Source organism: Trachypithecus francoisi, unplaced genomic scaffold, assembly GCF_009764315.1.
Source record: "Trachypithecus francoisi isolate TF-2019V2 unplaced genomic scaffold, Tfra_2.0 Lachesis_group12, whole genome shotgun sequence".
Classification (NCBI taxonomy): domain Eukaryota; kingdom Metazoa; phylum Chordata; class Mammalia; order Primates; family Cercopithecidae; genus Trachypithecus; species Trachypithecus francoisi.
Window position 1 is genome coordinate 121,228,500 of NW_022681457.1, and position 134,992 is coordinate 121,363,491.

At 56.4% G+C, this 134,992-nt stretch overlaps 9 protein-coding genes and 1 long non-coding RNA gene across 17 annotated transcripts in view; 6 read left to right on the plus strand and 4 right to left on the minus strand.

Annotated features, from left to right (window-relative positions):
- The window catches only part of FNDC10 (fibronectin type III domain containing 10), a 2,136-nt gene extending 2,040 nt beyond the window's left edge, over positions 1-96 (plus strand). Inside the window, exon 1 of the mRNA XM_033228732.1 lies at positions 1-96. This exon is cut by the window's left edge and continues 2,040 nt beyond it. The gene's annotated coding sequence lies outside the window, so the exon portion shown is untranslated.
- A 15,066-nt stretch (positions 97-15,162) lies between these two features.
- SSU72 (SSU72 homolog, RNA polymerase II CTD phosphatase) lies at positions 15,163-48,604 on the plus strand. Of its 3 annotated transcripts, XM_033228736.1 has the most exons (5): positions 15,177-15,574; positions 23,814-23,957; positions 45,417-45,556; positions 46,430-46,548; positions 48,113-48,604. In XM_033228736.1, the coding sequence occupies exons 1-5, from the start codon at positions 15,495-15,497 to the stop codon at positions 48,212-48,214; spliced, it is 585 nt and encodes a 194-aa protein (XP_033084627.1). In that variant the 5' UTR covers positions 15,177-15,494; the 3' UTR covers positions 48,215-48,604. The 3 variants fall into 3 exon arrangements, with proteins under 3 accessions (XP_033084625.1, XP_033084626.1, XP_033084627.1); XM_033228735.1 differs by lacking the exons at positions 45,417-45,556; positions 46,430-46,548; positions 48,113-48,604 and adding exons at positions 37,737-37,868; positions 37,972-38,232 and having other exon boundaries at positions 15,164-15,574; positions 23,814-24,126; XM_033228734.1 differs by lacking the exons at positions 45,417-45,556; positions 46,430-46,548; positions 48,113-48,604 and adding an exon at positions 37,737-38,171 and having other exon boundaries at positions 15,163-15,574; positions 23,814-24,126.
- Positions 48,605-49,694: 1,090 nt separating this feature from the next.
- TMEM240 (transmembrane protein 240) lies at positions 49,695-55,498 on the plus strand. The gene is made up of 4 exons (XM_033228737.1): positions 49,695-50,021; positions 50,482-50,588; positions 54,472-54,680; positions 54,762-55,498. The coding sequence occupies exons 1-4, from the start codon at positions 49,965-49,967 to the stop codon at positions 54,908-54,910; spliced, it is 522 nt and encodes a 173-aa protein (XP_033084628.1). The 5' UTR covers positions 49,695-49,964; the 3' UTR covers positions 54,911-55,498.
- Positions 55,499-55,591: 93 nt separating this feature from the next.
- ATAD3A (ATPase family AAA domain containing 3A) lies at positions 55,592-76,387 on the minus strand. The gene is made up of 15 exons (XM_033228733.1): positions 76,139-76,387; positions 74,822-74,923; positions 74,462-74,521; positions 72,960-73,029; positions 71,564-71,729; positions 71,261-71,330; positions 67,819-67,974; positions 67,176-67,232; positions 66,783-66,908; positions 66,354-66,478; positions 65,454-65,505; positions 63,326-63,396; positions 62,017-62,184; positions 60,410-60,518; positions 55,592-56,355 (listed from the first exon to the last, which is right to left on the minus strand). The coding sequence occupies exons 1-15, from the start codon at positions 76,274-76,276 to the stop codon at positions 56,209-56,211; spliced, it is 1,617 nt and encodes a 538-aa protein (XP_033084624.1). The 5' UTR covers positions 76,277-76,387; the 3' UTR covers positions 55,592-56,208.
- Positions 69,849-70,415, minus strand: LOC117093458 (60S ribosomal protein L23a). The gene has a single exon (XM_033228738.1). It carries the CDS (start codon positions 70,397-70,399, stop codon positions 69,929-69,931), a length of 471 nt encoding a protein of 156 aa, XP_033084629.1. The 5' UTR covers positions 70,400-70,415; the 3' UTR covers positions 69,849-69,928.
- A 28,734-nt stretch (positions 76,388-105,121) lies between the features above and the next one.
- Positions 105,122-110,383, minus strand: VWA1 (von Willebrand factor A domain containing 1). Of its 2 annotated transcripts, XM_033228739.1 has the most exons (3): positions 110,032-110,201; positions 108,360-108,917; positions 105,122-106,783 (listed from the first exon to the last, which is right to left on the minus strand). In XM_033228739.1, the coding sequence occupies exons 1-3, from the start codon at positions 110,102-110,104 to the stop codon at positions 106,098-106,100; spliced, it is 1,317 nt and encodes a 438-aa protein (XP_033084630.1). In that variant the 5' UTR covers positions 110,105-110,201; the 3' UTR covers positions 105,122-106,097. The 2 variants fall into 2 exon arrangements, with proteins under 2 accessions (XP_033084630.1, XP_033084631.1); XM_033228740.1 differs by lacking the exon at positions 105,122-106,783 and having other exon boundaries at positions 108,401-108,522; positions 110,032-110,383.
- A 64-nt stretch (positions 110,384-110,447) lies between these two features.
- Positions 110,448-115,525, plus strand: LOC117093461. The gene is made up of 4 exons (XR_004441152.1): positions 110,448-110,624; positions 111,255-111,661; positions 112,077-112,222; positions 114,776-115,525. It is a non-coding gene; the product is annotated as an uncharacterized LOC117093461 (long non-coding RNA).
- Positions 115,526-117,708: 2,183 nt separating this feature from the next.
- Positions 117,709-119,321, minus strand: TMEM88B (transmembrane protein 88B). Its single transcript, XM_033228741.1, has 2 exons — positions 119,070-119,321; positions 117,709-117,945 (listed from the first exon to the last, which is right to left on the minus strand). Exons 1-2 carry the CDS (start codon positions 119,319-119,321, stop codon positions 117,709-117,711), a joined length of 489 nt encoding a protein of 162 aa, XP_033084632.1.
- A 5,711-nt stretch (positions 119,322-125,032) lies between these two features.
- ANKRD65 (ankyrin repeat domain 65) lies at positions 125,033-127,825 on the plus strand. Of its 5 annotated transcripts, none has more exons than XM_033228751.1 (4): positions 125,033-125,334; positions 125,464-125,675; positions 125,934-126,474; positions 126,958-127,825. In XM_033228751.1, the coding sequence occupies exons 2-4, from the start codon at positions 125,464-125,466 to the stop codon at positions 127,402-127,404; spliced, it is 1,200 nt and encodes a 399-aa protein (XP_033084642.1). In that variant the 5' UTR covers positions 125,033-125,334; the 3' UTR covers positions 127,405-127,825. The 5 variants fall into 5 exon arrangements, with proteins under 5 accessions (XP_033084642.1, XP_033084639.1, XP_033084641.1 ...); XM_033228748.1 differs by having other exon boundaries at positions 125,121-125,368; positions 125,447-125,675; XM_033228750.1 differs by having other exon boundaries at positions 125,121-125,368.
- Positions 127,826-131,251: 3,426 nt separating this feature from the next.
- MRPL20 (mitochondrial ribosomal protein L20) overlaps positions 131,252-134,992 on the plus strand; it is a 4,661-nt gene continuing 920 nt past the window's right edge. The window contains exons 1-3 of the mRNA XM_033228754.1: positions 131,252-131,435; positions 131,547-131,657; positions 132,986-133,063. Coding sequence (XP_033084645.1) covers positions 131,349-131,435; positions 131,547-131,657; positions 132,986-133,063 — 276 coding nt within the window. The 5' untranslated portion in view covers positions 131,252-131,348. The remainder of the gene's footprint in view (positions 131,436-131,546; positions 131,658-132,985; positions 133,064-134,992) is intronic.

Below are 134,992 nucleotides of genomic sequence, written 5' to 3' on the forward strand. Positions count from 1 at the left end.
GCAGCCCACCTCTGTGTCTTTGCTCCACCCACCCCTGCGTGGCGCTGGTCAGGCGCAAACCTGGTGCCAATGTCTAAATGTCCATCCTCAGATCAACAGTGCTGTCTGTGTGTTATTTGGGAGGTGGGAGGGAAGAAAAAGGTGGATTCCCCTTCTCCCCAGCTGCCCTAGGACTCTTGGGTATTGGCCGGTGGCTGGCCCCGAACCCTCTCCTGGCCTGGGTGGCATTGGCCCCGGGTGGTGTTGGCACTGGCAGCGTGTGCGGCACACTGCCTTACATTTCCTGCCAGGACAGGCAGGGTGCCCAGTGCTTGTCTCTGCGCCTTCTTGTCGTGGGCCAGCTGTGTTGGTGGGGGATGGGGGAGGCAGTACCTGCCACGCTTAGAAATAACCCATTCCCACAGCTACCCACTTGAGCTGTGACGGCCACAGTTAGGCTGCTCCAGAGGGGCTCCCCACCCTGTCTGGACCTCCCTGTGCAGAGCTAAAGCTGGGGTGGGAACGGTGGACAGAGGACAGTCTGGGGCTCCTGTGTGTATCCTGTGCTGAATGCCACCCTCCCTCCCCCACAGCCTCTTCCAGGCTGTCCTTGAGGCACCTGCAGCCAGCGGTGACCCTGAGGGAGCAAAAACAGGCGGGGACGGGGGGAGCTCAGCTCTGAGGAGTGACTCATCCCAGAGGGGGTGTGCAGTGATGTGTCTGGACAGCCTGGCGGGAGTGGGGGCTTCCTGTTCCAGCCACCTTCTGCCCTGGCCACTGGCAAGGGTGTTGCCATGTCTTCTACCAGCAAAGGCAGAGTCCAGGGAGCTGGGGCCGCGTGGCTCCTTGGGGATCGATCGGGAAGTTTCGGAGGCTCCCTGGCCTGCGGCAGGATTCTGGCTTGTTTGTGAGCTTAGGCTCACACCGGCTACAGCCACAGGCCTGTCCTGTCAGTGCTGGGAGTTTCTCAGAGGCCTGGAGTCCAGCTGAGGGTTTGCAGAGGTGGGCTTGAGCAGCCTGTGGGCCCCAGGGGACAAGCCTTGGCCTGGGAGCAGGTGTTCCTGCTGGGGTGGGGGGGTATCTGCATCTGAGCTCGTGGTCACTTGCACTGACTGCTCGTTCCCTAGCTGGCCACCTTCCCAGCTGGCCCCATTATCCTCCCAGAGGCATGGGGACCCCCCAACCCCTCCCTCTGACCTGGTGCACCTGAAAGATCGGTGGCGCACCTTCCAGTCCCACCCAGAAGGTTCTTTCCTTCTGCTCCACCTGGAGGAGCCTCCCCTCCCTCTCTCTCTCTTTCCATTCTCTCTCTCTCTTTCTCTCTCTCCTTCCTCTCCCTCTCCTTCCTGTGTATCTCTCTATCTCTGGCTCTCTCTCTGTTTCTCTGTCTCTGGCTCTCTGTCTCTCTCCATCTCTCTCTGTCCCTATTTCTGTGTCTCTGTCTCCATCTCCCTCCAACTCTCTCTGTCTTTGTCTCTCTGCCTCTCTTCTCCATCTCTCTCTTTCTCTCTGCCTCTCTCTGTGTCTCTGTCTCTCTCCGTCTCTGTCCCTCTCTGCCTCTCTCCATCTCTCTCTTTCTGTCTCTGTCTCTCTGCCTCCGTCTCCATCTGTCTCTGTCTCTCTGCCTCCGTCTCCATCTGTCTCTGTCTCTCTGCCTCTCTCTGTATCTGTCTCTCTCCATCTCTCTCTATTCCTCTCTCTGCCTCTCTGTCTCCACCTCTGCCTCTCTCTGTCCCCATCTCTCTCTGTCTCTGTCTCTCTGCCTCTCTCCATCTCTCTGTCTCCATCTCTCTCTGTATCTCTCTGTCCCTCTGTCTCTCTCTGTCTGTCCCTCCCCACCCTGCTCTCTCTGGACCATGGCTCTCTGCTCTTCTTCAGACTTGGTGGCCCAGGCTGGGGGAGGGGAGGCAGGTGGACGTGGCTCTCAGTGTAGCAACTGCCATGTGCCGTGGAGCTGGAGGGCAGATGGCTCCACCTGACCTTTCTCGCTGGTGCCTGGAGGTATATGCTTGTCCCGTGTGAGTGGAAGGGACCTGCCCTGACTCGCAAGCTGCCCTGACTTCATCCTGGCTCACCCCTGCCTGCTCTTCAGGAGGCACGAGTCCTTCAGTGCCTCCGTTGTGGAATGGAAACAGCCAGGTAGAGATGAGAACTGGAGCCATTGTTACCACAGCTTGAACTGCCCTGGGCCGAGACCCCTGGAGCCGCGTCCCGGCCGACCCTGCCAAGACCAGATGCCCTTCTTGAAGTTTCACTTTGATCACTCGGGCCTCTCACCCCTTCTGTGTCCAAAACAGAACCCTATGCCTCCCTGCTCACCTCCGTAGCCTGGCCCACAGCGATGGCCCCATCTTAGCAAACCGCAGGGCTACGGCCATGCTGAGTACGGGAGCTGGAGGCCCAGCGTGGTCTGGATGCAGGGAGCTGGGCCCTGCTTTCTCCCCAGGTGCCCCAGGAGGGGTGGGCTCCAGGCCTCCTGGGAGGAACAGAGGGATGTGAGGCTGGCGGTTCCCTGCTCGCTTTGGATGGGGGTCTCTACTACTGGACGAGGGGCTCGGGAACGGCCAGGAGCTGCTGAAGACCTGGCCTGGCAGGTGCAAGATTTGGCCAGTCTAGCAAGTCCTGGGTACCCGGCCCCAGGGCCTCCCGCCTTGACTCTAAGAAGGTGATCCGCCCACCTTGTCCTCCCAAAGTGCTGGGACTACAGGCCCGCGCCACCACGCCTGGCTAATTTTTTGTATTTTAGTAGAGATGGAGTTTCACCATGTTGGCCAGGCTGGTCTCGATCTCCTGACCTTGTGATCCACCTGCCTTGGCCTCCCAAAGTGCTGGGATTACAGGCGTGAGCCACCGCGCCCGGCCAGCTTCTCTTGGTGATCCTTGGGTTGTAGATGCATCAGCCCAGTCTCTGCCTCCATCCTCACAGGGTGATCTCTCTGCCTGTCTTCACTGTCTCTGTGTCCAGATCTCTCCCTTTCTTTTATAAAGATACCTGTAATATTGGGAAAAACAAAGTACTCCTTTCCTCTTCTCTCATTCAACAGTCCACATTTCTGTGTCGCAGGAGCGTGGCGTTTCCCACACCAAGGAGTTCTGTTTTTTGTTGAGACGGAGTCTCGCTCTGTCGCCCAGCCTGGAGTGCAGTGGCACCATCTCAGCTCACTGCAAGCTCCGCCTCCCGGGTTCACGCCATTCTCCTGCCTCAGCCTCCTGAGTAGCTGGGACTACAGGCGCCCGCCACCTCGCCTGGCTAATCCAAGGATTTTAGGAGCTGTGTGTCATGAAACAGGGAGGAAGAGCAATGCATGTTTCCCTATAGCACAGCACCATTGACGGCAGGAGGCCCACACTCATTCAACATGACCTCATTTCATTCGATGACGCCTGCAAAGATCCCTATTTCCAAATAAGGTCACATTCACAGTTAATGGGCCAGGACCTCATCATACCCTGTGGAAGGACACAGAGGCTGCGAGTCGCTGTGGACAGTGTGTCTCGGGACGGCTGCGAGTCGCTGTGGACAGTGTGTCTCGGGACGGCTGCGAGTCGCTGTGGACAGTGTGTCTCGGGACGGCTGCGAGTCGCTGTGGACAGTGTGTCTCGGGACGGCTGCGAGTCGCTGTGGACAGTGTGTCTCGGGACAGCAACAACTGCTTGGGCCAGTGGCACAGGGGTAAAAGAATTTACCATCAACCAGGCACAGTGGTTCATGCCTGTAATCCCTGCACTTTGGGAGGCCAAGGCAGGCAGATCACAAGGTCGAGAGATCGAGATGAGCCTGGCCAACATGGTGAAACCCCGTCTCTACTAAAAATAAACAAATGGCCGGGCGCGGTGGCTCAAGCCTGTAATCCCAGCACTTTGGGAGGCCGAGACGGGCGGATCACAAGGTCAGGAGATCGAGACCATCCTGGCTAACACGGTGAAACCCCGTCTCTACTAAAAAACACAAAAAACTAGCCGGGCGAGGTGGCGGGCGCCTGTAGTCCCAGCTGCTCGGGAGGCTGAGGCAGGAGAATGGCGTGAACCCGGGAGGTGGAGCTTGCAGTGAGCTGAGATCCGGCCACTGCACTCCAGCCCGGGCAACAGAGTGAGACTCCGTCTCAAAAAAAAAAAAAAAAAAAAATTAGCTGGGTGTGGTGATGGGCGCCTGTAATCCCAGCTACTTGGGAGGCTGAGGCAGGAGAATCGCTTGAACCTGGGAGGTGGAGGTTGCAGTGAGCTGAGATCACACCACTGCACTCCAGCCTGGATGACCAAGTGAGACTCCATCCCAAAAAAAAAAAAAAAAAAAAAGAATTTACCAAGACAGCTGTAGGTAGAGAAAGGCAGATATGTTAGTGAAAGTAGGAAAATACGGTGCAAGGAGGCAATGGGTGGCCAGCAAGAGAGGCCAACTGCATGGAGACAAAGGCTTGCTGGGCATTTTGTAGGGTGGCTCCTGGGCTGATGGCCAACGCCAAGGCAGAAGGGAGCTTTACCTGCGTTCTCTTGTCAGCCAGGGTGTTTGGTAATTTGAGGCTTTTGATGGTGAGCAGGAAGTTTGTGAGTGACATGCATTACTTGTTTAGAAGGGCCATACGGGCCGGGCGCGGTGGCTCAAGCCTGTAATCCCAGCACTTTGGGAGGCCGAGGCGGGTGGATTACGAGGTCAGGAGATCGAGACCCTCCTGGCTAACACGGTGAAACCCCGTCTCTACTAAAAATACAAAAAAACTAGCCGGGCGCGGTGGCGGGCGCCTGTAGTCCCAGCTACTCAGGAGGCTGAGGCTGGAGAATGGTGGGAACTCGGGAGGCGGAGCTTGCAGTGAGCCGAGATTGCGCCACTGCACTCCAGCCTGGGCGACAGAGCGAGACTCCGTCTCAAAAAAAAAAAAAAAAAAAAAAATAGAAGGGCCATACGGAAAGGCAGACCTACAGCCCATGTCCTTTCTGTCTCTGCTTTCCTCTACTCCCTCCAGCCCGACTCCTTTTCCCTAATTAGGGCCCCCACACGGGACACTTTAAATGCAGCTACTGTGACTGAGGACCTCCGTTCTATATTTTATTTATTTATTTTTTTTGAGACGGAGTCTCGCTGTCACCCAGGCTGGAGTACAGTGGCCGGATCTCAGCTCACTGCAAGCTCCGCCTCCCAGGTTCACGCCATTCTCCTGCCTCAGCCTCCCAAGTAGCTGGGACTACAGGCGCCCGCCACCACGCCCGGCTAGTTTTTGTATTTTTTTAGTAGAGACGGGGTTTCACTGTGTTAGGCAGGATGGTCTCGATCTCCTGACCTCGTGATCCGCCCGTCTCGGCCTCCCAAAGTGCTGGGATTACAGGCTTGAGCCACCGCGCCCGGCCCGTTCTATATTTTAAACTTTTTTTTTTTTTTTTTTGAGACAGAGTCTCACTCTGTCGCCCAGGCTGCAGTGCAGTGGCGCGATCTCAGCTCACTGCAAGCTCCGCCTCCTGGTTTCAAGCGATTCTCCTCCCTCAGCCTCCCAAGTAGCTGGGACTACAGGTGCCCGCCACCATGCCCAGCTAATTTTTTGTATTTTTAGTAGAGACGGGGTTTCACCATGTTAGCCAGGATGGTCTCAACCTCCTGACCTTGTGATCCGCCTGCCTCAGCCTCCCAAAGTGCTGGGATGGACCACCGTGCCCGGCCGTTAAACTTAAGTTTAAACAAATAACCTCTTATGTTTGGTGCACACTTTGTCAGATGGCACAGTTCTCAAAACTCTTTTTTTCGGGGGGAGGATAGAGTCTCCCTCTGTCGCCCAGGCTGGAGTGCAATGTCACGATCTCCGCTCGCTGCAACCTCCGCCTCCTGGGTTCAAGCGATTCTCCTGCCTCAGCCTCCCGAGTAGTTCGGGTTACAGGCAGCTGCCACCATGCCTAGCTAATTTTGGTATTTTTAGTAAAGACCAGATTTCACCATGATGGTCAGGCTGGTCTCGAACTCCTGACCTCAAGTGATCCGCCCGCCTCAGCCTCCAAAAGTGTTGGGATACCAGGCGTGAGCCGCCGCGCCCGGCCTGCTCCAGGGATAATCCTTGCCCTGCACTGGGGTCTCCAGCTCGGTGCACAGAGCACTTCTTCACAGCCGCCATCCTTCGTGTCTTTATTCTCAGCTCACCTAGTTCTGATTCAGAATCAAAGAGTCACTGTGGTTGAAAAAGAGGGGAAGGGAAGGGAAGAAGAGAAGCAAAGCAAAACAGGAGGCTACCCTGACAAACAGAGCTAAAGAAGGCTATTGAAAGGGGGGTCTCAGGCCCGCATGCCTGAAAACTATCACAAAGGATTCCAAAAGCCACATACTTGCACAAAGTCCATGGCAACCTGTACACACAAAAAAGCACTTCTGTGAAGACGTCTGCCCAGGACTGCCTGTCCACCCTCAGATAGTTGTCGTTCTTGTTATTGATCTTTGTAGCCAAGGATAATTATTTCAAAACAAGTAATCCTTCTCATCTTTCCTTTAAAAACCTTTATCTTCGGCTAGGCATGGTGACTCACGCCTGTAATCCCAGCACTTTGGGAGGCCGAGGTGGACGGATCACGAGGTCAGGAGATCGAGACCATCCTGGCTAACACGGTGAAACCCCGTCTCTACTAAAAAATACAAAAAAAACTAGCCGGGCGTGGTGGCGGGGGCCTGTAGTCCCAGCTACTCGGGAGGCTGAGGCAGGAGAATGGCGTAAACTCGGGAGGCGGAGCTTGCAGTGACCTGAGATCCGGCCACTGCACTCCAGCCCAGGCGACAGAGCCAGACTCCGTCTCAAAAAAAAAAAAAAAGAAAGAAAGAAAAACCTTTATCTTCGGCTAGGCATGGTGGCTCACGCCTGTAATCCCAGCACTTTGGGAGGCCGAGGCGGACGGATCACAAGGTCAGGAGATTGAGACCATCCTGGCTAACACAGTGAAACCCCGTCTCTACTAAAAATACAACAGATTAGCCAGGTGTGGTGGTGGGCACCTGTACTCCCAGCTACTCAGGAGGCTGAGGCAGGAGAATCGCTTGAACTCACGAGGCAGAGGTTGCAGTGAGCCAAGATTGCGCCACTGCACTCCAGCCCGGACCACAGAGTGAGATCCTGTCTCAAAACAAAAACCACGAAAGTTACTGGGTCTGTGGCCACCGTCTGAAACAGTGGTTCATGTGCTTGACACTTCCTGATAGGACCTATGGCATCTTCTCGTTCTTCAGAAAATAAGAAGAAATGAAATGGCATTCTCAAACATTAAATCACAGCAGGTTTTTTGGGTCTCCAGCAGACTCTATTATGGCCCAACTTGGGCAAACTGTCTTTATTTATCTTTCTTTTTTCTCAGCTTCTGTTCTGCTCTAACTTGAGCACATTTTAAAACTGATGGGCGGCCAGGCGCGGTGGCTCACGCCTGTAATCCCACCTTGGGAGGCCGAGGTGGGCAGATCACGAGGTCAGTAGTTTGAGACCATGCTGGCCAACATGGTGAAACCCCATCTCTGCTAAAAATACAAAAATTAGCCGGGCGTGGTGGTGGGCGCCTGTAATTGCAACTAGTCAGGAGGCTGAGGCAGGAGAATTGCTTGAACCCCGGAGGCAGAGCTTGCAGCAGTGAGCCAAGATCGCACCACTGTACTCCAGCCTGGGCGACAGAGCAAGACTCCGTCTCAAAAAAAAAAAAAAAAAAAGCTGGGCACGGTGGCTCACGCCTGTAATCCCAGCACTTTGGGAGGCCGAGACGGGCGGATCACAAGGTCAGGAGATCGAGACCATCCTGGCTAACACGGTGAAACCCCGTCTCTACTAAAAATACAAAAAATTAGCTGGGCGTGGTGGTGCGCCTGTAGTCCCAGCTACTTGGGAGGCTGAGGCAGGAGAATGGTGTGAACCCGGGAGGCGGAGCTTGCAGTGAACTGAGATCCGGCCACTGCACTCCAGCCTGGGCGGCAGAGCGAGACTCCGTCTCTAAATAAATAAATCAATAAATAAAAATAAACCAAAACAAACAAACAAAAAACCCAAAACTGGTGGGCATGGCCAGTGCGGTGGCTCACGCCTGTAATCCTAGCACTTTGGGAGGCCGCGGTGGGCAAATCACGTGAGGTCAGGAGATCGAGACCAGCCTGGGCAACATGGTGAAACCCCGTCTCTTGTAAAAATACAACAATTAGCTGGGCGTGGTGGTGCACACCTGTAGTCCCAACTACTGGGGAGGCTGAGGCATGAAAATCACTTGAACCCAGGACACGGAGGCTGCGGTGAACCAAAATTGCACCACTGCACTCCAGCCTGGGGAACGGAGTGAGACTCTGCTCAAAAAACACAACACAACAAAACAAAACAACTGACAGGCAAATCCTGTGAAGGAGAACTCGGAACTCATGTGGCATTATTCTCCAAGAAAAGTTGCAGCTCAAGATTTTGCAGGTCGAGCTTTTTCAGTTCTTGCCTGTTCCTTTCTGCCTACCGTGAAATGTACTGATTTTTCTGCTTGTGTTGAGATGAAGCTCACTGCTTTGGTGTTCCAGCCAAGATTAAGGGAAAAAAACAGATTCAAAGGGCTTTAAAATTACTGGATTTACAAATTACAACAGCTCTGTGGCAACCAAAATCCTAGACACAGTGAGCCGGAAATGTAACCCTAGGAAATGTAAATTTAAGTTTAACCGGGTATCAATGGTTTATGGTGACAAACAGTTAACTGAAGGATTGAAATACTTGAGGAAAAGGACCTAGATAAATGTTTATTAAAGTTAGGCTCTGCCGGGGGCAGTGGCTCACTCCTATAATCCCAGCACTTTTGGGAGGCCAAGGCCGGTGGATCACTTGAGGTCAGGAGTTCAAGACCAGCCTGTCCAACATGGTGAAACACCGTCTCTACTAAAAATACAAAAGGTAGCTGGGCGTGGTGGCGGGCACCTGTAATCCCAGCTATTTGGGTGACTATGGCAGGAGAATTGCTTGAACCCGGCAGGCAGAGGTTGCAGTGAGCCAAGATCACGCAACTGCATTCCAGCCCGGGGAACATAGTGAGACTCTGTCTCAAAATAAATAAATAAAGTTAGTTAGGCTCTCAGGCTGGAAGTGGTGGCTGACGCCTATGGTCCCAGTTCCTGAGGAGGCTGATGTGGTAGGGATTGCTTAAACTCAGGAATTTGGGACTGCAGTGAGTCATGATCACGGCACTGCAGTTCTGCCTGGGCAACAAAGCCAGAGCCTATCTCAAAAAAAAAAAAAAAAAAAAAGCTTGGCCGGGTGCACTGGCTCACACCTATAATCCCAACACTTTTAGAGGCCAAGGCAGGCTGATCCCTCAAGCCCTGGGAGTTTGAGACCAGCCGGGGCAACATGGTAAGACTGTCTCTACAAAAAATACAATAATTGGCCAGGTGTGGTGGTGCACGCCTGTAGTTCCAGCTACTCGGGAGGCTGAGCTGGCAGCTGAGGTGGGAGGATGGCTTGAACTCAGGAGATGGAGGTACAGTGAACTGTGATTGTGTCACTGCACTCCAGTCTGGGTGATAGTGGTGGACCCTGTCTCAGAAAAAAAAAAAAAGAAGGTAGGCTGTCAGATTAAGCTGGTCAGAATCTTGAGCTCAAAGTAGTTTTATGTTAGATAGGTATCTCTAACATAAAAATTTTGTGGCCAGAGGCCAGGCGCGGTGGCTCAAGCCTGTAATCCCAGCACTTTGGGAGGCCGAGATGGGCGGATCACAAGGTCAGGAGATCGAGACCATCCTGGCTAACACGGTGAAACCCCGTCTCTACTAAAAAATACCAAAAAAAAAAAAAAACTAGCCGGGCGAGGCGGGCGCCTGTAGTCCCAGCTACTCGGGAGGCTGAGGCAGGAGAATGGCGTAAACCCGAGAGGCGGAGCTTGCAGTGAGCTGAGATCCGGCCACTGTACTCCAGCCTGGGCGACAGAGTGAGACTCCGTCTCAAAAAAAAAAAAAAATTAATATCCCTTTTAATAAACTCATGGCTGGGCACAGTGGCTCACACCTGTAATCCCAGCACTGTGGGAGGCCGAGGCAGGCAGATCACGAAGTCAGGAGTTCGAGACCATCCTGGCAAACATGGTGAAATCCCGTCTCTACTAAAAATACAAAAAACTAGCCAGGCGAGGTGGCGGCGCCTGTAGTCCCAGCTACTCGGGAGGCTGAGGCAGGAGAATGGCGTGAACCCGGGAGGTGGAGCTTGCAGTGAGCTGAGATCCGGCCACTGCACTCCAGCCTGGGCGACAGAGCAAGACTCCGTCTCAAAAAAAAAAAAAAAAAATCATTTACACACACACGTGTGTATGTGTATATATATATTATACATATGTATGTTATATATGTGTGTGTGTATATATATATACTTTTTTTAAATAGAGAGGGATCTAGCTATATTGACCAGTTTGGTCTCAAATTCCTGGTCTCAAGAGATTCTCACGTTGGCCTCCCAGTGTTGGGATTACAAACATGAGCCACTGTGCCAGGCCAAACTAGATGCATCTGAAGGGACAAGTGCCATGCCTGGTGCTTGGGTCACACACAATGTTCACCAAACTGCCTGATGCCCTAAGCAGAAACACCCAAACTCCAAACCTGGAGAAGCTGACGTTTTCATGCTACAGACAGCTTCTCCCAAGACTTCGGAACAAGACTGCATATTATAATGAGACTCTTACTCCCCTTTGATTCTACCTCTTTCACTGGACAGGATAATGGTGTCACAGGATCCTTAGGGCGTAACTCTTCCAGCCAGAAACCTCTGTGGCTGGGGTGCCTTTGCCTGAGTTTTGCTTGCAATCCACCCACTCAGCCTGATAGGCTGCACTCAGCTGATGCTACTGGCCCAGATCCCACACCTGCCAAGTGTGGAGCGGCAGGGGGTGTGTAAGCAAGCACGGGGCCGTTCACTGTGCACAGCCAGGTATGCCAGCTGCAGTGGGGCAGGCAGCTCCAGGCACCAGCACAGGTGCCAGCTCTGTGCAAGTCTGCAGCTGGACCAGGAGTACCAGAAGTGGCTTCCATTGCAGGCACTGGGGAACATGGTGGCTCCCAGAATCTTAGAGATGCAAGGAGCTGCAGAGCCCCAAAGAGAGTGTCACAGACCTGGCTCAGGGAGCCCCCAAGTCTGGGCTCCCTGAAGGGCAACAGCTCTCTTCTCTCCTCCTTGTTGCCCATCATGTGGCAAGCAGGGGGTGTGTTTCAGCCTCGTTTGTGTTCCAGCTCTTTCCGTCCCACTATTCAGCAGGTCCCATGTTCTCATCCTGCGTCCAGGAAGAATGAGGTACGTGGATAACAGGAGGGTGAGCAAGAGAGGAGCTTCATTGAGCAACAGAACAGCGCTCAGGGGACCCGAAGTGAGTAGCTCCTTCCTGCAGGAGGATTTGTTGTCCCCACAAATCGAGGAGATCCCAAGGGGGTAGATCCTTCCCACAGCTGGTATTCCTGACATCTCTGTGAGTGTGGCTGAGTCTGGGGCTTTTATGGGCTTCAGAAGGGAGAAAGTGGGTGCTGATTGGCCCACAGGCAGCCATGGACGGGCCCAGAAAAAGCACCATAAATCTCGCTCTGGGCAGCAGACTCCACCCCAAACTGGCAGCCCAGCCCCCATGTCTCAGGCCATCCCCAGCTTGAAGGTGGGTCCTCACTGAACACCCACCCCTTTCCACCCAGGAGCCTCTGTGCCTCCTGCCGCCATCAATCATGTCGTCCACAGGGCTCAGGCTGTTCAGGTTGAGTGTTGCCTACAGGACTGGGCTGAGCCGCCCTCAGCCCCTCCTTGGCCTTACTCTCATGCTTGTGAGCACTCAAAGTCCAGAGGGGGCCTAGGCAGCAAGGGGCTGGCATGCCAGCACTGCCCTCAGTGTGTGCACACCTGGCTAGGTTGCAACAGCACCTAGGCTTGGCTTCAGCTTTGTCAGGAGTCAGGAGAGGCCAGGTAGAGGTGCAGGCACTTCTGAGCTTTCTGGGGTAGGCGGGGGTGGCATCTCAGCCCTGGGATTGCAGGGATACCTGGGTCCACAGCTGTGGCTGGGCAGATGCAGCTACTCCCAGAGAGTGGGCTCCTGTCCGGCCAACTTGGAAGGGGGCAGGGCTCCCACATGCTCAGTGGAGCACACAGTCCCAGCTGAGCCTCCCCTACTGCAGCCAGCATCTTCCCAGCAGCTACTCAAGAGAGGCTGCCACTGCCATCAATGGTATAACTGACATTTCACAGTCAATAGCTTCTGCTGGTAACGTCACAAAAACCTGATCTAAGAGATCTTTAGTACCTATTGGTTACATAAGGTATCAAATAAGTATGTCAATACTATATGCTGTACATGGGGAAATTCCTCTGGGAACACTGAGACCCATCCACACATAACAAGAAAACAGGCACATGGCGGCCAGGCGTGGTGGCTCACACCTGTAATCCCAGCACTTTGGGAGGCCAGGGTGGGCGGATCACGAGGTCAGGAGATTGAGACCATCCTGGATAACATGGTGAAATCCCATCTCTACTAAAAATACAAAAAAAAAAAAAAAATTAGCTGGGCGTGGTGGCGGGCACCTGTGGCCCCAGCTACTCGGGAGGCTGAAGCAGGAGAATGGTGTGAACCCGGGAGGCAGAGTTTGCGGTGAGTGGAGATTTGCGCCACTGCACTCCAGCCTGGGTGACAGAGCGAGACTCTGTCTCAAAAAAAAAACAAAAAAAACCAAAAAAAAACAGGCACATGGTTACAAGTCTCACCTAATTTCCTATGGTCATTTTATTTATTCAACTGGTTTCCTTTAATTTCTATTTTTCTGATTTTGTTTTCTAATTTTATTTGTTTTTAATTGCTTTCCTTTAAGCCTGGGTTCGTGGGTCAAAACCAATATGCAAACTGGGATAGTAATATTACTATGAATTTTACCTTGTATTTTCCCCTTTTAAACTTATTCATTGCCATATTTTGCAAAAGTACAATGTCTTTTTTTTGAGACAGAGTCTCGCTCTGTTGCCAGGCTGGAGTGCAGTAGCACGATCTCAGCTCACTGCAATCTCCACGTCCCGGGTTTAAGCAATTCTCCTTCCTCAGCCTCCTGAGTAGCTGGGACTACATGTGCGTGCCACCACGCCCAGCTAATTTTTATATTTTTAGTAGAGACAGGGTTTCACCATGTTGGCCAGGATAGTCTTGATCTCTTGACCTCGTGATCCACACGCCTCGGCCTCTCCTGGGACGACAGGTATAAGCCACCGTGCCTGACCTGAAAGTACAATTTCTAACAGAATAATGCTGACACAGCACTTTGAGAGGATAGAAAAAGACGACAGAAGCGACAAAAATTGAAGTTAATAATGGACTCTAGGTAGACTTAGCCTGAGAGCACACCCTTCAAACCTCTGATGCTCAAATACCGTAAAAAGGGTTTTGACAATGACTCCCAGCAGTCTCTCCCTCCAGTGTGGGAGCAGACCAGCTACCTGGAACAAGTTCATCCCAGCACGGGGAGTATCAAAACTTAATTACAGGATGACTCATCAGTGATGCATTGGGAGAAAGATCTCAACCAAAAGGGGGAAAATATCCAAGTTGTCAAATAAAAGTCGACTCACTGCCGGGCGCGGTGGCTCAAGCCTGTAATCCCAGCACTTTGGGAGGCCGAGGCGGGCGGATCACAAGGTCAGGAGATCGAGAGCATCCTGGCTAACACGGTGAAACCCCGTCTCTACTAAAAAATACAAAAAACTAGCCGGGCGAGGTGGCGGGCGCCTGTAGTCCCAGCTACTCGGGAGGCTGAGGCAGGAGAATGGCGTGAACCCGGGAGGCAGAGCGTGCAGTGAGCTGAGATCTGGCCAGTGCACTCCAGCTTGGGTGACAGAGCGAGACTCTGTCTCAAAAAAAAAAAAAAAAAAAAAAAAAAAAGTCGACTCACTTATGTTTAAAAAATACCTTGACAAATACAGCTGGGAAAGGCCATGAAGGGCGAGTTCTCATGAATAAGTAATAAGAAAAACTATCACAAGATTCTGCAAAAACCACAACCTTGCACTAAGGCAACCTCACACAAAAAAATACTTCAGCAAGGACAGCTGCCCAGCAACTGCCTGTCCAATCCTGCATTGGGAGTACGCTTGTTACTGTTCTTTGTGGCCAAGGTTAATTATTTCCAAACCATTATCTTCCTCTTCATTTTTTCTTTAAAAACCGTTACTTTCCTGAATGCGCAAATCGTTTACTATGGCAGGCATATTCGCCAACGTCCTATTCCCAAATAAATATTTTCAGTTAGATAAGTTTTTTTTTTCTTTTTTTTTTTTTGAGACGGAGTCTCGCTCTGTTGCCAGGCTGGGGTGCAGTGGCGAGATCTCGGCTCACTGCAACCTCTGACTCCCAGGTTCAAGCGATTCTCCTGCCTCAGCCTCCTGATTACCTGGGATTACCGGCATGCACCACCACGCCCAGCTAATTTTTGTATTTTTAGTAGAGACAGGGTTTCACCATCTTGGCCAGGATGGTCTCGATCTCCTGACCTCGTGATCCACTAGCCTCGGCTTCCCAAAGTGCTGGGATTACAGGCGTGAGCCACCGCGCCCGGCCGAGAGCCTGTTATGAGGTTGACAATCATTATATTCCCTCTCCCGTCCGTGGCGCTCCCACAGCAAAACATCCACCCACTGCCCACCGTGAGGCTGCATCCAGGCAGACAGGCCCCGCTGGGGGACAACACACTCGCGGTGACTGAATATACTGTAACTTGACCCACATCTCAGACCAGCAGGCGGCCTCTCCAAGGAAGCCCGAGGCGAGGAAGACCCTAGTCGACGTGCACTCCCAGCCAGGTCTGTCACAGGTCGGCCCTCGCATTTAAAGGTTAAATGTTGAAGGGCTTTCATAAAAGAGCGATGTGCTCCTGCTTGTATGAGCCGGGGCCGGAGGACGGTAACAGCGACACGGGACGGGAGCGAGCCTCAGAATTCAGGAATGTCTGTGGCTCTTCGGGACAGCGGAGGGAGTAGATCTAGTGAAGCGCGACGACTCTAGGGTGGCAGAAGTGAGAACTGTGGGCCCCACGGGGACCGAGGGAACGCAAAAAATCGTCTCAGGACACAAGACGCCGGGCCGTGGAACGGTCCTCAATGCTCTCTCGGGTAAGCGCGGCATTTCACATCATTCTCAAACGCAGCGGCGACACCTTGTGACGTCTGGGCGTTCGGCGCGGCGCGCGTCACACTAGGCGCCGGCGCGGGGTGCTGACGTCAGGACGCCGGCGCCGAGCGCCGTGACGCTCAGACGGTGCTTGTGGAGTGCGGGTCTCTGCTGCGGACGCCGGGGGCCGGCGCGGCGTTGGCCGCCCCCGGCCTCGCCGTGTGCAGCGCGCCCGAAGGCCAGTGCTTGCGCTCCGTCCGCGGCCCGGCGCCCGGGGTGGGCGGGGAGGTCGCCGCGCAGACGCCGCACGCTGCGCCGCCGCTTTAGCGTCGCCCGCTTCCGGCCGCGGCGGCCGCCATTTTGCTCGCGCGGAAGCGCTGCGGTGGGGTGGGAACCCAAGCGGGAGAGCCGCGGGCTGTGGGGCCGCAGCCATGCCGTCGTCCCCGCTGCGGGTGGCGGTGGTGTGCTCAAGCAACCAGAACCGGAGCATGGAGGCGCACAACATCCTCAGGTAGTTGGGCTCCGCCCTGGCCCCGCGCGCTCCGCTCCGGCGACCGGCCCGCCCTCCTCCCCGGTTCCCTCTGGCCCGCGCCGGGCGCCCTGAGAGGAGGCCGGGCTGCGCTCGAGGGTCTGCTGGTTGGGATGGCAGCTGGACAGTAGCGCGCGGCGCCCACACGCGGGTGGGCATCGCGGGGAAGGCAGGTTCCGGGACGAGACGCGTGCTGTCCCGTGGTCCTTCGAGCTCCCCGAGGCCGGGTGAGGGGTGCGAGGGTAGCGGGCAAGGTGAGGGGCTGGGCGGCGGCGGCCGATCGTGGTTATTTCGTGTGCGTCGTTGGCTACCTTTGCTGGACACGCGCACAGCATAATCTCGGCAAAGAACGATGTTGTAAATAAGAAAGCGGTCTATATTTTTAGTACCATGGATTTGTGTGTTTGGTACTTCTTGTTTTCTTTAGCAAAAAATCCTCTCTTCCTCCCTGGAACGCCTCCAACCGGTAGTTTCTGGAATACAACGAGGATTTGGTTTGGCTCTGCTGGTTTAAATTCGCTGCTAACTGGTCTTCTGTGACTTTTGCGTAGCATCTGTCTAATGAGAGTTTATTTCTGCTTGATACAAGTAGTTTGTTCAGTCACATAGCAAACTGAAACTGACCACTTTACTTACAGTGAAAATTTGGTATATGTGTCAACTTTGATAGTAAGACATAATTGAAACGGCTTTCCCCCCCACAAAGTTACCTACGTGAAGTTTAAACGAAAACAGTATCTCACTCCTCTTATCGCAACCCAGCTATAACTTTCCTGAGCAACTTGGGAATATTAGCAGTCCCTCTTTTTTTTTCTCTTTTTAACAGTGTCACGCGGGCCAAGCACAGTGGCTTACGCGTGTAATCCCAGCACTTTGGGAGGCCGAGAGTTCGCGACCAACCCCCCCCCCCAAAAAAACAGTGTCAAGTGTTCGTGATCTGCTGATTCTCTTTTTTTCTTTTTTTTTCTGAGATGGAGTCTTGCTCTGTCGCCCAGGCTGGAGTGCAGTAGCGCGATCTCGGCTCACTGCAACCTCTGCCTCCCGAGTTCAAGCGATTCTGCCGCCTCAGCCTCCGGAGTGGCTGGGATTACAGGTGCGTGCTACCACGCCCGGCTAATTTTTTTGTTTTTGTTTTTGTTTTTGTTTTTGAGACGGAGTCTCGCTCTGTCGCCTAGGCCGGAGTGCAGTGGCGCCATCTCGCCTCACTGCAAGCTCCGCCTCCCGGGTTCACGCCATTCTCCTACCTCTGCTTCCCGAGTAGCTGAGACTACAGGCGCCGGCACCACGTCTGGCTAATTTTTTTTTTTTTTTTTTAGATGGAGTCTCGCTCAGGCTGGAGTGCAGTGGCGCGATCTCGGCTCGCTGCAAGCTCCACCTCTCAGGTTCACGCCATTCTCCTGCCTCATCCTACCAAGTAGCTGGGACTACAGGCGCCCGCCGCCACGCCTGGCTAATTTTTTGCATTTTTAGTAGAGACGGGGTTTCATCGTCTTAGCCAGGATGGTCTTGATCTCCTGACCTCGTGATCCGCCCGCCTCGTCCTCCCAAAGTACTGGGATTACAGGCGTGATCCACCGCGCCCGGCCTTTTTTTTTGTATTTTTAGTAGAGACGGGGTTTCACCAGGTTAGCCAGGGTGGTCTCGATCTCCTGACCTCGTGCTCCATCCGCCTCAGCCTCCCAAAGTGCTGGGATTACAGACGTGATCCACCGCGCCCGGCCTTTTTTTTTTGTATTTTTAGTAGAGACGGGGTTTCACCAGGTTAGCCAGGGTGGTCTCCATCTCCTGACCTCGTGATCCATCCGCCTCAGCCTTCCAAAGTGCTGAGATTACAGACGTGAGCCACCGCGTCCAGCATTTTCTTTTTCTTTTTGGTAGAGACGGAGTTTCACATGCTGGCCAGGCTGATCTCTAACTCCAGACCTCAGGTGATCCGCCCGTCTCAGCCTCCCAAAGTGCTGGGATTACAGGCGTGAGCCACCGCGCTCGGCCTGCTTGTTGAAGAAATTCTTACTGTAGAAAATGAAAGTGGTTCCTCAGAAGTACCATTTTGGTGTCCATTTGTCTCTCCGTGTGTTCACGCATGCATCAGGGAGATAAGCTCTGATTCTGTTGTCTGCTCCATAGTTAATATTAACATCATTAGTTTCCTTTTTTTGTCACGAGGTGCTTTATTTTCGTTATTGATACAAATAATTTTCTATAATTCCCCGGTCAAATGGGAGAATTTGGCAGTCCGATTTTGGGGGGGGGGGGGGGCGTTCCCCACGGAGACCCACAGGCTGGTGGCGTTGGCGCTGAGTGCCCAGGTTCACAGCACAGCTTGTGGCTTGTGTCCATCTTGCAGGTGGCTCTTCTTTGCACATCACCACTGAGGTCTCGGGGGTGAAGGGGGCAGGAAATCCTCCAGACTCTTAGGAAATTTCACTCCACTTCTCCTGCTCAATGGCCTCTGGTGGGTAGGGTGTGTTGTGCTGTGTCTCCGTTTTCTAGCTTCGCCTTATTGAAGTTGGAATTTATGTCTGTTGTCATTTTCACTTTTTTTGGTTTGTTTTCGAGCCAGGGTAAGGCTGGAGTGCAGTGTCATGATCATAGCTCACCACTTCAACCTTAAATATCTGGGCTAAGACGATCCTCCTGCCTCAGCCCCCGAAAGTATTTGGATTGCAGGTGTGAGGCACCGCACTCAGAGCACTTTTGCTTCTGGAAATTACCTATTTATGTCCTTACCTATGCCTATTCGTTTGGGTTTGTTTAGAAGGTTTTAATACTTATTTAGGAAATCTGTGTGATAGTGTTTTTCTGTTACAAGCTAGGAAAGCTTGTGAAAGTCAGATTTAGAGAGTCTTTTAGGTATTACAAATGATGTTTGTGAAAAGCTTCGAAAATGCTTATGGTAAGTGAAAAAAGCAGGAAAATTGTGTATGCGGTTGGGTAGGACTACATAAAACTGCACAGGTAAGCTGAAATAAAATTGTCACAAGGAATTGTAGTTAACTGAACATGCACAGTAGCTAGTTGATCAGTGAACCTCGCCGCCTTTGAAAATTTTGGGCCTGGCAAGGTGGCTCTTCTGCCTATAGTCCCAGCACTTTGGGAGGCTGAGGGAGGAGGTTTGCTTGAGCCCAGGAGTTTGAGCCCTGGGCAACACCGTGAGACCCCCCCATCATTACAAAACAGTTAAAAAATTAGCCACATGTGGTTGTACATGCCTATAGTTCCGGCCACTTGGGAGACCAAGGTCTCTTGAGCCCAAGAGATTGAGGCTGCAGTGAGCTATGACTGCCACTGAACTCCTGCCTGGACGACAGACCAAGTCCCTGTCTCTAAAAACAGAAACAGAAACAATTTCATCCTATTGAAAATCAGCGTGGACTCTATTTTCCTGATAAATCCAAGTGATAAGAAGTGGTGACATCAGTGTTCTCTGGGGTGATCATCTTTGATGTTTGAGACTAAATTGTTTCAAATACCAGTCCTGGGAGTCCTTATGTTTTCAGGCAGTGCGGGAAGACTCTGCCTTACGTTTCCACAGAGCCTCCTGCGCTTTGTACTCCAAGGATTAAAGTGTCCCCTTGGAACCAATTAGTTTTTTTGTTTGTTTGTTTTTGTGGGTTTTTTGTTCTTGTTTTTCTGGTTTTTTTGTTTGTTTTTTGAGACAGAGTCTCACTCTGTCGCCCAGTGCGGTGGCGTGATCTCAGCTCACTTTAGCCTCTGCCTCCTGAGTTCAAGCAATTCTCCAGCCTCAACCTCCTGCATAGCTGGGACTACAGACATGTGCTACCACACCCAGCTAATTTTTTTGTATTTTTAGTAGAGACGGGATTTCACCATGTTGGCCAGGCTGGTCTCGACCTCCTGACCTCAGGTGATCCGCCCACCTTGGCTTCCCAAAGTGCTGGGATGATAGGCATGAGCCACCATGCCTGGTCTTATTTATTTATTTTTACAGACAGGGTCTTACTGTGTTGCCCAGGCTGATATTGAACTCCTGGCCTCCCAAGTAGCAGGGATTACAGGCATGCACCACCACGCCCAGCTAATTTTGTATTTTTAGTAGACAGGGTTTCTCCCTGTTGGTCAGGCTGGTCTCAAACGCCTGACCTCAGGTGATCCCTCCTCCTCCGCCTCCCAAAGTGTTGGGATTACAGGCGTGAGCCACCGTGGCCCACCTGACAGCTTCTTCATGATAGTTTTTTGGGGTTTTTTTGAGACAGAGTCTCACTTTGTCACCCAGGCTGGAGTGCAGTGGAACCATCACGGGGCCCACTGTGACCTCTGCCTCCCGGGTTCAAGCGATTCACCAGCCTCAGCCTCCGGAGTAACTGGGATTATAGGCGTGCACCACCACGCCGGGCCTTTTTTTTTTTTTTTTTTTTTAAAGTAGAGAGGGGGTTTTGTCATGTTGGTCAGGCTGATCTCAAACTCCTGACCTGAAGTGATCCACCTGCTTGGTCTCAACAAAGTACTGGGATTACAGGCCCTGTGATAGGTTTTTGGTTCTTGTAAAGATAGTTATTTGGCATACCAGATAAGTCCTTGTCTGGAAGATTAGTGTACAAAGGCATTGGCCCTTCAGGCAAAGCTTGTTGGTGTCAGGAGTGTTTTCCAAACTGTCTTTGCTTTGATGTAAGAAACACTGTTGGGGCGCAAGCTGGCTGCCCTGCCAATTGCATTCGTTTAGGAGAACAGTGCTTGTGTTGCTAAATAGCCTTTTTGCCGTTTGTGAACATTTTGTTGGGGGAGAAACAAACTGCATTTTGTTTTGAAATAGGCTTTGCTGAAAGGAACGCCCAGCAGGTGGTGGGCTCCTGTCAGTGTTGTGAGACAGGCTGTCTCCTTTGGCTGCTGTGGTCACGCTCATCACGGGCTTGTTCGTGCTTTTTTTTTTTCTTGAGACAGAGTCTCGCTGTGTCATCGAGGCTGGAGTGCGGTGGAACAATCTTGGCTCACTGCAAGCTCCGCCTCCCGGGTTCACGCCATTCTCCTGCCTCAGCCTCCCGAGTAGCTGGGACTACAGGAGCCCGCCACCACGCCCGGCTAATATTTTGTATTTTTAGCAGAGACGGGGTTTCACCGTGTTGGCCAGGCTGGTGTCGAACTCCTGACCTCAAGTGAACCACCACGTCCGGCCCTTGTTTGTGCTTTGATGGAAAGTATTTCATTGTATGTCGTCTGAATTGGTAAGGAAGTCATTTTAGGCTTGTTCCTTCTCACGTGTGCTGCCTGTGGTGTGCCCTGTGTCTGGGCCTCCGTCACCCTCTCAGTCACAGCCAACAGTTGACTTTATTGCTTTAGCCTCACATTTCCATCAGGATCTGTGGTTATGACTGAATGTCGGGAATTTTAATTTTAGCATTTTCACGTTTATTTCACAGTCCGGGTGCCGTGGACACGGGTTTGTAGCCACGGATCGCTGCTGCTGCTGTTCCACGTTTCTGGCCGTGTGTGGTAGATGTTTGGGGAGCCGGGTTGTGTAGCTCGGGACATCTAGGGATGTAAGGACTGACGCACCTGTCCTCAGTGTCGGGGGACTCAGGTGTTTCACATACACTAGACAAGCACGGCTTCTCGATGTGTGCGTGGGTGGCGTGTGTGGTTGTACAGCAGGGTGCTCTCGGGCTCTGTCTCTTCCTCTACTCATCCTTGGAGGTGTGTGTGGAGCCACACGGCCTGTCGTGCCCCATGGATGGATGTTCAGCTTATCTGTTCGTCTGTGGCTGTGGAAGGCCAGCAGCGGACATCCTGGAGGCAGCCACGTTGCGGAGGCACATGTGTGTTCATAGGGTGGGTTTCTAGAGCCAGTGTCTGTGAGAAAGGCACAGGTGGTTTTCACTTGCTGGGTGTTGCCCCATTATCCACGTAGAGGCTGGTTACATTCCAGCAGCCCCCTCTGCCTGAGTTTTTCCTCCCTTGTGACACTGTTACTCATTCAACATTCAGTAAATTTTTTTTTTTTTTTTTTGAGACAGGGTCTCGCTCTTGTCGCCCAGGCTGGAGTGCAGTGGCGCGATCTCAGCTCACTGCAACCTCCGCCTCCAGTTTCAAGTGATTCTCCTCCCTCAGCCTCCCAAGTAGCTGGGACTATACAGGCGCCTGCCACCTCGCCCAACTAATTTTTTGTATTTTTAGTAGAGACAGAGTTTCACCATGTTGGCCAGGATGGTCTTGATCTCCTGACCTCGTGATCCACCCGTCTCGGCCTCCCAAAGTGCTGGGATTACAGGCGTGAGTCACCGTGCCCGACCTTACTTTTCTTTTTTTAAAAATAATGTGGAACTCCTCATGTGTTTGTGTGTCATTCTTGCTCAGGAGCGAAACAGCGGCACTTTTCTGAACAAGGATGACAGGCCTGTGAGAGGAGTTTAGTGTTAATGGAAGTGTGTGTGCGCCCTGCGCCAGGCAGATTCCTTCAGATGCAGACCTTTTTTGATTTATAAATAAAGGTAGGATGAGAAGTCTGTATTTTTTAGATAATTATAAGTATCAGTTGTGACTTTAAAAGAACACGTGTTCTGTACCAAACTAACTTTTTTTGTTGTTTTTTTGAGACAGAGTCTTGCTCTGTTGCCCAGGCTGGAGTGCAGTGGCATGATCTTCAGTTTCTGCAACCTCTGCCTGCTGGGTTCAAGCAATTCTCCTGCTTCAGCCTTCCGAGTAGCTGGGGTTACAGGCGTGCACCACCACGCCCAGCTACATTTTTTTTTTTTTTTTAGTAGAAACGGAGTTGGGATTTTGTCTCTTGGCCAGGCTAGTCTGAGACTCCCGGCCTCAGGTGATCCATCTGTCTCAGCCGCCCACAGTGCCTGGATTACAGGTGTGAACCACCGCGCCCGGCACCAAACTAACTTTTTTCATGTAACTTGTTGTGACAAACTTAAGTATGGTTGTCAGCGATGACGGAAGAATTTTCTGATCTTACCCGCACTCCATCAGCGTTTGGAGACGATCTTTCTCCTGGTGTGAACTGGAGCTCATTGGTGGCAGTTTACAAGTTTCCTGTTCAGCTCTTTTCTCCAGTTGATTAGGAAAAGTATTTGGTCAGTTTCCTCACCTGTGACTAGGAAGCCCGAGGTGCAAGCGCCGTCGGACCCATTGCAGCGTCTGTTCTCTGCCTGCAGCACCCCTGAGCCTGTGGGACTCCTTTGGGTGTTGGGTGTTGGTTCCCATGGTGGCAGCATCGTGGGGGTGTCGGGAAACTGGGAGAGACAGTTTCCTGTGGTGGAGCGGGCAGTTGAACCTTTACAAGTCCCTTAGAAATCCTGTGAACTTGGATCCTCCAAAGCCAGGACGTCGGTCGATGGCTAACATGTTCTGATGAAATCTTCCCCAAGTCCACATCAGTTAGTCCTTTCAGTTTAAAGTAAAGCCTTAAACAAGCTCTGATGTTCAGATGTGGCTTTGTAATGGTCAGTTCTGGTTTGGTTGTTTTTGTGCAACTTGCTACAGAATTTTTATTTACTTATTTGAGACAAGGTCTTGCTCTGTCGTCTAGACTGGAGTGCAGTGACATGATCTCGGTTTACTACAGCCTGCTCGGGCTCAGGCAGTCCTCCCACCTCAGCCTCCCGAGTAGTTGGTACCACAGGCACATGCTACCATGCTTGGGTGATTTTTAAATTATTTGTGAGACAAAGTCTTGCTGTGTTCCCCAGGCTGGTCTCAAACTCCCGGGCTGAAGCGATTGTCCCACCTCGGCCTCCCAAAGTACTAGGATTACAGGTGTGAGCCACATGCCTGGCCCAAAATATTTTAAATATTTAATTTGATTCAGTTTTTTGTTTTGTTTTGTTTTGTTTTGAGATGGAGACTTGCTCCGTCACCCAGGCTGGAGTACAATGGCGTGATCTCGGCTCACTGCAGCCTCCGCCTCCTGGGTTCAATTGATTTTCCTGCCTCAGCCTCCCAGGTAGCTGAGATTATAGGCAGTCACCACCACACCTAGCCGATTTTTGTATTTTTAGTAGAGACAGCGTTTCACCGTGTTGGCCTGACTGGTCTTTATCTCCTGACCTCGTGATCCGCCCGCCTCAGCCTCCTAAAGTGCTGGGATTACAGGCACGAGCCACCGCGCCCGGCCTAGATTAAAAATTTTAAGATATGTTCTCTACTATGAGCCAATGAAATTACTCATTTTCTTTCTTTCCCATTTCCTATCCCGTGCTTTTGGAGTTTTGTGTCTTAGTGTGACTGTGACTCTTTCTCTCCTTTTGTCTTTCAGCAAACGGGGATTCAGCGTCCGATCCTTTGGAACAGGGACTCACGTGAAGCTTCCAGGACCAGCTCCCGACAAGCCCAATGTTTATGATTTCAAAACCACATATGACCAGATGTACAATGATCTTCTTAGGAAAGACAAAGAACTGTATCCCAGCGGGTTGCCCTTTAAAAACCCCCCGTGTGGTCCTTCCTGGAAGGTGTTACATGTGGCTCGGGCACAGGAGGCGTGTCACCCTGTGCAGTGCACACACTGGCTCCTCCTGTCTTTGCGAGAACTTGGTTTCTATTCCTGGTGCACATCGGATCGTCCACGGGTTAGTTCCAGTGCCACCCATGGCATTAGGCGTGGTGAGGCGCACAGACATGGTGTGGGGTTCACATTGACGTGGTCCAGCAGAGGGTTGTGACATAGCATGAACCAGGGATGCTTAGGTGAGGAGGTGGAACCCACAAAATCCCATTGCTTTTCACACTTCAGGGCTGCCCCGTTATTTCCTTTGCCAGGTAGGTGTGCGTGCATATGTGTGTGTGTGTGTGTGCGCGCGCATGCGTGCATGTCTGATACACATGGAGCTGGGCTGCTTCACACATCTGGTGAGGTCCTTAGAGGGTCAGATGAAGAAGAGGGCCGAGCTTGCTACCCAAGCTGTCAGAAGAAATGATGGGAGAGAACGTTCCTTCATTTCGGAGGACGCAGAGCAGACTGGTCTGCCACTAAGACTCCTGTAGAGAGAAGAGTATTCAAATAGATTCTGATGGATGCAACACCAGTTGCATAATGGTTATGACAATCAGTGCCCAGGTGTTTGACCAGGCATTTCATGGTCACCCCCATGCTAATGAAAAGTTTCTGGATCTCCTTTTGTTATAGTGAGTGATTTGTAGTTCTCACAACGGTGGCCATACGTATTCCAAATGGAAAGAGAATGAGGCGTCAAATGCAAACCCTTTTGTCTTCATGTTGGCACTGTTGCCATTCCTGCCCTCACCCAACATTGTCTTCATATTGGCACTCTTGCCATCCCCACCTGTTCCCAACAGGGTCTCACTCTCACCCCAGCTGGAGTGCAGTGGCGAGATCTTGGCTCACTGCAGACTCATTGCAGCATTCGCCTCCCAGGTTCCAGCAATTTTCCTGCCTCAGCCTCTCAGGTAGCTGGGATTACAGGTGTGTGCCACCACACCCGGCTAGTTTTTGTATTTTTAGTAGAGATGGGGTTTCACCATGTTGGCCAGGCTGGTCTTGAACTCCTGACTTCAGGTGATCCACCCTTCTCAGCCTCCCAAAATGCTGAGATTAGAGGTGTGAGCCACTGTGCTTGGCCCTACTCTTGTTACCTTGTTTTTTTTTTTTTTTTTTTTTTTTTTTTTGAGACGGAGTCTCACTCTGTCGCCCAGGCTGGAGTGCAGTGGCCGGATCTCAGCTCACTGCAAGCTCCGCCTCCCGGTTTACGCCATTCTCCTGCCTCAGCCTCCCGAGTAGCTGGGATTACAGGCGCCCGCCACCTTGCCGGCTAGTTTTTTTTTTTTTTTTTTTTGTATTTTTTTAGTAGAGATGGGGTTTCACCGTGTTCGCCAGGATGGTCTCGATCTCCTGACCTCGTGATCCGCCCGTCTCGGCCTCCCAAAGTGCTGGGATTACAGGCTTGAGCCACCGCGCCCGGCCTGTTTTTTTTTTTTTAATGGAGTCTTACCCTGTTGCCCAAGCTGAAGTGCAGCGGCTTAATCTCAGCTCACTGCAGCGTCCCCCTCCCAAGTTCAAGCGATTCTCTGCCTCAGCCTCCCGTTGTAGTTGGGATTACAGGCACCCGCTACCGTGCCTGGCAAATTTTTGTATTTTTAGTAGAGATAGGGTTTCACCATCTTGACCAGACTGGTCTTGAACTCTTGACCTCGTGATCCACCTGCCTCGGCCTCAAAGTGTTGGGATTACAGGCGTGAGCCACTGTGCCTGGCCTCTTGCAATTTTTAATAAGCTAAAAAAAATTCTTATGCACAGGTAGATTAATTAGGTAGCCAGGAAGGGCCCCTGAACGTCTTTCTAGCAAAACTTAGAACTGGATCCCAGCTGTCACTGCACCTTCTGCCCTCCCTGCTGTCTCCTCTGTCAGTTACAGTTAGAAGGTTGTGGGTGAGGACGCTGGGCAGAGTCCAGGGCATCTGCTGTCAGCTCCCAAGCCCGGCCTGCCTGCTGAGCCTTCTGGGCGTGCCGCAGTGGAGAGTGGTGCTTGTCATGCCATGGTGCTGGGAGCCATCCTGGGGGAGAGGTGGGCTCACTGTGCGTCGATGTAAGTCCCGGGGGACCGTCAGCAGCACGTCCTGCTGCCCCTCTCTCTGCAGAAGCCCTGGTAACCTGCGTGTGGAAAAATCTCCCTAAGGATTTCTGAGGAACTGTCAGTAGACCATGTCCTCGTCCACCCCGTGTGGAGCACAGCTCCAGCATGGCTCTGCTCCCGTCGTGGAGCAGGTCGGGCTGTGCCTCGGAAAGGAGGCTCTCCTGACATGCCTTTGTGCGAGCTCCCCGTCTGTGCTGTCTCCACTCCTGAGCCTTACGGCAGTGGGTGACCACAGAGCCCTTTCCAAGAGTCTGGTTTAGGACTGGGTCTTCCCGTCACCCTGGTGGAGGCTATTGTCTCATATCATGATTCACATTAAACTCTGATGTGCCATGAAGCTTACCCTGAGATCCTGTTTTTGAAAATTATTCTTCAGTTAGCACTGTTCATTTTGAAATTCTTGTATTCAGTAAGAGAAAGAAAAGCAGATAGTGATGCACGTCCTCACACTCCCTTGATTGGTGTAAGCTCAGCCCTTCATGTCAGCCCACTGTGACCTCCTGGGTTCTGGACCTGGGAAGTACTTGCCACGTTCTGCAAGGACTGAGTCCAGCTTCAGCAGACTCATCCGGAAGGACTTGCTATAGGGAGAAAATGAACCTGTCTCTGGTCATTCTAGAAGAAGGAGCTGAGCCCAGTGTCCCAGAATTTGGAAGCTCCCCCTTTACAGAGGGACTAGGGGTCGGCGGTCTCCCAGGAAGCATCCGCCCAGAAGAGCCCTGCATGCGTGCGTGCGCTCTAGGTGTGTGGTGGGGGGAAGGAGTGGCAGCAGGGGTGCTGTGGCCATAGGGGTGCGCTGGGACATTGTCAGCCACAGGCTCTGCCTTGGAGACCTCTTGTGGGAAACCGTCGCCTGTGGTGGCCCCTCAGGAGGTGCTGGGAGGAGCGTGCCTTCGTCGCCTTGCTTACTTCGCTCAGGGCAAAAGGTGCAGAATGGTGAGCCTGCCACTTAGCGAAAGCTCTTCCACATGCTGCCCTCGGCCTGGAAAGGAGTGAAGTGCCCAGGCTGTTCCCTGTGGATATCAGCACGGTGCCGGGTGGGGCCTCAGGGGTGTTGAGATGCGCAGTCGGGAGGACCCCGATAGCGTTTCCTAGTTAGTGATGGGGGCAGAGGGCCTGCGGGAAGTAACTGGTGCAAGTGAGAGCCCCAAAGCAAATCTGCCCCCCAGCAGCCAGCGTGTTGGCAGAAGTCATGGCTGTAGACTGCAGTGGAAGCAGATCTTGAGGTCAGAAGTTTGAGACCAGCGTGGCCAGCATAGTGAAACCCCATTTCTACTAAAAATACAGAAATTAGCCAGGCATGGTGGCACACGCCTGTAATCCCAGCTACTCCGGACACTGAGGCAGAATTGCTTGAACCTGGGAGGCGGAGGTTGCAGTGAGCTGTGATTGCGCCACTGCGCTCCAGCCTGGGCAACAGGTGACACTCTGTCTTCAAAAAAAAAAAAAAAAAAGGAAGATGTGCCTTGGGAGGAAAATGCTGTTTGTTCAGAGGCGGGGTCGAGGGGGGCCCTACCACCTCTGCCATCTGCCTGCTTGCCTCATGGCCAGGGCCTGGTTTCTCGATGCGTACCAACCTCACAGAATTTCTGATAATTAAATTAGGAGATGCACACACACAGCCTGAGATAGAGTGTTTTAAAGCCCTCAGTAAATTTTGGCCAGTTGTCCTATTAGTATTGTAGTACTTAATTTATTTTATTTATTTTTTTGGATATGGGTCTTGCTGTGTTACCCAGGTTTGTCTCGAACTCCTGGCCTCAAGTGATCCTCACACCTTAGCCTTCCAGAGTACTTGGATTATAGGCGTGAGCCACTGTTCTCAGCTTTCATTTCTTTTTTTTTTTTTTTTTTTTTTATTGAGACGGAGTCTTGCTCTGTCGCCCAGGCTGGAGTGCAGTGGCCGGATCTCAGCTCACTGCAAGCTCCGCCTCCCAGGTTTACGCCATTCTCCTGCCTCAGCCTCCCGAGTAGCTGGGACTACAGGCGCCCGCCACCTCGCCCGGCTAGTTTTTTGTATTTTTAGTAGAGACGGGGTTTCACCATATTAGCCAGGATGGTCTCGATCTCCTGACCTCGTGATCCGCCCATCTCGGCCTCCCAAAGTGCTGGGATTACAGGCTTGAGCCACCGCGCCCGGCCAGCTTTCATTTCTTAATGAAAATCTTCTTGACTTTCTATGAGGTTACCTGCTGGTCAACCCATGCTAAAGTCAAAAAACCCTACAATGAACCGTAGTAAGTTAGAGACTATCTGTATTTGGCTATAGACAGCTGATTTTTTTTTTCCCCAGAAGCCAGAAGTGAGCCTGAGGGGTTGAGGGACTTGCTGCCTCTGAAACCTCCTTTGGGGACTGTCCAGGGTGCGAGTCTAGGTTTGCAGCACTGGGATGTGAACCCTCTGTGAAGTTAAACAAGGCCCTGCGCAGGGGCCACGCCTGCAATCCCAGCCTAGGGAGACCCAGGCAGGAGGCTCACTGGAGCCCAGGAGCCAGAGGCCAGCCTGGGCAATATAGCAAGCCTCCATCTCTACAAAAAACACAAAATAGAAGTGGGTGTGGTGGACACTCCTCTGGTCTCACAGCCACTCAGAAAGCCGAGGCAGCAGACCACTTGAGCCCAGGATGCTTCATTGAGCTGTGATTGTGCCGTTGCACTCCATCCAGCCTGAGGAAGAGAATAAGACTGTCTCTTTTTTAAAAAGTTTCGTATCGACGTTTTCTTTTTTTCTTTTTCTTTTTTTTTTTTTGAGACGGAGTCTCACTCTGTCGCCCAGGCTGGAGTGCGGTGGTGCCATCTCCGCTCAGTGCAAGCTCCACCTCCCGGGTTCACGCCATTCTCCTGCCTCAGCCTCCCGAGTAGCTGGGACTACAGGCGCCGCCACCATGCCCGGCTAATTTTTTGTATTTTTAGTAGAGACAGGATTTCACCTGTGTTAGCCAGGATGGTGCCAATCTCCTGAACTCGTGATCCATCTGCCTTGGCCTCCCAAAGTGCTGGGATTACAGGCGTGAGCCACCACACCTGGCCTGTATCGACATTTCCTTTTGAGAATTAATAGTATATATACATGGGACTGGATGCAGTGGCTTACACCTGTAATCCCAATGCTGGGAGACCAAGGCAGGTGGATCACCTGAGTTCAGGAGTTTGAGACCAGCCTGGCCAACAGGGTAAACCCACTCTCTACTAAAAGTACGAAAAGCCAGGTGTGGTGGCACATGCCTGTAATCCCAGCATTTGGGGAGGCCAAGGCGGGCGGATCACCCAAGGCCGAGAGTTTGAGAGCCACCTGACAAACACGGAGAAACCCCCGTCTCTACTAAAAATAAAAAATTAGCCAGGCATGGTGGTGCATGCCTGTGGTCCTAGCTACTCATGAGGCTGAGGTAGGAGGATTGCTTGCACCCGGGAGATGGAGGTTGCGGTGAGCTGAAGTTGCACCATTGCACTCCAGCCTGGGCAACAAGAATGAAACTCTATCTCCAAAAAAAGTACAAAAAGTAGCTGGGTGTGGTGGCATACACTTGTAATCCCAGCTACTCGGGTGGCTGAGGCAGAAGGGTCACTGGAACCCAGGAGGCAGAGGCTGCAGTGAGCTGAGATTGCCCCAGGACTCCAGCCAGGGTGACAGAGTGAGACTCTGTCTCAAGTAATAATAATAGTAGTAGTAGTATATATACATGGACCAGGGAGGGGGGTCTAAGCTCCCCTGACCTTTGTAGACAAATGGGAACTCTCTCCTGTGCAGGTTCTCTTGTTGGACGGACTGACCATTTTATCCAGAATCATTTTTATTGAGATAAAATGTACAAATCATGCACTTCCCCGAGTTGCGTGTCCAGTTCTGTGGGTTTCAGAACATTCATGGAGTTGCAGCCATCACCACAATTGGTTTTGAGGCGGTTTGGTCTCCCAGGGCCTTCAGCTGCTGCTGCCCATTCCCCACCCAGTGCCTATAGCTGCCTCCTGTGTTACAGATCCGGCCATTCCACACCATCCAGTTTATGTACAGCCTTTTGTTCTTTCACAGAGTGTACGTGGAACTATTTCTCTTTTTTTTTTTTTTTTTTTGAGGCGGAGTCTCGCTCTGTCGCCTGGGCTGGAGTGCAGTGGCGGGATCTCAGCTCACTGCAAGCTCCGCCTCCCGGGTTCACGCCATTCTCCTGCCTCAGCCTACCAGTAGCTGGGACTACAGGCGCCCGCCACCTCGCCCGGCTAGTTTTTTGTATTTTTTAGTAGAGACGGGGTTTCACCGTGTTAGCCAGGATGGTCTCGATCTCCTGACCTCGTGATCCGCTCGCCTCGGCCTCCCAAAGTGCTGGGATTACAGGTGTGAGCCAACACGCCCAGCCTCCTTTTTTTTTTTTAAATTGAGATGGAGTCTCGCTCTTTCGCCCAGGCTGCAGTGCAGTGGCCCGATCTTGACTCACTGCAAGCTCCGCCCCCTGGGTTCGAGCGATTTTCCTGCCTCAGCCTCCCGAGTAGCTGGGGTTACAGGCATGGGCAACCACGCCTGGCTAATTTTTGTACTTTTAGTAGAGACAGGGTTTCACCATGTTGGCCAGGCTAGTCCTGACCTCAAGTGATGAGCTCTCCTTGGCCTCCCAAAGCTCCGGGATTACAGGGGTTGCCACTGCACCTGGCCTGTGTTTTAAATTACTCATTTGTTCATGTCTGTCCTCTGAATTCATTGTCTTTTAGATTAACTTCTGTATCTGCCAACTTCCCGGTGGACATTTCCTTGTCTCAGAGTAAAATTTGGTAGATTTCTTTTTTGAGACAGAGTCTCCCTCTGTCGCCCCTGCCGGAGTGCAGTGGCATGATCTCGGCTCACTGCAATCTTTGCCTCCTGGGTTCAAGCGATTCTCCTTCCTCAGCCTCCTGAGTAGCTGGGATTACAGGTGTGGCGTACCACCATGCCTGGCTAATTTTGGTATTTTTAGTAGAGATGGGATTTCACCATGTTGGCCAGACTTGTCTTAAAACTCCTGACCTCAGGTGATCCACCTTTTTTGGCCTTCCAAAGTTTTGAGATGACAGGTGTGAGCCACTGTGTCCGGCCCCATGTGTGTATATGCTAATCCAGATAAGGAGTATAATTCCCAAAAAGGAAATGCTGATGTGAAGCTTTAGTTATTTATTTACTTACTGTTTTGAGACGGAGTCTCGCTCTGTCTCCCAGGCTGGAGTGCAGTGGTGCGATCTCCGCTCAATGCAAGCTCTGCCTCCTGGTTTCACGCCATTCTCCTGCCTCAGCCTCCTGAGTAGCTGGGACTACAGGCGCCCGCCACCTCGCCCGGCTAGTTTTTTGTATTTTTAGTGGAGACGGGATTTCACCGTGTTAGCCAGGATGGTCTCGATCTAACCTTGTGATCCGCCTGCCTCGGCCTCCCAAAGTGCTGGGATTACAGGCTTGAGCCACCGTGCCCCGCCAAAACTTTTAAAAAGAGACAGTCTTGCTGTCTTGCCCAGGCTGGAGTTGGAGTGCAATGGTGTGATCAAGGCTCACTGAAGCCTCTTGGGCTAAAGTGATCCTCCTGCCTCAGTTTCCTGAGTAGCTGAGATTCCTGGCTCTTCTTTGTACTTTTTGTAGAGGTGGAGTCTTGCTAGGTTGCCTAGACTGGCCTCCAACTCCTGACCTCATGTGATCTGCCTGTCTTGGCCTCCCAAAGTGCTGGGATTACAGGTGTGAGCTACCATGCCCAGCCCAGAAATGATCTTTTTTTTTTTTTTGAGACAGAGTCTTACTCTGTCACCTAGGCTGGAGTGCAGTGGCACGATCTCGGCTCACTGCAGGCTCCATCTCCCGTATTCATGCCATTCTCCTGCCTCAGCCTCCGAGTAGCTGGAACTACAGGCACCTGCCAGCATGCCCAGCTAATTTTTTTTGTGTTTTTAGTAGAGATGGGGTTTCCCTGTGTTAGCCAGGACGGTCTTGATCTCCTGACCTTGTGATCCATTCGCCTCGGCCTACCGAAGTGCTGGGATTATAGGCGTGAGCCACTGCACCTGGCCTTTATTTTATTTTTTGAGTCTTGCACTGTCGCTCGGGTTGGAGTGCAGTGGCGTGATCTCGGCTCACTGCAACCTTCACCTCCCAGGTTCAAATGATTCTCCTGCCTCAGCCTCCCGAGTAGCTAGGATTATAGGCAGCAGCTGTGTTTTAAAATAATTTTGAGAAGGTATTTGTCAAACAAATGAATGTGTTCCTAAGCTAGACACCGATTCCCAGAGAAACTCTGATCTTGGGTTTTAAAAAAGCATTCATGCTGGCTGGGCGCAGTGGCTCACGCCTGTAATCCCAGCACTTTGGGAGGCTGAGGCGGGTGAATCACAAGGTCAGGAGATCAAGAGCATCCTGGCTAACATGGTGAAACCCCGTCTCTACTAAAGAAAAAATATAAAAAATCAGCTGGGCGTGGTGGCAGGTGCCTGTAGTTCCAGCTACTCGGGAGGCTGAGGCAGGAGAATGGCGTGAACCCGGGAGGCAGAGCTTACAGTGAGCCGAGATCGCGCCCCTGCACTCCAGCCTGGGCGACAGAGCGAGACTCCGTCTCAAAAAAAAAAAAGCATTCATGCTAAAATGTAAATTATAGCCTTGAGATATTTCAGATAAGGCCAGAGATACTGGCCTGCTCTGCTCATCAGAGACGGCAGAGGTAGAACGGAGCTGATTGGCTGAGGTAGTCGCTGGTGGTCAGTTGAGGGTCTGGACAGAATAGAGCTGTGCTGTGCCGTCATCTTCAAGAGCTAGCCCAGGGTCCGGACCCACCAGCCTGTGAGTTTTCACCTAGTCTGCAGCAGGTGAGATGCTGTTTGCAAAGTGGTTTCGTGGTGGCTGCAGACGCAAGGCCGTGGTGGACCCCCCCCAGAGCTGGCCTTAGCCTTGCGTGGCTCTGCGTTGAGGCTGTGGTTACAGGTGGGTGCCCAGCAGCTCCAGAGATGGCCATGAGGCCTTTTCCAGGGGTTCCTGAGTTCTGTTTGTGCAGCCTCTGTGGTTTGCCAAAAAGCATTCTCTATCAAAAGGAATTTTTTTTTTTTTCTTGAGACAGTTTTTGCCCAGGCTAGAGTGCAGTGGTGTGGTCTCAGCTCACTGCAAGCTCCGCTTCCCGGGTTTAAGTGATTCTCCTGCCTCAGCCACCCCCGGTAGCTGGGATTACAGGCACCTGCCACCATGTCTGGGTAATTTTTTGTAGTTTTAGCAGACGGGTTTCACCATGTTCAAGTGATTCTCCTGCCTCAACCTCCTGAGTAGCTGGGACTACAGACACATGCCACCACACCTGGCTAGTTCTTTGTATTCTTAGTGAAGACAGAGTTTAGCCGTGTGAGCCAGAATGGTCTCCATCTCCTGACTTTGTGATCTGTCCGTTTTGGCCTCCCAAAGTGTTGAGATTACAGGCGTGAACCACAGTGCCCGGCCAAACTTTTTATATTTTTCGTAGAGATGGGGTTTTGCCGTGTTGGCCAGGCTGGTCTCAAATTCCTGGCCTCAAGTGATCCACCTGCGTTGGTCTCCCATAGTGCTGGGATTACAGGAGTGAGCCACCACGCCCGGCCTTAAGTGAATTTATTTTTTTGAGACAGGGTCTTGCTCTGTCTTTTGATGCTGGAGTTCAGTGGCACCATCATGGCTCCCTGTAGCCTCATGTCCCTGAGCTCAAACAGTCCTCCCACCTCAGCCTCCTGAGTAGCTGGGACTGCAGGCATGAGCCACCACGCCTGGCCTGATTTTTTTTTTTTTTTTTTTGAGATGGAGTCTAGCTCTATTGCCCAGGCTAGAGTGCAATGGCACGATCTTGGCTCACTGCAAGCTCCGCCTCCCGGGTTCACGCCATTCTCTTGCCTCAGCCTCCCCAGTAGCTGGGACTACAGGCGCCCGCCACCTCGCCCGGGTAATTTTTTTTGTATTTTTAGTAGAGATGGGGTTTCACCCTGTTAGCCAGGATGGTCTCGATCTCCTGACCTCGTGATCCACCCGTCTTGGCCTCCCAAAGTGCTGGGATTACAGGCGTGAGCCACCACGTCCGGCCCTGATTTTTTCATTTTTAGTAGAAAGGTTTCACCGTGTTGCCCAGGCTGGTCTTGGACTCCTGAGCTCAAGCAGTCTGCCTGCCTTGGCCTCCCAGAATGCTGGGATTACAGGTATGAGCCACTGTGCCCAGCCCAAATGTATTTCTTGATAGGCTGACGTGGAAGCGGTAGCTGGCAAGCTTGTGACGTAGGGTGGTGAGTGGATCCCAGTGCATTCAGGGGCCCCAGAGCATAGCGCTTTGCACAGCTGTGGTCGGTTCACCTGCCTTTCTCACCCCATCTTGCATTCGGAGCTGCTGTCCATACCTGTGGCACCCTTGGGTGTTCTTGTCACCCACATGCACGATACTCCCTCCAGATGGGCATGCCACAGCCGCTGCCTGGCCCCTGCAGCACTGGTTCTTCCTTTCTTGGCCGAGGTGCCGCTGCCGAGGCTGTTGGCATCTGGGTCAGCGCCCTGGGCAGTCGCTGTGCTGAGCTGCAGCTCTGTCCTCCCTGGAGCGAGGCTCCCGGGAACTCCACCAGCACCGCCAAGGCTGTCTCATCCCTGCCACGCACCAGGACCGCAGAGACCGGAGCCTCCTGTGTTGGTGCTTTGTGTTCTGCCGTGGAAACGGATTGACCCAGCTCTACCCTGACCTTTGATACCTCTGCCCTCCCCTCTGAGGTGGGGAATCTTCTGTGTCTGTGGCAGGGGCACGGCTGTCGGGTTCTGCATGTTCCTGTGTGTCCCATCCCCCCGTGGGTGTGTCTGTCGGGGCAGCAGCACTTGGCGTGCTCTGGGAGGAGTCATACGTGCAGGGAAGATGGTGTGGCCTTTCCGGGGAAGGACCAAGGCTTCCACGGAGCCAGGAACACCTTCAGGAGACTTGCTGTCAAGGAAGCCCCTGCTCCCAGCCACGGTTTGCCAAGGAGAGGCCAAGGGCGGTGGTTGGGGGTGCGTGGGGCTGGCGCCGGCAGCAGCTGACCCAAGATGGTGCTGGGCTAGCCATGGCTCTTGTTCTGATGGCCCCGTGCCTGTGGCCAGCATGCTGCACCCGATGTGGCCTTTCTTCAGGCCGTGGTGGGACAGTGTGTGGTCCCTGGTGCCAGCCACACCGGCATGGCAGTGCCTGTGGGTACGCTTTCACGTCCCCCGTGACTCCGAGAGGGGCCTGGACCTCATAGCAGGGCAATGTGGCCCCGGCCTCTCTGGGCTCTCCTGTGGGATGGGCAGCGGGGGGCGGCTGCGCTCATTCTAACTCCCCAGGATGCTCTGGTCCCACTAAGGCCCCTAAGGAGTGAAAGGAGAAAATGTTGGTAAAGAAAAGCGGTACCGAGCTGTGTTTGGGGCGTTTCCTGGTGTGTCCTGGCACCTCGGGACCCTGGGTGGTTTATCCCAAGAGCAGCCACGTCATATGGGTGTGGGTGGGCGTCGAGGGCTCATGGGGACCCCTGAGTGGTCCCGATCTGCCTCGTGCTCAGTTTCGCTTTTTGCTGATGGTGAATCTCAGACCTGCTCCTCTCCCTGGGGCTGCACCTCCTCCTCATTTCTCTTCAGAGGCCCTGGCCGCTGATCCGTGGTCTCTGTGGCCACCTCACGTCCCCCAGACCTGCTGAGTTCTCACCACTGACATAGCCTGGTGGTCCCCAGGAGGATTGCTGCTGGGGACAGTCCGTAGTGACCACTGGTCTCTGGATGGGGTCATTACCCTCCCGGCAACAGTCCATGGTGACCACTGGTCTCTGGATGGGGTCTTTACCCTCCCGGTGACAGTCCGTAATGACCACTGGTCTCTGGATGGGGTCTTTACCCTCCCGGCAACAGTCCATGGTGACCACTGGTCTCTGGATGGGGTCTTTACCCTCCCGGTGACAGTCCGTAATGACCACTGGTCTCTGGATGGGGTCTTTACCCTCCGTTTTTCAGTAGACAGTTCAGCTGCATTGTTAGGAGAATGTCGCGCTGCCAGCGTCCTTCAGACGGGGCCTGCCCCAGTGCATCCGACAGAGACGGAGTCTCGCTGTGTCCCCAGGCTAGAGTGCGGTGGCATGGTCTCGGCTCACTGCCAGCGCCGCCTCCCGGGTTCACGCCATTCTTCCACGTCAGCCTCCTGAGCAGCTGGGACTACAGGTGCCTGCCACCACGCTGGCTGATTTTTTTTTTTTTTTTGTATGTTTAGTAGAGACAGGGTTTCACCATGTTAGCCGGGATGGTCTCAATCTCCTGATCTCATGATCCACTGGCCTCGGCCTCCCGAAGCGCTGGGATTACAGGCATGAGCCACCGTGCCCGGCCACACCTGGCTAATTTTTTGTATTTTTAGTACAAAAATAGAAAACGGGTTTCAACATGTTAGCCAGGATGGTCTTGATCTGACCTCATGAGCCACTGTGTCCAGCCGACAACTTTTTTTTTTAAAAGGTTGTCTTCCGAAGCTGAATTTCCTGGTAAAACAACTACTGTATTACTATTTTTTAATAATAACTAAATAGCTGGAACGTCCTGGGGTAGAGATAAGAAATCCCTTATGTTCTTTCTGCTGAGGGGGCACAGAGAGGCCGAGCCGGAGACCCTTCTCGGCTGACAGCAGTGCTGAGGGTGAGGCTGCAGTTACAGATCCAGGGTTTCTGTCCAGAGTGAAGCTGCAGACCTCACGGGGCCATAGTGCAAAGATCGGCTTTCCTCCAACTAGAGTGTTTCGGGTTTAGTCTGGTTTTGTGTTGGAGAAGAATTCACAATTTAAGAACTTTTTCTTGAAAACTTTAAAAAGTAATTTTTTTTTCTTTTTTTTTTTTGAGACGGAGTCTCACTCTGTCGTCCAGGCTTGAGTGCAGTGGTGCGATCTTGGCTCACTGCAAACTCCGCCTCCCAGGTTCACGCCATTCTCCTGCCTTGGCCTCCCGAGTAGCTGGGATTACAGGCGCCCGCCACCACACCCGGCTAGTTTCTTGTATTAGTAGAGACGGGGTTTCACCGTGTTAGCCAGGATGGTCTTAATCTCCTGACAAGTTTCACTCTTGTCACCCAGGCTGGAGTGCAGTGGCGCAATCTCGACTCACTGCAGCCTCCACCTCCTGGGTTCAAATAATTCTCCTGCTTCAGCCTCCCAAGTAGCTAGGATTACAGGCATTAACTACCATTTCTGGCTAAGTTTTGTATTTTTAGTAGAGATGGAGTTTCGCCATATTGACCAGGCTGTTCTCAAACTCCTGACCTCAAGTGATCCACCTGCCTCGGCCTCCCAAAGCGCTGGGATTCCAGGAGTGATCCTCCGCACCCGACCAGTCCACCATTTTTGTTACCTCCGAGTCTACTAAGCCTCAGTCTGATGAGACAGTGTGTGGTGATGCCGTCTGTGGGGCTTCCTCCTCAGGGTGACTGAAAGAGTTCAGGCAGGAGACACTGTCCGAGGTCCATGGAGAGCGGTCACTTGCAGGCAGATGGCCCTGCCCTGGAGGTCGGGCTCTGAGCTGGGGGCTCAGGAGGAAGCACCCTCTGGACGTGGGGCGCAGCTCAGGCACCAAGACCCTGGTAGAAGGTGCTGTCAGTCACACCAGATCATTTTTCAGGAGGCCCCAAAATCGAAGGGGGTCCCAGGCAGGTTCCTGCTCCCTGACGTTTCACCTCAGTGCCAGCACCTCCCGGTCCCTGAGGAGGAGGCCGCACAGGGGCCGTCACAGAAACTGCAGAGTCTCACTTCCGTAAGTACCAGTTTGTGGGGAGTGGTTTCCTTTGAGAAAATGGGACAGCCTAGTTCTCTGGTTTTCCCAGGGCCTCTTGAAGTGACCTCAGCTGCCTGTGCAGGTGCCGTTGAGGGAGCAGACGGCTTTGCAGAGCCATCTGTGGCCCCGCGTCCATGCGGCCAGCTTGAGGTGGCCTGCCCTGGGGCAGCCGGCACCCTCCAGAGCATCTGCTGCTGCCCACTCGTGGCAGTGTGCCAGGTCGGAGCGCTGGTCAGCTTCATACTCGGTTTCCAGGGGAGTTGGTGATACATTAGTGGAAGATGTGGGGGTGCCTGCTTGGGGATCCCCTGAGTTGGAAGGTTCCTGATGAGTTTAGGGGCTAACTTTCCTGTGCTGTGTTGCTTTATGGACAGGATCTGAGTCACTGGGCTGCCCACACTGGACCGTTCTTGGGAAAGGTGGTGGGTGGCCTGGAGTGGCCCTGCCTGTGTGGGGTGAGCACAGGCCTCGGGCCCTGCCACCCTCCCTCAGGCCCTCAGGGTGATGTGACGATGGGCAAAATGTTCAGGATGTCCCTGGACATGGGTGCTGTGTCTCACGTGGGTTTGGGGCAGAGATAGGTTGGGCCATTGGTGTCCACGAATTGGGACCCTGGTCAAGAAAGGCTGGCGGGTAGGATGGGAGCTCAGGAAGCAGTGCCCAGCTCAGCAGCTGCCAGGTTCCCCCTCCCTGACCAGCGGAGATGGGCTCAGCAGCGGTCAGGCTCCCCTCGCCTGACCAGCAGGAATGGGCTCCGGGAAACCTGAGTGTGCAGGTCGCATTTGGTGCAGCTGGCGCACACACGTAGATAGATTTGATTGCAAGTGAAATTGACTTTGTACTTCTCAATTCATTTTTTGCTGGTTTTAGCACAACCAAAGCAGCTTGGGGTCTGTGATTTGGGGAGAAACTGCCCAGCGCATCTGCTCAGGGCCTCACCCTGCTGCTGTTCCCTTTGTGGCCTCTGGGGTCCCTCCTGTGCCTGGCAGGCTGGAGAGCTGTAGGCCACACACTGAGTTTCCTGTGGGGCTTATTTTTCTAGTTTTCATTACTGTGTTTTCATTCCTACAAATGGTGCTATTTATACGTCCTGCAGCCCTGGGAGACGTGTGTGGCTTCTCCATGGCAGGGACTGCAGTCTTGGTTCTGCCCGCAGGGAGCACGTGTCTGTCCAGATCCAGTGTGTGCTTCAGGCTTTGCCCGGGGTGTGGACATTTAACCCGCGTGGAAGGTCCCCGTGCAGCTGGCCTGGGGAAGCACCAGGCCTGCTCTGCCCTGTAGGGGCTGGTGAGGGCCCAGGCAACCTGGGGGCGCTGGCAGGACGGGAGCTGTCTTGGTGATGGATGTGTCCACAGCAGAAATGTGGGCCACACACAGCCCAGCGTAAGAGGAGTTCCTAGACCATGAGATGCCCCAAGGGTCTGTGCACCCGGCCCAGCAGGGAGGGGAGGGTGTGTGGTGGGTGATGGTTCCGTGGAGGGTTGGTGGGTGCAACCTTCCTGCTGATGAACCACCAGGCCTGGCCAGCGCCAGTCCGTGGTGCAGCATCCTGCCCTGCCCTCACCATCCCTGGCTCCGGCAGGCTTGTCCTCCCTGGTGTGGTGCTTTGCTAAACCTCCGCCCTCCCTCCATCTTCCACAGCAGAACCCTGCTGAGGCTCTGCTAGGTGAGATCACTGCCTTGTCCCGACTCCCTGGGCCCGGGACCATCCCTGGCAGGCACTTGAGGGGTGCCAGCAGCCCGGGGCCCGGAGCTCAAAGTCCTGTGGGGTCTGGGGCGAGGCAAGGGCCCAGGCACTGATTCTCTGAGTGCTGGCAAAGGGCCTGTAGTGTCCACTGGTGTCTGGGAATTGATGGAGGGTCAAAAGCATTAGACTTAACCAAGAAAGTCATGGTTAGGGTTCAACTCATGTCAGCTGAAAATTGCCTGAATTAAAACTGAACAAACGTGCCTCAACTCGAAAGAAAAGAGCAGATATTCAGAATAACACATTGCGAGGAACCCTGAAGAGTGGCCCTTCTGAGGCACTAGCTGCCCCCCCGGGCTGGCGTGGAGGATGGCGGGAGTTGTCTGCAGGTGGGTGCCATGTGGACTTTTTTTTTTTTTTTTTTAGACACTCTTGCTCTCTGAGGCTGGAGTGTAGTGATGTGATCTTGGCTCCTGGCAGTCGCCACCTCCTGGGTTCAAGGTTCAAGTGATTCTCGTGCCTCAGCCTCTGGAGTAGCTGGAATCACAGGTGTCCACCACCAAGCCCAGCTAACTTTTGTATTTTTAGTAGAGAAGACAGGGTTTCTCCATCTTTTTTTTTTGAGACAGAGTCTTGCTTTTGTCACCCAGGCTGTAGTATAATGGTGTGATCTCAACTCACCGAAACCTCCACCTCCCGGGTCCAAGCTGTTCTCCTGCTCAGCCTCCTGAGTAGCTGGGACTGCAGGCGCCCGCCACCACACTCGGCTAATTTTTTTGTATTTTTAGTACAGATGGGATTTCACCATGTTCACCAGGATGGTCTCGATCTCCTGACCTTGTGATCCGCCTGCCTTGGCCTCCCAAAGTGCTGGGATTACAGGCGTGAGCCACCGCGCCCGGCCATAATTTTTGTACTTTTGGTAGAGTTGGGTTTTTGCCATATTGGCCGGGCTGGTCTCGAACTCCTGACCTCAGATAAGCCGTCTGCCTCTGCCTCCCAAGGTGCTGGGATTGTAAGTGTGAGCCATCATGCCTGGCTGCAGCCTTTTCTTGTTTCTTGTTTTTTTTTTTTTGAGATAGGTTCTCTGTTGTTTTTTTCACGCTAGAGTGCAGTGGCATGATGTCTGCTCACTGTAGCCTCAACCTCTTAGGCTCAAGCGATCCTCCCACCTCAGCCTCCCTATTAGCTGGCATTACAGGCTTATGGCCCACACTGGCTAAATTTTTATTTTGATTTTTTATTTATTTATTTTTCCAAGAGTCTTGCTCTGTCACCCAGGCTGGAGCGCAGTGGCACGATCTCTACTCACTGCAATCTCTGCCTCCCGGGTTCAAGTCATTCTCCTGCCTCAGCCCCTCGAATAGCTGGAATTACAGGTGGGCACCATCATGCCCAGCTAATTTTTGTATTTTTAGTAGAAATGGGGTTTCCCACGTGGTGGCCAGGCTGGTAATTTTTTTTTTTGTAGAGGCAGGATTTCTCTGTTGCTCTGTGTGGACTGGAAGCTTAGTTTGTTTCTCCGATGGTTAGTCCCCCGCAGAATTTTAACACGATTCGGTATTGAGGACACTTTCTGTTGTGTGAGACAATATTCCAGATCTCTCTGGGTCCTTCCTGGATTCAAGGGGTCCTCCTGCCCTGGCCTCCCGAGTAGCTGGGACCACAGGTGTGTGTCACAGCCCCAGGTCTCTAGCACAAGCCTTGTTCTCCCATCCCCAGACTCAGGAGACGGTGCAGCCACACGCCGGGGGAGGGTTCCAGACGTCACTGTGGGGCGGGAGTGACACCACTGGGGCAGGGAGGGCCAGGACGTTGCTCATGCTGGCTGGCGGCCGCTTGGCATTGGCCACGCACACTCTACCCACGGGAATCTCACTCAAGGGTCTGATGGGCCAGCTTCTGTTTCCGCCACCGTCCAGAAGGCCTCCGGGGTGAGTGGGAGGCCGCAGCCCTGGCTGGGTGGACGGAGCCGCCCCTGTGCGTGGCCGCTCGTCCTTTCTCACTGCGGTCCACGTGGAAGCCAGGGCAGAGGAGGGGCCTGCCCACTGCACCCCCCGCCCCTAGCAGCCCCCCCACCGTGGCTGCCACATCTCGCTTCCAGACAATTTTCTTGGCCCATTCCTGAGAGTTTCTTTTTTTTTTTTTTTTTTTTTTGAGACGGAGTCTCGCTCTGTCGCCCAGGCTGGAGTGCGGTGGCGCCATCTCCACTCACTGCAACCTCCACCTCCCGGGCTCACGCCATTCTCGAGCCTCAGCCTCCCGAGTAGCTGGGACCACAGGCACCTGCCACCGTGCCCGGCTAGTTTTTTTTGTATTTTTAGTAGAGATGGGGTTTCACCGTGTTAGCCAGGATGGTCTTGATCTCCTGACCTCGTGATCCGCCCGCCTCCCAAAGTGCTAGGATTATCTTTCTTTTTTTTTTTGAGACAGAGTCTTGCTCCTGTCGCCCAGGCCGGAGTGCAGGGGTGCGATTCTCCTGCCTCGACCTCCAGAGTAGCTGGGACTAAGACGCCTGCCACCATGCCTGGCTAATTTTTTATTTTTGGTAGAGACGGGGTTTCACCATATTGGCCAGGCTGGTCTTGAACTCCTGACCTTGTGATCCGCCTGCCTCAGCCTCCCAAAGTGCTATGATTACAGGTGTGAGCCACCGCGCCCAGCTGGGAGTTTATTTCTTAGATGTATGTTAACTTCAGCTGAGGCTCATGTGTGCCTGTTTCAGGGCCTTTGGGTGTCGGCCATCCTCTACTGAACGTGGTCCCTGAAGCTGCAGGGACTGTGCAGGGCCAGGTGTTCAGGCCAAGTGTCCAGCGGGGGCGGCTGATTCTAGGCATAGCAGTTCCTCTTCGCCTGCCCTGCCCTGGACCCTCTCTTGGCCCACTTTTCTGGGTAAATTTCAGGCTCCCATGGCCAGTTGGGGCCCTAGTGTGGGTCCGGCCCTCAGCCTGGTGCTGCCTTCTGCCCGGGCTGAGTCTTTCGTTTCTTCCTTTGTGGGTTCAATGTTGGACGCTTTGCGTCCGTGGGGCTTCTGCTGCAGGTGGTGCGGGTGTCGTCGGGAAGATGGGACAGGTTTCCATTCTGATGGCGCCTCTCTCCCCTTCCTCCCACCCGGCATACTTAGGTTCTTCCTTCAGAAAGGATTTCCCCATGACTTGAAGAGCAGGCTCTCACACGCAGGCCCGAAACCTGCTCAGCTTCCCCGTGGCCCTGAGCCTGTCTATTGAAGGCCCCGCCTCGCCCGCCAACGGCTCCTGGCCTCCCGCCTTGCTCTGAGCCTTTGCCTCGTGGGCACTCACTGGCCCCGTGGGTTTGCTGCTGGAGTTTGGGGGAACCTCGCGACCCTGTGAGCTCACGGTTCTTGCTTTTGTAGCCCAGGCTGGAGTACAGTGTCGCGATCTCAGCTCACTGCAAGTTCTGCCTCCAAGGTTCAAGCTTCTCCTGCCTCAGCCTCCTGAATAGCTGGGATTACAGGTGCGTGCCACCACGCCCGGCTAATTTTGTACTTTTAGTAGAGACGGGGTTTTACCATATTGGCCAGGCTGGTCTCAACCTCCTGACTTCAGGTGATTCACCCGCCTTGGCCTCCCAAAGTGCTGGGATCACAGGCGTGAGCCTCTGCACCCGGCCTTTGTTGTTGTTGTTGTTGTTGTTGTTGTTGTTGTTGTTTTCCACAGGGAGTCTCACTCTGTCGCCCAGGCTGGAGTGCAGTGGCGTGATCTTAGCCCACTGCAACCTCCGCTGCTCAGGTTCAAGCAATTCTCGTGCCCTAGCCTCCCAAGTAGCTGTAGCTCAGATTACAGGTGTGCGCAACCCCACCGGCCTGATTTTTGTGTTTTTAGTAAAGATGGGGTTTCACCGTATTGGCCAGGCTGGTCTCGAACTCCTGACCTCAGGTAATCCATCTACCTTGGCCTCTCGACGTGCTGGGATTACAGACTTGAGCCACCGCGCCCGGCCTCGAGCTCTTTTTTCCGCAGACTTTGATTCTCAGCGGCTAAAGGACTAAGTTCCCCAGAGATGGACCTGGGTGTCGTGACTGCTTCCAGGGGCCTCAGGGACACAGGTGGGACCCCGATGTGCAGGAAGAGATGCACATCAGGGCTGGGTGGGTGACTCCCACGCTGTGGGACCCCGATGTGCACGTCGGGGGGTGGGTGACTTCCACACTGCTGACAGTGACAGGAACCAAGGATGCAGCTCAGGGTCAGATGCCTTTTCAAGTTAAACCTTAGATCAACCACTTCAGTGTATTACAGAAACTGTTTTTGGCCGGGCACGGTGGCTCAAGCCTGTAATCCCAGCACTTTGGGAGGCCGAGACGGGCGGATCACGAGGTCAGGAGATCGAGACCATCCTGGCTAACACAGTGAAACCCCGTCTCTACTAAAAATACAAAAACTAGCCGGGCGAGGTGGCGGGCGCCTGTAGTCCCAGCTACTCGGGAGGCTGAGGCAGGAGAATGGCGTAAACCCGGGAGGCGGAGCTTGCAGTGAGCTGAGATCCGGCCACTGCACTCCAGTCCGGGCGACAGAGCGAGACTCCGCCTAACAAAAAAAAAAAAAAAAAAAAAAAGAAACTGTTTTTGCTACCCAGGAAGGTAGTTGAGTTCACTCGGAATTCCTGAGTCAGCCAGGCTGTTTCTCTGAAAGTGGTTGCTTGTCCCCGACCATCTGGAATGGCTCAGATGCGCTCCCACAGACCACGGAGTTCATCTTTGGGGACCCAGTCTCTCTTTTTGGGGCAGTGAGCCCCCTTCCTTGCGAACCCCTGAGGCCAGGCATGGCCACTGTGAATGGTGGGAGGGTGCTCCACCCTGAGGACCCCAGAGGCTCCTGCGGCCCCTTCCTGGGACTGCTGGGGCCTGTGTATGTCAGCGTTCGCCCAAGGCCCCCTTTCAGCTGGGCTGGATGCTGAGTGCCTTCAGGCCTCATCCTGCCTCCACCGTCCCGCAGGCAGCGAGGCTGTAGCATCTCCCGCCTCGACTGTCTTGCCCTGTTGGTCTTTGTGTCAGTGTTTTCCAGCCTGATTGCTGCTGCAGCTTCGTTTCTTTTTCTTTTTGAGACAGAGTCTTGCTCTGTTACCCAGGCTGGAGTGCAGTGTCACAATCTTGGCTCACTGCAACCTCAGCCTCCTGAGTAGCCGGGATGACAGGCATGTGTCACCACGTCTGTCTAATCTTTGTATTTTTAGTAGAGGCGGGGTTTCTCCATGTTGGCCAGGCTGGTCTCGAACTCCTCGACCTCAGGTGATCCGCCCACCTCGGCCTCCCAAAGTGCTGGGATCACCAGTGTGAGCCACCGCACCCAGCCTGAAGCTTCCTTTCTTTGGGTTTTCCAGTGTTCTTGACTGTTGTAGCTGAGCTAGACTTGGGACTTGGTTTCTGGGTTTGCTCTGTCTCGACTGAAGGGCTGAGGTTTCGGAGCCAGCACTGCTTGGGGAGCAGAGGGCGGAAGGAGGATCCGACTGCGGACACACAGTGACTGAGGCCAAGGGCAGCTCGGGCCGCGCCAGCGGCAAGGGAAGAGGTCTGGGTAGAAGGCTTCAGATGCTGGGGGGAGGGGTGGGGGTGTCCTGCAGGCCTTGGGTCTTTTAGCAGAGTTGGGGCTCAGCGAGGAGCAAGCGCCTGCTATCGCCCGGTTTGTTTTCTGTGGGACCCGCTAGGACAGTGAGGCCCCTGGCTCACCAGGGCATGGCTCACCCCCTACAGCTGTCCAGGCCTGCGTCCCGGCTGCCCCAGCTGTGGGGCAGGGAAGGGGGCTGGGTGTCCAGGACACAGGCACTTCTAGGCTTCATACACAGATGCCTTTTCTCTGACATTCCTTAACTCCCATGTGTAGCTATACACAGAATGGGATTTTACATATGCTGGACAGAAATAAGAGAATCAAGCCCCGACCAGAAAGGTTCCAGAACTGCAAAGACCTGTTTGATCTGATCCTCACTTGCGAAGAGAGAGTGTATGACCAGGTGGTGGAAGGTGAGGAGGTGGCTGTGCTGGGCTGGGCTCCAGCAGCTCTCACAGGGTCTGGGGATGCCTGCGGGGCCCCACCCTGACCAGCACAGCCCATCTAGAGTGGCAGGGGCGGGGGCCAGACCTGTGTGCAAAACACCCTGGCAGGCAGGCAGGGCCGCTGGTCACTGAACCACCCGTGTGCTGGCTGCGGCCTTTCATGGGCTTGAGGGGGCTGTTTTTTGTTTGGTGTTTTTTTTTTTTTGAGACAGAGTCTTGCTCTGTCACCCAGGCTGGAGTGCAGTGGCGCGATCTCAGCTCACTGCAAGCTCCGCTTCCCAGGTTCAGGTGATTTTCCTGCCTCAGCCTCCCAAATAGCTGGGACTATAGGTGTGAGCCAACAGGCCCAGCTAATGTTTGTATTTTTAGTAGAGACAGAGTTTCACCATGTTGGCCAGGATGGTCTTGAACTCCTGACCTCAAGTGATCCACCCGCCTTGGCATCCCAAAGTGCTGGGATCACAGGCGAGAGCCACCACGCAGGGTCCATTTTTCACACGAATCGACCCTCGAGCTGGCGTGGAGCAGGGAAGGCTGGTCTTTAATGACGGGGAAGGGCTGCAATGCCAGCTGCGCTTCACTCCAGGACTGACTGGTGGGTGGGGAGTCCCGGACCAGCTTTTGCTGAGTTGGAGATTTGCTGAGGTTTCCTCGAACCATCAGCTGCCTTCGGTTTGAGGCTCAGTCTTTGTGCTCCCCAATCTGCAGAGTCCAGAAACCACCGGGACTGGGCTGGGCTGGGCTGGGCCAGGGGCCGGCAGAGCCAGGGACTCAGCCACATTGACTGCCTGTTACCTGGTTCTGGAGCCTCTGACGTCTGTGTCACCTTGTCCCAATTAGATCTGAATTCCAGAGAACAGGAGACCTGCCAGCCCGTGCACGTGGTCAATGTGGACATCCAGGACAACCACGAGGAGGCCACCCTGGGGGCGTTCCTCATCTGTGAGCTCTGCCAGTGTGTGAGTACCCGGCGGGCGCCCTGTGGAGCGGAGGCCGTGACAGGGACGTGGCCGAGGCCGTGACAGAGGGGCGTGGCCGAGGCCTGAGGCTGGCCCTGTTGCTTGGGGCGGGGTCTCTGCTCAGCTCGCCTGTGTTAAGGTGCCCGCTGGTAGTTTAGAGAAAGTCACTCCCCAGCTTTGGCACAGGAGCCCCCCGGCCCCTGCCCTCTGCTCAGCGGAGAGGTGTTGCGCAGTGACCTGCCCAACACGGGCTTAGTCCGCCTCCCAGGACACAGGCTCCAGGGAACGCCTGGTACTTTGCCTCTTCCCCTTGGTGGACACAGCCCTGCTTCAGCGAGCAGAGCACGGAGCTCTCCTGGATGTGGTGCGGTCAGAGGTGTGCCCCACGTGAGCCTGGAGGCTGCCAAGGGTGCTGTGTCCGCTCTCCACCCCTGGACTTGGCCTTCTGCACACCTGCCTTCCCCCGTGGGCCCTGCGTGTCCCCCTTGCACAGAGGGGCCAGGGGCACCCCAAGGCTTCTGTCGCCACCCTGCTGTGGCATGGAGGTGCTGGGCTGAGATGAAAGGACCTGCCTGAGGAGAGCCCCACGCACCGTCCCGCCTCTGCCTCTGTGATCTGTGATTTGATAACTGTGAAAGAAAAACCGGACAGCTTCACCGAGAGAAAACGGTGTTTGGAAAGCCAGGAGCCAGGCGGGCCGGCGCTGGGAGAAGCCGCCGTGTGGCTGCAGGCTCCTGCGCTCTGCCTGCCCACCCCGCATGCCTCCTGGGCCAGCGTCAGGGATGGTCTTCACGATCGCCTGGCAGGAGAAAAGGCCGTAGGGAAAATCTCGTCCCAGAAGTTGTTGCGTGATTTCTGCTTGGGTCACGTTGGCCAGAGCTGAGTCACAGGCCACTCCTTGCTTAGAGGCACTGGGTGCTGTCCCAGGTTGGGGACCAGGGTCAGTGGAGATGGCGAGTAACGAGCTGCCAGTGCCAGGGCAGGTGTGCTCAGGAGCCGGGCCTGCTCACTCCAGGGCAGCAGCCCTCAGCCAGGGGCTCTGGTGGATGGAGGCCAGGATGCTGCCAGGACGCTCCAGTGACCAGGCTGCCCCCACCACAGGGCATGGGTCAGGGTCCTCTCTGGGTCTCTGGGCACCGCACCTTTCCCTGCCCCCGTTTGCTCGTTGGCGGTGTGGAAGCACTAGCGGTGAGGGCGCGCTGGTGGTGAGGGCTGGTCGGCCCCGCTGTGTGCGTGTGGGCCTGAGTCCTGGCCTCCAGGCTCAGTGCTGGGCGCCTCTCAGAATCCAGCTCCACGCTCCTCCCAGCTTCAGGTTCTGTGAGGGTCGGTGGGGAGGTAGGGGCTACCTCCTGCTCCACACCAGGTGAGGGCCTGGGGCTGCCCAGGAAGCTCTCCCCTTGCAACCTCCAGCAATCCTTGGGAGGCAGCAGTGGTGGGGTGAGGGCCTGCCCGCCACCCTGGTTTTTGCTGGCTCAGGCCTGGCGTTTCCCTGGCGATCCAGGTGTTGAGGGGGAGCAGACAGGCGGGAGTGGGCAAGGCCCTCACGACAGTGCTGTCCTTGCAGATCCAGCACACGGAAGACATGGAGAACGAGATTGACGAGCTGCTGCAGGAGTTCGAGGAGAAGAGCGGCCGCACCTTTCTGCACACCGTCTGCTTCTACTGAGCCCAGCGCCCGCCTGGAGCCGCCTCTGGAGCTTCCTGTTCATACTTTTTCCTTCCTGACATTTGTTTTTACTTACAGGTGTTCTGCTGATGACGGTAGCATTACCCAAATAAACTGTGCATATGAAATGGGAGAGGAGATGCCAGAAGGCCAGATTAAAGCAATCAAGTTTTTTCTTTCCCACTTTTACTTATGAGCGGGATATTGATTATAAAGTTTTTCTTCTTTAACCAGAAAGGAAAGACGATGGTTTGTGTGCACTTCCCGACGTACCTGTGTCTCCATGTGCCTGCCTTCCCTCCCTCCTCCCCACCCGGCTGGACTGTACACAGCCCTGCTGCGGCGTGTTGGGAATGACCTGGAATTGTTAATAAACAGATGCTGCTGTCATTGTGCCTGGTCCTGAGTTCCTGACCTGACCCTCGCGCCTGAGGAGGTGGCAGAGGCCTAGCCCTGCTGCCTTCAGTGACCTCCGACCACTGCTTGGGAGGTGTAGCTCAAACCTCGCGTTGCTGACGTGTTGCTGACGGGGCCTGGGCCAACCCCTGCCCGTGCTGCTTGAAGCAGAAGCCGGCTGCTCCTTCCAGCACTGCTGCCTGTGGCAGAGCGGTGTCCCCTCCACGTGGAAACCGCCGGGGCCAGGATCAGCTGTCCCCCAAGGCCAGCTGCCGAGGGCGGGGGGGATGGAGGCTGCGCTGGGAGGATGGAGGCTGCGCTGGGAGGATGGAGGCTGCGCTGGGAGGATGGAGGCTGCAGTGAGCCTGGATGGCGCCCGGTCCCAGGCTGGGTCCCAGGCATAGCTTCCTGCTGACTTACTGCTCGAAGGGAGAGGGTGGCCTCCTGGGTCTGACACATGGTCTCACTGGTTGTGGATGAGAGTTTGGCCTCAGGACCCTGAGCTAGGAACAGCCAGAGCTGACTGGTGGCCACTGGGGCCTCTGAAGGGCAGGCGTCCCGACCCATGGCGCTGGGCTGACCCCCCCTTTCCTGCCCACAGCTCCTGCGCCGCCTCTCTCCATTGAGGATTCCAGGGGTCATCCCGTCCCTGCCCTGTGACCCCCATCTCTGGCCCCACGGCCGCGCGACCTTGCAGACCCCACCCTGGAGGCATGTGCTTTCCAAGCGGGCTGGTGCAGCCGCGCAGCCGGCGACCTGGGATTCCAGGAGGGAGGGCGGAGCAGTGGGGCGGGGAGGGCCTCGGCGCCCCTCCAGGACCGGATTGCGTTGGGACCGGCGTCCAGGGTCACTGGACAGGCCACCGGGGCTGGGTCTGACCAGACTGGGGCGGGGCACGAAGCCGAGGTTCCCGGAGAGGGGTCCCGGCCGGTGTCCTGGGGGTGGCGGTCCCCTCCCGGCACCGGTGCTGGCACGGGGCGGCCTGCGGGCTGCGCGGTCCCTCCCGGGAGGCGGAGGAAGGCGGCGAGGAGGGAGGAGGGAGGAGGCGGCAGGGAGGGGGCCGGAGCCGAGCAGAGCCGAGCCGAGCCGAGCCGAGCGGAGCGCGGGGAGGACCCGAGGGCGGAGCGGAGCGCGGCGGGCAGGGCCGAGCGACCCCAGAGAGGCCCCGCGTCCCTCCTCGGTGCCCCCCCCCGCGCCTCCTCCTCCCGGCCGGCGCCGGGGTTGCCGCGAGCGGCGGCGGAAGACCCAGGGAAGCGCTGACCTCTGCGGAGGCGGCGGGGGCTCAGCATCGGGCCGGGGCCGGGGGGGCGCCGGGGCCGGGGGGCGGCGCTCCGGCCCGGCCCGGCCCCGCCCGATGTCCATGAGCGCGAACACCATGATCTTCATGATTCTGGGGGCGTCGGTCGTGATGGTGAGCGGAGGGGCTTCCCGCGCGCGCCCCCTGCTCCCCGCCCGCGCGCGCCGCCTGCCCCCACCTCCTGCTCCTTGTTTACCGCCCGTGCGGCCTGCGCTCCCCTCCCCGGCCTGCGCTCCCCCGAGCCCGACCTGCGCTCCCCTCCCCAGCCTGCGATCCCCACACCCCTGCGCTCCCCTCCCCGGCCTACGCTCCCCCCACCCGGCCTGCGCTTCCCCCTTCCCGGCCTGCGCTTCCCCTCCCCGGCCTGCGCTTCCCCTCCGGGCCTGCGCTCCCCCCAACCCAGCCTGCGCTCCCCTCCCCAGCCTACGCTCCCCTCACCCCGGCCTGCGCTCTGGCTCCCCGCCTGCGCTGCCCCGACCCCGGCCTGCGCTGCCCCCACCTGCCCTGCGCTCCCCGCCCCCAGCCCGTTCGTCCCGCCCGCTCCTTGGCGCTGACCGGTCATGGGCTCTTCCAGGCCATCGCGTGCTTGATGGACATGAACGCGCTGCTGGACCGATTCCACAACTACATCCTCCCGCACCTGCGGGGCGAGGACCGCGTCTGCCACTGCAACTGTGGCCGGTGAGTCCGCAACCGGCGCCGGCTCGACACGCGTGAGCGCACATGTGTGGCGGGGCCCACTCGGGGCGCGGGGGAGCCAGCCCCACGCAGGCCGCGATCCGCCTTCCACCCTTGAGGGCTGCCAGGTGCGCAGGGGGAGGAGCTGTCTCAAGGAGGGGTCTCCTGGGGGCGCATGGCTTTAGGACACCATCACCTAGAGGCCTCCAGGGTGATGGCGGAATGGGTCACGGGGCCTCCTGGTCCAGCCTGGAGGCCGGGAAGCCGCAGCCCAGTCTGATGTCCACAGTGGAGACCCAAGCCAGCCTCATCAGGGCTGGGGCAGGAAGCACCTGCTGGCACAGGGCTGGGCCCTGCAGTGAGTCCCAGGGCAGGGGAATGCAGGTCAAGGTGGGAAGGGCCTGCCTTGAGGGATACTGGTCACAACCCCCTGGCTGGAGAGGAGCTGACGGATGGGCTGGGGGTCAGCGGGGAGGCGAAGCTTCCTCAAGGTCACTCAGATGGAGGGGAGCGCCCAGATCCCCCCACACCCACTGTGTGATCCCGTCTGTGCACGTGTAGTGATGGAATCTTCTTGGCCATGCATGTTTGTACGTCCATGTACGAAATAAACATCTTCTCATGAGACGCGCATGTGTGTGGCGTCTGTGCATATATACATGTGCGTACACACAGCGCCCGCACACGCACGCATGCATTCCCATCCCTCAGGACACTCTCACGCAGTGGCCGCTGTTAACCCTGCTGGACAGATGAGGAAGTGGACGGAGGATTTAGAGGACAGGCTTTTCCAAGGTCACACAGCTAGTGAAGGACAAAGGGGCACCAACCCAGAACCCGTGTTCGTCATCTCTACTGCCTCCTGCTCCAGGGGTCTCTGTGCATACATGTGGGCGCAGGGCATGTGTGTTCAGGACAGCTGCATGTGTTGCTAAGCGTGTTACATGCCTATGGGTGCAGCAGGTGTGTTGATGAAGAACACGGGTGTTAGAGAAGGCAGAGATTGGGGTGTCTGTGACCCTCACATGTGCCGGGCACAGGGTGAGGGGTGAGAGCTTGTGGGGTGGCGACGTGCTACCGGAGAGCCCCGTGTCCCTGTCTGGACGGTCCGACTGCTGAGCAAAGGCCTGAGGTTGGCTCCATGGCCTCCTGGAGGCTGGGCCCAGAGCGGAGCATCAGAAAGGCGCGGCCTCCGTGCGCGTGGGCTGGGGCCGTGTGCATCCACCTGTGGCAGCACACTGAGGGATTGGCAGGGCAGGCAGAGGGCGCCTTAGAGTATTTGCACAAGGCGTGTAGGTGCAGCTCGTGCAGCTCATGTCGTGTCCAGAGCACGCGTGGACTCAGGTGGAGTGCACGCTGAAGGCAGCTGGTGTGTGGGAAGCAGAGCCACAGCCTGCTGTAGATGGCACTGCTGTGTGTGTGTCTGTGTGTCTACGCTCTGTTCACATCTCTACATACAGAATATGCACATTCAGCGTACAAAGCGCCCTTGTATATTGACAACATGTATGTGTATGCAAAGTACATGTATGTCACAATATACAGTGCCGTGTGCTCAGGGACACGGCAAAATGTCTCCATGTGGGTGCAGCCAGTGTGTGTGCAGACAACCGTTTTGCGCATGGAGTATCTGCGTATACACCATGTCCATGCACTGCCATGAGAGGCTCCCCGTGTGTACACGCTGGTGTGCAGAACGGGTGTGTGTACATGTGTAGGCCTTGTACGTGCCTATACGTAGATGTTGACATGGAGAACGTGTATGGAAATCAATGCTCCAAAGTCTGTTGCCAGGCAGCGTCCAAATGAGACATCCGTCCATGCACGTGACGTGGCGCCCCGTGGAGAGGGTGGCTGCGTTTTGCAAAGCCAAGCGAACATGCACTCGCGTGTGACACACCGTGCACAGGGCGGGGGTGTGGAGCTCCTGGGGCCCATGTCCACAGTATCACGCCATGTCCTGTGCATGTGGCTGGTGTGTATACATGACGTACATTGGGCCTCAGGTGGACACATGCAGCATGTGTGGCGCAGGCAGGACACACGTATGTACATGTCACAGACATACGTGTGCAGATAGCACATCTCTGCCCAGGCCTGTCTCCTGCTTTCACTTGGGAGACCTGAGCCCCCCAGGAAGGAGGGCCAGGTGCAGGGGGAGAAACTACAGGTACCCAGGCCAGCCATGGCAGGGGACATAGGCTGTGACCTCTGACTCCCAAAGTTACTGAGCCCCTGGGGTGGGTGAGGACTCAGTCAGGAACAGCTTCCTCCCCTGCGGGCCTCTGGCAGCTGCACATTCTAGGCAGTGGTCATCAGCTGCCCATTGAGAATGATGGCTGCGGACAGGCTCGTCACCAGGTGATTGGTGGCCACCAGGGATCAGCCACGGTCATGGTCACTCCTCACCGAGAGCCCTGCCACTGGGAGTGGCCACTTGCCCGATATGCTGAGGGGACTGACCTCTGGGAAGCCCAGGAGAGCAGGAAGGCTTCAAGGAGAGCCTGGGGCAAGGGCTGCCTCCTCCCTGTGCCTGGGCTCAGGCTCCAGGACCCCCAGATCTCACCGAGGGAAGGCACCTGTGTGGCCCCTGCTGGGCACAGGGTTGGCCTGGAGAGGGCTGCAAGGCCCTGGGTTGGACAGATAGGCCGGGCTTTCAGTGTGGGAAGTGCTTCTGGTTGGGGTGTGGAGCATGGGGTGGTCTCTGGGTCTCAGCTGAAAACCAGGCCAAGGCACTGATACCTCACCGAGGGGAAGGTGGGGGAGAAGCAGGTTTGGGGAGAGAGGAGCTATTTTTAGGCACAAGTTTAAGGTGTCTGTGGATCCCACGTGGAGACACAGGCAGCTGGAGCTCAGCGGAGACGTGGGAGGCAGCCAGGAGTGTGGACCGCAAGGCGCCTGGGGCCCACGGCCTCCACTCCCAGGCCCTCATATTGGCCTCGGGACCCCAGAGTCGGCTGTCTGGGATGCCAGTCCAATCAGCAGGGTGGGCCCACCTAGGATTGTGGGGCCTGGAGACCTTCTTGGGACAGGGTGAGCTGCTGGAGCGCGCTCCTTGGGGAGCTTGTGTGGCCCCAGCAGCGAGAGGCCAGAAGCGGTTGTGGCCTGAGCTTGGGCAGTCCCCCAAGGGCCCAGGGAGAGGAGGCCAAGGGACACTGAGATGCCCAGGCATTGAGGACGAAAGGGCCCTGGAGCCTGGATGCCGTCCATCCTGGGAGGAGCAGGGCGGGTCTGTGCCAGGCAAGGGCAAGGGGGTGTTCCCCAGGAAGGGGAGAGGAGGGGGTGCTGGGTAGAGCTCCCATGACCTCTGACAGCACCTCCCAGGGACAGAGGAGCAGAAGAAACACCAGGGGCAGTGGGCCTGGCAGGCGGGATGGCGGCCGTGGAGGAAAGGGCATGGCAGGCGGGGAAGGGTGCATGGGAGTGGCCAGTCCAGGGCCAGCAGGGCTCCCTGTGTCCGGTTCTGCTCCAAGTGGCCTCCGCGGCCCTGGGGCGGGCAGATGAGCTGTGACCCTGGCCGTGGGGACCACCATCCTGAGCCCCCTCTGGGGGAGGCCTCTTCCACCCACAGCACCTTCCCGTGAGCTCCAGGACTCAGGGAGGAGGTGCTGAGTGAGGGCTGACACCCTCGCCAGCAGCCGGTCCCGCCATCTGCCTGGACTTCGTGCTCAGCCTCCACGGCCCATGGCCACTGACCTCCCACTCCCTCTGGCCTGTGACCTGGGCCTGGCTGAGTCTGGTGCCCCCTTCCCGACCTGCCCACCCAGGAGGCTGCTTCAGAGAACCCCCAGGGTGGCAGCCACACCCCAACCACGGGCTAGGCCCCCCAGGGGAAGGCCAGGCCAGGGGCGGCGGGAGAGGTGCCAGCCCGCCCTGCCGCCCCCAGGCACCACATCCACTACGTGATCCCATACGACGGGGACCAGTCGGTGGTGGACGCCTCCGAGAACTACTTTGTGACGGACAATGTGACCAAGCAGGAGATCGACCTCATGCTGGGGCTGCTGCTGGGCTTCTGCATCAGCTGGTTCCTGGTGTGGATGGACGGCGTCCTGCACTGCGCCGTGCGCGCCTGGAGAGCCGGACGGCGCCACGGTGAGTGCCTCGTGCCCGCCGCCTGGGAATGCCACCGTCCTGGCCGGCCCCAGCTGCCTGACCGCCCCTGTCCCCCTGCAGATGGCTCGTGGACCTGGCTGCCCAAGCTGTGCAGCCTGCGGGAGCTGGGCCGGCGGCCGCACAGGCCCTTTGAGGAGGCCGCCGGGAACATGGTGCACGTGAAGCAGAAACTCTACCACAACGGCCACCCGAGCCCGCGGCACCTGTGAGCCGCACAGAGACTTGCCGGGGCCGCCCAGCCAACCGGCTGCTGTACAGACGTAAAAGGGACCTCGTGGACGCCCGGGCCGGTGGGACTGGACAGCAGCCCCAGGCCCAGGTTGTCTGGGGCTGTGGCCGGCCGGGAGAGTCCAGCGGAAGGTGCTGTCTCCTCTTCTTTTTATAAAGGGGGTTGGGGTGTGGGCTAGGGTGGGGGCTGGGATGGGAGAGGCCCTGCAGTTGGGGGGCAGGACCCTGGACTCCTGGCTGGGCAGGACACGAGGGCAGACTCAGCCTCAGCGGTGCTGGGGGGCCCAGAGGGTCCTGGGGGGCAGGTGGGGGCAGGGGTGGCAAGGCACGTGGCCTGGGCCAGCATCTGTTTGAAGCTGCTGTTTCCTGTGCGCTGTGTCCACCATCTGTCTGGCCCCAGCCAGCTCGGGCAGAGGGGAGGGAAGCGAGGGGGGCGCCCGTCTGTACACAGCCGTAGGGTGGGGCGCAGGCAGCTGGTCCCAGGCAGCATTCAGGCCCCTGGCCCCGCAGTGGCGGGCACCTCATGTGAAGCCCACCCCTCTGTGGTCAGTAAATTCTCCAGAAAGCTCCAGTCTCTGCCTCTTCTGTCACCTTTGACCCCAGGAGAACGCTAGGGGCCCCAGAAACCCCACCCCGCGTCAGCCAAGGGACAGACACAGCGGTGAGGCACCTGTGGGACTTTATTAGGTAAACAGACCCCAGCTCCAGCCACAGGCTTGAACTGGCCAGCTGAGCGTGGCCTCAGACGCCGGCCAGGTTCCCTCCTCCCGGCCACAGCCTGGGGCTCTCAGGGCCACCAGAGTACACAGGGCTCTCGGGGTGTGCCGGCTGCAGTGGGAAGCAGGCTTCAGGCCACCCCACCTCGGTCTGGTCCTGGCAGGGGCCCCAACACCCGGCTCTGCTGTGGGAGCCGAGAACAGAGACATCACCGGCCCCTCTCCTGCTGCCCTGGGGGCTCAGCCAGCACCCACCCTCCCCGTGGCATGGGCAGGGGCTGGGGTGCAAAGCCTCCCCCTCCCACTCCGAGTCACATGGAAAATGGGTCTCCCAAGTGTCTTAAGGGGCAGGACGGAGGCCTGCCCCTCCCTAGCCAGTGCCCACAACAGGGGGTGTCCTGGGGGGTAGAACGGCCGCCCCCACCACAAGCTAACCTGGTGCACAGAGGCCCTGGGCACAGCCCTTCCCCATCCAGGAATATTTCCTAAATGTGCAGGGCCGGCAGTTGGGGGTGGGAGGGGACCGCTGACAGGCTCCCTGAGGTGTGGGTCTCGCCGTGGACTCAGGATGGGGAGGGCTCGTCCCCGCGCCCAGGCCCTTCTGACTTCAGCCAGCACATCTTCTGCTGGTGCTGCTGGACAGCATCTTGCACACAGGCGTCCATCATGGCCTCGGTGAGGACCCCGTCCTCGGAGGCATATGCCGTGGCCTAGTGAGGAGAGAGGGAGCTGAGGGAGGCCGCCGTGGGAACCCCCCACCCCCAATGCACACCAGGGCCCCGAGGTGGGGAGGGTCCAAACCAGGGGCACCAGGACAGCCTCAGGGTGAAACACCGGCTTCCTGCACCTCAGCAGAGCCCAGCACGCGTGTGGACACCGGGAGCGGCCCCTGCAGTGCCACAGTCCTGCCTGCGTCCTCAGCACTGCTGTTTCTCAGTGACTTTCTAATAACAGAAAGCCCGAGGCGAAGCCCCACTGACTGCAGACCCAGGGCAGCTCCCAAGAGGCAGGAGGGAATTGCAGACCCTCTGTGTGTCTCAGCTGTAGCCAGGTAGCGTCCCCGAGTCGCACTGCACCTCAGACCCTCAGACCCTGACCCTCACCAGCCACCAGGGCAGAGGCAGCCACTGCCCACCTCAGGGCACCAAGGCCAACTCTGCCCCGACCTCCCTGTCCTCCTGGCACAGGGCTTGGCATCCAGCACACGGAGGCTGGAGCTGCTGGGACCGGGGCCCTTGGTGCTGTCTCAGGCATCTCAGGTCCAGCCCTTCTGCCATGGACAGGTCGCTCGCCATCCCAGTGCCAGTGAAAGGCGTGGAGTCCCCAAGGGGAGGCACCTGTGGGTCAGGGTCTGGGCATGGGGATGCCCACTGGGCACCATGCTCAGGAGTGCACCAGGACGCCTGGAGGAAGCACAGGGCAGGGGACGCTTCCCAGACAGCTGAGTCGGTCCCTAACCCCGTCCTGGCTGTGCCTCCCAGAGGCAGGATTCATCTCACAGGGTAAAGGACAGCAGCGCACCATCCTCCCACAACACGGCTGCCACGACGGAACCTGCCATGGGGATGACCATGTGGTGCCCGTCCCCTCTGGCACCACCCACCCCTCGCCAAGAGCCACTGTGTGGGGAGACACCGACTGGAGCTGGACCGCCACTGTGGCTCAGGGGCCCAGGAGTGCCCAGCATCATTTTTGGTCTTGAGCCGACCCAAGAGAGTTCAAACAGGTGCAGGAACCCTCAGGGTGCACCCGAGTGGCTGCACCTCACCCAGAGCCCAGTGGAGGAAAGGGGCTGAGCAGATGCTCACGGGGCCACCCCACCAGGAAGCACGGGACCTGGCAGGAGCCCACCAGAAGTGACAGCTAAATGTCATGTGGCCTCCTGGGTGGGATTCTGGGGCAAGACCCCATCCCATGTGGGGCCAACAGTGACACAGGACGTTCACCACGTGGCAAGGCCCCGGGCCTGGGAGCTCTCTGTGCTACCCTTGCAACTTTTGTGAGAACCAAAAATCTTCAAACTATAAAAGGTCAAAGACAAGACCTGGACCTGATATCTTCACGTGTGAATTCACAAAACATGAAGAATCAGCAGCACTCCTCAAACTCTGGGACAAATTGAAGAACATTTCTCACTCATCCTAGGAGGCCAGCATTACCCTGGTATCAAAGCCAGACAAAGACATCACGAGAAAAATGACAGACCAATATCCCTGATGAGCATCACTGGCAAAGTCCTCAAGAAAATGCCAGCAGAATGAATTCAGCAGTATACTTAAATGACTCTACACCACGAAGAAGCAGGATTTATTCCTGGAATGCAAGGATAGTTCAACATACGAAAATCAGTCAATGTTCCACATATGAAATGTTCATACAAAAATCAGTTGATATTAGCAGAATGGAGGAAAGAAACTACATGACCATCTCATCTAATTTAGGAAAAGCATTTGACCAAATTCAACACCCTTTTATGAGAAAAACATTCAAGAGGCTGTGTGCGGTGGCTCACGCCTGTCATCCCAGCACTTTGAGAGGGCAAAGGGGGCAGATCACCTGAAGTCAAGGAGATCCACCGCCTCGGCCTCCCAAAGTGCTGGGATGACAGGCGTGAGCCACTGCACCCAGCCTAAATTATTATTTTGTTTATTTATTTATTTATTTTTGAGATAGAGTCTCGCTCTGTCGCCCACGCTGGAGTGCAGTGGCGCAATCTCGGCCCACTGCAAGCTCTGCCTCCCGGTTCATGCCATTCTCCTGCCTCAGCCTCCCAAGTAGCTGGGACTACAGGTGCCTGCCACCAGGCCGGTTAATTTTTTTTTTTTCTATTTTTCAGCAGAGACAGGGTTTCACTGTGTGAGCCAGAATGGTCTCGATCAACTAACCTCATGATCTGCCTGCCTCGGCCTCCCAAAGTGCTGGGATTACAGGCGTGAGCCACTGCGCTGGGCCAGCACAAATTATTATTATTTTTAGTTTTAGTTTTAGTTCTTTGAGATGGAGTCTCACTCTGTTGCCAGGCTGGAGTGCAGTGGTGTGATCTCGGCTCATTGCAACCTCTGCCTCCTGGGTTCAAGCAATTATCCTGCCTCATCCTCCCAAGTAGCTGGGATTACAGGTATGTGCCACCACACCCAGCTAATTTTTGTATTTTTAGTAGAGATGGGGTTTCACCATCTGGTCAGATGGTCTCCATCTCTTGACCTCGTGATCCGCCTGCCTCGGCCTCCCAAAGTGCTAGGATTACAGCTGTGAGCCACCGTACCCGGCCTATTGCTATTTTTTTGAGATAGAGTCTCACTCTGTCACTCAGGCTGGAGGACAGTGGCACCATCTCGGCTCACCGCATCCTCCGCCTCCTGGATACAAGAGATTCTCCTGGCTCAGCCTCCTAAGTAGCTGGGACTACAGGCATGCACCACCAATATACCCAGATAATTTTTGCATTTTTAGTAGAGGCGAGGTTGGCCATGTCGGCCAGGCTGGTCTTGAACTCTTGGCCCCAGGTGATCCTCTTGCCTCGGCCTCCCAATGTGATGGGCTTACAGGCATAAGCCACTGTGCCCGGCCCAAATTATTCTTATTTTTTAAGACAGGGTCTCGCTCTGCTGCCTAGGCTGGAGTGCAGTGGCACAATCACAGCTCACTGCAGCCTCGACCTCCTGGACTGAAGTGATCCTCCCACCTCAGCCTCCCAAGCAGCTGACATTACAGGCATGTGCTACCAGGTCCGGCTAATTTTTTCATTTTTGTAAAATTTCCAGGCTGGTCCTGAACTCCTGGCTTCAAATAATCTGGCTGACTTGACCTCCCCAAATGCTGGGAATACAAGCGTCAGCCACCACCATGCCCGGCCTCTGCTTGCTTAGTTGTGGAAACAGACCTGGTCCCAAGTGGGGACAGCCTAGAACACAGACCTCAGCTGACCCATAAGAATGGGGTTTGAGATCTGGGGCTTTGTCACAGCGGCATAACCCAGCCTGTACTGACTAATACAGCCCCTATAGACCCCGGCTCCAATGTTTAAATCGGGGTACTTGGCTACTTCATTAATCTGACACACATTCATTCAAAAGCGCTGCTAGGTTGAGTGACCAGGTTGTCACACAGACTCGGCAGACCCCAGAGGCGGCGATGACTGTGCAAACTTGGTGTTTTCGGCCCCACAGACCTGGTTTTGCTTTTCCAGCAACCTCCAAAGACCAAAGCTTTCTGGATGGCCACGCCCACTGCTCTGAGTCCTGGTCCCCTGTCCCTGGAGCAGCCACGCAGCTGCAGGAGTGGGGCCTCCAAGGAACAACTGGCTGTGGGACAATCAGAGGCCACTCCCACCTGTGTGTCAAACAGGACCAAGCCCAGGGACCTGGTCCAGAAAACACAACGTCCCTCCATCCCGACCCCCCGACTCACACAGGGCCTGTCCTGACGAGCATTTACACCAGGAGGTGCCTGTTGGCCAAGGTGAGAGTCTAAAGCCTCCCACCCCACCCAGCAGAGTGCAGGCTACTGCAATGCTGGACTATCTTCCAGAGAGCCCCGTATGACCGTCAGCCACTAAAATGGGCCCACCCTCCTGAAGGCATGAGCAGGTGGGCGCCGCCATGTGGAGTGGCCCAACTGGGGCGGGTGCCCCGTGTCACGTCTATGCACAGCAAACCCCTCAACAGAAGTTCCCGTGTGATACTGGTGCTGGGACAGGCACAACTGAGTGTCTCCACAGCAGCTGGGCTCCCGTCTGGGTGGGTGCGCCTGAGCCTGACTCACCTGCCAGGACACAGCCAGCTGAGCGATCTCCCTGCCCGACATGCCCTCCGTCAGCCGAGCGATCTCCGAACACTTCCTCCCGTAGTCAAACTGGGCCAGCTTCAGACGCCTGGGGAAGGAGTTCCCAAGTGGGCCGGCCAAGGCAGCAGCTCCCACACCACGAGGTAGGGACTGGAAGACAGGCAGCCAGGCGGGCACCCATGCCAGAAGTCCCCTTGGGAGGGGCCCTCTCCCTGTGACAGCCCAGCTCTGCACCCTCTGTCTGCTGCAGGCCAGGCCCAGACTGAGCAGGAAGAGAGAGGCTGCAGGGCCTGGAGATAGCCCCAAACACTCCTCACAGCAGCCCTGCCCACAGCTGCTCACACAGCACCCACAGGATGCATGGCCTTTACGCTGGCAGTGGCAGGGCCCTCACTTCTAGAAAAGCATCTGACTGAAGGCCACAGACGCCAAGTCATGGTGCCAGGGCTACAAACAGCCGTGGGGGCGGGGGAGCCCAGGGCAGGGGAGGGCATAGGGAAACAGGCTCAGACAGCTGGGCTGGCACGGAGCAGGCGGCAGCGGCAACCAGGCTCTCTTTTGTCGTCACTGGCGACAGCAGGGATTTGGGTCAGGTGCACAAAAGGACTCAGAAACCAGGGCCCTGGGGACGCCAAGAAGTGGAGCAGCCTCTGCTCATCTGGAGTGTTCCTGAGGCAGCCGGCGCGTGGCCCCAGGGCCCCTCATCACCTGGAGGGCCCTGCCCCCTGTGCCTGCTGCATCCACCGCCAGCAATAGGGAGCCTGATGGCCTCAAGGCACAAGTGCAGCCGGAGCCACGCCCCACACCATGAGGCTCCAGGGCCGGGCGTGGCAGCTGGAGGAAGGCCAGGCCAGCAGCCAGCAGGGGACCATGAGGAGCCTGTCCCTCCAATCCCGACACAGGGGGGTCTCAGAGCAACATTCCACGTCACCTCCCATCGGGGTGGCTGGGCACAGGATTTCCTTACAGCCTTCCCCGGAGTGAAGAGGAATGGAAAAGAAGGCTGAGCACAGTAGCTCACATCTGTAATCCCTGCACTTTGGGAAGCTGAGGAGGGTGAATCACTTGAGGTAAGGAGTTCGAGACCAGCCTGGCCAATATCGTGAAACCCCGTTTCTACTAAAAATTAAAAAAAATTAGCCAAGCATGGTGGTGGGTGACTGTAACCTGAGCTACTCAGGAGGCTGAGGCAAGAGAACTGTTTGAACCCGGGAAGCAGAGGATGCAGTGAACTGAGATCACACCACTGCACTCCAGCCTCGGGGACAAGAATGACACTCCGTCTCAAAAAAAACAAAAAAAGGAATGCTGAAAGTTTGTAAGTGATGGTGGACTCTGTCCCCAAACCCGAGGAGACGCCGCCAGGCTGTTCTCAGGTGGGGATGAGGAAAGGGGGACGGGACTTCCCTGGATGTCCCCAAGGCCTCTGGGACTCTTGGGGCCCACAGGCTCCTGTGGAAAACTGCAGGACAGGGAGGTGGTGCCCACCCCTGTGACGGGGCCTGCTGGGAGCGTCTGGAGAGCAGGGGCGGGTTGGGCCCTGAGCAGGAGTCCCTGGACAGGGGGTGGGTGAGCAGGACACTTACTGCTTTCCTTCTGTGGCCGGCTTAAGAACATACTTGTCAAAATACATTCTCACCAGGCGCTCCCGCTCCTCCTGCCGCGGCAGATCGAAGTGAACCATCACGTCGATGCGGTCGTTGATGGCCCAGTCGAACTGCTCGGGCTGGTTGCTGGCCAGGACCAGCATGAACCTGCGGGGTGGGGATGAGGATGCCGGGGCTGGTGGCCGAGCTGCGCCGAGGGGAACGGGGCCACCTCAGCCCCCACAGGAAGCATCTAAAGCGGCAGGAAACACGAGGACACAGCACAGCCCTGGTCGGCCGCCTGCCCGTGTACCCAGCTGGGCCTCCGCCCGGCTTCCTGGGCCTCTGTTCTTGCCCCATATGGCACTTCCCCGCTGACCCTCGCCCTGCCTGATAGGCAGCGCCGGGACCACCACCAGTCCTGCTGCCTGAGCCCCGCTGTGCTGGGAGCAGAGAAGCGGGACCCAGATTCCATGTCAAGAGTGGCCACATGAGCCAGGAATAAGACCTCGGGGGCCCGGGTACAGCGAAGGCTCAGCAGGGCCTCAGCCCTGCCTCTCTGAGAAGGACCTGAGCCAGGGCTCCAGGGAGCGTCTACCGGCAGCAGCTGAGCCAGGGAGCCCAACAAGCCTGAGGAGTCGGCCACGGCCGCCCGGCAGGACGTGATCCTCCTGTGACACGATTGGGGCTGGAGGGGCCCAGGAGACCAAGAAAACTCAAACTTAGGGGATTTGGAAGGAAGTAGGGAGCCTGCCGCGGGGCGATCACCATACTGGGGACCTCTGGGCAGAGGCTCACGGAGGACGCACAAAGTGGGGAGGGCCCCAAGCCTGGAGGGTGATTCCCGTCCAGCATCCGGAGGGGGGGACCGAGGCCCCAGGCTCCACCCAAACACTCAGGACCTGCTCGTGCCCAGCTTCCCGTGGGAGCAAACGTGTCTCCATCTCCCACCCCAGGGCACCCACACCCTCCAAGGGCGGCCCCAGCAGAGCCTCAGACGATCAGACCACCTCCCTTGCAGGTACAGGACCGCGGAAACCCAGGGGCAGAGGGACCTGCAAGCTGGGGCGGCATCGCACAGGGCCGTGAGGACAGGACTGACCCCGGCTCTGCCCAGGAGGCCCCCGCATGTTCCTCAGTGACACTTCATGCTGTCCCAAGCTGGGCCATTCCCAGGGGACCTCCGAGGGGGACACGTTGAGGCCACGGGTGCTGCCCAGCACTGTGATCCAGGGCCCCTGAGGTCCCTCGGTGCGAACCAAGGGCGACGGCTGCACAGCCCTGCCTGGGGCCCAGGACGCTCCCTCACTTGCTGCTGTGCTGGCCCGTGCGGTACAGGAAGGCGTTCAGGGTGGCCCGGAGGTCCTCGCTTATCTTCTCCTACAGAGAAGGTTCCGGCTTTAGACACCAGGAGCAGAGCCTTGTAAACAGCCACAGGAGAAGGTCCCACAGGCCTCCCTCCTGCAGGGAGCAGGGACGCGACGACTTTCATGGATCTAGACTCAAAAGCCTGACCAGGGCCAGGGGCAGTGGCTCATGCACGTAATGTAGCATTTTGGGAGGCTGAGGAGGGCAGATCACCTGAGGTAGGCAGTTTGAGGCCATCCTGGCCAACATGGTGAGACCCCGTCTCCACTAAAAATACAAAAATCAGCCAGGCGCGGTGGCACACCTGTGGTCCCAGCTATGTGGGAGGCTGAAGCAGGAGAATCACTTCAACCTGGGAGGCAGAGGTTGCAGCGAGCTGAAATTGCACCGCTGCACTCCAGCGTGGGTGACAGAGCGAGACTGTCTCAAAAAAAAACAAGAACAAAAACAAAAACAAAAAAAACCCTGACTGGGCATGGGGGCTCATGTCTGTAATCCCAGAACTTCAGAAGGTCAAGGTGGGAGCATCTCTTATAGCTCAGAAGTTTGAGCCCAGCCTGGGTAACGAGGGGAACCTGGGTGGCAGAGGTTGCAGCGAGCTGAAATTGTACCGCTGCGCTCCAGCATGGGAGACACAGTGAGAATCTGACCGAAAAAAAAAAAAAAAAAGCCTGACCGGGCGTGGGGGCTCACGTCTGTAATACCCACACTTCAGAACGTCAAGGCAGGCAAATCTCTTTAACTCAGAAGTTCGAGCCCAGTCTGGGCAACGTGAGGAAATTCCATCTCTACTAACATTACAAAAAAAATTAGCTGGGCATGGCACTGTACCCCTGCAGTCCTGCCTACGAGGGCGGCTAAGGCAGGAGGACGGCTTGAACTCAAGAGGTCGAGGCTACAGTGAACTGTGATCGCGCCACTGCACTCCAGCCTGGGCGACAGAGACCCTGTCTTAAAATGATAATTAAAAGGCTGGGCATGGTGGATCACGCATGCAATCCCAGTATTTTGGGAGGCAGAGGTGGGAGGATCATTTGAGATCAGGAGTTTTCGACCAGCCTGACCAACATGGTGAAACCCCATCTCTAGTAAAAATACAAAAAACGGCCGGGCGTGGTGGCTCAAGCCTGTAATCCCAGCACTTTGGGAGGTCGAGGCGGGCGGATCACAAGGTCAGGAGATCAAAACCATCCTGGCTAACATGGTGAAACCCCGTCTCTACTAAAAATACAAAAAAATTAGCCAGGCGTGGTGGCAGGTGCCTGTACTCCCAGCTACTCAGGAGGCTGAGGCAGGAGAATGGCATGATCCTGGGAGGCGGAGCTTGCAGTGAGCCGAGATCGCACCACTGCACTCCAGCCTGGGGGACAAAGCGAGACTCTGTCTCAAAGAAAAAACAAACAAACAAAAACAAATAAACAAAAAACGTAACTGGGAATGGTGGCCAAAGCATGTAATCCCAGCTACTTAGGGGGCTGAGGCAGGAGACTAGCTTGAATCCAGGAGGTGGAGGTTGCAGCGAGCCAAGATTGCGCCACTGCAAGCCAGCTTAAGCCATAGAGCGAGACTTCCTCTCAAATAAATAAAAATAAAAATAGACCAGGGCATCCGGGTGTGGTGGCTCATGCCTATAATCCCAGGACTTTTGGAGGCGAAGGCGGGCGGATCACCTGAGGTCAGGAGTTCAAGACCAGCCTGGCCAACATGATGAAACCCCATCTCTACTAAAAATAGAAATACTGTCTGGACAGGGTGGTGGGCACCTGTAATCCAAGCTACTTGGGAAGCTGAGAGAAAAATCGCTTGACCCAGGAGGTGGAGGCTGCAGTGAGCTGACATTGTACCCCTGCACTCCAGCCTGGCTACAGAGAGAGATTCCATCTCAAAAAACAAAACAAAACAAATCTCAAAAGCCATAACTTAACTTTCAGCTGACCTAAAAAATGCTATTTTTCACACAAAACTTAGAGAGAAAAAGCCATTGATCAGAGGGCTGCAGCCTGGCCCAGGGAGACGTCTGTGCCCACTCCACCAGCCCTGTGGTCAGACAGAGGCTCAGTGACACTCACAGTGGCTCGTTTCCGAAGGAAGGCATCCGCTTCGTCCACGAAGAGCAGGAGGCTGTGAACGAGAGGGAGGCCAAGCACGGCGAGAGTGACCCCTGCAGCGGCCCACAGCAGCGTCGGGCTGTGACGGGAGCAGGCCGAGCGCGCAGATCCCCAAGGGGTGCAGCCTCTGCCCCATTGGGAGCCCTAAGTCCTGGGTCTGACAGAAGCCCATCAGCCTGGCCTCTGGGCAGGTGACCACGGCCCAGCCTCACGAGGCCCCGGGAAGCCAACGGCACACGGAGGCAACAGACTCTGCCCCGCAGGCTTCACCCCCACCCGGCCCAGTGCAGCGCTGGCGGCCGCTCAGAGTCCACACCAGGGGCAGGATCTTCTAAAGTGAAAGGTCAAAGGCCAGAGGGGAGGGTGCCAGCCATGAGGAATGTGGTGCCAACGGGGACAGCTGCGGTCGCAAGTGTGGCCAGGCTGTGCCCTGCGTGGGGTCACTGTGGGACCTATTGAAGGGTGTGTGCCGTGCTGTCCTCAGCTAACTTCCAAATGGTTCTACCAAAAGGAGCCGGTGCCCACGCCCACCTGCACGCGTGTTGGAGGGAGGGCGGCCATGGAGGAGGCGCCCCTGCAGCTGTGAAGACCCCTCTCCCCCTACACACACCCACCTCCCTTCTGCCCTGAGCCAAGTATCCCACTGGCAGCCTCCACACGCTGGGGGCCTCGTGTCCACCAGGGTCCACACTCAGGGGACCTTCCCTCCGAGGGACCCTCCACCGGGCCTCCTGCGTGGCCACAAAGACAGAGCTACAGAAAGACCATGAGGGCCCGGAAAGCCACCTGGACCCCCTTCCCCGAAGGCAGCCTGCTGGGCCGCAGTGAAGGGCCTGTGTGGATGCTGTGGGGACGTCTCACCCGCGCCGGCTGGTATTGGCCCAGTCAAACAGCTTGTGCATGGCGGTCACGCCTTCCCGCCCCATGGGGGCCACGTCCCCGCCTGTCATGATGGCATAGTCCATGCCCGAGTGCACGGCAAGTTTCTAGACAGGAAGAGTGAGGGGAGACAGAACAGATGTTCCCTCTGCCTCGGCAAAGCCTGCACACTCCACCCGGAGTGTGGAGCCCCTGCCGGGCGTCTGCCTGGAAGCCACCGCCTGCCAGACAGGAGACGTCCCCTGCCTGGAAGATGGGAGGCGCTGTTGCCCACACCAGCACGCTGACCCTACATGAGGGTGGGCAAAGGCCTAAGGGGAGTCCACTTCCCAGGCGGCCGACCCCCAGACACCTGCAGGCAGGTGAGACCCCAGCGGCCCCTGGCCCACCTGCGCAGTCAGGTGCTCTCACCTTCGCAAACAGCGTCTTCCCGGTGCCTGGTGGCCCATACATCAGGACGTTCCTGTACAGGCTGCGGTTCTTCTTCGTGTTCCTTGTTGCTATGGCAATGTCGCGCACCCGCGCTTCCAGGCTGGGCTGCCGGGGAAGACGGGTGCTTGGGGGACACACTCAGGGCCCAAGGAAGCCTCGGGGGCAGGGGCTGCAGCAATGCCCTGGTGCGGACTCCACTCCTCGGGGTGCCGCTCAGCTCACGGGCAGCCTATCCCTGGCACAGTCCCAGCAGTCGCATCTCAGAAGCCGAAAGCTCCTGGGTGACACCTCGAATGCCAGCAAGGGCCACAGCCTGGCGCATCTCCGGGGTCCCCTCCCTGCACCTCCCCCGGCCCAGGCACACCGACTTACACTCAGCACAACACCCTCCAGCGCGTCCTGGGGCCGACTGAGGAGCCGCCGGCTGACCTGCCGGAGGGGAAGGGCATTGGGTCACCTGCCACAGCCACGGCTCAGCCACCAACGCACAGACATGCTCGGTAACACACCGAAACAGAGTTGCCCCAAAGCACAGCCAGGACTGGCCAGGAGCTGGAACCCCGCCGTGCTGGGAGAGAGGGTGACTACTGCTGGGATTGGGGGCATTTTCCGGTTCCTTATTGGTTTTTATTTCATTAACCACCCACTGAGTGACCTGTGGAGACCCCACCACCCCCGTGTGGAGAGCAGGCACCTCGGGGGCTGGCCAGTGGCGTGGCTCCCCAGGGAGGCCGCCAGACACCGTGGCCTGCAGCAGCTTCCCTGACACAGAGCCCCGAGCAGGGGAGACCGAGGCAGATGGGCGAAGGGTCTCACTGATGCAGACCCCTAAGCTACAGCGCTGGACAGGAAAACCCAGGCGTGATGCAGCATGCAGGTGCCGGTCATCTGGGGAAAGGGCTGGGACAGGAGGGTGTGCGCGGACAGGAGGGTGTGCGCGGGGGGGCTCTGCTCACGGCAGGGAGGGGACTCAGCCAGGAACCGCACTCAGGGAGGGCCAGGCCCTCGCCGCTACCTGGAAGGGGTGCTGCAGTGCCTCCAGCACCGTGATGCGGGACGTCTCCCTCACCAGGGACGGCTTCCACAGCCGAGCCTCGATGAAGCGGGCTGCGGCAGCTGTCCCATTCTTGGCAGAGTAGACCCCGCCAGCCAGCAGTGTCAGCCCAAGCACCTGCAGCAGAGATACCGCACTGGCGTGCCTGCCCCACCCTCCCTCCCTCCACCAGCGGGAGATGCACGGGGCTGCCCCCACCCTCTCTCTGCCCAAGGGAGAAGCACTGGGCTGTGTGCTGGCAGCACAGGAACCCGAATTCCTGGCCCCGAATCCCATAGTCACTCGGTTACAGGAGGCAGGTGGGGCCGTCATATCGCCCTCACTCAGGGCCATTTTCTCTGCAACTGGCAGCATAAATCCTGCAAAGCCCCGGTCACTGTGCAGGGCCCTGGGCAGACCCAGCCGGATATCTCACAGGACCACACCCTCTGCTACTGTCTGGGCCATTAAAAATGGTACTTTCTTCCTGGAAAACAAGGCTAACCCGAAATCTCTAACTCGTCTTAAAAATCGATTAGGGCCGGGCGCGGTGGCTCAAGCCTGTAATCCCAGCACTTTGGGAGGCCGAGACGGGCGGATCACGAGGTCAGGAGATCGAGACCATCCTGGCTAACACGGTGAAACCCCGTCTCTACTAAAAATACAAAAACTAGCCGGGCGAGGTGGCGGGCGCCTGTAGTCCCAGCTACTCGGGAGGCTGAGGCAGGAGAATGGCGTAAACCTGGGAGACGGAGCTTGCAGTGAGCTGAGATCCGGCCACTGCACTCCAGTCCAGGCGACAGAGCGAGACTCCGCCTCAAAAAAAAAAAAAAAAAATCGATTAGGCCGGCTGGCGCGGTAGCTCAGGCCTGTAATCCCAGCACTTTGGGAGGCTGAGGCGGGTGGATCACCTGAGGTCGGAAGTTCGAGGCCAGCCTAACCAACCTGGAGAAACCCTGTCTCTACTAAAAAACAAAAAATTAGCTGGCCATAGTGGCACATGCCTGTAATCCTGTCTACGTGGGAGGCTGAGGGAGGAGAATCGCCTGAACCCGGGAGGCGGGGGTTGCAGTGAGCTGAAACCGTGCCATTACACTCCAGCCTATGCAACAAAAGCAAAAGTTTGTCTCAAAAACAAACAAAAATGTAGGTCAGGCCTGGTGGCTCACCCATGTAATCCCAGCACTTTGGGAGGCCAAGACAGGCTGATCACTTGAGGTCAGAAGTTCGTGACCAGCCTGGCTAACGTGGTGAAACCCCATCTCTACTAAAAATAGAAAAACTGCCCGGGCCTGGTGGCACAGGCCTGTATTAGCTGGGCGTGGCGACGTGAGCCTGTAATCCCAGTCACTCGGGAGGCTGAGGCAGAACTGCTTGAACTGGGGAGGTGCAGCTTTCAGTGAGCCGAGATGGCGCCACTGCACTCCAGTCTGAACACAGAGCAAGACCCTGCCTCTAAACACAAACAAACGTCAACGGTGCATTAAGCAGCTCCCTCATGTTCTCACGTGACGCCGTCTCACCAACACAGGTGGAACCACCACCGGCGACATTCACCGTCACACTGGCGAGGCCACGGGCAGGCGCTGCAGTCACAGCACAGGGCGCCGACACCACGGCAGAGCAACTGCCCACTGTGTGCCAGGTACCTACTGTGTGCTGGGCACGGGGGAACGGAGGACGCAGCCGTGTGCGACGTAGTGCACCACCACAGCAGGCCGGAGCCTGAGCACAGAAGAGTGAGGCTTTAAACGAGAGAGGAATCTGTGAACTTCAAACTCTCAGGGTTTTATAAGGACTAAAGAAGGTTTTTGCAAAATGGAGTCAGGGTCTTTTTTTTTTTTTTTTGAGATGGAGTCTCGCTCTGTGGCCCAAGCTGGAGTGCAGTGGTGGGATCTCGACTCACTGCAACCTCCACCTCCCAGTTCATGTGATTCTCCTCCCTCAGCCTTCTGAGTAGCTTGGACTACAGGCGCCCACCACCATGCTTGGTTAATTTTTGTATTTTTTTTTTTGTTTTTTTTTTTTTTTTTTTTTTTTATGTTGAAAAGATATATATATATATATTTAGAATTAGGCAGCTGGACTCAGTTTAGATGATCCCAATTTTGTTGGCAACATCCAAAGCGTCGTAATCAGGAGCTAGTCGAACATATGCCTTTTTCTCTCCATCAGGCCGAATCAGGGTGTTGACCTTGGCCACATCAATGTCATAGAGCTTCTTCACAGCCTGTTTAATCTGGTGCTTGTTGGCTTTAACATCCACAATGAACACAAGTGTGTTGTTGTCTTCTATCTTCTTCATGGCTGACTCAGTGGTCAGCGGAAACTTGATGATAGCATAGTGGTCAAGCTTGTTTCTCCTGGGGGCGCTCTTCCGAGGATATTTGGGCTGCCTCCGGAGTCGCAGTGTCTTGGGCCGCCGGAAGGTGGGTGACGTGCGGATCTTCTTTTTTTTGTGGCTGTGGACACCTTTCAATACTGCTTTCTTGGCCTTTAAAGCCTTTGCTTTGGCTTCGGCTTTAGGAGGGGCAGGAGCTTCCTTCTTCGCTTTCGGCGCCATCTTGTGAAAGGCTTTTTTTGTTTTGTTTTTTAGTAGAGACGGGGTTTCGCCATGTTAGCCAGGATGGTCTCGATCCCCTGACATCGTGATCCACCTGCCTCTGCCTCCGCCTCCCAAAGTGCAGAAATTACAGGTGTGAGCCACCACTCTTGACATTTTTTTTTTTTTTTTTTTGAGACGGAGTCTCGCTCTGTTGCCCGGGCTGGAGTGCAGTGGCCGGATCTCAGCTCACTGCAAGCTCCACCTCCCGGGTTTACGCCATTCTCCTGCCTCAGCCTCCCGAGTAGCTGGGACTACAGGCGCCGCCACCTCGCCCGGCTAGTTTTTTTTGTATTTTTTAGTAGAGACGGGGTTTCACCATGTTAGCCAGGATGGTCTCGATCTCCTGACCTCGTGATCCGCCCGTCTCGGCCTCCCAAAGTGCTGGGATTACAGGCTTGAGCCACCGCGCCTGGCCGACAATTTTTTTCTTGAGACAAGGATTTGTTCTGTCGCCCAGGATGGAGTGCAGTGGTGTGATCTCAGCTCACTGCAGCTGCGACATCCCTGGGTTTAAGTGATCCTCCTACCTCAGCCTCTCGAATAGTGGGATCACAGACGCTGCTACCACACCCAGCTAATGTTTCATTTTTTTGTAGACATGGGGTCTCACTGTGTGGCCCAGGCTGGCAACTGTGGTTTCTTCTTCCAGCTTGAGAAGGGAGGAGCAGCTGTGGCCAGCAGGTACAACATGGGTTTGCTCTGTGCTGGCAGAGCGCCAGGGCCTGTGCAGAGCCAGCAGGGACAGGACCCGGGGCTCCAGGAGGCCCCCACAGGCGGCCCCTCAGCCACCTCCCAGCCCTATTTTATAAGAATGTTTACCGTGGCTGTCACTTTCTTCTGATCCGTCAAAAAGGCATGGAATCCTTCCCCAAACAAGGTGCCAGCCGTCCTGTGGGGAAAGCAACGATGTGACCAGGACGGACAAGAAGATCCATGCCACGTAGCAAGAGCAGGTTGAGGCCCTGAGATGGCGGCCTGGCCTTGCCATGACAGAGAGGCAGTGACCCCACCAAGGAGCCAGCCAACGGCAGTCAGGCCTGGAAGAGCTGGAGCACCCCAGGACCAGCAACTCACACCTGCGTGGCTCCGTCTGCAGCCAGCATGGGCCTCGGCAGCGCTCACCTGATGGACTCCAAGACGGTCTGACGGTGCTCGGCCGCCTTCAGGTGGATCTGCTCGCGGATGATGTCTGCGTTCTCTCGTTCGGCCTTGGCACGTGCCCGGGCCTCAGCCTCCACTCGCAGTATCTCGTTCTTCTGCCGCAGCTCCATCTCCCGCTCCACGGTGGCTGCCCCAGAGAGGCAGGGCAGCTCAGTGCCACACAGTACAGCACGTCTGCCTCCGTCCACACGGTGGACAGCCCCACGCCACGGACCGGCCCACCCTGCTGGCAGGCTAAGGCCACGGACAGGCCTACACTGCCACCAGGCCCACACCACGGACAGGCCACCATGGACCAGCCCAGGCCACTGACAGGTCCACACTGCCAACAGACTAAGGCCACGGACTGGCTCACGCCACGGACAAGCCCAGCCCATGGGCAGGCCCACACCACAGCCCGCACCACGCCACAGACAGACACACACAGGCCTTTGTAGGAATGGTGCACATGCCGGCCCTGCCCGTGGATTAGAGCCCCTGAAATCCGACCCAGAGGCCCAGGCCCCTTCTCAGGACGTTCCCTTTAAAGCAAAGAACTGGAATGTGGAGTTCCCAGAGAAGCCCCCTCACACAGAAACCCAGCTGTCAGAACTCAGAGACGCGTGCCGTGCCGTGTGTCTGGCTATTGAATAGTAAATGTGCACACCCCACCACAAGCCCATCCCCGGTGAAAAGTGGTGACAAACATTCGCCTGGAGCCCTCACCGACAAATGCCACATGGCACCAAATACCTGTGATCCTCATTGGGGATAGTAAAGATAGTAAACAGGACAGTACAGACCCATGTTCTAAGCAGAACACAGAGACTCACGCCTGTAATCCCAGCACTGCGGAAGGCCAAGGCTGGTGGATCACGAGGTCAAGAAGTTCAAGACCAGCCTGGTCAACATGGTGAAACCCTGTCTCTACTGAAGATACAAAAAAAATCAGCCAGGTGTGGCGGCGGGCACCTGTAATCCCAGCTACTCAGAAGGCTGAGGCAGAATTGCTTAAACCCAGGAGACGGAGGCTACAGTGAGCTGAGATTGTGCTACTGTACTCCAGCCTGGGTGACAGAGCGAGACTCCATCTCAAAAAAAAAAAAAAAAAAAGACCCATGTTCTTCCCATGAAGCGAAGCAGCTCCCGCCCTCCACGCGCAAGCCCTGGTGTCTCGCCGCAGGCAGAGGCGTCTTCTCAGTGGGAGTCCGACCCCTGGAAGCCCTGGCAGCCTTGCCCACTGCATCGGTAGCTATGAGGGGCTCAGGCTCAGTGCACGCCGGGCAAGTGTCTGTCAGGCGCTGAGGTCCACAAGCAGCCCCTGCTCTCCAGGCTGCCACCACGGCCTCCGCCCCAGCCAGGAGAGCAGACAGCCTACCTCGCCGCATGGCCTCCTGCTTCTGCACGGACTCTTCCTGCTTCCGTAAATTCTCCTCATTGAGAAGTTGCTGAGAAGAAGCCACAGAAAAAGAGAAAAGCCTTTAAAACCAGAAAAATGCTCAACACCAGTGCAGAGGTTGTGTCTGCCCCAGGACCATGGGCTCCAAGCGTCCCGCGCACCTGGGGGCCTGCAGATGCCACAGCCTGACACAGACATGGGTGACATCGGCCAGGACGGCAGTCGCTGAGGGGCTGCTTTCAGGAGCCCAAACTCCCCAGCGGCAGAAAACAGCCCCACTGCGGCTTCCCTGAGAAGGGCCACTGCGCGGCAGACCTCCCAACACCACCGCCCTGATTCACGCTGTGCTGAAGGAAGCCTCTGTCTTCTGCCAATTAAACGTTAAAGCTACAATGGCCACAACAGGCAACACGTGAATCCCACCTGTGAGCGCAGGACTGAGGGCGACGGGCCCTAAGGAGCAGGGAACAGATGTCACCCAAGCTTTTCTGATGGGCCCAGAGACCTGCTCTCTGCCACTGACCAGCCATCACAAGCACGACCTCCCACGCTGCCAGCTGGGCACCCGGGTGGGAGACAAGGAGGCTCCACGTGCCTGGAGAGCCTCTGCTGCGGAGACCACGCAGGGGGTGTGCAGGGGGTGATTCTGCCTGTGTGGGAGTGTATGCGCGGGGGGGGTGTGTGCCTGTAGTGGGAGATGTGCCCATGCGGGGGGGTTGTGCATGCCCATGTGGGTGTAGGCGGGGGTGTGTGTGCCCGTGTGCGAGTGTGTGTGTGCCCATGTGCGGGTGTGTGTGCCCGTGTGTGGTGTGAGGGGATGTGTACATGCCCGTGTGTGGGGTGTGTGTCCATGTGTGTGGGGGTGTGTACCTGTGTGCAGGGTGTGTGTGCGTGTCCGTGTGCGGGTGTGTGTGCCCGTGTGCGGGTGTGTGTGCCCGTGTGTGGGGTGTGTGTCCATGTGGGGGGATGTGCACCTGTGTGCAGGGTGTGTGTGCATGTCCATGTGCGGGTGTGTGTGCCCGTGTGCGGGAGTGTGTGCCCGTGTGTGGGGATGTGTACGTGCCCGTGTGCAGGGTGTGTGTCCATGTGGGGGGATGTGCACCTGTGTGCAGGGTGCGTGTGCGTGCCCGTGTGTATGGGGGTGTGTTTGCGGGTGTGCGTGTGTGGGCCTCTGTGGAGGGGTGTGTGTGTGTGGGCCTATGTGTGCAGGGGTGTGTGTGCCCGTGTGTGCAAGGAGTGTGTGTTACCGTGTGGGGGGTGTTTGTGTCTCCCTGTACGTGTGCACACATCTCTACATGCCTGTGCACGTGTGCCAGCGCGTCTGTCTGAGAAGCTTCCCCTGCACTGGTACCACCGTCACCACCGTCACCACCATCAGCAGCCCCAGCGTTCTTGTCCCACGGCCTGTGACCCCCCCGACCGGCACGAAGCGGCCTACGTTCTCAGGGACGCAGGCGCCTGGCAGGGGAGGCTCAGCTCACCTGCTGCTTCAGTTGGTCCTCGTAGCGCTGCCGGGCCAGCTTGTCTTGATACTGGGCCCTCTGCGGGAGAAGAGGGTGGCAAGGACACTTCTCAGCCGGGAGCTGCACTCAGGGCCAAGCCGGCCGGGCACCGGGACTCCCACGCGCCATCAGCCTCACACAAACATGCGGGGGGCGGGGACCTCCCGTCCGGCTCAGCAGTGAGGGACTTTACAGGTCTTAGGCGTTTGTGCAAGGCTGTTCCAAGGGCAGCTCTAAAGGCTGACTCCAGAGCGCCCGGGACAGCACCGGGTTCCTAGTCCTGCCCTGAGCCATCCCCTGGAGTCGGGCGGCTTCCCTTGCGGCCTCTCGCGCTCTTACCGCCTGGTGCTGCCGCGTCTCCTCGCTCAGGGTCTTCCTCCTTTCCTCGGCCTGCGCCCGGATCTGCTCGCTCCTGAGCTGCTCCACAGCGGCCTCGTACTCCTGCAGAGCACAGCACTCACCAGCTGGCACTTCTCAGGGCTGGCGCTGCCTGACAGTCCCTCCTGTGTCTGCACGGGCCCCGGCACGGCAGACTCCGTACCCAGACTAGTGTGTGCAGCAGGCTCGGGGCTTCCAGCCGCATCTGCACCCAGGCTCAGGCCCTGGAGGAATCCAGACCCGCAGGCAGAGAAGCACCAGCAGAAGCCTGCGAAGGCGCCAGGGAGGGACGCCGGACGCCAACGCCACCCCCAAGGCTGTTTCTGGGCAGCTCCGGTCAGGTGTTCACTTTTGGACCGTGATGAGCTCGTGCCTATTCTAGGAATCCTGCTGGGTGGGCCGGGCGTGATGGCTCTAGCCTACAATCCCAGCGCTTTGTGAGGTCAAGGTGGGCGGATCACCTGAGGTCAGGAATTAGAGACTAACCTGGACAACATGGTGAAACCCCATCTCTACTAAAAATATAAAAATTAGCCAGTTGTGGTGGCGGGCTCTTGTAGGCCCAGCTGCTCGGAGGCTGAGGAAGGAGGTGGAGGTTGCAGTGAGCCGAGATCACGCCACTACACGCCAGCCTGGAAGACAGACTGAGACTCTGTCTATAAAAAAATAAAAATATGAAACAGGGCAGGCATAGTGGCACATGCCTGTAATCCCAGCACTTTGGGAGGTCAAGGCAGGTGGATCACTTGAAGTCAGGAGTTCGAGACCAGCCTGGCCAACATGGTGAAACCCTGTCTCTACTAAAAATATAAAAAGTAGCCAGGTGTGGTGGCACATGCCTGTAATCCCAGCTATTCAGGAGGCTGAGGGAGGAGAATTGTTTGAACCCAGGAGGCGGAGGTTGCAATGAGCCCAGAAGGCACCACAGAACTCCAGCCTGGGAAACAGACTCCATTTCAAAATAAATAAATAAATAAAATAAAACAAAAAAATCCTGCTGAGCATAATGAAATGAGGTGAGAACCTCAAGAAGACCCAGGTCCTCCAGACGACAAGACACCCTCACCAACACTGGTCCTCCCTCTCGGGTGGCACTGCAGCAGTGTCTCTCACCTCCCCTTGTTTCCTTCTATGAAATGAGGCGCCCAAGCTCGGCCCTGGGCCCCACTACTGCCCATGTACACGTCGCTGGCCCTATCCACCGGCAGTAGCCCACGAATCTCCACGCCCAAACGCCATGTGCACCCCGGCCTCCGGGCCCGTGCAGGCCCCACTCACTTTGAGCTTGGACTGTTGCTCCAGCTGCAGCGTCTGCTCCTGCATCTGTGCCAGATTCAGGGCGTCCTTGGCATAACCTGTGGATGCAGGGGCACGGAGGGCAGGTGTTAGGATACCCGGATGCCACTGGGCAGGCATGCACACCAGCCAAGGGGTTTTCTGGAATCCACAGCCACGCCTCAACCTCAAAGCCCCCAGCCCTGCCTCACCATCCTCCTTCCCAGTCAGACCTGGCGTGACGATGCACCGTCCCCAGCACACGGGCTAGTGCATTTGTGGGGTTTTACCCCCCACGGACGGTCTTGGAGAGTCACATCGGGAAGGCCATCGCACGTGGACGGGAGGAGGCTATTTCTCAATTCAACGGAAAGTCAGGCGATGGCTAAAGGGTCCTCTATTTCTTCACATTAGATATGCTTTTCCTAAGCTTCCAATGGCTATTGTCATTGATCTGCCATCAAGCACGTGCAGGCAAAAAAGGGAATGAGTAAGAACTGGATACCAGCTAACACGCTCAGGGTGACGAGGTCAAGCGTACGACAACGTCCCGTTACATTTTGTTCCTAGTGGGGAACTAACATTGGTTGACGTTTGGGTGTTCTGGGACAGAAGTACATATTCTCCGAGCTGCTGAGGCCTAAGCATCGGGTCTCAAAATATTCCGGGATGACAGTTTTCTCATCACAAAATTTCACCACAAAAAGCTCTCGCTGCGGCTGGGCGCGGTGGCTCAAGCCTGTAATCCCAGCACTTTGGGAGGCCGAGACGGGCGGATCACGAGGTCAGGAGATCGGGACCATCCTGGCTAATACGGTGAAACCCCGTCTCTACTAAAAAAATATAAAAAACTAGCCGGGCGTGGTGGCGGGCGCCTGTAATCCCAGCTACTCCGGACGCTGAGGCAGGAGAATGGCGGGAACACGGGAGGTGGAGCTTGCAGTGAGCTGAGATCCGGCCACTGCACTCCAGCCTGGGCGACAGAGGGAGACTCCGTCTCAAAAAAAAAAAAAAAAAAATCTTTGGCTGGGCGCGGTGGCTCACACCCGTAATCCCAGCGCTTTGGGAGGCTGAGGTGGGCGGATGGCGAGGTCAGGAGATCAAGACCATCCTGGCTAACATGGTGAAACGCCATCTCTACTAAAAATATAAACAATGAGCCAGGCATGGTGGTGGGTGCCTGTAATCCCAACTACTCAGGAAGCTGAGGCAGCAGCATGGAGGCCTGAACCTGGCAGGCGGAGTTTGCAGTGAGCTGAGATTGTGCCACTGCACTCCAGCCTGCGTGACAGAGTGAGATTCTGTCTCAAAAAAAAAAAAAAAAAACTTCTGTCCGGCCACGGTGGCCCATGGAGAAAATATTCAGGGCCTCAGGGAGTTAATCATAAAGGGGACTAAAGAATCCATGTCCCGAACCCAGAATCTTACCCGAATATTTAATATACAGCAAGGAAAAGATAAAGGGCCTATAACTTTTTTTTTTTTTTTTTTTTGAGACGGAGTCTCGCTCTGTCGCCCAGGCTGTAGTGCAGTGGCCGGATCTCAGCTCACTGCAAGCTCCGCCTCCTCGGTTTATGCCATTCTCTCGCCTCAGCCTCCCGAGTAGCTGGCACTACAGGCGCCCGCCATCTCGCCCGGCTAATTTTTTGTATTTTTTTAGTAGAGACGTGGTTTCACCATGCTAGCCAGGATGGTCTCGATCTCCTGACCTCGTGATCCGCCCGTCTCCCAGGCTTGAGCCACCGCGCCCGGCCAACTTTTTTTTTTTTATAGACAGAGTAAAAGAATGTGGCCGGGCGCGGTGACTCACGCCTGTAATCGCAGCACTTTGGGAGGCCGAGGCGGGTGAAACAAGAGGTCAGGAAATCGAGACCATCCTGGCTAACACAGTGAAACCCCGTCTCTAGTAAAAATACAAATAAATTAGCCGGGCGAGGTGGCGGTGCCTGTAGTCCCAGGAACTCGGGAGGCTGAGGCAGGAGAATGGCGTGAACCCGGGAGGCGGAGCTTGCAGTGTGCTGAGATCCGGCCACTGCACTCCAGCCTGGGAGACAGAGCAAGACTCCGTCTCAAAAAAAAAAAAAAAAAAAAAAGAACAGATTAAAAGAATGAGAGAATATGCTGGTTTAGGTGTCAAGGATCTTCTTGGGCAAGGTATTTGTCACTAACTATTGGCCAGGTATTAACCACAAATTACAAAGGAAAGAGAAAGAGAAAAACAAACCTATAGAAGAGATTCTAAGAGATAGGAAAATAACATCTTCGAGGAAAGAGAACCACTGATAGAGGGAACAGAGAAAGTGAGAGAGAGACAGTGTCAAAGAGAGAGAGAGAGAGAAGGATAGAAGTAGTAAAGGAAAAGCAATCTGCCCCATTCTTTTAAAAGCCAAGGGTAGGTCCGGCGTGGCAGCTCACGCCTGGAATCCCAGCACTTTCGGAGGCTGAGGAGGGCAGATCACAAGGTCAGGAAATCGAGACCATCCTGGCTAACACGGTGAAACCCTGTCTCCACTAAAAATACAAAAAATTAGCCAGGCACGGTGGCGAGTGCCTGCAGTCCCAGCTGCTAAGGAGGCTGAAGCAGGAGAATGGAGTGAACCTGGGAGGCGGAGGTTGCAGTGAGCCGAGATCCTGCCACTGCCCTCCAGCCTGGGTGACAGAATGTGGGGAAAAGAAAGAGAGATCAGCCTGTTACTGTGTCTATATAGAAAGAAGTAGACATAAGAGACTCCATTTTGTTCTGTATTTGAGATGCTGTTCATCTGTGACCCTACCCCCAACCTTGTCCTTGCAAGAGACTTGTGCTGTGGTGACTCAGGGTTTAATGGATTTTGGGCTGTGCAGGATGTGCTTTGTTAAACAAGTGCCTGAAGACAGCTTACTGGCTAAAAGTCATCACCATTCTCTTAATCTCAACTACCGAGGGACAGGGACACAGCCACAGGTCGCAAGGACCTCTGCCTAGGAAAGCTAGGTATTGTCCAAGCTTTCTCCCCATGTGATAATCTGAAACAATGCTGCTAACAGGTTTATGGAGATGTTTGCACATGCATCTCAAGGCACAGCATTTTCTTTTGAACTTCTTCATGTCACAGAGATCCTTATTCATATGTCTTACTACTAATTTCCCCCTACAATGATCCTATTATCCTGCCACTCCCTTATCTTTAAGATGGTAAAGATAATGATCAATAAATACGGAGGGAACTCAGAGACCGGTGCCGGCTGGGTCCTCTGTGTGCTGAGCGCTGAGCCGGTCCCCTGGGCCCACTTTTTCTTTTTTTTTTTTTTATGTAACCAATCATTTTATTATTTTCTTTTTTTTTTTTTTTTTTTTGAGACGGAGTCTCGCTCTGTGGCCCGGACTGGAGTGCAGTGGCGCGATCTCCGCTCACTGCAAGCTCCACCTCCCGGGTTTACGCCATTCTCCTGCCTCAGCCTCCTGAGTAGCTGGGACTACAGGCGCCCGCCACCTCGCCCGGCTAGTTTTTTGTATTTTTTAGAGACGGGGTTTCACCGTGTAGACCAGGATGGTCTCGATCTCCTGACCTCGTGATCCGCCCGTCTCGGCCTCCCAAAGTGCTGGGATTACAGGCTTGAGCCACCGCGCCCGGCCTCATTTTATTATTTTCATCAACAACCAATACAGCAACACAAATTGACCGCCACTCCTCAAGGGAACCGTTTTTGTCATTTAGAGTAAGGCCCTGAATGAGCTACCTACATGGCACATAGTATTTACAACATGCAAATGGAGACCTAAAGGCTCATGATGGGAATAGAAGGTGGCTGTGTACAGAGGAACAGAAATGGAGTTATGGGAAGCTCAATCAACAATTGGCAACAAGCTAGGTCAGTAGTTTGCCAAACTGGCCATCTATGCAGTGCCTGAGTTTTGGTTCTGGGCCTGGATCATGTACGAAAGGCAGTAAAGCCTGGGTGCCATGAATCACACCTACAATCCCAGCACTTTGGAAATCTGTGGTGGGAGGATCTCTTAAAGCCGGGGCCTTGAGCCCACCCTAGGTAGTAAAACCAAGCCCTTGTATCTAAAAAACAAAAGGGCAGGTAGATTCCACAGAAATAATGTTGCAGGAAGGGGGTGATAAAATACACGAAACATGGACACACAGCAAACCCTCAACTGTTTCATTGGCTCCCAGTGTCTTAATCTGCTAACATTAAAAGACCCCCTAAACCCAGCAAGCTTTTCATTTAAAATTCCTTCAGTGAGGTACATCTAGGGAAAAAGTCTCTAAAGTGTGCCGATAAATTAGGCTCCTTGAGTGCTGCCTTGGAGTAGGAAATGCAGCATTAGACAGACTGCCTAAGCAAGCTGGGTAAAACCCAGTTAAAAATAGCAAACTCTCAGGAGGTCACTTCCTTGTGCCCAGGCAGACCCAACCAAAGGCATGATTCACAGTAAAGCTTAAAAAAAAAAAAAAAAAAAAAAAAAAAGCCGGGCGCGGTGGCTCACGCCTGTAATCCCAGCACTTTGGGAGGCCGAGACGGGCGGATCACGAGGTCAGGAGATCGAGACCATCCTGGCGAACACGGTGAAACCCTGTCTCCACTAAAAATACAAAAAAACTAGCCGGGCGAGGTGGCGGGCGCCTGTAGTCCCAGCTATTCCGGAGGCTGAGGCAGGAGAATGGCGGGAACCCGGGAGGTGGAGCTTGCCGTGAGCTGAGATCCGGCCACTGCACTCCAGCCTGGGCGGCAGAGCGAGACTCCGTCTCAAAAAAAAAAAAAAAAAAAAAAAAAAAAAAAAGCAGCCACGCCATTAAGACGACTAAAATTATGCTGTGGTAACTTCAACAGCTAGATTATCCAAGGACTTGGAAAATTCACCTTCTGATGTCCTCCAAGACAGATTCCATTTTTTATGCACCTTGTTCTTTACTCAGACCTGTAACTTCAGTGTGGAGTGAACAGTAACACCTAGTTTTCCTCAAACTTCTCTTGAGTGCTAGAGAGAAGGTGCTGGCCCTTAGAGCCAAAGAGGTTATTGGTTAATAACACCTAGAGAAAAACAAAACTGTTGGTGAAAGATTCCTCAGACATGGTTACCCCCCACTCCTTGCATTCTCCAGTTTTTCTTTGTGTATACTTTGTGTCTCATTTCTTTTCTCAAGTCTCCTTTTCCACCTAATGAGAAACGCCCACGGGTGTGGAGGGGCTGGCCACCCCTTCAACAGAACAAGACTCCATCTCAGAAACAGAAAAGAAAAGAAAAGAAAAGAAAGAAAGAAAACGCCAGAGTAAATTTAAAACCTATACTTGAGGCCAGGTGTGGCGGCTCATGCCTGTAATCTCAGCACTTCGGGAGGCCGAGGTGGGCGGATCACCTGAGGTCACGAGTTCAAGTACAGCCTGGCCAACATGGTGAAATCCTGTCTCTACTAAAAATATGAAAGCTTGTCTCAAAAAACAGAAAACCTATACTTGATAATTGGAAGTCTTCTCTGCGATGGGTTTCTTAAACCCTGTTGTTCCAAATCCTTATACCATCACAATCACCTGTAGTTACAGTCATAGATTTAAAAGATGCCTCCAGGCTTGTCCGTTGCAGAGGATAGCCAGGACCTATTTGCCTTTGAGTGAGAGACCCTGATTCTGGTGGAAAATAGCAATACTGATGGGCAGTCTCACCCCATGGCTTTACAAAGTCTCCAAATTTATTTTATCAAATATTAAAATGAGTCATTTAATTAACAAAGGCAAATGGAAAACTCGGCTTGAATGGATTGAAGGCATCATATTCTTGCCTCTGCTGAAGACTAAAGAACTTAGAAGATTTCAGGATTGGTCAAAAACCGTCGTCTATAGACTCTTATGCCCAAAAAACAAAACCCTCATACAAAAAGCTGACACAAGATGGACCAAACCCCCTCATTTGGCAATTACCAGAAATTCAACAAGTGGAAAGGTAAAACACCTGTTAGTAACTGCCCTTGTCGCAGCTTTACCCTCCTTAAGCAGCCATTCTATCTTTTCGTCAGTATAAACAAGGGTGTAGCCTCAGAAATACTTACCCAAGCCTGGCTCGGTGGCTCACGCCTGTAATCCCAGTACTTTGGGATGCCGAGGTGGGCAGACCACAAGGCCAGGAGTTTAAGACCAACCTGGCCAATATGGTGAAACCCCGTCTCTACTAAAAATATAAAAAGTTAGCCGGGTGTGGTGGCACAGATCTGTAGTCCCAGCCACTTGGGAGGCTTAGGCAGAAGAATTGCTGGAACCTGGGAGGCGGAGGTTGCAGTGAGCCGAGATCACGCTACTGTACTCCAGCCTGGGCAACAGAGTCAGACTCTGTCACACACACAAAAAAATACTTATCCAAAGGCTCGGAGGCCACTGAAAACTATCCCTCACGTGGTAACCAACGGACGGCCAAAGTGCATGACGGGACCACCCTTATTTAAAGATGGTTCCTCCCAGCTGATTCAAGGAAAAAGATGCAATGGGTACTCAGTAACTAACAGGAAAAACTCGGGTGGAAATAGAGTTAAGAGACTCGGCTCTGTGGATCACACCTGTAATCCCTGTGCTCTGGGAGGCTGAGGCAGGTGCATCACCTGAGGTTAGGAGTTCGAGAGCAGCCTGCTCAACAGGGTGAAACCCCGCCTCTACCAAAAATACAAAAATTGGCTGGGTGTAGTGTGAGCACCTGTAATCCCAGCTACTCGGGAGGCTGAGGCAGGAGAATCACTTAAACGTGGGAGGTGGAGGTGGCAGTGAGCTGAGATCACACCATTGCACTCCAGCCTGGGCGACAGAGACTCCGTCTCAAAAAATAAAATAAAAAATAAAAAAATAGAGTTGGCCAGGCACGGTGGCTTACACCTGTAATCCCAGCACTTTGGGAGGCCAAGGTGGGTGGATCACTGGGTCAGGCGATCGAGAACATCCTGGCTAGCATGGTGAAACCCTGTCTCTACTAAAAACACAAAAAAATTAGCCGGGTGTGGCGGCAGGTTCCTGTAGTCCCAGCTACTCGGGAGGCTGAGGCAGGAGAATGGCATGAACCTGGGAGGTGGAGCTTGCAGTGAGCCGAGATCACACCACTGCACTCCAGCCTGGGCGACAGAGAGAGATTCCAGCTCGAAAAAAAAAAAAAAAATGTTAGAGCCAAGAAAGTTTCCAAAGTATTGGTCTGCTTAAGCATATTGAGCTGTTTGCACTCAGCCAAGCCTTCAAATACTTAGAGAACCAGGAAGGAACCATCTATACAAATTCTAAGTATGCCTTTGACGTGGCTTATACATTAAAAATATATATGTATTAGACTGAATGAAGTCTTATTAATAGCAAAGGATAATTAAAATCCCAAACCTGCAAAGTTCTCAACAAAAGTAAAGTTTGCTAGAAGTTATCAGTGTAGGCCAGGCACGGTGGCTCATGCCTGTAATCGCAGCACCTTGGGAGGCTGAGGCGCGTGGATCACCTGAGCTCAGGAGTTGGAGACCAGCCTGGGCAACATGGTGAAACCCCATCTCTACTATAATACAAAAAATTAGCCGAACGTGTTGGCATGCACCTGTAATCCCAGCTACTCAGGAGGCTGAGGCAGGAGGATCATTTGAACCCGGGAGGCAGAGGTTAGTGAGACAAGATGGTGCCACTATACTCCAGCATGGGTGACAGAGGGAGAGTCTGTCTCAAAAAAAAAAAAAAAAAAAAAATGCTATTCCAAACATCAGACATTACATAAGAATACCACACTCCTTGACACCCACCCTCATCAGCGAAAGTAGAAACAATCAATCAGACTTTAAAGAACCACTTAACCTGGCTGGGCTGGTGACTCATGCCTGTAATCCCAGCACTGTGGGAGGCCGAGGCAGGTGGATCGCAAGGTCAGGAGATGGACACCATCCTGGCCAAGGTGGTGAAACCTCTTTCTACCAAAAACACAAAAATGAGGCGGACATGATGGCATACATCTGTAGTCCCAGCTACTCGGGAGACTGAGGCAGGAGAATGGTGTCAAACCAGGAGGCAGAGCTTGCAGTGAGCCGAGATCACACCACTGTATTCCAGTCTGGGTGACAGAGCAAGACTCCATCTCAAAAAAAAAAAAAAAAAAAAAACCAATCGGATTTAGATTGTGAGGTGTAACCACACAACAGTAGGCACTACCTGCATCAGGAATAAGAACCTTCCCCTCCCTTGTCCAAGCGCTCGCCGTTGCTCCATCTATGAGATGCCCCCTTCCATAGAAGTAAATTTCCTAGCTGAGAAAAATGTACGTTCGAGTGCTACTTCTTTTGCGACCCTGAAAATTTGCATATAACACAGTGAGCCGCCGAGATCTCGCCACTGCACTTCAGCCTGCATGACAGAGCAAGACTCCGCCTCAAAAAAAGAAGAAAGCCAGCTAGGCACGGTGTCTCAGGGCTGTAATCGCAACACTTTGGGAGGCTGAGGCACGAGGATTGCTTGAGCCCAGGAGTTGGAGACCAGCCTGGCAATGAAGAGAGACCCCGTCTCTACCACAAAATAAAAAGAAGAGGAGGAGAAAAACCCAATGAGTTCCCCAGCCATGGCCAGACGCCCTCCCGACCCCCGACCCCTGACCCCCCAATGGGGGGCTCCTCTTCTTTCCTACTTCCGCCAACACCCCACACCCTTCCTAAGGACACAAAGTGCAGAAAGCAGTTCATGTTTCATCGGCTAATATGAGGCTCTGCGCGATTGCACTGTGCTGTTTTGCCGCTGCGATTCCCCGTGACCACCCGTGCACCCCGCCCTGTGCCCAGAGCAAAGGTTTCCTGTCTGAGAGAGTCCTCCAGCATTGAGGACCTGGAGGGGTGACCGTGCAGGTTCCAGATGCAGCCTGGACCTTGAGCCAAGATAGAGACCGGAGGCAGCGGGAACTTGGGCAGGGGAGAGCCAAAGGGAAACTGAGGCCCGGACGGCTGGGCTAGCACGGAGCAGGCGGCAGCGGAGGGGACAACGGGAGAACCAGGCTCTCTCCGGAACAGAGTGGCTTCCGTTGTCACTGGAGAGAGCAGGAATTTAGGTCGGGTGCACAGGAGGACTCAGACCGGGGACCTGGGGAAGCCAAGAGGTGGAGCAGCCTCTGCTCATCTGGAGTGTTCCTGAGGCAGCCGGCGCGTGGCCCCAGGGCCTCTCATCACCTGGAGGGCTCTGCCCGCCGTGCCTGCTGCACCCACCGCCGGCAACAGGGAGCCTGATAGCCTCGAGGCACAAGTGCAGCCGGAGCCGCGCCCCACACCATGAGGCTCCAGGGCCGGGCGTGGCAGCTGGAGGAAGGCCAGGCCAGCAGCCAGCAGGGGACCATGAGGAGCCTGTCCCTCCAACCCTGACATGGGGTGTCTCATGACGAGAGTCTCCCTCGAATCCACACATGGGGGTCTTAGAGGAACACTGCACATCACCTCCGCTCACTGCCAGGGCAGGGGGGGCCGGGCACAGGATTTCCTCACAGCCCTCTGAGTAGTGAAGAGGAACATAAAAGAGGCCGGGCCCGGTGGCTCACATCTGCAATCCCTGCACTTTGGAGGCCGAGGAGGGTGAATCCCTTGAGGTCAGAAGCTCAAGACCAGTCTGGCCAATTTGGTGAAACCGTTTCTACTAAAAATGCTACAAAATGAGCCGAGCATTGTGCTGGGCGCCTGCAATCTCAGCTGTTCAGGAGGCTCAGGCAAGAGGATTGTTAGAACCCGCAGAGTGGAGGTTGCAGTAAGCTGAGATCACACCACTGCACTCCAGCCTGGGCGACAGAGAGAGACTCCAGCTCGAAAAAAAAAAAAAAGTTAGAGCTGAGAAACTTTCCAAGGTATTGGTCTGCTTAAGGATATTGAGCTGTTTGCACTCAGCCAAGCCTTAAAATACTTAGAGAACCAGGAAGGAACCATCTATAGCAATTCTAAGTATGCCTTTGATGTGGCTTATACATTAAAAATATATATGAGTTAGACTGAATGAAGTCTTCTCAATAGCAAAGGAGAATTAAAATCCCAAACTTACAAAGTTCTCAACAAAAGTAAAGTTTGCTAGAAATTATCAGTGTTGGCCGGGCGCGGTGGCTCATGCCTGTAATCCCAGTGCCTTGGGAGGCCGAGGCGGGTGGATCACGTGAGCTCAGGAGTTCGAGACCAGCCTGAGCGACATGGTGAAACCCCATCTCTACTAAAACACAAGAAATTAGCCGAACGTGTCGGCATGCACCTGCATCCTAGCTACTCAGGAGGCTGAGGCAGGAGGATTGTTGGAACCCGGGAGGCAGAGGTTAGTGAGATAAGATGGTGCCACTACACTCCAGCATGGGTGACAGAGCGAGACTCTGCCTCAAAACAAAACAAAAAAAATGCTATTCCAAACATCAGACATTACCTAAGAATACCACACTTCTTTACACCCACCCTCATCAGCGAAAGTAGAAACAATCAATCAGACTTTAAAGAACCACTTGGCCGGGCGCGGTGGCTCAGCCTGTAATCCCAGCACTTTGGAGGCCGAGAGGGCGGATCACGAGGTCAGGAGATCGAGACCATCCTGGCTAACACGGTGAAACCCCATCTCTACTAAAAAATACAAAAAACTAGCCGGGCGTGGTGGCGGGCGCCTGTAGTCCCAGCTACTCAGGAGGCTGAGGTGGGAGAATGGCGTGAACCCGGGAGGCGGAGCTTGCAGTGAGCTGAGATCCGGCCACTGCACTCCAGCCTGGCGACAGAGCAAGACTCCGTCTCAAAAAAAAAAAAAAAAAAAAAAAAAAAAAAAAAAAAAAAAAGAACCACTTAACCTGGCTGGGCTGGTGACTCATGCCTGTAATCCCAGCACTGTGGGAGGCCGAGGCAGGTGGATCGCAAGGTCAGGAGATGGAGACCATCCTGGCCAACGTGGTGAAACCTCTTTTTACCAAAAACACAAAAATTAGCCGGACATGATGGCATACACTTGTAGTCCCAGCTACTCGGGAGACTGAGGCAGGAGAATGGTGTCAAACTAGGAGGCAGAGCTTTCAGTGAGCCGAGATTGCACCAGTGTACTCCAGCCTGGGCGACACAGCAAGACTCCGTCTCAAAAAAAAAAAAAAAAAAGGCAATTGGATTTAGATTGTGAGGTCTAACCCTGACCAATAAGGGAACCACGCTGCGGTAGGCGCTCCCTGCGTCAGGAATAAGAACCTTCCCCTCCCTTCTCCGAGCACTCCCCGTTGCTCCATCTATGAGACGCCCCCTTCTATAGAAGTAACTTTCCTCGCTGAGAAAAATGTACATTCGAGTGCTACTTCTTTTGCGACCCTGAAAATTTACATATAACACAGTGAGCCACCGAGATCTCGCCACTGCACTCCAGCCTGGGCGACAGAGCGAGACTTCGTCTCAGAAAAAAAAAAGAAAGCCAGCTAGGCACGGTGTCTCAGGCCTGTAATTCCAACACTTTGGGAGGCTGAGGCAGGAGGATCGCTTGAGCCCAGGAGTTGGAGACCAGCATGGGCAATGAAGAGAGACCCCGACTCTACTAAAAAGTAAACAGAGGAGGAGGAGAAAAACCAAATGAGTTCCCCAGCCATAGCCAGACGCCCCCCCGACCCCCGAACCCCCCAATGGCCATCAAGGGTTTGGTTTTATTTTTATTTTTTATTTATTGATTTTGAGACAGAGTCTCACTCTGTCGCCCAGGCTGGAGTGCAGTGGAGTGATCTCAGATCACTGCAAGCTCCGTCTCCCGGGTTCCCGCATTCTCCTGCCTCAGCCTCCTGAGTAGCTGGGACTACAGGCCCCCGCCCCCCACACCTGGTTAATTTTTTGTATTTTTAGTAGAGACCGTGTTTCATCGTGTTAGCCAGGATGGTCTCGATCTCTTGACCTTGTGATCCGCCGGCCTTGGCCTCCCAAAGTGCTGGGATTACAGGTGTGAGTCACGGCACCCAGCCAACAAATATTTACAATCAGCGGGCGGGGTGGTGCACGCCTCTGGGGCTAATTAGGACCTAGTAGGGTATGGCTACTGGACAGGCTGAGGCAGGAGGATCACTTGAGCCTGGGAGGGTGAGGCTGCAGTGAGCTATAATCACACCGCTGCACTCCAGCCTGGGCTCAGAGTAACAACCCATCTCTAAAAGGAAAATGAGAGAGAGAGGGCAGAGGTAAACCACCTCCCTCCAAGCACTGCAGCTCCCAGGGGTCTGCCCTCTGACAGACCCGCTGCATGCCCAGGCTCCTCTTCTGTTTCCTACTTCCGCCAACACCCCACACCCTTCCTAAGGACACAAAGTGCAGAAACCAGTTGATGTTTCATCGGCCAATATGAGGCTCTGCGCGATTGCACTGTGCTGTTTTGCCCTGCGATTCCCCGCGACCACCCCTGTACCCCGCCCTGTGCTCAAAGCAAAGGTTTCCTGTCTGAGAGAGTCCTCCAGCATTGAGGACCTGGAGGAGTGCCCGTGCAGGTTCCAGGTGCAGTCTGGACCTTGAGCCAAGATAGGGACGCAGCTGCCTCCGGAAGCCCGGGCCAGCGGGAACAGGGGCTGGAGTCCCAGAGTAGGCCCCAGCCAGGCAGTGGGTACCGGGCTCTGCTCCCAGAATTCAGGCAGTGAGTGTGGTTTCTGATCTCTGCATCTGAGCAGACCTCTGGGGACACCGCACTGGCGTGCCTGCCCCACCCTCCCTCTCTCCTCGAGCGGGAGATGCACGGGGCTGCCGGGTGCTGGCAGCACAGGAACCCGAATTCCCAGCCCCGAATCCCACAGCCACGCGGTTACAGGAGGCAGGCGGAGCCGTCACAGCACCTTCACTCAGGGCCATTTTCTCTGCAACTGGCAGCATAAATCCTGCAAAACCCCGGTCGCTGAGCAGGGCCCTGGGCAGACTCAGCCGGATATGTCACAGGGCCACACCCTCTGCTACTTTCTTGACCATTAAAAGTGGTACTTTATTCCTGGAAAACAAGACTAACCCGAAATCTCTGACTCGTTTTGAAAATCATTTGGGCTGGCCGGGTCTGTCATCCCAGCACTTTGGGAGGCCCAGGCCGGCAGATCACCAGAGCTTGAGAGTTCAAGACCAGTCTAACCAACCTGGGAAAATCCCGTCTCTACTAAAAATACGAAAAAATTAGCCAGCCCAGGCCAAGCACAGTGGCGCACGCCTGTTATCCCAGCACTTTGGGAGGCTGAGGTGGGCAGATCATGAGGTCAGATCGAGACCATCCTGGCTAACACGGTGAAACCCTGTCTCTATTAACAATACAAAAACAATTAATTAGCTGGGCGAGGTGCCAGGCGCCTGTAGTCCCAGCTACTCGGGAGACTGAGGCAGGAGAATGGCGTGAACCCAGGAGGAGGAGGTTGAAGTGAGTCGAGATGGAGCCACTGCACTAGAGCCTGGGCGACGGAGAGACACTCCGCCTCAAAAAAAAAAAAAAAAAAAAAAGAAGACCCAGAAGATGAAACTGACTCCATTTCGCAAAAAGCTTCTTTATTCCCAATAAAATTTGGAGAGTTCCACGTTGACAGATTCCTCTCACGATTAAAGCCTCACTCTTCTGGGCGCAGGCTCCGGCCTGCTCTGGTGGCACACCACGTCATGCACGGCTGCGTCCTCCGTTCCCCGCTGCCCAGCGCACAGGAGGTGCCTGGCATGCAGTGGGCAGTTGCTCTGCCATGGTGCCGGCACCCTGTGGTGTGACTGCAGCACCTGCCGGTGGCCTCGACAGTGTGACGGTGAATGTCACAGGTGCCGTTTCCGCCCGTGTTTGTGAGACGGTGTCACGTGAGGACATGAGGGAGCTGCTTAATGCACCATTGACTTTGTTTGTTTTTAGAGACAGTTCTGTCACCCAGGCTGGAGTGCAATGGTGCTATCTCGGCTCACTGCAACCTCCCCCTTCCGGGTTCGGGCAGTTCTCCTGCCTCAGCCTCCCGAGTGACTGGGATTACAGGCTCATGCCACCACACCCAGCTAATTACAGGCATGTGGCACCATGTCTGGCCAATCTTCTATTTTTAGTAGAGATGGGACTTCACCATGTTGGCCAGGCTGGTCACGAACTTCTGACCTCAAGTGATCCACCCATCTTGGCCTCTCGAAGTGCTAAGATTACACGGGTGAGCCACCGGGCCTGATCGATTTTGTCTTTTTTGAGACAGAGTTTCACTCTCCTCGCCCGGGCTGGAGTGCAATCATGTGGTTTCAACTCACTGCAACCTCTGCCTCCCGGGTTCAAGCAATTTTCCTACCTCAGCCTCCCAAGTAGCTGGGAGTCCAGGCACACGCCACTTTGGCCTGCTAATTTTTGTATTTTTAGACGTGGGGTTTCATGACATTGGTCAGGCTGGTCTCAAACTCCTGACATCAGCTGAACTGGCCGTCTTGGCCTCCCAAAGTGCTGGTATTACAGGCATGAACCAACGCACCCAACCTCTTTTTTTTTTTTTTTTTTTTTGAGATGGAGTCTCACTCTGTCCCCAGGCTGGGGTGCAGTGCCCGGATCTCGGCTCATTGTAACCTCCACCTCCCAGGTTCAAGTGATTTTCCTGCCTCAGCCTCCCGAGATTACAGGCACATGTCAAGATGCCCAGCTAACTTTTTTCTTTTTTTTGAACCAGAGTTTCGCTCTGTCGCCCAGGCTGGAGTGCAGTGGTGCGATCTCGGTTCACTGCACGCTCCGCCTCCTGGGTTCACGCCATTCTCCTGCCTCAACCTCCCAAGTAGCTGGGACTACAGGCGCCCACCACCACACCCGGCTAATGTGACCAGACCACCAAACAGGCTTTGTGTGAGCAATAAAGTTGATTGTTTCACCTGGGTGCAGGCGGGCTGTGTCCGAGGAGAGCCAGCAAAGGGAGATAGGGTTGGGGCGGTATTCTAGGATGTGGGTGGATGATGGAAAATTACAAAGGGGGTTTTTCTCTTACAGGCAGGGGCGGGGTCACCAGGTGCTCAGTGGGGGAGCTTCAGAGCCAGGAAGTTAAGGTGGGGCAAGAACAAATCACAATGGTAGAATGTCCTCAGTTAAGGCAGAATCTATGTGCAGGCATGGGCTCAGAGGACTGACAGTTCACATCTGTTCCCCAGGTCACCTGCTCTCTCCTGGTCACCTGCACCGTCCTAACTCATCCAGGTCACCTGCTTTGACCCGAGTCACCTTTAGTTACTTGTCCTATAACCGTTTTCCCCACCAAACCACTCACCTGGCCACTCTGGCCCATACTCCTGCTCTCTTTAAGGCCAATGGGCATGAGGTTAGACTGTGCATTCTAACCCTGGCCAATAGGGGAACCACACAGCAGTAGGCGCTGCCTGCATCAGGAATAAGAACCTACCCCTCCCTTGTCCAGGCGCTCGCCATTGCTCCATCTATGAGAGGCCCCGTCTATAGAAGTAAATTGCTTTGCTGAGAAAAGTTTATATTTGAGTGCTACTTCTTTGGCAGCGCAGAAAACTTACGTTTAACACAGTGAGCTGCTGAGATGTCGTCCCTGCACTCCAGCTTGGGCGACAGAGTGAGACTCTGTCTCAAAAAAAAAAAAAAAAAAAAAGCCAGAAAACGCCGGCCAGGCGCAGAAGCTCACACCCGTAATCCCAGCACTCTGAGAGGCAGAGGCAGGCAGATTACCTGAAAACAGGAGTTTGAGACCAGCCTGGCCAACATGGTGAAACCCCCGTCTCTGCCCAAAATACAAAAATTAACCTGGGCATGGTGGCGTTCGCCTGTAATCCCAGCTACTCCGGAGGTTTAGGCATGAAAATTGCTCGAACCCTGTGTCACGCGTGTCCCTGTGAAGACACCACCAAACTGGCTTTGTGTGAGCAACAAGGCTGATTACTTCACCTGGGTGCAGGTGAGCTGAGTCCAAAAAGAGTCAGCAAAGGTTGCTGGGATTACCATTAGTTCTGACAGGTTTTGGGATAGGCGGTGGAGTTTGGAGCAATGTTTTGGGGGTAGGGGGTGGATCTCACAAAGTACATTCTCAAGGGTGGGGAGAATTACAAAGAACCTTATTAAAGGTTGGGGAGATTACAAAGTACATTGATCAGTTAGGGTGGGGCAGGAACAAATCACAATGCCGGAATGTCATCAGTTAAGACTGTTTTCACTTTTGTGGATCTTCAGTGGCTTCAGGCCATCTGGATGTACACATGCAGGTCACTGGGGATATGATGGCTTAGCTTGGGCTCAGAGGCCTGACACCCTGGACGTGGAGGTTGCAGTGAGCCCAGATTGCACCACTGCACTCCACCCTGGGCGAGCAAGATTCCGTCGCCAAAAAAAAAAAAAAAAAAAGGAAAACACACCAGGTGCGGTGGCTCATGCCTGTAACCCCACCAGTTTGGGAGGCCGAGGCAGGAGGATCGATTGCTTGAGCCCAGGAGTTGGAGACCTGCCTGGGCAACAGAGAGAGACCCTGTCTCTACCAAAAATTAGGAGAGGACGAGAAAAACCCAATGAGTTCTTCTGCCATAGCCAGATGCCCCCCAACCGCCACCCCATGGCTGTAATCAAGGTTTGGATTATTTAGAGACAGGGTCTCACTCTGCCACCCAGGCTGGAGTGCAATGGTGCGATCTTGGCTCACTGCAACCTCGGCCTCCCAAGCTCAGGTGATCCTCCTACCTCAGCCTCCAAGCCAAGAAGCTGGGACCGAGCTGGGACCACAGGCACGTGCCACCTGACCTGGCTTTTTTTTTTGAGAGAGAGTTTGACTCTTGTTGTCCTGCTGCAGTGCAATCGCATGGTCTCAGCTTACTGCAACCTCCACTTCCCGGGTTCAAGTGATTCTCCTGCCTCAGCCTCCTGAGTGCCTGGGATTTCAGACACCTGCCACGACGCTCGGCTAATTTTTCTATTTCTTTTTTTTTTTAGGAGAGATGGGGTTTCACCATGTTGGCCAGGCTGGTCTGAACTCCAGACCTCAGGGATCCACCCGCCTTGGCCTCACAAATTGCTGAGAATGCAGGCATAGGCCACTGGAGCCGGTCCCGGATGGCATTCAGGCAGCCGGCACCGCTGTGGCAGGCGCCTCATGTGAAGCCCACCCCCTGTGGTTAAATTCTCCAGAAAGCTCCAGCCTCTGTCTTTTCTGTCACCTTTGACCCCAGGGGGACGCTAGGGGACCCGAAACCCCGCCCCGCATCAGCCAATAGACACAGTGGTGCGGCATCTGTGGGAGTTTATTAGGGGGAGCATTTCCTTAATGTGCAGGGACCGGAAGGGCAGGGGTGGGAGGGGTCCGAAGCCAGGCTCCGTGAGGTGTGGTCTCGCCGAGGACTCAGGTTGAGGGGTGCTTGTCCTCAGGCCTGGCCACTGCTCTTCATCCAGCGCATTATCTGCAGCTGCAGCTGCATAAAGTCTTGCACACCGGCATCCAACATGGCCTCGGTGAGGACCCCATACTTGGAGGCATACACCTTGTCCTAGTGAGGAGAGAGGGAGCTGAGGGAGGCCACCATGGGAACCCCCAATCCGTAACGGACGCCAGGGCCCCGAGGTGGGGAGGGTCCAAACCAGGGGCACCAGGACGGCCTCAGGGTGAAACACCGGCTTCCTGCACCTCAGCAGAGCCCAGCACGCGTGTGGATACCGGGAGCGGCCCCTGCACTGCCACAGCCCTGCCTGCGTCCTCGGCACTGCTGTTTCTCAGTGACTTTCTAATAACAGAAAGCCCGAGGCAAAGCCCCACTGACTGCAGACCCAGGGCAGCTCCCAAGAGGCAGGAGGGAATTGCAGACCCTCTGCATGTCTCAGCCATGGCCAGGCAGTGCCCCCGGGTCACAGGGCACCGCAGATCCTCAGACCCTCACCTTCATATGCTTCCAGGACAGAGGCAGCCACTGCCCTACCTCGGGGCACATAGGTGGTAGCATCAAGGTCACCCCTGCCTCCACCTCCCTGTCCTGGGCATAGGACTTGGCATCCAGCACGCGGAGGCTGGAGCTGCTGGGACCGGGGCCCTTGGTGCTGTCTCAGGCATCTCAGGTGCAGCCCTTCTGCCATGGACAGGTCGCTCTCCATCCCGGTGCCAGTGAAAGGCCTGGAGTCCCCAAGGGGAGCCACCCGTGGGTCAGAGTGAAGGTGTGCAGACCCCCTGGGCACTGTGCTCGTGATTGCACCAGGACGGCTGGAGGAAGCACAGGGCAGGGGACGCTTCCCAGACAGCTGAGTGGGTTCCTCACCCCGTCCCCGCTGTGCCTCCCAGAGGCAGGATTCATCTCACAGGGTAAAGGGACAGCAGCACACCATCCTCCCACAACACGGCTGCCACGATGGGACCTGCCATAGGGATGGCCATGTGGTGGCCGTCCCCTCTGGCAGCGCCCACACCTGGCCAAGAGCCACTGTGTGGGGAGACACCGACTGGAGCTGGACCACCAAGGTGGCTCAGCGGCCCAGGAGTGCAGGAGACACTGACCGGAACCGGACCGCCACTGTGCAGAGGACCAGGACTGCTCAGCATCATTTTTGATCTTGAGCCGACCCAAGAGAGTTGAAACTGGTGCAGGAACCCTCAGGGTGCCCCCAAGTGGCTGCACCTCACCCAGGGCCCAGTGGAGGAAAGGGGCTGAGCAGATGCTCACGGGGCCACCCCGCCAGGAAGCACGGGACCTGGCAGAGCCCACCAGAAGTGACAGCTAAATGTCACATGGCCTCCTGGGTGGATTCTGGGGCAAGACCCCGTCCCAGGTGGGCCAACAGTGACACGTGACATTTACCACGTGGCAAGGCCCCGGGCCCGGGAGCTCTCTGTGCTAACCTGGAAATTTTTCTGGGAACCTAAAGTCTTCAAGCTGTAAAAGTTGAAAGACACGACCTGGACCTGATGTCTTCACGTGTCAATTCACAAAACATTAAGAAGAACCAGCAGCACTCCTCAAACTCTTGGACAAATTGAAGAACATTTCCTCACTCATCCTAGGAGGCCAGCATTACCCTGATATCAAACCCAGACAAAGACATCACAAGAAAAATGACAGACCAATATCCCTGATGAGCATCACTGGGAAAGTCCTCAACAAAATGCCAGCAAAGGCCGGGCGCGGTGGCTCAAGCCTGTAATCCCAGCACTTTGGGAGGCCGAGACGGGCGGATCACGAGGTCAGGAGATCGAGACCATCCTGGCTAACACGGTGAAACCCCGTCTCTACTAAAAAAATACAAAAATTAGCCGGGCGAGATGGCGGGCGCCTGTAGTCCCAGCTACTCGGGAGGCTGAGGCGAGAGAATGGCGTAAAACCCGGGAGGCGGAGCTTGCAGTGAGCTGAGATCCGGCCACTGCACTCCAGCCTGGGCGACACAGCGAGACTCCGTCTCAACAAAAAAAAAAAAAAAAAAAATGCCAGCAAAATGAATTCAGCAGTATAGTAAAAGGACTCTATACCCTGACCAAGCAGGATTTATTCCTGGAATGCAAGGATAGTTCAACATATGAAAATCAATGTTCCACATATGAAATGGTCAACATACAAAAATCAATCGATATTAGCAGAGTGGAGGAAGGAAACCACATGACTGTCTCAAGTGTTGCAGGAAAAGTATTCGACCAAATACAACACCTTTTTTTGTTGTTGTTGAGATGGGGTCTCGCTCTGTAGCCCAGGCATCTCGGCTCACTGCATGCTCCGCCTCCCGGGTTCACACCATTCTTTGGCCTCAGCCTCCCAAGTAGCTGGGACTACAGGCACCTGCCACCATAGCCAGCTAATTTTTTATATTTTTAGTAGAAACAGGGTTTCACCGTGTTAGCCAGGATGGTATCGATCTCCTGACCTCGTGATCCACCCACCTTGGCCTCCCAAAGTGCTGGGATTACAGGCGTGAGCCACCGTGCCTGGCCACTTTGTTTTTTTTTTGAGACAATTTTGCTGTTCTTGGTCAGGCTGGAGTGCAAATGGCACGATCTCGGCTCACTGCAACCTCTGCCTGCCTGTCTCCTGTCTCAGCTTCCCGAGTAGCTGGGATTACGGGCATGCACCACCATGCCCAACTAAGTTTGTATTTGTAGTAGAGATGGGGTTTCTCCACGTTGGTCAGGCTGGCCTCAAACTGCCGACCTCAGGTGATCCACCCGCCTCACGCTTTTATGATAAAAACACTCACCAAACCAAGAATTGAAGGATACGCCCTAAACACAATGAAGGCCACATATCACAAGCCCGTAGGTGACATACTCAGTGGTGAAAAACAAAGCTTTTCCTCTGAGGTAAGGAACCAGGCAAGAAGGCTTTACCGCTTCTATTCCACATACCACTGGAAGCTCTGGCCAGAGCAATTAGACAAGAAAAAGAAAAGTCCTCCAAACTGAAAAGGGAAAGGGAAAATCACCTCTTCTCAGATGACATAACCTTATATGTGGAAAATCCTAGAATCCATATGGGAAGAAAAAACCCCGTGACATCAGCAAACTTACAGGATACAAAATCAACAGCAAAGAAAGTTGCAGTTCTACATCCCAACAGTGAATAATGTGAACGGGGAATTATGAAACCGTTTCATTTACAGTAGCATCCGAAAGAATAAAATACTTGGAAATTCACTTAACCAAGAAGGTGAAAGACTTGTACAATAAACACTGGCCGGACGCGGTGGCCCACGCCTGAATCCCAGCCCTTTGGGAGGCTCAGGCAGATGGATTACCTCATGTCAGGAGTTCAAGACCAGCCTGGCCAACATGGTGAATCATCGTCTCTACTAAAAATACAAAAATTAGCCGAGCATGGTGGCACGTGTCTGTAATTTCAGCACTTTGGGAGACTGAGGTGGGTGGATTGCCTGAGGTCAGTGGTTCGAGACCAGCCTGACCAACATGGCGAAACCCCGTCTGTACTAAAAGTACAAAAACTAGCCGGGCGTGGTGGCGCGTGCCTGGAATCCCAGCTACTCAGGAGGCTGAGTCAGGAGAATCACCTTAACCCGGGAGGAGAATGTTGCAGTGAGCTGAGATCACAACACTGCACTCCAGCCTGGACAACAGAGCGAGACTCCGTCTTGAAAACAAGAGAAAACCACATAATATTGCTGAAAGACATCAAAGCAACATAGAGACTAAACGCGGTCCCTGTGAAAACCCCAATTATGTTTTACAAAAATAGGAAAACCACTCCTAAAATTCATATAGAATCTCAAAGGATCCTGAATAGTCCAGGCTGCAATTCAATGGCACCATCTCAGCTCACTGCAACCTCCACTTCCAGGGTTCAAGCGATTCTTCTGCCTCAGCCTCTCGAGTAGCTGAGAATACAGACATGCACCACCACCGTGCCCGGCCGATTCTTGTATTTTTAGTAGAGGTGGGGCTCGACATGTTGGCCAGGCTGGTCTCGAACTCCTGGCCTCAAGTGATCCTCTCCCCTTGGCCTCCCAGCATGCTGGGATTACAGGCATGAGCCACCATGCCCGGCTCAAATTATTCTTATTTTTTAAGACAGGGTCTCACTCTGTAACCCAGGCTGGAGTGCAGTGGCACAATCACAGCTCACTGTAGCCTCTGCCTCCTGGACTCAAGTGATCCTCCCGCCTCAGCCTCCCAAAGCAGCTAGCATTACAGGCGTGTACCATTAGGTCCGGCTAATATTTTCATTTTTTGTAGAGATGGGGTCTCCCCTTGCTTTCCATGCTGGTCCTGAACTCCTGGCTTCAAATAATCTGGCTGACTTGACCTCCCCAAATGCTGGGAATACAAGCATCAGCCACCACCATGCCCGGCCTCTGCTTGCTTAGTTGTGGAAGCAGACCTAGACTCAAGTGGGGACGGCCTGGAACACAGACCTCAGCTGACCCACAAGGATGGGGTGTGAGATCTGGGGCTCTTTGTCACAGTGGCATAACTGACTAATACAGCCCCTATAGACCCCGGCTCCAACGTTCAAATCAAGGTGACTGGCTACTTCATGAACCTGTCACACATGAAAGCGCTGCTAGGTTGAGTGACCAGGTTGTCACACAGACTCTGCAGACCCAAGAGGCGGCGATGCGTGTGCATGGCCTTGGTGCCTCCGGCCCCACAGACCTGGTTTTTCTTTTCCAGCAACCCCCAAAGGCCAAAGCTTTCTGGATGGCCACGCCCATTGCTCTGAGTCCCAGCTCCCCGTCCCTGGAGCAGCCACGGAGCTGCAGGAGGGGGCCTCCAAGGAGTAGCCGGCTGTGGGACAATCAGAGGTCACTCCTGCCCATGTGTCTGAGCCCGTCAAGCAGGACCAAGCTGGCTGGGCGCGGTGGCTCAAGCCTGTAATCCCAGCACTTTGGGAGGCCGAGACGGGCGGATCACGAGGTCAGGAGATCGAGACCATCCTGGCTAACAGGGTGAAACCCCGTCTCTACTAAAAATACAAAAAACTAGCCGGGCGAGGTGGCGGGCGCCTGTAGTCCCAGCTACTCCGGAGGCTGAGGCAGGAGAATGGCGTAAAACCCGGGAGGCGGAGCTTGCAGTGAGCTGAGATCCGGCCACTGCACTCCAGCCCGGGCGAAAGAGCAAGACTCCGTCTCAAAAAAAAAAAAAAAAAAAAGAAAGAAAGAAGGAAGGAAGGAAGAAAGAAAGGAAGGAAGGAAGGAAGGAAGGAAGAAGGAAGGAAGGAAGGAAGGAAGGAAGGAAGGAAGGAAGGAAGAAGAAAGGAAGAAAGGAAGAAAGAGCCAGAGTAAATTTAAAACCTATACTTGAGGCCAGGAGTGGTGGCTCATACTTGTAATCCCAGCACTTTGGGAGGCTGATGGGGGCGCATCACCTGAGGTCAGGAGTTCAAGTACAGCCTGGCCAACATGGTGAAACCCCGTCTCTACTAAAAATATAAAAGCTAGCCGGCTGTGGTGGTGGACGCCTATAATCCTAGCTACTTGGCAGGCTGAGGCAGGAGGATCGTTTGAACCCGGGAGGCAGAGGTTACAGTGAGACAAGATGGTGCCTCTACACTCCAGCATGGGTGACAGAGCGAGACTCTGCCTCAAAAAAAAAAGTGCTATTCCAAACATCAGACATTAAATAAGAATACCACACTCCTTGACACCCACCCTCATCAGGGAAAGCAGAAACAATGAATCAGACTTTAAAGAACCACTTAAGGCCAGGCGTGGTGGCTCATGCCTGTAATCCCAGCACTGTGGGAGGCCGAGGCAGGTGGATCTCAAGGTCAGGAGATCGAGACCGTCCTGGCCAACGTGGTGAAATCTCTTTCTACCAAAAACACAAAAATTAGCCGGACACCACGGCATACACTTGTAGTCTAAACTACTCTGGAGGCTGAGGCAGAAGAATGGCATGAACCCAGGAGGCAGAGCTTGCAGTGAGCCAAGATCGCACCACTGTACTTCGGCCTGGACGACACAGCAAGACTCCATCTCAAAAAAAAAAAAGCCAATCGGATTTAGATTGTGAGGTCTAACCCTGGCCAATAAGGGAACCACGCTGCGGTAGGCGCTCCCTGCATCAGGAATAAGAACCTTCCCCTCCCTTGTCCCAGCGCTCGCCATTGCTCCATCTATGAGACGCCCTTCTATAGAAGTAACTTTCCTAGCTGAGAAAAATGTACAGTCGAGTGCTACTTCTTCTGCAACACCGAAAATTTGCATATAACACAGTGAGCCTCCGAGATCTCGCCACCGCACTCCAGCCTGGGCGACAGAGCAAGACTCTGTCTCACAAAAAAAAGAAGGCCGGCTGGGCACCGTGTCTCAGGCCTGTAATCCCAACACTTTGGGAGGCTGAGGCAGGAGGATCGTTTGAGCCCAGGAGTTGGAGACCAGCCTGGGAAATCAAGAGAGACCCCGTCTCTACCAAAAAATAAAAAGAGGAGGAGGAGAGAAACCAAATGAGTTCCCCAGCCATAGCCAGACGCCCCCCCGACCCCCGACCTCCCCAATGGCCACCAGGAAGGGCTTGATTTTATTTTTATTTTTATTTTTTATTTTATTTTATTTTATTTTATTTTTTTTTTTTTTGAGACGGAGTCTTGCTCTGCCACCCAGGCTGGAGTGCAGTGGCCAGATCTCAGCTCACTGCATGCTCTGCCTCCCGGGTTTACGCCATTCTCCTGCCTCAGCCTCCAAAGTAGCTGGGACTACAGGCGCCCGCCACCTCGCCCGGCTAGTTTTTTGTATTTTTTTTTTTTTAGTAGAGACGGGGTTTCACCGTGTTAGCCAGGATAGTCTCGATCTCCTGACCTCTTGATCCGCCCGTCTCGGCCTCCCAAAGTGCTGGGATTACAGGCTTGAGCCACCGCGCCCGGCCTATTTTTTATTTTTTTAATTATTTTTTTTAGACGGAGTCTCACTCTGTTACCCAGGCTGGAGTGCAGTGGAGTGATCTCGGATCACTGCAAGCTCCATTTCCCAGGTTCACGCCATTCTCCTGCCTCAGCCTCCCGAGTAGCTGGGACTACAGGTCCCCACCACCACACCCGGCTAGTTTTTTGTATTTTTAGTAGAGACCGGGTTTCACCGTGTTAGACAGGATGGTCTATCTCTTGACCTCGTGATCCGCCTGCCTTGGCCTCCCAAAGCGCTGGGATTACAGGTGTGAGCCACGGCGCCCAGCCAACAAATATTTACAATGAGCAGGCGTGGTGGTGCATGCCTCTGGGGCTAATTAGGACCTAGTAGGGTATGGCTACTGGACAGGCTGAGGCAGGAGGATCACTTGATCCTGGGACGTCGAGGCTGCAGTGAGCTATAATCACACCACTGCACTCCAGCCTGGGCTCAGAGTAAGAACCCATCTCTGAAAGGAAAATGAGAGAGAGAGAAATGGAGGCCGGGCGCGGTGGCTCAAGCCTGTAATCCCAGCACTTTGGGAGGCCGAGACGGGCGGATCACGAGGTCAGGAGATCGAGACCATCCTGGCTAATACGGTGAAACCCCGTCTCTACTAAGAAAAATACAAAAAACTAGCCGGGTGACGAGGCGGGCACCTGTAGTCCCAGCTACTCGGGAGGCTGAGACAGGAGAATGGCGGGAACCCGGGGGGCGGAGCTTGCAGTGAGCTGAGAGCCGGCCACTGCACTCCAGCCTGGGCGGCAGAGCAAGACTCCGTCTCAAAAAAAAAAAAAAAAAAAGAGAGAGAGAGAGAAATGGAGAGAGTGAGCAGAGGTAAATCGCCTCCCTCTAAGCACTGCAACTCCCAGGGATCTGCTCTCTGACAGACCCGCTGCATGCCCAGGCTCCTCTTCTGTTTCCTAATTCCGCCAACACCCCACACCCTTCCTAAGGACACAAAGTGCAGAAAGCAGTTTACGTTTCATCGGCCAATATGAGGCTCTGTGCGATTGCACTGTGCTGTTTTGCCACTGCGACTCCCCGTGACCACCCCTGCACCCCGCCCTGCGCCCAAAGCAAAAGTTTCCTGTCTGAGAGAGTCCTCCAGCATTGAGGACCTGGAGGAGTGCCCGTGCAGGTTCCAGGTGCAGCGTAGACCTTGAGCCACGATAGGGACGCAGTTGCCTCCGGAAGTCCGGGCCAGCGGGAACAGGGGCTGGAGTCCCAGGGTAGGCCCCAGCCAGGCAGTGCGTACCGGGCTCTGCTCCCAGAATTCAGCCAGCAAGTGTGGCTTCTGATCTCTGCATCTGAGCAGACCTCTGGGGACAGGGAGCTGCATGGCACGACAGGACTGTGGCCTCCCAGCGTGGCCTGTGGCCCCCTGTGACCGAGCCCCAGGGCATCCCAGGACCGAGGCTGCAGTGGCCGGCTGCATGTCTTCCATGGACAATGCCTGGGCAGAAGTGGGCCCTCTTACCCCTGAGAACAGTGTGGTATGAAGTCACCACTGGCCCCCACATCACTCTGCAGCCTCGTTCTTCTTGGGGGGCCCGGCCTTCAGGAGGGAGGGGCTGGTCCCATTCTCGTTCTTTCTCTCCGGCTTCTAAAAAGACCCACTAGTTCTGGTCTCTGCCTGGGCCAGCATGGGCCCCTCCTCCTTCCCCACTGGGTAGGCCCTGGCACAACCAAAAGAAGAGCCGCCCAACCAGGCCCTCCTAAGCCACAGTGCCTAGTGTATGGCCCTGGGTAGATGGTCCCCTCCAATCACCCACCAAAAGCAGGGCTCACAGTTCTCCATAGGGCTCCCTGAAGCCTGTCAGCCCCTGCCAACACTCCTCAAAGTGCACTGATTCATGAGAGGCAAACGGAAGCAGCAGTGCCAGGCAGGCACGGTGGCTCCTGTCTGCATCCCCAGCATTGTGGGAGGCCAAGCCAAGAGAATCCTTTGTGGTCAGGAGTTTGAGAACAGCCTAGGTGACATAGGAAGACCTCCATTCCTTAAAAAATTTTTGCCAGGAGTGGTGGCTCACACCTGTAATCCCAGCATTTTGGGAGGCTGAGGAGGTTGGATCACCTGAGGTCAGGAGTTCAAGACCAGCCTGACCAACACGGAGAAACCCTGTCTCTACTAAAAATACAAAATTTAGCCGAGCGTGGTGGCACCTGTAATCATAGCTATTCAGGAGGCTGAGGCAGGAGAATCACTTGAACTTGGGAGGCAGAGGTTGCAGTGAGCTGCGATCGCACCACCGCACTCCAGCCTGGGTGACAGAACAAGGCTCTGTCTCAAAAAAAAAAAAAAAAAAAAAGCAGGAAACACACAGCTACTGCCTGGAGCTCATCGTCCTAAACTGCCCCCTCTCTGGTGGGAAGCTGTCATGTGGGCTGTGCCTCAGGGATTTGACTTGGTTTATTACTGTCACCATAGAAACAGGGTGGCAACCAGCTTCCCTAGGTGGTCCCCAGCAGCGTGCCCCACGCGTGGCCACCCCACTTCCTAGAAATCTGGACTGAGACCCCAGGCCTCTGTCTGGCTTATCACGAACAGCTCTCTCTGGAGAGTTTCTTTTTTTTTTCTTCTTTTTTTGAGTTGGAGTCTCACTCTGTTGCCCAGGTTGGAGTGCAGTGGCGTGAACTTGGCTCACTGCAACCTCAGCCCTTCCAGGTTTAAGCAATTCTGTGCTTCAGCCTCCAGAGTAGCTGGGATTACAGGCATGTGCCACCACACCTGGCTAATTTTTTTGTATTTTTATTAGAGACGGGGTTTCACCATCTTGGCCAGGCTGGTCTTGAACTCCTGACCTCGTGATCCACCCGCCTTGGCCTCCCAAAGTGCTGAGATTACAGGTGTGAGCCACCGCGCCGGGCGTGTCTGGAGAGTTTCACGTGCTGGAGAGCTGCTGCTCTGTCATTGCTCATGGAGGCATGGACCCGAATTTCAGCCCTCTCTGCCTCTCTTTTCAGTGGCCAGCAATGGGCTGTCCAGCAAAGGACCTTGCACAACCTATCAGGGACTGGTCTGGCATGCAGCCAGCATGAAATCCTCAGGTTGGTTCTCTTCAGATGTGGGAGCAGCCTCCCTTCGGGGTCTCCTCAAAGTACCCAGGGCTCTCCCTAGCCCTGCCCTCCCCTGGCCTTCTGAACACCTGCCACGTGGATCACAAACTTGTCACTCTTCTTGTCTCAACTAGAAGCAACCGCAGCATGGCCCTTCCTGATTTCCAGGTGCATGTCGAAAAGCGTGTAGTGGCCTCGTGATGTGGTCAGGCCCTTGGCAAGGAAGTCCTGGTGGGTGTCAGCCTCTGCGCTGCACCGAGTGGACTGAGTCGGGGCCAGGATTGTGTCAGGGGAGGTGGAGGAGCCATGGGGCAGCAGATTCACAGAGATCTGGATGGAGCGCTCCGGGGCTAGAGTTGTTTGCAGACTTGGTACAGATTCAAAGACTTCAAAATGCCTGGGGCTACATAAGGGGCAGCACTTCCCCGACGAGGGCTTCTGGAAGGGGCATTCCTTGACACGGAGATGGAGGCGGCAGTGCCTTTTCACCCTTTCTGTGAGGCCTTGTGCTGTGCTCGGCCTTGGTGTGCAGAGATGAGCAGACGGGAGATAGAGCCTCTGCCAGAGGGGTATGTGGGGAGCAGGGTTGTGGCCAGGGCCACCGCTCTGCCCTCTGGGGATTGCAGAGCTGGAGCCCCTCCCAGCTTCTCATGTGAGTCTGAGTCGTCCACAAAAGCCACCGAGGCCATCAGGAATGAGCCCGCGGTGCCCTGCTGCCACCCGCAGGGCACTCCGTGAGCTGGGCCTGGGTTCAGTGTGCAAGGGACATCTCCTCTCAGGTGACCATGGGCTCAGATCTGCCATCACCCTGGAGAATGGGGTAGGGGGCAGGGGCTGCATGAAGGGAAGTCTAACCCTCAACAGGAGGTGGGACCGGAGACCGGAGCCTGAGACCCTTGCCACCTGCTGACCAGCAGTGCAGTTGTGAGCACGCCATCTGCAGTGACACACACAGCCCCCGGGTCCTGCTCAGGCCTCTGTGGCCTGACTTGGGGGCTGAGGGGAGCTCAGGAGAAACCCAAAGTCCAGCCAGCTGGGCCCCCCCCACAGACACCTCTTGCACACACAGGCAGGGGGGCCTCCTGTGTCTCACTTATAATCACACCGGAGGGCACACTCTGCGTGGTGAGCCTGACCACAGCCAGCCCCCCACGAATGGTCACCACACCCAGCTGGTGGGTAGTGTGGACTTGGGTGTCTGGTGGGGCCATGGGATGCACAGAGCTGGGTTCTTAGGAGACAGTGCCAAGGCCAGCTGTCCCGAAGGAGGCCCCTGGCACAACGCCCACCAGGTCTGAGGGAGGGACTGAGACCACCTCAATGCTGCAGTTCCTGGGGTCACGCGAGTCCACCTGGGGAAAGGGGCAGTGGACCCCACGCGGTGCAGGGTGCGGCTTTGCCAGCAGAGGGAGCCCGCATGCGGCTGGGCCCAGGACTATAGGTGGTGGCAGAGGCTGTGGTGGGAATGGCCCTGCAGAGGTCCCAGCCCCCTTGTCCTCTGCATTCCAGCCACCTGCCCTGGGCCCAGCCCCACAGGAAGGGGGCCCAGCCTCTCTGAATAAAAGGTGCACAGGGGGACCCACAAGGCCTGGCACTCGGAGGGACAGCTCCACCTCCTCTCCCCGGACACCCCAAAAGGCGGATGAGAACTTCACAAGCTGTCCTGTCCGTGGCTGCTGTTTGCAGAGGAGGAAAGCATCCTAAGGAGACTGCAGGCTCGGTGTACATCTGATTTACTGAATTTTAAAGTCTGGGACGTTAGTGGGGAAGAGGGGAGGTGAGCATTGCGTGACACCATAGTCCTCATAACCAAGGACTAGGCAGGGCAGGGAGTGCACCTAGCTAGGCACCCCCACCCTAGGCAACTCGCCCACAGGCCCCAGGGTAGTGAGTAGTGACAGGATGTGGCCCAGGGGCGAGACCTCTCACAGACAAAAGATGGTGTGGTCGCTGGGGCCTCCCTGGAGAGCGTCTTCCCTGTAGCCCCTGGGAAGCGCTCCCACTCAAGGCTTCCTGTCAGTGTGGTCCCGGGGCCTGACCCTGGAAGTGGGTGGGTGGGGTCACCTGTCCTCAAGGTCCTGAATGCCCGGCTCTGCCCCATTCCTCTGATTCCCAGTGGCTGCTAGCTGGACCCAGCTGGTGTCCTGGGCATGAAGGCAGGGCCACCGTCCCCAGCAGGCGCTGCCCTCCCGGCTGGCTGAGCATCCTGGCTACACCACCAGCGTCCGGGTGCCCCTACCTGCCCTTCCTTTTCTTCAGAAGCCTTTGGGGACCTGACCTGGGTCAGCTTCTCCCGCGATTCCCCTTCCACTTCCTATCAGCGTCCAGGGCCCAAGCAGCCCACCCCAGGCCAGCCCTTGCCACCTGGGGCCGAGTCTTCACACGTGGGAGTCTGACTGGGGCTCCTCCCTGGACAGTCCTGGGTCTGATGCTCTCACACCACGCCTGACTCGGGGCGGGGATGGGGCCAGAGCTGCTGCGCGGTCCCACCAGGCGGGGCCCCAGCCCTGGACGGCAGGCGCCAGGAGGGGAAGCCCTGTGACCACAGGGAGAGGGCCCTGGTCCTGCGGAGTCCGTGTGGGGAAAGGCCGGGCCTGCACCCTTCTCCCGAGTTGGGCGCCTCCTCACCGGGTTCGGGACACAGGGGCCCTGGGGTCGGCGCCGGCCCTCTCGGCAGGGCGGGGACGCCGGCTTACGGCTCACGGCTCGCGGTCCCCGGGGTCGAAGCACGGGGCACGGGGCGTGGTCGCGGGCGCGGGCCGTCGGCCGTGCAGGCCTTGGCGGACAGCGCGCTCTCGCGGCCCGAGCGGAAGGCGACGGTCACGGTCACCAGGTAGGCGGTGCCCGGCGCCAGGCCCTGCAGCGTGGTGCAGTTGCGGCCCGCAGGCACCTCCACGCGCTGCGCCGCCCCGCCCCGCAGCGGCCCGAACTGCACGTGGTAGCCGAGCGCGGCGGCTGCGCCCAGCGCTGGGGCCCAGCTCACGCGGAGGCTGCGCGGCCGGGCGTGGGAGATGACGATGCGCTCCGGCCCGGCCTCCTCCGGGGCGGGGAGGGCGGCGAGCTGGGTGGGGGCCGGCCCAGCCCCCGGCCCTGCTTCACCCGGCCGCGTGCGCACCCGCAGTTGCTGGGGCCTCAGGAGGCGCACGTTGGACTCAGGCACCAGCGCCACGTCGTAGTCCGTGTCTGGGTCGAGGCCGGCCCAGGTCCAGTCCGTGGCGTTCCCCGGCAGCTGCTGGCGTCTCGCAGCCCCCGGCTGGGCACTGGGTACCAGCTCCAGCACGTAATAGCCCGAGTCTGCGGTCAGCAGGGGTGGCCAGGCCAGGCGGAAGCCGCTGGACGTGATCTCCGTGGCACGGAGCTGCTGCGGCCGCATCGCGTCTGTGGGTGGTGCAGGGGATCAGGGAGCAGCGGTCAGTTCCTCCTCTGCTCCTGGAGGGCGGCCCTGGCTGATGGGGAAGATCTGGAGATTGGAGGCCCCACTAGGAAAGACGGGGCCCCGCCGCCAAGGAGCTGCTGGAGCCATGCCCCGCAGATGCTGGGGATTCTTAGAACGTGCCTTGGCTGGGGGAGGACTGAGGAAGGGGGTGCAGCCCCCTCACGCCCTGTCAGAAGCGCCCCTGCCTCCCTCAGCCTAAACCCAGTCCTTTGTGGAGAGGTGCAGTGGCCAGATCAGTGAGTGACCAGGACAAAGGCCCTCAAAGACAGCAGGGTCCACGGTGGTACCTGAGAGCAGAGGACCAGCCCCAGCTTGAGTGGCCAGGCCTGGGTCTGAGGTCAGCCCGGCTCTCTGAGTTGCAGCCAGGAGATGGGAGATCACAGGGGCAGGCCCTGGGGTTCTGGAGGCGCTGCCTGCCCCGGGTCCCCAGGAGAGTGTGGGGTGGGGTACTCCAGAGGGGGACTCCTGGGCCCTTGACACCAAGCCCCACATAGCCCTCTGAGTGACCTGCTGTGGCGAGGCTCATAAATGTCTGCGCTGGGTTAAAGCTATCAGGATCTTCCTCCTGTAGTGCTGGGTGCCTGTGTCACTTTTTTCCCATCCCCCACCCTCAGACCCAGGCTCTTTCCCAGGAGCCCCCACCCTGTTGCCTGGCCCCTCTGCACTGCAGCCTCAAGCTTTTCCTTTCCAGCTACTTAAGGCAGCCTTTCCTCCTGGTCCCCTCCAGGCACAGCTGCACTGGGTGACCCTGGGGCCACTAGGGGTCAGATGTCCCTGGCGAAACCTTGGGGCGGGCCGTCCACCCCTCTCCAACCCACAGTCCAACCCCTTCCGGCTCTGGGTGGATGATTAACCCACAGACGAGACTTGGTGAGATCCCCGGGGTTAGTGGTATTTTTCAGCGGCTACAGCAGGTTGAGCCAGTGGCCAGTTTCCTCATCTCCAGCCTCAACTCCTTCAGGGCTTGGCTGGGGCAGAGATGTCCAGAAAAAAGCCAGTGGGAGCTGCTCAGCTCCTGCCTCAGGCCTTCCCTCTCAGGAAATCCTCACGGTAGGCCTGCAGTCCAAACCTGTTCAAAGCCGTCGGTGGCTGTCCCGACCCAGGAGAGGTACCCCGTGCTCGCTGGGGGGCAGTCCCTGACCTTTCTGGCTCTCCCCTCTCCAGGTATGGTGGGCATGCCCAGGAGCACGTGCTGCCTATCTGCAGAGTCCCCAGACTTGCAAGCTTCTTCCTGGGCCTACACCTGGGCTCTGCACTCGAGGTCTGGGCTGGACCCGTCAGCAGGGAGCTACACTTGGAGGTGGCTACTCAAGCCCCCATCTCAGCAGGGCGCATGGGTCACCCGGTGGAGAGCGTGCACAGAGAAGCTGCATCACTCAGCCCTGCACCCTAGGGGAACCACAGCCCCGGAGGCCCCGGCCACTGCTCTGGGGACATGAGATATTCCCAAAGTCAACCCAGCCTCTCCTCCTGCAGCTCCCAGCTAGGGATCCCTGGGCCCTGCCTCCTCCCACCTACCGAGAATGGAGCCCCTCAGCTCCTGGACGATGATGTGTAGGTCATCCACGTCCACAAAGTGCAGGTGCTTCTTGGCAGGGGCTGAGGCAGCAGCTGACAGCTCCAGGAAGTTGCCTCGGCCGGTGCTGACGATGAACACGGTGACGCCCAGGTCCTTTAGCTCCTGCATGGGGGGTCCCACAGGGTCGCTGGAGCCGCCATCTGTCACCCACACCAGCACCTTGGGCACCCCTGGCCGGGCACCTGCTGCTTCAGCAAAGAGCTGTTCTTTGGCATATGCCAGCGCCAGGCCAGTGTGAGTGTCACCCATGCGCTGGACTGAAGCGCGAACAGCATCCTGAGCAGCCTCGCCTGAGCTGTGTTGGCCGAAGGGGAACTCAGTGTACGGCCGAGTGCCCACGTGCACCAGGCTAGCACGCAGGGCCCCGGTGCCCAGGGGCAGTGGAGCCACCAGCTGCCCCACAAACTCCCGAACCCGGGAGAACTCGTAGTGAGACACGCTGGCCGAGCTGTCCAGCAGGAACATCAGGTCCCCTCGGGGGGCTGATGCTGGTGGACCTGGGGGAAAGGAGGAATGCTCAGCCTCAGGTGTGGGCCCCCCAGACAGCCCCACAGCAAGGCAGGGTCCCCCAGGGCCTCAGCTTTCCTTAGGTGGGTGCTTGCCCTCCCCCTAAGGTCCTAGGTTGGGGGAAAGAGGAACTCTAAGCCAAGCAAGAGGCCTGTACTTTTGGGGCTTTCACTCTGCACACTGGCCATGGGACCTACAGCTCTCTCTGGGCTGGTGTTATCCCATCTGTGAGAGGACGACTCCCCGCTCCAAGCCCCCACACCTTTCCATTCCTGCAAGCAGGTGGAGCCGAGTCCTGGCCTAGGTCCCCAGGACAGGCCTGAGCCATGGAGCTGCTCCCTCCAGGCATGGCTTTCAGAGGAGCAGCCTGAGGCTGGAGTTCAGCCACGCAGCTCAGGCTCCAGGTGAGGGACCGTGGGCACGCACACAGCAGCAGGGGAAGGTGTAGGAGGCAGAGCAATGACCCTGCCGGATGGCCTGGCTGGAGCCCACACCCCACTTACCAGATGGTGTCCCCTCCCCTGGCCTCCATCCTCCAGCCCACCTGGACCCACACAAGATACACCCCCCCCAGCAGCCTGAAAGCCCGATCAACCCCTCGAAGGCTTCCCCCTTCCTCCCGACACCCCCGGGGTGGAGGCTGATGCCCCCCACACCACCCCTCCGCACCAAGCCAGGGACCAGCGTGCCTCAATTCTAGTCCTGGCCTTGCGGTTTTCCCCAGTGCGGTGGGGCGACTCCAGTTTCCCTACCATTCCTCCACTGAGGGCCTTTGCAAGGGTAGGGAAACTGAGGCGAGGTGCCCCCTCGACAGACATCTCCCTCTTCCTGTCCAGGCCCGCGATCCCGCAGAAATGCGGGCTGGGCCGGGCCGGCCCCTACGCCCCGACGCTCACGGACGGTGTCACCTGGAGCACCTGGGCCGCCCGCCTCAGGTGAGCAGGACGCTCCGCCCACGCCCCCGCCCGCGCCCCCGTCCGGCTCCCGCAGCCTCCCCGCCCGCCCGCCCGCCCGCAGCGGGGGACAGCGACGGCCCTGCGCGGGCAGCGGCGCAGAGCGGGCACCAGCGGCCCCAACCCCGGCCCGGCCGTCTGCCGCACTCACCGCTCTCCCCGCCGCTCCGCGCCAGCGCCAGCCGCAAGCTCAGGGCCAGGCCGAGCGCCGTCCAGGGGAGCATCGCGCGCGACGGACGGGGCGCGCTCGGCACCTCGCTGGCTCTCGCTCGCTCGCTGGCGGCTGCAGGGCGCGTCACCGCGCGGACCAGGCCGGCCCCGCCCCCTGGAGGCCCCACCCCCGAACGGCCACACCCACGCCGAGGCCACGCCCACGCCCTCCTGCGCGAGGGGAGGGCCACGTGCACAAACCCCGCAGAGGCGCACCAGCGGACCCCGACACGCAGGGACACGCAGCACCAGCCGAGATACGACCGAGGCATGCACGCGTGGGCACGCACACACACAATCCAGTCTCCCCTTCCCGGCCGAGGCTGTGCGGCCCGCGCTCTCCACCCCTCTCCGACCCCCAGCCGCAGGAGCCGAGCAGGGAGGTACCAGGCTAGGCCCTCCCCATGCCCACCACTGCCATGACTCTGGGTGCTGGGGTCCCTGCAGCCAGACCCAAGAGAACCCCAGGGGCTGGCGGTGGCACCAGAAAACGTCCAGAGCCTGGTTTCACCTTGGCCACAGGGCCGGAGGCCGGTGGGTGTCTGGGGGAATAGGATATGTGTCCTAGGGACTGACCAGCAGAGATTGGAAGGGCCATGGGGTGGGACTTAGAAGGACACAGTGTCTTGAAAGGGGACAGAAGACAGGAGTTTGAGAGACTCGAAGCTCCCACCCCACCTGGGCTTCTTGGAGGAAGAGGCATGGGAGTGGGAGATGGTTGGTTCAGGCCCTGTCCACTGGGACCACACTGGGCCTGTTTACCCATATACCCTACCCAATGAGGAACCCAGACTCCGGGACCCAGGAGACACCCCCAGCAGGACTGGAGGGGCCCACTGGTGAGCCAGGAGCTCTTGGGTCTTGGGGTCTTGGCGAGGCCCAGACTAGAGGTGGCTGGGTGCAGGGGGTGTCCTGAGGCCCCCCAGGGCAGATTTCCCTCGCTCAGGTGGGGCTGGGCCGGCAGTGTCCCCTGGACAGGAGAACCCCACCCCAGCCCTCCCTCGAGTAGCCATGGCCCTCTCCCCGGGCCTTCTCAGCTCAGAGCTGGGGGGCGGGGGATGTGGGGGGTGTCTGCCAGGATGTCCCCTCCTTCCCCACCCTCTCCTGGAGGATGCCCCGCAGGAGAACGGATGGGGCTCCATGGGCTTCCTTCCTCCCTTTCAGGCAGGTGAGACACCGCGGGGCCGTGCAGACGGCCAGCGCTCGACTTTGCCTAAAAAAGGAAGCGGCAGGCTGAGTCTGAGGAGCTGGCGGCAGGAACAAGGGAGAGCTGTGTCCCCGCCGGCGTCCCCCGCCCCCCCTGCCAGGGATCTTGGCAGTGGAGGTGCTGGCTGGGCTCCACAGACCTCAGGCCTCCGCTGGGACCAGAAATGCCTTGTGCTTCTGCCAGGGCCTGGTGGGGGGACTTTGGGTCCCCAGAGTGCGAGCTGTGCCACTCCGAGGGGTCTTACCAGGCCCCCCAGCCCCCAGTACACAGGGGCTGCTGTGGAGATGATGCTCAAGGCCACAGCTGCTGGAGGACCTGAAGTCTGACCGGAAGCTGGCTGCAGACCCTGCGGAGGCACGCCCAGGTAGTCAAGCAGGGAGCTGGGCCGAGGGTCCCCCACCCTGGGGAGGCTCACAGCCAGTGGCCTACTTGTCCCCCACCCCTGCCCAGCAGGCGGGCCACAGTCACACCTCAGCCTGCCCTGCTGGGCTGACGGGGAAGTTTCCCTCACTTCTGGAAAAAGTGAGCGGGTCTTCTTGGCTGCGACTCAGGCCCTCAAGGAAGCTGCCACCCTCCTCCCTTCAGCTCGCCATCAGCAGGAGAAGACACAGGAGGCCTGGCCTCCACCCAGCCTGGGCCGAGCTCAGCCACCTGCCTTGCTCCCAGCTCTGCCTGGAGTCCCTCCTGCTAGGAGACCCTCCCCATCAGCTCTCCCCCTGCTCCTCAGCCTTCAGGACTCATTCCTATGTCCTGCCCTGCACCCGCTGTCTCCACTGCAGAGGAAGGACGTGGACAGAGGGTCTCAGAGAGCATGGGGTCAGCCAGAGGCGCAGTGTCAGGGCCCGGGCCGGACTTGAGGCAGACACCAGAGGAAGCACAAATACAACAGCCGGAACCCTCCAGTCTCCAGGGAGAAGGGCCTGGGGTAAGAGAGGCAGGGCAAGGACCGGTCAGGCCAGATCACAGTGGGTCCTGGCCCCAAGCCTTCTGCCTCCTGCAGGCGTAGCCCCTGTCTGATCCCGGTGGCCTTGGGCCTCACGGGGTGGGGAGCAGCCTGGTGTGGCTGCGGCCACCCTGCCCCCACGGTCTGGGCCTGGGCTGTGGGAGTCCTTGTGCCTCACTTCCCGGAGCCGGCCTGCCCTGCCAGTCTGTCTGCAGGCAGGTGGAGGGGGTTCCGGGAAGCTGGGGACGCTGCTCTCACCCGGGCACCGCCCTGCCCCCACCCGCCTTTGGGAGTGCTTCCTCCTCCGCACAATCCAGGCTTCTGCAGAAGAAGAAGGGCCTTTTGTCCCCAGCTGGCTGTGGTCATGTTTGACCCCGGGGAAAAGGGCAACTCCTGAAGCCTCTGACCTCACCCCTGACCCAAGCCGAGGGCAGAACGCCCAGGCCCGCACCCGGCGCCTTTGGTTGCTGTTTTCCTGTATCTCATAAATGTACTGAAGCACACATTAGAAGAGATGGAAGGGGCGGTGAGGGGCAGCAGTGTGGGCCTGAGGCACTGCTCTGGGGTGTGCCTGAGCCCGAGACCCCACCCCATAACAGGAAGTGGGGCAGAGCCGGGGTCACCAAGAGCAGGGCCCACCCAGCTCCTAGACTCAGCCTGCTCCCTGGGGTCAAAGACAGGTCCTGGGGTCACTTTTCACTTCCCAGGAGCCCAGGACTGCCCCTCTGGCCCCAGAGCTGACCCCACTCAGTCCCCCGTGCCAGCAGCAGCTGGGGTGGCGGGTAGCAGCCTGGGTAGGGGGCGGGAGCCACACCATCTGCGTCTGTCCATCCATCCCCCATCTGTGTGCTGGGCACAGCCGCACCCCGGCCTCAGCGCTGGGGACACACAGGCGCCGGGCCAGCACTGCCAGGCTAGGAGGGGTGGGCTGTGACCAGCTAGGAAAGATACGGTCTACTTGTTTTCACTGTGAGAATGGGGGGTCACTGGGGACTCACACGCAAGGGTACTCGAGGAAGAGCCTTCCAGGCAGAGAGAAGGAACCTCGAGTACTGAGACCAGGGTGGGGTGGGCAGGAGGGGCCTGCACCGGGACAGCAGGGGCAGAGCAGGCTAGGGGCCTTTGGGAGGGGTGGCTGGGCTCCTGAGTGCGGCATTCAGAAGCCGGGTGGAGGCTGCTGCTGGCCTCAGTGGGGGCAGGAGTTTCGCCACAGCGAGAACAGAGCCGGGCCCCGTGGGAGCCAGAGAGCAACAGGCCTGAATGACCCAGGGTTTCCCAATAGCAGGGCCCCTTCCTTGTGTGGGTCCCCTCACTTTGCCTCTCTGCTGGGACATCCTTCCCTGAAAGGGAGAGGAGGACGACACACTGCTCCTTCCCTAGACACAGGACAGGCTCAGACCACAGCCCTGGGCAGACCCAAAACTCCCAGGGGCCTGGACCAGGGTCGGAAGGAGGCAGCAGGGAGGGACTGACCTATGTCCACACACGAGGGACTCCCCAGAGGCGGGTTAGGCGGGGCTGGGAGCAGGGGCCTTAGCCCTCAGACCAGCCCACTAACCCTGGGCAGTTCCTGCCCCACAGCCTTCCCAGCTGACAGGCCTGGGGGCAGGGGCAGGCCAGCACAGGCCAGAGGGACAGAGGGAGCCACATCTGAGGGGCCCCCCAGCTGTTCACACCGTCTGAGGCTGTGCTTGCCAACAACTGTGCTCCCAGGAAATATTTTGCAAATCAGCAAATGACATGGGGCAAGGTGGGAAGCTCGCTCCATCCAGTGGGGCGGGGCCCCTTACTGCCCCCCTGCCCCAGAATGAGGCATGATGGGGATGCAGATGGGACACACACAGGCACACACACTCCGGGCTCCCTTTTGGACAGGGCATGGGCTCTAACCACTGGGAAAGAACGCCAGGCAGAGGTCCCCACGGCCACCCCATGGCCCCCACGGCCACCCTGCAGCTCAGCTCCTCCACCCGAGGAGTTCAGGCCCCTGGGCCAGGGGAGAGCTGCAGTAGAGACTGCAGGAGGCTGGGGGAGGGGGCTCTGGGGGAAGGGGTGTAGAGGCACCCTCAGTGTAGGGGCGCGCCTGGGGACCCAGGGCCCTGAAGCGGGGTTTCGATCATGGGCGCCATGCTGGGCAAAAGTTGGGAGAGATTCGTGGGGTCCAGGTGGAGTCCTTCCCTGGCAGGGGCTAGAAGGACTGGGCAAAGGCCAACTGTATACCTGGGGCCCCCACCTCCTCTTCATTTCATGCCTCGCTCCTGGCTTCCCAGATGTTGGCCAATAAGGAAGCTGCTTAGGATCCATGAAAGGCCAGGCAACGACCGTCCCGGGAAGAACCCAGGGGCCTCAACAGGGGACCTGTTCAGTCCTGGGGGATGGGGCCCCTGCCTTCCAATGTGGGGCCTGATCAGTCCTGGGGGGTGGGGCCCCTGCCTTCCAACGTGGGGCCTGTTCAGTCCTGGGGGGTGGGGCCCCTGCGCCCGCACACGGGCTCTGGCCTTCCTGAATCACCCCTTCCTTGCTTCTCTTCCGCAGGCCAGGCCTCTGCTCTCCGGGGCTATGGCCGGCCAGAGGTGCGTTCCTACACCCCTCTGAACGGCCCACAGGCCCCCACAGGTCTTCCTCTGCGAGCTGGTCAGGCAGCTGGGGCTGGGGCCCGGCTTGGCTGCTCAGTGCCTTCAACCTCCCTGGCAGTGCGGGGCCTCAGGGTGGGCCTGGGAAGCTGGAAACACCTTTGGAAACAACTGCCTGAGGCAGCTGTGGACAGAAAGCCCTGCCCAGCAGCCAAGGGAGCTGGCCTCTCCACTCAGCCTCCCCACCCCCACCAGGCCCAGCTGTTGTTTTCATGGCTCCGGGGCCAGGCCATGCTCAGCCAAGAGCTTCCCAGGAGAGCCCTCATCTTCAACCCCTAGTGGCGGCCAGAGCCAACCCAGGCAGGAGGGGAAGGAAGCCATCCTGGCAGCTTGGCCACTGGCCCAGCTCCTGTCTGATCAGGAAAGGCATCAAAGTCGGACTCGGATGGAGGCTGGAAAACCCCGAGACTTCTGCTGGACTCGACCCAGCCACACACCAGGCTGTGCTCAAGGCCACGGAATGAGCCTCGACCCTGGTCACAGGCTGAGCCCTGCTGGCAGTATGATGTACTAGATCCCTTAAAAGGCCTTCCAGCAACAACCAACTTCTGGATGAATTACTAAGAGCATACATTTTTAATAGACTGCTGGGCTTCCAAGAAAGTAAATATCTCCAAGGCTCCCCCAAAATTAAACAGCAAAAATAAATAAGGCCAGGTCGGGTGGTTCATGCTTATAATCCCAACACTTTAGGAGGCCGAGGCAAGAGGATTGCTTGTGCCCAGGAGTTCAAGACCAGCCTGGGCAACATGATGAGACCCCGTCTCTAGAAAAAATTTTAAATTAGCTGGGTGTGGTGGTGCACTCTGTAGTCGCAGCTACTTGGGAGACTGAGGCAGGAGGATCACTTGAGCCCGGGAGGTCGAGGCTGCAGCTAGGAGCTCACCACTGCACTCTGCCTGGGCGGCAGAGCAAGACTCTCTCTCAGTAAACAGACAGAGTAATGTGGAGGCCTGGATGATGAAGGGAAGTGGTTGGGAAAGCCGATAATTCACTGGACACACACAGGGACAGAGCGCCAGCCTGCGGCCAGCGAACAAGGATGCTTCTCTGCATAGAGGCTGCTAAACCAGGGGTCTCAAGGGTCACCGAGGGGGCCCAAGGTGGTCTCGCCTGGAAATGGGGAATAGTCTCTGGAGGGAAGCATCCCCAAGTTGGACCTCAGAACTGTCACAGATAACGGCTGACAATTAGACATTACCAGACGTTCGGAGAACCACTATGCTACTGATGACAATCAGTAGCAACAACCATTCACAGATTTACACTCCTAAAGACTAGGAAATTGGAATTACTTAGTACAGAATATAAAATAACTATATATAAAATATGTTTAAGAAGTGGAAACTGAGGCCGGGCGCGGTGGCTCACGCCTGTAATCCCAGCTCTCAGGGAGGCAGAGGCGGGAGGATAGCTTGAGCCCAGGAGTTCGAGACCTGCCTGGGTAATACAGCGAGATCCCGTTCTCCACAAAAAGGAAAAAAAAAAAAAAAAGACAAGAAGTGGACACTGTAATCCAAAAAGTAAGCTTGTACCGAGAGACCATAAAAAGTGATCAGACAAATCTAAAACAGAATCAGATGTAACTTTTAGATATGTTCCCCCCCCTTTTCTTTTGAGATGGAGTTTTATTTTGTCACGCAGGCTGGAGTGCAGTGGCGCCATCTCAGCTCACTCCAACATCTGCCTCCAGGGTTTAAACGATTCTTGTGCCTCAGCCTCCTGAGTAGCTGGGACTACAGGTGTGCACCGCCATGGCCAGCTAATTTTTGTTGTTTTTTTATTTGTTTTTAAGACGGAGTCTTGCTCTTGTCATCCAGGCTGGAGTGCAATGGCACGATTTCGGCTCACTGCAAACTCCACCTCCTGGGTTCAAGTGATTCTCCTGCATCAGCCTCCCAAGTAGCTGGGGCTACAGGTGCCCGCCACCACACCCAGCTAATTTTTGTATTTTTAGTAGAGACGGGGTTTCACCATATTGGCCAGGCTTGTCTCAAACTCCTGGCCTCAGGTGATCCACCCATCTCGTCGTCCCAAAGTGCTAGGATTACAGATGTGAGCCACGGTGCCTGGCCTGGATATGTTAACATAATAATTTAAGATAAAATGAATGAGTTAATCAGCAGATTAGACAGAAGACAGTAATTTGATGAGGGGGGAAAAAGGAAGCGGTGAGGATATGGAGAAGGAATTCGTGGTGAAACGAGATAATGGCTGAGGGATTTCCGGAGCTGATGAACGTTGTGGACCTGAGGTTTACAGCAAACAGGGTGGGTGTGAGCTCGGCCCAGCTGGGAGGTGCTGGTGAGACCAAGGAACACCAAAGTTAGTGAGATCTTACAGTCATCCTGAGAGAGCCCACAGATGCTGGCGCCTGTCTGAATGTGAGCCTGCCACAGGCTGAGCCCTGCTGCCGCCACCCCTGGGCTTCTGGAACCCTGGGCGTGGCCGAGCGTGGGCGTCTCCCCTGGGAGTCCCAGAGCCCTGGACGCTGGAGGCCGGGACCTGGGCAGACGCGAGAGGCCTTGGGGCTGGGGCCTGACCCCCTCCTCTGAGGGCCGCCTGCCGGGCTCTGCCCTGCCCTCCCCTCCCCTGCACTCCCCTCCCCTGCACTCCCCTCCCCTGCACTCCCCTCCCCTGCACTCCCCTCCCCTCCTCTGCACTCCGTGGCGGGGGCGGGGCTGCGGGCGGGGGAGGCCGGGGTCGTAGCCGGGAGCGCTGCGCGCGCAGCCAGGAAGGGGGCGCGGGCGCGACCCTCAGTTTCCCGGGCTGGGGCACGCGATGGGGTCGCGCGCGAGCTCGGAGGCCTCTCGGGGTTTCGCAGCGGCCGCCGGGTCACACCCAGGCGCAGAGTTGCTCGTCCCCGTCGGGGCGCCCCGGGGGGCGGCGGCGGGGTCCGGGGGTCCCAGCGGGCGGAGGCAGCAGCGGGCGGAGGCGCCGGGCCAGGCGGGCGCGGACGGCCGAGGCGAGCACCAGCAGTGGCGGCAGCGAAAGAAGCCCGAACACGATGAGCGCCGCGGAGCCGCGGTCCGAGAACAGCGCGCGGCACCGGGGACCGGGAGCGGGGTGGACCTGGGGGCCGGGCGGGCGGTCAGTGGGGGGCGGGCGGGGTGATGGAGCTTCCGGAAGGGAGAGAAGAGGGAGCAGGGCAGGGTAATGGAGGGAGAGGAGGGGGCGGCGGAGACGGGGCGGGACGGGATGATGGAGGGGAGGGGAGCAGGGCAGGGTGATGGAGGGCAGGGGTGGAGGAGAGGGGTGGGTGGGTCAGGGTGAGGAAGGGGCGGTGAGGGCCGGACGCTGAGGGATGGGTGGGCGGGAGCAGGGTGGAGAGGGGAGGGGAGAGGGAGCGGGATGGGAGAAAGGATGCTAGGCCGCGGCAAAAGGAGATGGAAGGGTGCAGGGCGGGAAAGAGGAGTGGCCGATAGAGAAGATGAAAGAGCAGGGACGGGGCGATAGAGGGGCCGGGGCGGGCTGAGCAGGGCGGGGAGAGGGAGGGGGAGATGGAGGGAGGGAGGATTAGGGCCTGGGCGAAGGAGGGGCGGGGCGGAGAGAGGGGAGGGCGCCGGGCCGCTGTGGGCCAGGCAGTGCTGAGGGGTGAACTGGAGATCGGGACGTAGCAGGTAAAGGGCCGAGCAGGGTCCCTTGAGGGGAGGCTCAGAAAAAGCGCCCACTGCCGTGTTCTGTCCCCCTGCGCCCTCCCATCACCAGCTGGCGCTATCCCCCATACCAGCAGAAAGGGGCCCGGGGCCATCTGCCTAAACCCCTGCCCCCAGACCAGGCCACAGCCCACTCTGCAGCTGGGGAAGCCCCGCACTGGCAGGCGGGCCTGGGAGGGACCGTGTGTGTTGGAGGGACTGGGGGCTGTGCGTTAGTGAAACTTGACAACATTTTCATCTTCTTTTCCTGGAACCCCTTTCTCTCCCCACCCCCACCCAGCTGTCCAGGCCCTGGTGGCCCCTGGTACAAGGCCGGGAGGCCGGGAGGGGATAGAGCTGTCCCTTGGGTGAAAAACAAAAGCCCTTTTTTGGCTGTGGCTGGTGGGGGTGCTTGGGAGAAGAAGGGGCTGCCAGGTAGGGGCACACGTGTCTCCGAGGACAAGGGGCAATACTGGAAAGGGGCACAGTGGCCTTCAGCCGCAGGACACGGCCACTCCCCAGGACCCCAGCTAGTCCCCCACCCATGGGGCACAGGCTCACCCTCGAGTGGCACAGGAATCCCAGGTAGACGACGGCCGCTGCGGGCAGGAGCACCAGCAGGAAGGCTGTGGCGGGCAGCAGGAGGTGCAGCAGGAGCCCGGCCATCAGCCGGCCGGGCAGCAGCAGGGGCCCCGGCCACCCTGGGCATGGCAGGGCTGAGGCCTGGTGGTCGGGAGGTCTCCGGGGCAGCATAGGCGCTGTGTCCAAATCACCGCCTCCCTCCTCCTCCGTCTCCCTTCCCTGCTCACTCATGCTTCTGACGCTGCAGGCCTGCGGCCCGGGTGGTGTTCAGGTGCAGAGTGATGCTCCCCAGGGCCACCCTAGAAGACCTTTAACCCCGCCCCACGTTGCAGCTAGTCCACATCTCCCAGCCAGACCGTGGACCCTTGCTAGGGATGTCCTGCCCTGATGTCTGTCCCAGAGCCACACCCCCGCCTCAGTTTCCCTTCTGCCAGGCAGCTGTAGCTCCAGCCGTGCCAGTCTCCAGTCCCAGCCAGCTCCTGGTGCTCTGGGCAGGCCTTGCAGGGCCCTTCCCACCAGGGCCTCCTCCCTCCGTGTCCCTCCCTCCCCCTATGCAGCTCCCCCACACAAAGACTTCATTTCAAAGGGATTGACTCTGACAGCTGCCCCATCAGTAGCTGCCACCTGGAGCCCGGCCCCCCATCCCATTTCCCAGGCCCAGCCCCGCTGCTCCCTCATCTGAACGTCTTGTCAGTGTCCTCCGCCTGTGTCAGAGTGGATGAGAGGGCACCTGGGATGTGCGTGAGCTGTAAGGTGTGGGGCCTGTACACAGCAGGCCCTCAGCAGGCAGCCAGGGACCACAGGCACCCTCGTGTCTGAACACAGCCATCCCGAGCAGAGGAAAGGCAGATTTTCCAGGACAATAACCTGTGTTCCATCTTTTTTTTTTTTTCTTTTTGAGACAGAGTCTTACTCTGTCACCAGGGCTGGAGTACAGTGGCACGATCTCGGCTCACTGCAACCTCTGCATATCTGGTTCAAGTGATTCTCCTGTCTCAGCTTCCCTAGTAACTGGGACTACAGGCACTTGCACCATGACCAGCTAATATTTGTATTATTATTATTTTTTTTGGAAGGAGTCTGCTCTGTTGCCCAGGCTGGAGCGCAGTGGTGCAATCTCGGCTCACTGCAAGCTCCGCCTCCCAGGTTCACGCCTTTCTCCTGCCTCAGCCTCCCAAGTAGCTGGTGATTTGTTTTTCTAAGACCACCAGAGCGAGCACAAAAGAACCAGCGAGTGGGCAAGGCTAAAAGCAAAACTGCAAATTTATTCTTTGGTCATCTAGCTCCAGAGAAAAAGGTATGGGGGTGAAGTCTGTTGGCCTCCGGCAAAGGAGGCCGAGAGAGTCACCCAGTAGAACTCTGGGGCAGAGTTCCTAATGCAGTCCCGACAAAGGTAGGGGCTGAGGAAGCCCGCCCCGTGCATCTGCCGGGAGTGGCTTTTCTAGGAGTGGAAGGGGAATAGGCGGGGCACGGGCGCGTCAGGGGAGGGGGGGGAAGGCGCCGCAGGTGCCACCAGGTAAATCTTGATCTCTTCGGATTGACATCACCTGGCGCATGCCTGGTTGGTCTGCACCTTCCCGGGCGCCAGCTGCATCCTCGCGCACACGGGGAAAAGTTGGTGATGAAAAACCCGGAAATGCACCATCTTGCCTCCCTTCGTCAAAACAGCTGGGACTACAGGCGCCTGTCACCATGCCCGGCTAATTTTTTTGTATTTTTAGTAGAGACGGGGTTTCATAGCATTAGCCAGGATGGCCTCGATCTCCTGACCTCGTGATCCGCCCGCCTTGGCCTCCCAAAGTGCTGGGATTACAGGCGTGAGCCACTGTGCCCGGCTGTATTTTTTTTTTAGTAGAGACAGGGTTTCACCCTGGTGGCCAGGATGGTCTCGATCTCTTGACTTTGATGCCCGCCTCGGCCTCCCAAAGTGCTGGGATTGCAGGCATGAGCCGCTGCGCCCAGCCCATCATTTCTAGTCAGGGCAAAACTTTTCCCATCCAAAACCCCAACCAGTTTCTCTGAACGTTACCCCCAACTCTGACTTTTTTTTGAGACAGGGTCTCATTCTGTCACCCAGGCTGCAGTACAGTGGTTCAATCACGGCTTACTGCAGCCTTGACCTCCTGGGCTCAATCAGTCCTCCCACCTCAGCCTCCTAAATAGCTGGGACTACAGGCACCTGCCACCACACCTGGCTAATTTTGGTGTTTTTTGTAGAGATGGGATCTTGTCCTGTTGCCCAGGCTGGTCTGGAACTCCCGGCCTCAAGTGATCCGCCTGCCTGGGCCTCCCACAGTGCTGGGATGGCAAGCATCAGTCCCCGCGCCTGGCACAGTCCCTGATGTCTGTCCGTCTCCCAGGGTTTTATTGCACATCAGTAGTTCCAGCTCCATTTTCTTTTCTTTCTTTTTTTTTTTTCCGAGGTGGAATTTTTTGCTCTTGTTGCCCAGGCTGGAGTGCAATTGCACGATCTCGGCTCACTACAACCTCCACCTCCCAGGTTCAGGCAATTCTCCTGCCTCAGCCTCCTGAGTAGCTGGGATTACAGGCACCCACCACGCCCAGCTGATTTTTGTATTTTTAGTAGAGGTGGGGTTTCACCATGTTAGCCAGAATGGTCTCAAACTCCTGACCTCAGGTGATCCGCCCACCTCCATCTCCCAAAGTGCTAGGATTACAGGCGTGAGCCACTGCACTCGGCTTCCAACTCCATTTTCTTTTTTTTTTTTTTTTTAGACGGAGTCTCACTCTGTCGCCCAGGCTGGAGTGCAGTGGCCGGATCTCAGCTCACTGCAAGCTCCGCCTCCCGGGTTTACGCCATTCTCCTGCCTCAACCTCCCAAGTAGCTGGGACTACAGGCGCCTGCCACCTCACCTGGCTAGTTTTTTGTATTTTTTTAGTAGAGACGGGGTTTCGCCGTGTTAGCCAGGATGGTCTCGATCTTCTGACCTCGTGATCCACCTGTCTTGGCCTCCCAAAGTACTGGGATTACAGGCTTGAGCCACTGCGCCCGGCCCCAACTCCATTTTCATAATTAATTGACAGGAGTAGGTGTCTGTGAGCTGAGCCGTTCCCTGTGAGGTCTTCTAGTGGGCTCCATCCCTTTCAACACGTTCCAGGCCTCTCCATCTTGCCTACTTCTTTCAGACCTGTGAACAGGAAGGAGAGTGGCACCACGTGGCGTGTGACATCTAGCAGGGCAGTAGAGGCCTCCCTGCAGTGTCCCTACAGCGTTGGGCACGGTGGCTCACACCTGTAATCCCAGCACTTTGGGAGGCTGAGGTGGGTGGATCACTTGAGGTCAGGAGTTTGAGAACAGCCTGGCCAATTTGGTGAAAGCCAGTCTCTGCTAAAAATACAAAAATCAGGCCAGGCACTGTGGCTTATGCCTGTAATCCTGCACTTTGGAAGGATGAGGCATGTGTATCACTTGAGGTCAGGGGTTCGAGACCAGCCTGACCAATGTGGTGAAACCTTGTCTCTAAAAAAAAAAAAATACAAAACTTAGCCGGGCTTGTTGGCATGCGCCTGTAGTACCTGCTACTCGGGAAGCTGAGACAGGAGAATTGTTTGAACCCGGGAGGAGGAGGTTGCAGTGAGCCGAGATCAAACCATTGCATTCCAGCCTGGGCGACAGAGCGAGAATCCATCTCAAAAAAAAAAAAAAAATTAGGCGTGGTGGTGGGCGCCTGTAATCCTAGCACTTTGGGAACCTGTGGAAGGCAGATCACTTGAGGTCAGGAGACCAGCCTGGCCAACATGGTGAAACCCTATCTCTACTAAAAATACATAAATTAGCCAGGCGTGGTGGTGGGTGCCTGTAATCCCAGCTACTTGGGAGGCTGAGGCAGGAGAATCACTTGAACCTGGCAGATGGTGGTTCCAGTGAGCTGAGATCACGCCACTGCACTCCAGCTTGAGTGACAGAGTGAGACTCCTAAAAAATACAAATAGAAAGTTTAAAAAAGTTGCAAAACCTCTGCTTTCTAAGTGCCCCCCAACCAGGCCCCTCGCTTATTCATTCAACAAACACTGCTGAACTGCTACTGAGTCCCAGGGACTATCACCAGAAAAGGAGGTCCCGATCCAGACCCCAAGAGAAGGTTCTTGGACCCCACGCAAGGAAGAATTCGGACGAGTCCACCAAGTAAAGTGAAAGCAAGTTCAATAGGAAAATAAAGGAATGAGAGAAGGGCTGCCCTGTGGGCTGAGCAGCGGCCTGGGCTGCTCCACCGAGAACACTTACTGTTGTTTCCCGGGAAAGGGGCAGGCAATTCCTGGAAGTGAGGGTTCCTCCCTGTCTTAGACCATCTAGGGTAAGTTCTGGCGTTGCCACGGCAACCGTAAACTGCTGGTGGGCGTGTATCTCATGCTAATGTATTATAATCAGCGCATAAAGAGCAGTGAGGACTGGCTGTCTTGGTTTTGGTGGTTTGGGGCCGGCTTCTTCACGGCATCCTGTTTTATCAGTGGGGTCTTTGTGACCTGTATCTTCTGCTGATCTCATCCTGTGACTAAGAATGCCTGACCTCCAGGGAATGCGGCCCAGACGGTCTCAGCCTCATTTTACCCAGCCTGTTCAAGATGGAGCTGCTCTGGTTCAAATGTCTCTGCAGAACCACTCCAGGTTCTTTGGATTCCACGGCAAGGGGGCTGCGGCTTCTGCCCTTCCGTGCCCCACTGTGTGTGGGTCCTACAAGCATCACAGAGGCAGCTGTGGCTGCCCCCACCATGGTGGAACCTGGGAGACGGGAATCTTGGGAGCGGCCTCTTGCAGGTCCATTCTCGCCTCTGTACCTCTGGGGAGCTGGCATGAGGCAGTTTCTGGGGCCTCCCTGGCCCTGATGAGTACGGGACTTTCCACCCAGCCCCCAGAGCTCTTCACATCTTTCCTGGTCAGCCTCACAGAGCTTTCCTTCTAGAAGAGGAAGGCAGGCATTTAAATAAAGTGAACACATACTTTCCCATAGTGATAAATGCTAAAAACTAAAACGGTTAGAGGTGCACGTTGCCTCAGATCCATCAGTGGTCAGGCTCTGGGAAGGTGACCGATGAGTAGCCTGAGGAGGTTTGCAAGGCAGGGTCTGTGTGGCTGGGTGGGTGGTGGGATGGGGCCCCTGGTCCCTTGTCTGGAGACCCTTTGGGCCCTTGGAGAGGCGTCCTCTAGGGAGTGGGGGAGGCCAGGCCTGGGCCCTCCGGAGACCCTGTCCTTGGGGACCTGGGAGGCTGAAGGGGCCTGAGGTGGGAATGGGTAGCCCCCATCGCCTTTCCCGTGCAGCTGCTGGAGGGGCCAGGCTGCTGCAGCCATCTCAAAAAGCCATGTTCCCTTCTGTCTGGCCCCAAGTACTGGGAGACAGGAAGATGCCCTCAGCACCAGCCCCACCTACCCTGTGCCAGGCCCCAGAATCCCACTGCCCCAGGCCTTGCTTGAGCAGAGCTGCTTTTCCACATGCAGACGTGCTCTAGCAGGGATTCTCCCCACACTCCCTCCTGCCCCTGCCCCCACCTGCCCCAGCATCTGTCCCTTCCCTGGCTCCAGACTTGCCCCAGTCAGTCCCCAAAGGGTATTCGTCCCTACCGCGCCAGAGCCACCCTCTTCTCCAGGCCACCTGTCTGGAGTCCTTGGTGAATCTTTTGTCCTGTCCAGCATTTAGAGAAAGGCAGGCCAGAACCTCACCCTGCTCTCCTCCCCAGCCTGGAATCGGTAGGAGGGGCCAGCACCCACCCCTGAGTGGGCTTAGCCAGCACAGACAGGAGTGAGGGTGAGGGGGCTGCCCGAGGGCGGGCACTGTGGAGAGGCCTGTGAGGCCTTCCAGGGGCACGTCAGGGCACATTCAAGGCTGTGCTTCCTCGGGGAGGTGGCATCTGAGCAACTTTTGTCCACAGGCATGTTCCTGCTTGTCCTGCCCAACCGCCCTGGCCTTTGTTCCCCAGGAGGGCAGCCGAGCTGGGGCCCTGGCAGCCACAGGGGAGGGAGCATGTTGGGCAGGGGCTGTGCCTGAAGGCAGGGCCTTCCTAAGTGGCTGAGTAAACAGCTTCAGGTGGCCTCAGCCTGGCCCAGGGGACCAGCTGTGTTCTCCCACCCCCTGCAAGGCTGAAGCTGACGCCTTTCAGCAGCGCACTCTCCACCCCAAAGCCTGCAGAAGGCATTTTGTGAAGAAGGTCAGCAGGCTGAGCCTGGGCAAGAACCCATCTACAGAGGACCCCCAGCCAGAGCAGAAAGCTCCTGCGCCAGCTCCCTTGGGTAACTGGAGCCAAGTCCCTCTGAAGGCTAAGTGGTAACTGGAATGGGGGTCTCCAGGCTGTCCCAGGACACTGGGCTGGGGCCAGGCCAGAGGCCTCCACGGTGGATGCAGGATCCCTGCTCCCCCAGATGTACTCCCAGAGGCCTGAGCCCAGACAGGAGGAGGAGGAGGAGGAACAGGAACTGCAGTGGATGGAGCTGGACTCCAAAGAGGCCCTGGGAACCAGGACAGAGGAGCCTAGTGTCTTCCAGGGCTGGGGGTACCTACTCCAGGCCGTGTGGAGGGGCCCTACAGGCCTGGTGATGCAGCTGCTGCGGCAAGGGGCCAGCGTGGAGGAGAGGTGCACCTGGGCTGGGGGGTGAAGGGGTCCGTTCTCTGGGTGGGGCAGGATGGGGGTCCCAGCACTGGGTGGGTGGAGGAGTCCCTTTTCTGGCTGGGGTAGCACGGGGGTCCCAGCGCCGGGTGGGCGGAGGGGTCCCTTCTCTGGTTGGGGTAGGACGGGGGTTCCAGTGCTAGGTGGGCGGCAGGACGGGGTGGGGCTGGGCGGGGTTCTGGTCAGTGGCCCATCCCCGCGCCTACGCCCTTGCCCTCTCCTCAGGGACCACGCAGGCCGGACCCCGCTCCACCTGGCTGTGCTGAGGGGCCACGCGCCCCTGGTGCGTCTCCTGCTGCAGCGAGGGGCCCCGGTGGGCGCGGTGGACCGGGCGGGGCGCACGGCGCTGCACGAGGCCGCCTGGCACGGGCACTCGCGGGTGGCCGAACTGCTGCTGCAGCGCGGGGCCTCGGCGGCGGCGCGCTCCGGGACGGGCCTCACGCCGCTGCACTGGGCAGCCGCCCTGGGCCGCACGCTGCTAGCCGCGCGGCTGCTGGAGGCTCTGGGCTCGGGACCTGCGGCGGCGGAGGCAGAGGACGCGCGCGGCTGGACGGCGGCGCACTGGGCGGCCGCAGGCGGGCGGGTGGCGGTGCTGGAGCTGCTGGCGGCCGGCGGCGCGGGCCTGGACGGCGCCCTGCTCGTGGCGGCCGCGGCGGGGCGCGGGGCCGCGCTGCGCTTCCTCCTGGCGCGCGGGGCGCGGGTGGATGCTCGGGATGGCGCGGGGTCCACAGCGCTGGGTCTGACGGCCGCCCTAGGCCGCCCGCAGGTACGTCCCGCCCTCCGCCCGGCAGTGATGGGATGGGGCGCAGGGCCAGGAGCCCCAGAGAGGTGCCCCCGGGACAGCCGGAGCCGGGCTGGGGGACGGTGTCCGGGCACGAAGGTGACCGCGCCCCCGGCTATGCCCCTCCCGTGTAGACCAGGGCGGGACCCGAGGCCCGGGGCTTGGCAGCAACAGACTCTCTGCCAGCGCCCGACTTGTGCCCGAACACCCCTGTTCCCGGGCAGCGGGCAGGGCTGCAGATCCTTGAATTTGCTCTAAGGACCCTTAGGGGGAAAAGTGGACGTTTCCAAGCAGAGCCGCTCCAGGCCAGCCTTGGGTTCGGCCTCACTTAAAGCATGAGGAAATGGTGACAGGAGAGCCAGGCCACTGGGGGGACAGAAGAGTCCTGGGCTGGGCAAACGCTTGGTGGCTCTGCCCCTCACCTGCTGGGCTGAGGCCAGCCCCTGCTCTTCTTCTCTCCTGTTCTAGGACATTGAGGTGCTGCTGGGCCACGGGGCAGACCCAGGCGTCAGGGACAGGCATGGCCGCTCTGCGCTGCACAGGGCTGCCGCCCGGGGACACCTACCCACCGTCCAGCTGCTGGTCACCCAGGGGGCCAAGGTGGATGCGCGGGACACCCTGGGCTTCACGCCCCTACACCACGCCTCTAGGGAAGGCCACGCGGAGGTTGCCAGCTGCCTTCTGGACAGGGGTGCCCAGGTGGATGCTACCGGCTGGCTCCGAAAGACCCCCCTACACCTGGCTGCAGAGCGAGGACATGGCCCTACCGTGGCGCTTTTGCTGAGCCAAGGGGCCAGCCCCACCCTGCGGACGCAGTGGGCAGAGGTGGCCCAGATGCCTGAGTGGGGCTGGCCTCAGGTGCTTCCTGAACTTGGAGCGGGGCAGGAGTATGAGGGCACAGAGCCCAGGGGCTGAGCCAGACAGCAGGCTCTGGGCTCCACTGCCCCAGCGATTTCCAGGCTCTCTGGCTGAAGCTGCCTGCCTGGAGGGAACATCAGGGGAGAGGCTCCCGGAGGAGGGGGTGGGAGAAAGCGGGGTATGTGGCTTGAACTGGACTTGGGATGGCCCCCAGCTCCCAGGAGGGCCCACTGACCCTGCAGCTCCAGCCTTCTCCGCACTCCAGCAAAGAATGAGTTGTGGCAACTGATGCGACCAAAACCTGATGACAGACAGTGGCATGGACCTGGACAGCACCTCTGTCTTCCCTTCCTTCCCTCTGTCTGCACACCCTTGGGGCGCCCTCTTCAGTTGCTCTCTGTAGGCTGAGGTGTTCCAGCTGTTTTCTTAGATTTGTCTATGTCACCTTGGTAACCATGAATTACATGACCAAACTTACCGCCACGGCTGTCCTCCTCACTTCCATCCAGAGCCCGTACCCTGACCCACCTCCTCCTCTAACTCCTGCACAAGCCCATACTTCCCCTGCCCCCAGTCGCCAAAGGCCAGGAACAGGCAACCAGGACAGCCGCCGTGCACCAAGGCCAGATGGCACTTTTTTTTTTTTTTTTTTTGAGACGGAGTCTCGCTCTGTCTCCCAGGCTGGAGTGCAGTGGCCGGATCTCAGCTCACTGCAAGCTCCGCCTCCCGGGTTGATGCCATTCTCCTGCCTCAGCCTCCCGAGTAGCTGGGACTACAGGCGCCCGCCACCTCGCCCGGCTAGTTTTTTTTTTTGGTATTTTTAGTAGAGACAGGGTTTCACCGTGTTACCCAGGATGGTCTCGATCTCCTGACCTCGTGATCCACCCATCTCAGCCTCCCAAAGTGCTGGGATTACAGGCTTGAGCCACCACGCCCGGCCTTCTTTTTGTTTTTTTAAATGGAGTTTCGCTCTCACTGCCCAGGCTAGAGTGCAATGGCACAGTATCAGATCACTGGCAACCTCCGCCTCCCGGGTTCAAGCGATTCTCCTGCCTCAGCCTCCAGAGTAGCTGGGATTACAGGCGCCCACCACCATGCCTAGTTAACTTTTTATATTTTTAGTAGAGATGGGGTTTCACCATGTTGGCCAGGCTGGTCTTGAACTCCTGAACACAGGTGATTCGCCTGCCTTGGCCTCCCAAAGTGCTGGGATTACAGGAGTGAGCCACCGCGCCCAGTCAAGATGGCATTTTTCAAGCTGGCCCATTCTGAGCTGCTCATCCCGCCCTCCCTGTCCTTCCCACAGAATCCTTAGCCAAGGCTCTGGTCTTAGCTTTCCCCCCTCTGCCTCCTGACAAAACATGGAGGCTTCTCATGTCGCCCTGCATAGTGTGGGTGTCCCCATCGCTAAGGAAATGCAAGTAATAAAAATCTCCAATAACATCAGGTTCTCCATGTCTCCACTCAGTTATCTCCATAAACTGAAAATCCTGCAGGTAGGCCAGTTGTGCCTGTAATCCCAGCACTTTGGGAGGCCAAGGTGGGAAGATCACTTGAGCTCAGGAGTTTTGAGACTAGCCTGGGCAACATGGTGAAACCCCATTTCTACCAAAGATACAAAAATTGGCCAGGCATGCACTTGTGGTCCAGCTACTCAGGAGGCTGAGGTGGGAAGATTACTCAAGCCCAGGAGCGGAGGCTGCAATGAGCTGAGATCGCGCCACTGCACTCCAGACTAGAGAGTGAGAGTGAGAGTGAGACCCCATCTAAAAAAAAAAAGTATAGTTTATTTTTTCTTCTTCTTTTTGTTTTTTGAGATCAGGTCTTGGATCTGTCACCCAGGCTAGAGTGCAGTGGCGTGATCTTGGCGCACTGCAGCCTCGGCCTCCTGGGTTCAAGCGATTCTCCCACCTCAGCTGGGATTACTGGGGCACGCCACCACGCCCAGCTACTTCTTGCATTTTTAGTAGAGAGGGGGTTTCACCATGTTGGCCAGGCTGGTCTCAAACTTCTGACCTCAGGTGATCCACCTGCCTCGGCCTCCCAAAGTTGTGTAGCGCCACTGCACCCGGCCTCTGGAGTAAAATGAATGGCGTGATCTCGGCTCAGCACAAACTCTGCCTCCCGAGTAGAGTTCCAGCAATTCTGCCTCAGCCTCCCGAGTAGCTGACCATGTTGGCCAGCCTGGTCATTTAAGGTCAGGAGTTCGAGACCACCCTGGCCAACACTGTGAAATCCTGTCTCTACTAAAAATAAAAAAAATTAGCCGGGAGTGGCAGGGAGCGCCTGTAATCCCAGATACTTGGGAGGCTGAGGCAGGAGAATCGCTTGAACCGGGGAGGCAGAGGTTGCAGTGAGCCGAGATCGCACCTTTGCGCTCCAGCCTGGGCAAAAGAGCGAAACTCCGTCTCAAAAAAAAAAAAAAAAAAAAAAAGACATAACAGTGAATGCAGTGCGTCATCCTGGACTGAATCCTCAACAGGGAAAAAAAGGTATAAAGGACATTTGAGACGAGTTAAATCTGGACTATGGGCTGGGTTCGGATTTTGATCATTGTACTGTGTGGTTCCTAAGAGTAAATACACAGCAAAGTGTTTAGGTATCTCCAGCTTCTCAAGTGGTTTGGAAAAAAATCCAGTATGTTTACATTTATAGAGACAATGATTCGAAAATGGAGCAAAATGTAAACAGGAGGTGAATTTGGTTCGAGAGTATTAAACAAATGGAGCAAATGAAAACAGCTGGCACGTTTCCGTAGCAAACACTGCGGAGTTTTCCTTGTACTAGTATTCCAACTTTTCTATGATTAAGAAAAAAATCATATCCAAGTATAACAAAAAGTTACAAAGAAACCGCACACCTCCCATCATTTTTGTGGTAATATAGCAGAAATATAAAATTACCCATAATATAAAACTTTTTTTTTTTTTTTAAGAGACTCTGGCTCCGTTGCCCAGGCTGTTGTGCAGTGGTGCAATCTGAGCTCACTGCAGCCTCCACCTCCAGGGCTTAGGCGAGCCTCCCGCCTTAGCCTCCTGAGTAGCTGGGACCTCAGGCGCGCGCCACCACCGCGCCCGGCGAATTTCTTTTTAATTTTTTGTAGAGATTGGGGTCTCACTATGTTGCCCAGGCTGGTCTGGAACTCCTAGACTCAAGTGATCCTCCCCCCTCGGCCTCCGAAAGTGCTGGGATTGCAGGCATTGGCACCACCGCGGGCATTTACCATTTCAAAGCTTAGAATTTCTAGGGCGAGCGCGGTGGCTCAGGCCTGTAATCCCAGCAGAGGCCAGGAGTCCGAGAGCAGCCTGGCCAACGCAGGGAGACCTCCCCCCTACAAAAAACACAAAAAAGTAGCCGGGCTGGCGGCGCGCGCCTGACGTCCCCGCTACTAGCTAGGGAGGCAGAGGCCGCGGCGAGCCGAGGTCGGGCCGCTGCACCGCAGCCAGGGCGACCAGGGCGACCGGCCGAGACCCCGTCTCAAAATGAGTAAGTCAACAAGGAAAAGGGTTCAGGGGCAACGGGCACTTTCCCAGCGACGCGACCATCTCCACCTCGGTTCCTGAACATTCTCGTGGTCCTAGGGGGCGGCCTGGCCCTCCCCGCCCGCGCCACACCCGGCGCTCCCCGGCCCCGGCGCCCCCGACCCGGGTCGGCTGCCCTCACGGCGCCCTCGGAGCCACAGCTGCGGCCGGCCGGTGCTCCAGGAGGATCTGCGCTGCGGCTGCTGTTTATCTATCGTCCGCGGATGGCCACGGACGCTGCGGCCCCTTTTTCCTTTCAGTCCCCGCCACGGCCCGACACCCGCTCCCCAACAAGCGCCACCACCGCGAGTTCAGAGATGCATCCCGGCACCCGCTGGCTGACGGGAGACGACCTTCGCCCCGGAAGTCATCGCCGGCGCTGACCCGGAAGCCTCGTGACCGCCATTTCCGACCCGGACAAGATGGCGGCGGTGCGGCGCGTGCGTTGTTGAGTATCCGGGACGCCGGCCTGCAGGCACCATGGTCTTTCTCACAGCGCAGCTCTGGCTGCGGAATCGCGTCACCGACCGCTACTTTCGGATCCAGGAGGTGCTGAAGCACGCCAGGGTGAGTGCCGCCCGCCCGGCCTGGGCACTGGACGCGCGGGGGATTCCGCGGGCCAAGGGGCGGCCGGCGCGGGTCTCGATGACAACCTTGGTTTCTCTTTTTCTGACCCAGCACTTCCGGGGGAGGAAAAATCGCTGCTACAGGTTGGCGGTTAGAGCCGTGATTCGAGCCTTTGTGAAATGCACCAAAGCCCGATACCTGAAGAAAAAGAACATGAGGACCGTAAGCGTGGACTTGGGACACCCGCCGGCCAGGGCGCTCGCGGCCCCTGGGTCTCTGCTTCGCGACCGAGCGAGTGTGCAGCCGCTCGGCCACCCTCAGCTCTTTCCTTTCTTCCTTTCATACCTCGCTTATAAACTCCGACAAATAATGTCGCCCCGCAGGCTGACTGTGGGACATCTGTTCTCCCGCCCCCCTCGCCACCCCCAGTCAACCCCTGCTCCAGCCCCTCGCCCGGGCCACTGCGGAGCCGCCTTGCCACTGTTCGTGCGTCGCCAGCCACCGCCCTAGTCGCTGCTGCTTTCATCTCCCCTCCAGTGGCTTCCCTTCCCTCCGGCAGCTGAAGTCAACCCAGCCCCTTGCCCACCCTCCAGGGCCACTGTCTGCTGCCGTGGTGGTCCTCGAAGAGACCACGGCTGCTGGCAAGCTCTGCACACCCGGAACCCCCGGCATTTTTGAGAGGCTAGCGCCTCCACTCTGTCCACGTGCCACCTCATTCCTGCGCCTCACAAGTCCCCCCTCAGCCTCATGGCCCGGCTTTGTTTTTTTTTTTTTGAGGTGGAGTCTCGCTCTGTCGCCCAGGCTGGAGTGCAGTGGCGCGATCTCAGCTCACTGCAAGCTCCGCCTCCCGGGTTCACGCCATTCTCCTGCCTCAGCCTCCCGAGTAGCTGGGACTACAGGCGCCAGCCACCACGTCCTAATTTTTTGTATTTTTAGTAGAGATGGGGTTTCACCGTGTTAGCCAGGATGGTCTCGATCTCCTGACATCGTGATCCGCCCACCTCGGCCTCCCAAAGTGCTGGGATTACAGGCGTGAGCCACCGCGCCCGGCCGGCCTTTTTTTTTTTTTTTTTTCTTCCACGGAGTCGCGCTCTGTCGCCCAGGCTGGAGTGCAATGGCGCGATCTAGGTTTAATGCAACCTCCGCCTCCCGGGTTCACGCAATTCTCCCACCCCAGTCTCCCGAGTAACTGGGACGGCAGGTGTGCGCCACCAAGCTAATTTTTGTGTTTTTAGTAGAGACCAGATTCGGCTATGTTGGCCAGGCTGGTCTCGAACTCCTGACCTGAAATGATCGGCCTGCCTTGCCCTCCTAAAGTGCTGGGATTACAAGCCTGAGCCACTGCACCCAGCCGGGTTTTTGCTGTTTTTAATTTTAAAACAGGGTCTTGATTTCGCTCAGGCTAGAGTGTGATTTCACCATCATAGCTATTTGCTTTTTTTATTTTCCTGTTTACTTTTAGAAAAATATTCGTTAGTTCAATTAGAGTCTTTGCTAGGACATAACATCCAGAAGTCATTTTTAAGTATCTCCATGTTTTCTTATTCCAGCTCTGGATTAATCGAATTACAGCTGCTAGCCAGGAACACGGCCTGAAGTATCCAGCGTTCATTGGCAATTTAGTTAAGGTGAGCATGCGGCCCCGCTGAAATTATGGACAGCTGCAGAAACCATTGTGGGGTGTGGCGGTGCCTCCCGTAGCCCCAGCTACTCAGGAGGCTGAGGCCAGAGGATCCCTGAGACTGACTTCTGGGCTGTAGTTTTCTGTGCTGATGGGGTGTCTGTGTTAAGTTTGGTATCAATATGGTGACCTCTTGGGAGCAGGGGACCACCAGGTTGCCTAAGGAGGGGTGAACCAGCCCAGGTTGGAAACGGAGCAGGTCACAGTTCCCATGTCGACGAGTGATGGGATTGTGCCTAGGAATAGTGCCAGCAACAGCCTGAGCAACATAGTGAGACGACTCTCTACAAGAAAAAACTAGTAAAAATAGCTGGGTGTGGTGGCACAGACCTGAGGAGTCTGAGGCAGGAGGATCACTTTGAGCCCCCAGGGGTTTGAAGCTGCAGTGAGATATGATGGCACCACTGCACTCCAGCCTAGGTGAGAGCGAGACCCTGTCTAACAAAGAGTAAAGAAATCCCTGGCCTGGTGGGGTGGCTCACGTCTGTGATCCCAGCACTTTGGGAGGCTGAGGTGGGCAGGAGTTAGAGACTATCCTGGCCAACATAGTGAAACCCTGTCTCTACTAAAAATACAAAAATTAGCCGGATGTGGTGGCGGGCACCTAGAATTCCACCTACTCCGTAGGCTGAGGCAGGAAAATTGCTTGACAACTTGGGAGGTGGAGGCTGCAGTGAGCTGAGATCACGAGATTGTGCTCCAGCCTGGGCAACAGAGCAAGACTTCATCTCAAAAAATAAATAAATAAAACCCTCCCATCAGACCTGACCCAGCCTGGTAGTGGTCTATGCAGCAGAGTGAGGGGTGCCAGTCCCGCTGCACTGTAGCTGCACTCTGTCTTGGTGTGGGGTTCTCGTAAGTCTGGGAGCTTACCACACTGGTTGGCAGCAGAGCAGAATTGGAAACAAGTCATGTGTTTCTGAGATGTAAGTCCTGATGTTTCCCCATTAAGAGAAAAGAGGCCGGGCGCCGTGGCTCACGCCTGTTATCCCAACACTTTGGAAAGCCGAGGCGGGCAGATCACGAGGTCAGGAGATGGAGACCATCCTGGCTAACATGGTGAAACCCCGTCTCTACTAAAAATACAAGAAATTAGGTGGGCATGGTGGTGGGCTTCTGTAGTCCCAGCTACTTTGGAGGCTGAGGCAGAAGAATCACTTGAACTTGAGAGGCAGAGGCTGCAGTGAACCGAGATCACACCACTGCACTCCAGCCTGTGTGACAGAATGAGACTGTCTCAAAAAAAAAAAAAAAGTAAAAGAAAAAAGGTGTAGGAAAACTTGACTTTAGCTTCAAAGTTTAGTTTAAAAGTTTAAACAAGGAAGTTGGGTGTGGTGGCTCACACTTGTAATCCCAGTACTTTGAGAGGCCGAGGCGGGCAGATCACCTGACATCAGGAGTTTGGTAGAGACGGGTTCACCGTGTTAGCCCGGATGGTCTCCATCTCCTGACCTGGTGATCCGCCCACCTCGGCCTCCCAAAGTGCTGGGATTATAGGCGTGAGCTGCCGCGCCCGGCCTTGTGGGTTTTTTTTTTTTTTTTTTGAGACGGAGTCTTGCTCTGTCGCCCAGGCTGGAGTGCAGTGGCCGGATCTCAGCTCACTGCAAGCTCCACCTCCTGGGTTTATGCCATTCTCCTGCCTCAGCCTCCCGAGTAGCTGGGACTACAGGCATCCGCCACCATGCCCGGCTAGTTTTTTGTGTTTTTTTAGTAGAGACGGGGTTTCACCGTGTTACCCAGGATGGTCTCGATCTCCTGACCTCGTGATCCACCCGTCTTGGCCTCCCAAAGTGCTGGGATTACAGGCGTGAGCCACCATGCCCGGCCTCCCTTTTTCTTGTATTTTTTAGGACAGATGAGGTTTCTCCATGTTGGT

Excerpts from the sequence above, each read along its gene's own strand:
- SSU72 (XM_033228734.1), top strand. The coding sequence starts at position 15,495 with ATGCCGTCGTCCCCGCTGCGGGTGGCGGTGGTGTGCTCAAGCAACCAG. Across the intron at positions 15,575-23,813 it reads GAGGCGCACAACATCCTCAG|CAAACGGGGATTCAGCGTCC; the intron begins GTAGTTGGGCTC and ends TTTGTCTTTCAG. Across the intron at positions 24,127-37,736 it reads GCACATCGGATCGTCCACGG|GAGGCCCCAAAATCGAAGGG; the intron begins GTTAGTTCCAGT and ends ATCATTTTTCAG.
- TMEM240 (XM_033228737.1), top strand. The coding sequence starts at position 49,965 with ATGTCCATGAGCGCGAACACCATGATCTTCATGATTCTGGGGGCGTCG. Across the intron at positions 50,022-50,481 it reads TGGGGGCGTCGGTCGTGATG|GCCATCGCGTGCTTGATGGA; the intron begins GTGAGCGGAGGG and ends GGGCTCTTCCAG. Across the intron at positions 50,589-54,471 it reads TGCCACTGCAACTGTGGCCG|GCACCACATCCACTACGTGA; the intron begins GTGAGTCCGCAA and ends TGCCGCCCCCAG.
- LOC117093458 (XM_033228738.1), bottom strand. The coding sequence starts at position 70,399 with ATGGCGCCGAAAGCGAAGAAGGAAGCTCCTGCCCCTCCTAAAGCCGAA.
- ATAD3A (XM_033228733.1), bottom strand. The coding sequence starts at position 76,276 with ATGCCTGCCCAGTGGCATCCGGGTATCCTAACACCTGCCCTCCGTGCC. Across the intron at positions 66,909-67,175 it reads TGGAGGGTGTTGTGCTGAGT|CCCAGCCTGGAAGCGCGGGT; the intron begins GTAAGTCGGTGT and ends CTTCCCCGGCAG. Across the intron at positions 66,479-66,782 it reads GGAAGACGCTGTTTGCGAAG|AAACTTGCCGTGCACTCGGG; the intron begins GTGAGAGCACCT and ends CTTCCTGTCTAG.
- VWA1 (XM_033228739.1), bottom strand. The coding sequence starts at position 110,104 with ATGCTCCCCTGGACGGCGCTCGGCCTGGCCCTGAGCTTGCGGCTGGCG. Across the intron at positions 108,918-110,031 it reads GCGGAGCGGCGGGGAGAGCG|GTCCACCAGCATCAGCCCCC; the intron begins GTGAGTGCGGCA and ends CCTTTCCCCCAG. Across the intron at positions 106,784-108,359 it reads GCTGAGGGGCTCCATTCTCG|ACGCGATGCGGCCGCAGCAG; the intron begins GTAGGTGGGAGG and ends CACCACCCACAG.
- TMEM88B (XM_033228741.1), bottom strand. The coding sequence starts at position 119,321 with ATGAGTGAGCAGGGAAGGGAGACGGAGGAGGAGGGAGGCGGTGATTTG. Across the intron at positions 117,946-119,069 it reads GATTCCTGTGCCACTCGAGG|GTCCACCCCGCTCCCGGTCC; the intron begins GTGAGCCTGTGC and ends CCCGGCCCCCAG.
- ANKRD65 (XM_033228751.1), top strand. The coding sequence starts at position 125,464 with ATGTACTCCCAGAGGCCTGAGCCCAGACAGGAGGAGGAGGAGGAGGAA. Across the intron at positions 125,676-125,933 it reads GGGGCCAGCGTGGAGGAGAG|GGACCACGCAGGCCGGACCC; the intron begins GTGCACCTGGGC and ends CCCTCTCCTCAG. Across the intron at positions 126,475-126,957 it reads CCGCCCTAGGCCGCCCGCAG|GACATTGAGGTGCTGCTGGG; the intron begins GTACGTCCCGCC and ends CTCCTGTTCTAG.